The sequence below is a fragment of the Leguminivora glycinivorella genome, chromosome 24, assembly GCF_023078275.1.
Source record: "Leguminivora glycinivorella isolate SPB_JAAS2020 chromosome 24, LegGlyc_1.1, whole genome shotgun sequence".
NCBI lineage: Eukaryota > Metazoa > Arthropoda > Insecta > Lepidoptera > Tortricidae > Leguminivora > Leguminivora glycinivorella.
In genome coordinates this window covers 9,660,210-9,771,699 of record NC_062994.1, presented here as the reverse complement: position 1 = coordinate 9,771,699, position 111,490 = coordinate 9,660,210, and the positions used below count along the sequence as shown (strand labels likewise).

At 37.9% G+C, this 111,490-nt stretch overlaps 1 protein-coding gene across 2 annotated transcripts; it reads right to left on the bottom strand.

The window, feature by feature from the left end:
• Positions 1–1,591: 1,591 nt before the first annotated feature.
• On the bottom strand, positions 1,592–106,455 carry LOC125238686. Of its 2 annotated transcripts, none has more exons than XM_048146083.1 (10): positions 106,339–106,455; positions 94,932–95,028; positions 27,941–28,036; positions 13,598–13,704; positions 11,569–11,702; positions 9,585–9,665; positions 5,771–5,920; positions 4,969–5,116; positions 4,068–4,206; positions 1,592–3,145 (listed from the first exon to the last, which is right to left on the bottom strand). In XM_048146083.1, exons 3-10 carry the CDS (start codon positions 27,999–28,001, stop codon positions 2,967–2,969), a joined length of 999 nt encoding a protein of 332 aa, XP_048002040.1. In that variant the 5' UTR covers positions 28,002–28,036; positions 94,932–95,028; positions 106,339–106,455; the 3' UTR covers positions 1,592–2,966. The 2 variants fall into 2 exon arrangements, with proteins under 2 accessions (XP_048002040.1, XP_048002041.1); XM_048146084.1 differs by having other exon boundaries at positions 2,997–3,145; positions 4,072–4,206.
• Positions 106,456–111,490: the final 5,035 nt, after the last annotated feature.

Genomic DNA, 111,490 nt, shown 5'->3' with positions numbered 1-111,490 from the left:
GATGAGTGAATATTGCATAACACTCCCATTTCTATTGCAATACCCTTTTGCAATAAAAATATTTCAGCTATATCTATTTGAGGCTGACTGTACATTTTATATCCATTTCTCATCCTTTGCATTTTAAAAGCAAATGTGTGTGTGTTTAGTAAAACGTCCCACTTTGTCGGTTACCATTAAGGCGATTTATTTGTATTTTTATATGAATAAACTGACAAAGCGGCTTTATAGCAATCGACAAAGTGGGCCGTTTTCCTGTTCACACTCACAAATAGTTTTAATATTAAGCCCTCCAATGTTGCCACTATTGTAACTCTTACTCTTGCCGTTGTAATTTATAATAAGTTTTGTTTTATTGTAAATATGACTGCTAGTTGAAATCCTTTTGTGTGTAGCATTTTGTTATTATACCTGACCTGTGTCAAAACCCATGTGACAACAATACAAATAATATTGAATAACTTTTACCATTGGAATCGGATTTAGAAATAATCATAAAATTCTCTGGTTTTGGTTTAATGTGCGTAAGAAAACGACATCATAACTTTTTAGAGAATTTTTAAACCTTTAAAAATCACATGACAACACATATGCGTCAAAAACATAAAGTTTGTCTTGAAATCAGAAAATGTTTTATATAATAACAAAATGCTCTGTTTCAAGGGATTTAATTTTACCTGTTACGTATACTTTAATATGTAAGATTTACATATGTTTGTCCGAAAACTATTTTCTATGTACATTGTTAGATTGATCAGTTATTATTAGGTTATTCTATTAAAAGACTGAAATCTGATATTGTTTTTTTGTTGTATAATCCCCAAGATTACCTTCTTATATATAATTTTGGATTTTTCTTAGTTTGTCGCGAAAAGGCAAGTGGTTATGGAAAGGGAAAAATAAAAAAAACAGGATTGAATTAAGTTTTTTTTTATTTCGTTAAAGAAAGCGTTTTGATTTAGTTTTTTTATGTTGAATTGAATTACATATCAAGTCACAAATATTAAGAATATATGGCCAAATAGGAATAAAGTATAGATGTAAACTTAAAAAAATGGTCGTGTACAAAATGGTATTGAACAGTTACTTGAATGTACTTAGATATTATAAAACTGAATAAAACACTAAAGAGTAAGTAAAAAAACAATTAGACAGATTGGTCTATTTATGTATACAACACTTTTTTATGATAAGACTAGTGAACTTATTATGATTAACTATGTCTAAAATATCTGGTGTAGGTACTTACTTACTTTTGGGAAATATAAAAAAGTAAGTACTTACATCGAATGTGGGTTCGTGTAAAAATAAAAGTGTAAGTACAGAAAATGTTTGTGATGTATAAAATGTTTGTAGATGGCAGTATTTTTAATTCGTATAATAGTATATCAGCATTTTCGCAAAAACGTTGTACAGTCGCCATCAGTATAAGAGCGTACTGTCTATTGCTAGGCGTTAGGGCGTGTTCAGATATACTTATATCTGATGGCGACTGTACTTTACTTAACTGTACAACTTTTCTCTTAAACTTGTTATCAAGTATATGTGGTTGTAGATAGAAGTATTAGATGTAGAATATTGTTTTTTTTTAGTCAAAATCTCAATATTTTTGAAACATCTGGCGCTTCACGCACGATGCAATATAAAGACGTCTATAGATGTCTTGAAAACTCTAACGCTATTACTTAAAAAACTTCAAAGTAATGCGAAACTGCCAATTAAAAGCGATACTTAGTTAAATTAAAAAATTAAAGGGCATCTTAAAATAAGTTAAAATCACTTTTCGCTTAAAACTAAATTCGTTGTTTGTCAACGAGGTATTGGTCTTACGTCTATCTTCTTTCCTTTTTTTTTACATTATCTTCGATCCAAAGCTAAAGTATTAGGTTTCTTTAGTAAGTACACAATAACTTCATCTAAGGAGATGACAACATATTATTATACAATCATATGTATTACATAAGAGTATCTTACTTTTGTAGTGTGCATAATAGTTTTGCATGGTATTTTCTCGGAAACGTTCGTATTTGTTGGGCTAGTTCGGTCAACGTTAGTCCTTCTTGTACTGAGACTGACTGAAATACCATGATATATTCGTGTGTTTTCGTGAAAATACGAGAAAAATCATTTCTCATTACATCTGTTGTCAGCCCATGACAACACGTATGTGTCAAACCCATTTAACATTTATCTCTTTACCGCCACAGCCAGCCATAGCAGATAAAATGAATCAGAATACCTACTTTCTAACACTGTTCTCTCCTTTTGGGTAAATAGTCATGGCGGCCAAATCCTAAATAGTGGAAATTCATAAGTTCTTAGATTGGTTTTCCTTGACAAAATATGATCCCCGTATTTGACTGACGAATGATAAGAATGAAAATATAGACTTCAAAATATTCAGTTTGAGATCTGAATAGCATTTTACCAATGCTCAAAGATTGAGATTCTTCATGACTGTGTGACTACATTATATTCATAAGATCATGCTTACAATACTTAGCAGTTTTTACAAGCCCTTTTGCTCAGAAACATTTGTAAAAGTCACACGAATCTAAATTCAATGGTTTTACCTCATTCGGTGACAGTCACGACACAATGTCGTTCATAAATATTTTAGTATTTTATCACCAAAAGTGGTTTGACATTAATAGGTATTAAACATTTTTTTTCGTTGACAAGTGGCGTCGTATATCTTTTCTTATTGATTTGGTAATTGACAGATCTCTAAGTCCTATAGTGATGGATTATACTTGGCATGTAAAGTTAGCTCTTATAATTCGTACCTGCTACAGGACACTCCCATATCCACAAAATTTTACAAGCCTCAATTTGTAAAATATCTGACATTTGTAAATATTTATACAAGACAAAATTTTGACCTGTAGGCGAAAATATCAGATTGTAACAAAATTGAAACTTGTATTAACGTCATTATTTTGAATAATCGAGCTTGTACAAACTGTTTACTTAAACAGAACTAATAATAAACTTAAAGCTACAAGTACACTACATCTTAGAGCAGTGGCGGAGTCAGCCACTATTTCTTCAGGGTACAGAACTATTGGACTCGAGTCTGTGTCCTCGGTGTCTTCTAGCCGCTGATTCGCCACTTTCAAGTTCTTGAGAAGAGCTAGGACGTCTTCTGCAAATAAATATTCTTGATTAAAATCATATTCAGTCAAGTAGAACTTGTAAGGCCTCATTTTATAAAGATAAGATAAGATAAGATAAAATTTATTTCAAGAAAAATGTCTAAAATCAAAATAATTACAATACTCTTAAATAATGCTTAAAAACTATAAATATAGGTACAAACATGGTTTAGAAAGACATAAATTATAAATTGACAATAATATGAGGAAACCGGACTAATTCCAACAAGGCCTAGTTACCACCCGGGTTGGAAGGTCAGATAGCAGTCGCTTTCGTAAAACTAGTTGCCTAAGCCAAATCTTGGGATTAGTTGTCAAAGCTGACCCCAGGCTCCCATGATCCGTGGCAAAAATGCCGGGATAACGCAAGGGGGATGAAATGGTGTAGCGGTCGAGACTATCTACTCATTTCAGTTCTGTACGATCTACGTTTTATAAATATTTTGGAGCTTTATTTTAAGCTTGATGAATAATTTATAACCTATGCCATTCTCAACCACGAGATAGGTACCATTAATGGTTTCCATAAGGACGCTCTAACAAGCAATTTGTACAAAAATACAAGTAAATTTAGTTTTTATGGTAAGTGACAATGCCGTTAATTTAGCTTAAGAGCTTCTCAAATTATATTTAAAAACAGAATATAAAATTCTGTATAAAATCACTTGCAAGCGACATCATTACTTTATAAATATTTTTCCCTATATTTTGCGTCGACGATTTTGTAATAAATTCAAAACAGTTTCAAGATTTCTTTAATTTTTTTTTTTATAAACGTGTGTATGTATTTATTAAACGAACAAAAGCGTAGAGGTCCATAAATGCCCCTGACGACCTGATATAAATATGTACTTTATAAATTCTTTCTAATTTTTTTTTCAGATGACGCACCATATGCGTCACGACCATTACCTGCCTGTTTCTCGCCCTCCTTCCAATCAACCTTAATAAAGGTTGTCAGAGACACCTCATACACCTTGTTGGAGTTGTCTCCGGAGGCTATGGATCTGCGCCGGCGTCCGTAGCCGGTTACTCCGTTGGTACATTGTACCTGAAATATAAAATTAGCTTGTTTTAAACAACTGTTAGTGGGTAATTAATACATTTTTAATTTTGAATATAATGAGCATCCTTGTAGATAAAGTAATTGAAACGAAAATCATCTGGAGTGATGATTAATTTCGCACGGCTTTCGGCAACAACTTATTATTTAATTACTAGCTTTTACCCGCGGCTTCGCACGCGTTAAAAAGTGACAAAAACCTATGTCACTTTCCATCCTTTCATAGTCCATAGTCCATTCCACTTAAAAAATCACGTTAACTTGCTCCGTTTTGCCGTGAGAGACGGACAAACAAATAGACACACACACTTTCCCATTTATAATATTAGTATGGATATTTATTCAGTAAAAATGAGCATGTTAATTAAAAATCTTTTGATTAAAAATATACATCTTTTCAAAAATCCGGCAGGACTTGAACTGCGACCTTCTCGAATTCTGGTCCAGCCGCTCTGACTAAGTAAAATCACCGTATAGGTACAGTCAACCAATTGGAACCCTAGGGCACTCTATAACCATGTTAAAAAAACAAGCAGGAAGAGATTTCTTACAATTTGAGTTATAACGTCACTGTGACATAGTTTTCCCGGTTCCGATTGGATGACTGTACTTAACACTTTCCCAGCCTGTGACACAGTATAATAAAGAGTACTGTCGTACTATTTGCTTAGGTGTAACTAAATCCAAATCCAATCGAGCTAGACTATCAAAATGTCCTCTTATGTTATGATACTTATGATAATCACTTACCCCTTGACATTTATCGAGGCACACAGTAACGGTTCCCTTGAACTGCACATAAGACGTGTCAGGGAACTTGAACGCCCTGAACTTGGCTGCCAGCACTCCATCGTCCGTCGTTACGAAGTTGTCGAAGAGGTACGGGTCGACGGAACAACTGAATAGATGAAAATTCGAAATAAGAACAGAAATTAAAGAAGATTTGAATGATTTAAAAAGATTTGGATGATAATTGATGACTTTCACAATAAAAGGGGGGGATATCAACTCATTTGACGTTTCACGCTAATTCTCCGTTGATGCGTATCATGGGTTCACACAACTAGGTAAACTGTCCACTTCATCCACATCTAGGGCTAGTATAATCCTAGGTAAACGCACATATGCGTTCTTGGCACTAGAAATTTGCTGTTCCTCTCTCGTGCCTGTTATTGGCCTTATAGGTACATCATCATCATCATCATCATTTCAGCCGTTAATCGCGCACTGCTGAGCATAGGCCTCCCTTCGTGTACGCCACTTATCCCGGTCCTGTGTGCGTAGCCGAATGCACAAACGCTCACGAAACGCTCACGATAATATTTCTTGTCTATATCGTTCTTGCGTATTGGCGCGACGGAGCCAGACTACCTTTCTGCGGCGTTTCGATTTCGTTTCGCGTCGTAGAAATGCCATTCGGCTACGGGGCCAGGGCTAATCTCATCCAGAGTTGTCCCGCAGTTTGTCGAATGTCGTCCACCCAACGAGCCAACGGATGCCACGCACATGTGCGTTCTTGGAACTAGACTTGTAAACCTCATAAATCTCTTACCCATTAAATATAATAGTCTCCTGCTGCTTCCCAGTGTCAGTAACATGCATGTAGTTGATCAGGAGACCATAGACAGACTTGGATTTCTCGTCCAGGTTGATTTCCATGGACAGAGGCGTCCCTGGACTCACGGAGATCTCTCCTGTCACTCTGAAATTTAAAATTGTATACATATTATCTATAATATACATATATTTACGTATGTCTTTTTATAATAAACTATTTTTTGCCCGCGGCTTCCCATCGTCAAATTCTAAAATTGCGAAATGCTCTATACAAACTCATCCCGTTTTAGGGAAGTGGGTTAGAAAGAGACAAAAACTAGCCTATTTCACTATCCATCCCTTCAACTATCTCCACTTAAAATAAATTTATAGTTTAAAAAACACTAGAAAAACACGATTTTATCAATGCATGTAAAAGCCAAAAATAAATTATGGATCGTTCAAGTTGTCTCTATTTCTGGGATGAAGAGTAAACTATGTGCTTTTAATTATAATATTTGATTCCCACGCTTTTTTATATACTATACTACGTTAATCTTTCTTTTTTGCGGGGGGCTTCGCCCCCGAGCCCCCCTTTATTTGCTCTCAAGGGTCACAAGAAAACCCTAACCCAACTTATTTTAAATATTACGTTGATCTTTCTTTTATGCGGGGGGCTTCGGCCCCCGAGCCCCCCTTTATTTGCTCTGGAGGGAAACAAGAAAACCCTAACCCAACTTATTTTAAATACTACGTTGATCTTTCTTTTATGCGGGGGGGCTTCGCCCCCCGAGCCCCCCTTTTATTTATTTGCTCTTGAGGGTCACAAGAAAACCCTAAACCAACTTATTTTAAATACTACGTTGATCTTTCTTTTGTGCGGGGGGCTTCGTCCCCCGAGCCCCCCTTACTTTTGCTCTAAAGGGTCACAAGAAAACCCTAACCCAACTTATTTTAAAAACTGCGTTGATTTTTCTTTTTTGCATGGGGCTTCGCCCTCCGAACCTCCCTTAGTTTTGCTCTTAAGGTTCACAAGAAAACCCTAACCCAACATTATAAATATTACGTTGATCTTTCTTTTATGCGGGGGGCTTCGGCCTCCGAGCCCCCCTTTATTTGCTCTGGAGGGAAACAAGAAAACCCTAACCCAACTTATTTTAAATACTACGTTGATCTTTCTTTTATGCGTTTTATTTATTTGCTCTTGAGGGTCACAAGAAAACCCTAAACCAACTTATTTTAAATACTACGTTGATCTTTCTTTTGTGCGGGGGGCTTCGTCCCCCGAGCCCCCCTTACTTTTGCTCTAAAGGGTCACAAGAAAACCCTAACCCAACTTATTTTAAAAACTGCGTTGATTTTTCTTTTTTGCATGGGGCTTCGCCCCCCGAACCTCCCTTAGTTTTGCTCTTAAGGTTCACAAGAAAACCCTAACCCAACATTATAAATATTACGTTGATCTTTCTTTTATCAGGGGGGCTTCGCCCCCCGAGCCCCCCTTACTTTTGCTCTTAAGGGTCACAAGAAAACCCTAACCCAACTTATTTTAAATACTACGTTGATCTTTTTTTATGCGGGGAGCTTCGCCCCCCAAGCCCCCTTAGTTTTGCTCTTAAAGGTTACAAGAAAACACTAACCCAACTTATTTTAAATACTACGTTGATCTTTCTTTTTTGCGGGGGCTTTGCCCCCGCCCCAATTTTGGTTTTGTTATCAATTTTTAAGGGTCGCAAGAAAACCCTAACCTACTCGTAACTTAGGCCTTGCTTCGCTTCGGTCAATAATAGGTTTGTTATAACGTTTAAAACGTAACGTTCAAAGTTCATTAAGTACGTGGCCTTTCTCACAAGCGCAAACACAACTATGATATGATATGCCATCATGGAATGCCAGTGCCTATCTTCGGGCTTCATTATCAGACATTGAAACCTAATCGTGGTCATAGTTCATTACAAGACTTTTCTAAGAAACCCAAAAACAGCTATGATGCGAAGTTCCATCATGTAGTTCCAGTTCATATCTTCCGGCTCCATCATCAGACCTTGAAACCTAATCGTAGTCAAAGTTCATTACAAGACTTTTCTAAGAAACCCAAAAACAGCTATGATGCGAAGTTCCATCATGCAGTTCCAGTTCATATCTTCCGGCTCCATCATCAGACCTTGAAACCTAATCGTAGTCAAAGTTCATTACAAGACTTTTCTAAGAAACCCAAAAACAGCTATGATGCGAAGTTCCATCATGTAGTTCCAGTTCATATCTTCCGGCTCCATCATCAGACCTTGAAACCTAATCGTAGTCAAAGTTCATTACAAGACTTTTCTATATGTTCCATCATGTAGTTCTAGTTCATGTCTTCCGGCTCCATCATCAGATCAGTTCAACAGTACCATATTATTGTATTGTCATCAGAACTACATACAGCTGCCAATTTTCATTACGCTACGACCCTTGAAAGATAGTTAAATTAGCCTCCTTAGATTCCATTACATAGTTATAGTTACATACACGACGACCTAATAAAAGCGTGTTAAAATCACGTCAATCCGTCGCTCCGTTTTGCCGTGAAAGACGGACAAACAAACAGACTCGCACACTTTCCCATTTATGATATTATATGGATATATAAGTAAAGTATGGATAAAATACAAAGTCACATATACCTACTATAGATAAATTAATCTCTTTATTTACATGAACATATTTACATAATTATATAAGAAACTAAACTTAAAAGCTAGCTAATGTCTAAAATAGGCCCTTGAGGCATTGTACCAAGGATACTGGCGACATTTCCTCGCTGTATCGCAATGCTGATACGTTGTGCGAGGAAGTCGCCAGCTCTTCGGTCACCAGTTACCTCAACCAGACGCTTCGATACAAAGTTGGATTTAGATATTAATAAATAAAATTAATAGTTGCAAATTGGCCTATCGCTAGCCGTGGCAAATGCCGGGAACCTCCGGTGATGATTAGATTGTAACACGTTCGGTCGTGTTGTGCGAGAATGACGTCTATAGACGTCTTGCGTTCTCAAACGTATTCAAACCGATCTCAGATTGAAGTTTCGGTATTTATTTAAGACGCTGACAACACCCAATGACCTAACGAGAAAGTGACTAGTAAAGAAAACGACGTACTCCGCCTAAAGGGTCTATTCGCATGGGAGTAAGTGAGAGCGTGATGTCAGATGTTCGTTGAAATATAATGAATAATAACATATAATTTACTGCCTTACTAAAACTAATAGTTTGTCTCAAAAAACTGCGCAAGTAACATAAATTTTGCGTAGTTGGGTGTTGTCAGCCCCTTAAGTATTATATCAGTATCACTAAAATTCGAAATTTTATATTAAAGGAAAAAATGGAAAAATTTACGCTTCCGGCGCGGCTCTTAACCAATTGAGCTACGGAAGCCACCGCCGGACTTCGCAAATCTTTCAATTCCCCTCCTTATCACACACAAATTTGGGGTGAAAATTGATTCACTAAAATTCGATTTCAGTTAATGTATTTTAGATATTAGTGTTTGGACATATTAGTTAAACGTTGCTAAGACACAAAGATTAATAAGACAAGTGTACATGTGCGAATCCACTTATCATTACTAATATTATAAATGGGAAAGTGTGTGTGTCTGTTTGTTTGTCCGTCCTTCACGGCAAAACGGAGCGATGAATTGTCGTCATTTTTTAAGTGGAGATAGTTGAAAGGATGGAGAGTGATATAGGCTACTTTTGTCTCTTTCTAACGCGAGCGAAGCCGCGGGCAACTGCTAGTAAGAAATATTTTTAGGGTAATTGAATTTTTTGTCTAATAAAAAATACTTACTGCTGCCCATTTTGCTTGACAACAGCCGCTAGGATGGGATCAGGCCCATAACCTTGTTTGTTTCTAGTGATGTTTATTACACTGCAACAAATAATGATATTAAATAATAAATAAATATTATAGGACATTCTTACACAGATTGACTGAACTCCACGGTAAGCTCAAGAAGGCTTGTGTTGTGGGTACTCAGACAACGATATATATAATATATATAAATACTTATATACATAGAAAACATCCATGACTCAGGAAAAAATATCTGTGCTCATCACACAAATAAATGCCCTTACCGGGATTCGAACCCGGGACCGCGGCGCAGCAGGCAGGGTCACTACCGACTGCGCCAGACCGGTCGTCAAAATAATAAATAATAATCTAATAATAGATTAATAGTCTATCAATTTAAAATTTATAAGACAGCGAGCATAAAACAGCGCAACAATTATACTAACGGTATTCCAAAATAAATAAATATTGGGGACACCTTACACAGATCAACCTAGCCCCAAACTAAGTAAAGCTTGTACTATGGGTGCTAGGCGACGATATACATACTTATATAGATAGAAAACATCCATGACTCAGGAACAAATATCTGTGCTCATCATTCATCACACAAATAATAAAATATAAATAGTAATTGTACCTTAAAATTATTTGCGACAATAAATGACTTTTTTTTTTAATAAATGCCCTTACCGGGATTCGAACCCGGGACCGTGGCTTAGCAGGCAGGGTCACTACCAACTACGCCAGACCGGTCGTCAATAAAAATAAATTCTTACGCCGTGGCTTGCGTGGGCGACGGTCGCGCGATGGTCGCGCGACGGCGATGCGACGCATACGAAATCAAACCTTATCGATATGGAAGTAAGACGTACGATAGTATAGACACGTGTAGTACGGTAGTATGAGGTGTACGTTATGAAAGTGTGTGAAGCGAAAGTGATTTGTCAGGATCGTAGTAAATAGTAATCCGTGATCTCTGCCTACCCCTCTGGGAAACAGGCGTGATTGTATGTATGTATGTAAGTATGAGACGCGACGGCGACGGTCGCGCGACCGTCGCCCACGCAAGACACGGCGTTGGTGTATGTAATGATATTCTCTAATTGGGCGTTTGGCGGAACGGGTGAGCATGCGTACATTTTAAACAGCGTCGACTCAGGACACTGGTATGAGCTTCAATTGTTTGACATGCACGCCGCACTCCCGCTCCGTGCCACGTTGCACGCCCAATATGAGCGTGCATTCAGACCGCACACTTACGGCCCGGCCACGACATTGGTCTAAGCGCGACAGCGGTCAGCGGCAACCATACGTGCGAATGAAAAGTCCCATCGCTGTGTCTCGCTCCAATGTCGGCCGCCGCTCCCCGCTGTCGCGCTTAGACCAATGGCGTGGCTGAGCCGATATCACAGAATATATAATAGTACAAGTACAGAAGGCCCACTGCTTTGATGTAAAATGCCGCCTTTTTAAATGTCCACAAAATTCTAACAAAGAAACGAGCCACACGTGCGCTGCGAACGGCTATAGGGTTGCCTATGGATTAAAACGAATTAATACACTCAGAAAAAATGTTATACTATAATATTCAAATCTTGGGTACTTTCTAGGTATAAATACAGTATTTATATTTTTTGTTTAAGCTCCAACATCACAAGCCTTATTTAACTTTTCCGTGGGACTTAATCAATAGTAGATCTGTGTAAGAATGTCCTATGGTATTTATTTCATTCAAAATTTCTATTCAACTAAGCGCCGTTAGACATTCCACACGCGGACATCGCATATAAACCTTAAAAAAAAACCTCGCGACATAAAGTAAGAAATGTAATAATAGAAAATGCGAACGTGCGTTTCGTGAGAACGCGCGCCACCCCTGAGTAGGCCGCGAACTCGCGGCCGCCAGCATGTACTTGTACTACTTGTAGCGCCGCGATAGAATCGCGGAGTGAGCCGCCCCTGCCGATATACTTACTCAGGCTCAATGAGGTCTAAAGGGAAGTCCACAGCCCTAGCGACGCGTTTCCCAGCAGCCACGCAACGCACCGTGTGCGTTTCGCGACCGCCTGCCGTTTCTATCACGATCTTGTGGTAAAACGTGCGTTTGCCCTGGAAAATAATAATAAGTAAGTAAGTCTATTGAAATTATAAAGTGAAATAGATATCTAAACAGGGTGCGTAGCCAAATGGCACAAACGCTCACGAAACGAAACGCTAATAGATATCTATCTCTATCGCTCTTGCGTATTGGCGCGACAGAGCCAGACTAACTTTCGCGGCGTTTCGTTTTCGTTTGGCGTCGGAGAAATGCCATTCGGCTACGGGGCCAGTAAAGAAAAGTAACTTTTTACTAAGAAATTCTAATTATAACTGAAATCAAACTCAAAAATAAAGATTTAATTTATGGAATATCCGTAACACGCACTAGCACTGAATGTGTTAATAAAAAGTTTTTTTTTTTAATTTCATTTTGGCACAAGCTTTTATCGCCGACCTGTACCTTTCTTTCAACAGTCATCTACTGCTCTCCGAGACGTTTCTAAAAACCCCTTACTCGATGGGGATACGACGTTTCATAACAGAGTTCCTATGACCATCTTCCTGCTCCATCATCAGATCAACTCCATGATACCATAATGTTGCATTGTCACGTGATTTGCATATCTGTGCAAAATTTGAGCTCAAACGGAAACCGGAAAGTGGGTCAAAAGCTTCTACGTTTTGACGCACACTAACATACTAACAAGGCAAGTTGAATAAAAGCTTGTAAAAAGTACAAAATACGTAGGTAGACGTACATTGACGTCTTGCGCATTAACGTGTTAATAAAATATTGTGTCAGGAATTGGACCAAGAAATTCAATTTTCAAAGAAAAGTGTGAAATATCTCAGAAATATCCTTAATTCGGTTACTCCGTACCTTTGCTCATAATTCTATTATTTCTGAAAGGTTTGAGGAGATAAGGTGTGACGTGACATAAATTTTAATGCAGTAAAATCTTTCATTTTTACGTTAGACCTTTTTACGCCATCGCTTTATTTTCGTAGGTTGGCTATTTCCAGGGAGATGTAGCGACACTAGCGACATCGTAAAGGGAGCGCGGGACCGTGAGACAAGTGCACTACTTAACTAATAATTAGGACCCCCTTTCACCCCACAGGTGTGTGGGTCCTGTCAGTCCAGGATTAATGTGACCACCGCCTCCGCAGGTCCAAACTACAGGTCTACACTAGTACTTACAAGTTTGTTCAGTACTCTCGTGACCCCACAGGTGTGTGGATCTTGTAGATCTAGCATGAATGTGGCCACCGCCTCCACTGCTCTACACGATAGGTTACAGGTCTACACTAGTAACTTACAGTAAGTTTACAACTAGGGAACAAATCAAATTATTTTATTGAATATTTTTCGATTTGTTATTTTTTCAAGACGTCACACTACTATATATAAATTATAAATTGAAATAGATATCATACACGAAAGAAAAAACGGCAAGGCCCACTGGTGGCCGAGCCGGGAATTGAACCCGGGTCTTAGCTTACGCGGCTAACGTCTTCACCACTAGACCACCCGCCCGCCGTGGTACCCGACGAAATTTTCTAGTGTATGTTATCTCTGATAAGGCTAGGCACCTTTGACCAACTCTAAGGGCGAGCAATTAGTGCTTGCACCTCCTATACGAATCCTTTGCAGGATTACGATATAGCGAGAGCGATGGTGCTGCCATCTATACAACTAGGGAACAAAACAAAGAACAAATCGAAAAATATTCAATAAAATAATTAGATCTTTGGTAAGTCCAGAATTAATGTAGCCACCGCCTCCATTGCTCTACACTACAGGTTACAGGTCTACACTAGTAACTTACAATAAGTTTGTTGAGCACTCTCCTGACCCCACAGGTGTGTGGGTCCTGTAGGTCCAGCATGAATGTGGCCACCGCCTCCACTTCTCTACACTACAGGTTACAGGTCTACACTACAGGTCTACACTAGTAACTTACAGTAAGTTTGTTGAGCACTCTCGTGACCCCACAGGTGTGTGGATCCTGTAGGTCCAGCATGAATGTGGCCACGTTGTCCTCCATGGCTGGCTTGCATGGTTTGTAGTCTGGAAAATATTTTTTTATTAATTTTAGTTGAAAAAGTATATTGCTCTCCTTCCATAGGTTTGAAATGTGGGTGTTCTACGTTTTAGAGACGGATCTACACGGACAGACGGACTAGAGAAGGATCTAGGCCCATGCCACACCTCGGATAATGGCGATCAAATATAATGCAAGAGCGCGTTCCTATGCCCACAGTCTAAGCTAGTGTAGGTGAACGCGTACCATGCTTGTATGAGTGAGATAAGACGGGTTGCGTTGTTGACAGGTAAGATAAGATAAGATAAGATAAAATTTTGTTCATAGAAAAATATCTAAAATTAAAACAATCACAACTCTCTTAAATAATGCTTAAAAACTATAAATATAGGTACAAACATGGTTTAGAAAGACACAAATAACAAAAAAATCTTGTATGCAAAAATTTTAAGCAGGTCAACATAATATTATTTTACGCCAATACCTAAACTAAGTAACTTAATACTAATGTTAGGCAGGTGCACAGATCATATTAAACAGGTGGTAACTGTGTGGTGACCGAGGGCGGGTAGGTGGCGCTTTATACTGTATCCACGTCCCAGACGTCAAGTACAGGAGGCATCAAATTCGAACTGTCAAAATATTTTCCTTTAATAATATGACACTAAACTTGCTGGTGGCCCAGCGGTAACAGCGTGCGACTTTCAATCCGGGATTACCGGACTAATTCCAATAAGGCCTAGTTACAGTAGTAACCCTTTGGGTTGGAAGTAGGGATGTACCGACTAGTCGGGAAAGCCGACTATCCGGCCACTTTTGTAGTCGGCGATTAGTCGGCAAAAAAGGCCGATTAGTCGGCACTTCACAAGTGATAGAAAAACAGTACAAAGATAAATCAACAGCTGATGTGGTTGTATTATACCTACTTGTTATGCCTTTCTTAGTCAAAACAACAAATATCAGTCATCACAGAAACTAAGGACAATCAACTTCATAGGCAGGATCACTAATTCACTACCTGCTATGCCAAACCGGTTGTTAAAAATGGAAAATGTACATAAATATTCTCATGGACCTTTCAACCTGTAAAAAAACATGAAAAGCGTGAACGAAGGACCAAAGACGACATTCAAAATGTGAATTTAGTCGAAAAACTGTTTTCGCCAACTAGCCTACTAATCGGCCACCCTAGTGCCGACTAGTCGGTAGTCGGCCTAGTCGGCCAAATCAATAGTCGGTACATCCCTAGTTGGAAGGTTAGATGGCAGGCGCTTTCGTAAAACTAGTGCCTACGCCAAATCTTGGGATTAGTTGTCATAGCGGACTCCAGGCCATAAGCCGTGGCAAATGCCGGGATTAACGCAAGGCCGATGATGAAGACGACACTTAAAATTAACAAAACCTAGTTTAGTTGTCCTAGATATTTAGATTGCTCTGCAAAATCATTTAGTTTTACTACTTTTTCCCCTCACTAGCTCGGAAACACGTGTTTTGTCCTTTAATACCAGCGGGTAAAAACGCATTTTATCCACTAGTGGGTAAAGTAACTTGAACTTGAATAAAGTCAAATCAACTGCTTTAAAATTGATAAAAGTAGGTGAATCTAGTAATAAAGATGATTTACCACCTGTGGAACTACTGGAAGCAGTGATAAACGCATTTTTTGCGTTGTAGTTTCCTCGCTGTAGTGAGGGGAAAAGTTTTGTGTTACACTCGGGTGCAAATGTATTTTACTTCTCGTGTGTTAAAAAACTCGCAAGTTCAGGATTCTATTTTCGAACCACTCGCTTCGCTCGTGGTTCAACTATAGAACCCTTTCACTTGCTAGTTTTTCAATTCCACACTCGGCGTTAAAATACAACTTTGCCCCCTTGTATAACAAATAACTATTAACAATCTTCGCTAAATCATAATTAACTTGGTACAATTATGTCGTAAAAGTAACGAACACGGGAATGAGAGTGAGGCATATGATGGTTGCGGTACTATCGTGTTTCATTAACAGCTTTAACGTACGGATTTGTCCGCCGGCCGAGCTTCGGATCTGGAGGGCGATTTTGAATTTCGCACACGGGATTTTGTCACTAAAATACCGGTTGAAAACGGTGACTTGCCTATTATTTTCAGTGACAATTTTCTGAATTCGAACGCGTGAGACTCCAAAATCGGCCCGCTGATCCGCGATTAGCCATACACGTACGGATTGGTCCGCCGGGCAAGGCTCGGATCTGATCCGATCCGCGGCTTGCCCGGCGGACAAATCCGAGGCGGACATATCCTTGCTATTCTCTGTCAAACAAGTCTTTCAGTAAATAAGAACAAAGAAAACTATATGCATCCTTTTCTTTAGGGTGCTAGAGAAAAGTATACCTATAGTTTTTTTAGTTCTTATTTACTGACAGACTTGTTTGACAGAATATATTAACTAAGGTGCGATCAGGTTAAGGTGCGGTAAGGTTGGAAGGTCAGATGGCAGTCGCTTTCATAAAACTAGTGCCTACGCCAAATCTTGGGATTAGTTGTCACAGCGGACCCCAGGCTCCCATGAGCCGCGGCAATTGCCGGGATTAAGCAAGGAGGATGGTGTTGATTAGTAGCTGTAATGCAATCGACAGCAACGTCGCGTTGCAAGTTGCTGTCGAAATTCTGGTTTTTTAGTATGAGTACCAAGATTACATACCTATAAGTATATCTATCTATCTGCATTAGGGTTGCAAAAAAACGGTTTATTTTCTGGCTTGAAAAAAAAAACATGAAAAAAAACCGTGAAAAAAAAACCGTTTTTTTTCTGGAGTATGTTCTTTTTCTAAATTACGAAATATCAAAATTTGCAAAGCGGTTAATACTCTTATACGGTTTTTTAGACTTAATGTTAACTATTAAACGAATTTCATCAAATAACTTTAATTTCTGGTCTTATAATAGTAACATTTACGAAATCTGTAGTTGGTAGTTATCTCTATTTACTGTTGGCAACACCACTGCCTCTCCACCCTCCACGCCGCATCGGGGATTCCTCAATAAACGTTTGTAAGTAAGTATACTGAATGTTTATCGAATTAAAATGTACGTTATTGTTATCGAAACACGTTATAACTCACGAAAAACCGTTATTGTCGAATTACCAGACGACGAAGCTGCTGGGCTTCCATATCGATAGTGCCCTCACGTGGGGTCACCATATCGACGAGCTGTGCTCCAAGTTAGGTCGAGCATGCTTCGCACTCCGTCGCCTGGCTAACGGCATCACGCAGCGTAGTAATATCGTGCTATTTCGCGATCCTCACCTACGGTGTCGAGCTGTGGGCACGCGCTTGCCGTGCGAGTGTTCAGAATGCAGAAGAAAGCGATACGGGCCATTTCGGCGCACCCGATGACGCAACATGTAGAAAGCTATTTAAGGAACTAAATATTATTCCTCTCCCCTGCGAACTTATATACCAGGTAGCTCTCTTCACACACAAAAATTTAGATGTGTTCCGGCAGCGAGGCGTGAACCCGCACCGCGCCATGCGCAGCGACAACCTAAACACGACCTACGCAAGTCTGAGAGGTCAGTGTATGTGATGGGCCCGTCCGTATACAACAGACTGCCGGACACAGTAAAACAGGATGCAGTTTCCATTGTGTCTTTTAAGAGATGACTCCTAGATGATGACTCGTAGATGGCTCCTTGACCAAACGTTTTACTCATTGGACGAATTTTACGAGCTTCCTATCCAATGAGTTACTTACTTACATTTAATTTAAGTACGTACTTAATGTATTGTATTTTTATTAGAACATGTACTTGAATGTATTTTGACCTGTAACTCGATGTTATAAATAAAGTATTGTATTGTATTGTATTTGTTCATCTGAAAAAAAAACCATATTAAGAAAAAAAACAATGGTGTTCGGTTTTTTTTCATGTTTTTTTTCATAATTCTAAAAAAAAAATTGTTTTTTTTTTTTCTATTTGCAACCGTAATCTGCATAATAGGTGTAGCGCGTTCGTAACCATCATACACGTCTCATGTAAAAAGCGAGTGAAAGTGTTCCTAATAACGCCGCTTCTCACAGAACAATGGTTGTATGACTTGTATGGAAATGTATGGATCAGGGGTATGGTGAGATTGTTCTCTTGCGAAAGACCTGCTTTTGGAGCATTCTTATTTTGTAGGTTTAGAGCGGTTTCGAACTACGTACGAACTATGAGTACAATCCAGTGGCCCGTTTCTCGAAAAGTACACGCCTTGTATTACAAGTGTGTTTCCATGACAACCCATACGATTTGACAGTTCGCGCACTTGTAATACAAGGCTTGTACCTTTCGAGAAACGGGCCCCTGGTCTCTTTAAAGCAGAGTAAATAGGTGTCTCATACGTAAGCGTGCTCCACCGTAGACCGCATCATCAGTTACCATCAGGTGTGATCGTGGTCAAACGTCTACCTACTTATTCATACAAAAAAAAAGTCTGATCTAAATCTGTGAAAATAAGACCCGATCATCATCCTCCTTGCGTTATCCCGGCATTTGCAACGGCTCCTGGGAGCCTGGGGTCCGCCTTGACAACTAATCCCAAGATTAGGCGTAAGCACTAGTTTTACGAAAGCGACTGCCATCTGACCTTCCAACCCGAAGGGTAACTAGACCTTATTGGAATTAGTCCGGTTTCCTCGCGATGTTTTCCTTTACTGAAATGCGACTGGCAAATATCAAATGACATTTCGCACATAAGTTCCGAAAAACTCATTGGTACGAGCCGGGGTTCAAACCCGCGACCTTAAGTCGCACGCCCTTACCGCTCGGCCACCAGCGCTTTTCGCGTATATCCATACTAATATTATAAATGGGAAAGTCTGTGTGTCTGTTTGTTTGTCCGTCTTTCACGGCAGAACGGAGCAACGAAATGACGCGACTTTGTAAGTGAAGATAGTTGAAGAGATGGAGAGTGACATAGGCTACTTTTTGTCTCTTTCTAACGCGAGCGAAACCGTGGGCAAAAGCTAGTGGTCAATAAATCGCTCGCTTGAAAAACGGTTTAAAGCGATAAATAGACGTTTTTGAGTATTTCCTGTACGATGATCTCACGTTGTCAGCTGCCCGTCTGTTGGGAACCATTCACACGTCAGTCTTGTATGTAAGCCCTACGTGTCAATGCATGAGATATAGGCTTTGACTAGTCTCTCTTCAAGTCTTCATTTATGCTTACTACTTTGTAGTACTGTACCGTTACTTAGTTCATACATAAAATTCCTTATAAAAAAAAATGGAAATTCTGGGACACTTTTTGCTCCCAAGAAAGAATGAAAAAACTACTTAAGCTATCAAGTTCAAAACAATTTTCCTAGAAAGTCTTTATAAAGTTTTACTTTTGTGATTTTTTTCATATTTTTTAAACAAATGAAATAATAGCAGTTTACGATACAAGTGTGGAAATGAGGAAGTCTGGAACGGGTGGCGATAAATCGACACAAGTTACGAATTTCCTCTTTAAAAAAATTAAATCTATTTAATAGGCTACTTGCCTCCTAGTCAAGTCAGCTTCTTTTTAAGAACTGTCAAAACGAATTGCAACGTCTTGCTAATATGGAATTAATATGAAACACACATAATAGTATGTGTGTGTGTTTAGTAAAACGTCCCACTTTGTCGGTAACCAATAAGGCGAGATTTACTTGTATCTTTTTTTTTCATGAATTATTTATTTACATGAACATATTTACATAATTATATAATAAACTAGCTTTTGCCCGCGGCTTCGCTCGCGTTAGAAAGAGACAAAAAGTAGCCTATGTCACTCTCCATCCCTTCAACTATCTTCACTTAAAAAATCACGTCAATTCGTCGCTCCGTTTTGCCGTGAAAGATGGACAAACAAACAGACACACACACTTTCCCATTTATAATATGTATTAGTATGGACTAAGACTAAACTTAAAAACTAGCTAATGTCTAACAAAGCGGCTTTATAGCAATCGACAAAGTGGGACGTTTTCCCATGCACACTCACGTATAGTACCTATAGTCCACGACACAGCTGAATCTATATCCCATAGTCGAAAACTACGACACTCACAAGTTGTGGTCAAATTCTTGACCTGTCACCACACGGGTAATAATTGCTATAAATCAGTAAGAATCGGGCTACTGACCTCGATAATTTAATAACCAGCTGATTACACAATAATACTGGTAATTAATCTGTTTTAAACACATGTTTTGAACACAGGTTTAGGTATAAAAGAAGCTTATGTCGCATCTTGTACCTATATAATTAAATCTCATTTACGTTTACGCCACTTTCTATGTTTAGCAGTAACACAATGGTTTACTGCGACATAACGCATATTGCTTGGTCAGCGGCAACCGACACATGTATATATCAGGCATGTTTTATTAAATAAAGGGCTGGAGTGGATATACGACTCATACTTTGCCTATGAATCAACCATCCTCAATATTCAGCTAATATTATTACAATAATTTGATGTTTACGAGTAGGTAGGTACTAGCCCACCGGTCACCTGGGTGGCTAGCCGAAGCCATTCGGCTAGCCACCCAGGTCACCCTTAAATCTCTGCGCGCGAATGATGCAAATAGAGCAATATGGCGGCACAACGACCCCAATGACCACGACTACTCTGACAAGAGTATACGACTAAGAAGAAGAGAGGTACTAGCCCAGGACCGGGAGAAGTGGCGTACTAGAAGAGAGGCCTCATGCGCGGATCCAGGGGCGGGTCATGCCCCCCTCCCTCCCCCCAGGAGCCTAGGTTGGCCATATAAATAGATCACGTGACCCCCTGGGGCCTGGGCCTGTATCACGTGCTCGGGTATCAATATTGGCACGTGCGGTTAAACAACAACTTTGCCCCCTTTTAAAACAATAGTACATTACATCAGAGGCCGGGAAAATGAGGATTTCCGGCCAAGTGGGTATATACGGCCGAGCGAGCGTAGCGGATACGAGAGGCCGGGAATCCGTTTTCACGCCGAGGCATGTATAGTGCTTTTCTCAAACATACAATGAAATAAAAAAAAATGCTCTAAAGGACAATATTTTATAAAAAAAAGTTACTTTGCAGGCCTAGGCCTAAAAAATAATATGAAATCCCTTTACAGTCCTCTCGAGTTGTTGCGCCCAAAAAGCGATACTTCCCAGTCCGTTTTAAGGAACGTAGACAATATTTCATTGCATGTTTGAGAAAAATAATAATAAGTGTACATACTCGTAGACTGTATTTGTATGTAAAAAAAGTACTGGCATACCTGGCCGGTACCTACGGATGCCGCTGCCAGCGCGCGTCTTTTGTTTTAGTACATATTTTTTCAGTTCCGTTCTGTCATGTCAATGAGCGATAATATATGGTTGATTTTGCACGCTTTTTAAAATAATAATACGTGTACATAGACTGTATTTGTATGTATTCCTGTACTTTTCCGTTTATGTATAGCTAGTTAGCTACATATAAAGTTTTTTAGTGTTTTATTTACCATCGGCAGACTGATCACCTACACAAAGGTAAACTACAAACTAATTATTTACATGCCAATCATTTTACTAAATCGTAGTTGGAAATGCTGCGTATTGGTTACTGGCGGCCTAGCCAAAATAACAAACGTTGACGCTAGAGGTCGATCGAAATCTTTGAGTAATTATGTTAACTAGAGAGGGCACCTCTACTTGATTTTGTGTAACAACACTTAAAGCTGATCAGCACAAACGCGCTTAGTCTGTGCCGAACGGCTGTGGTAGATTGACGTATCGCAATGAAAAATATTTCGTCTAAATAATGCCGTCATGTGTAGTGAGGTACTGTACAAACTGCTCAGGAAAATGTAACAAAAGCCAAGGAGTGACTTTTCATACGTAGGTTTACTGCATTTTTGTTTAAACACGCTTACTTTTTAAAAAATGTATCAATATAAACTCATGCCGAAGCGCCATGTTGCGGCGGCCATGTTTCGTTGAAACCAAAGAGTAAAAAATGCAACAAAAGCAGACGTGACAATATCGCAAGTTAGTTCAAGTTTCCTATCATACATTAAATTATATACATTTATCGACGCAAAAAAGGTTATTTAATTATTATTGTCAGAATTGCACAGTTTTCCGACATGTCGGTCTATAACAGATTCTCAATACGCGTGTCGAATTTCATGTGAGTATGTAAATGTAAGTGCAGTACCTAACATTCCTGAATGAATTTGGGTAGGTAGACGGTCAAGCAAATTATGAGAGTATAAAAACGCGCGAAATTCAAATTTTCTATGGGACGATAAACCCGCGCCCATACATACATGGATGTAGATAAAGTTATGTGTGCGACTATACATAATTAGGCATTAAAACACTCATGTTATCTTATTAACACAACAAAAACAACACTCATGTTTTAATGCCTACCATTATGCAAATGTCACATAAATAACTAATATCCAGTTGCGGCTACGTGTACACATGTACGCTCAGTCCGTATGCAGCTTTAAAAAATGTGGGCATTTAAAAAAATTGGGACTCGGGCATTTCTATTTAAACTTGTACCATGACTCATTTGAGAAGTTGAAAATAAAATTGGCATTATTTGGTATTTTGTCGTGTTATTCTGTTAGAAAATATATTCTAGTTTACGAAACACTGAAGAGAATCGCAATATTTTTAGGATAAACTAGTTAAAATGAATTTTTATTATGATGGGAGAGGTTTTTTGTGGTCCGTTTGGTTACAAATGTTTTTTAGTGTAGGAAATAAAAGACATACTTGAACCAAAGGTTTTAATGTTTAATAGATATAATTCGTATTAAACAAAGTAAAAACAATCATCATTTAATAATACTAATGAAACTTTTTTTATAAAACCGTATTTTAGGTGGTTTGGTTACGGCATGGTCCCAAACCGTACCTTATTTTTAGTTTTATTAAGTAACTACGGGCATTATTGACATATAATGAATAACAATTAATAGAATTAACGAAACCTGTAATTATTAGCATTAAAACCTAAGATTTATAGCTTCTATACTTTAACTAAACAATAAAAAACACTTTTTAACAAGGGGACAATTTCCAAATGGACACCTATGTAACTTAACGGACAAAGTAAGGACGAGATCACAATAAGCAAACATTTCACTCAAATGCTTGCTCAGTAAAAAAACACAGTACGTAGGTACTTGAAATATCAGAACTTATAATATCAATACTTATTAAAAATATATATCACTATTATAATGGCTTTTTATGAAATATACCTAATATCTAATCTTACTTTGGGTAGAGTTTAGTTCTACTAAACATCTGTGGTATCAAATGCGTATTAATCACAGTTACAAATAATAATATTAAAATTAATATTTCTTATCAAAATGAATTTAAGTAATAGTATATTTTAGTCTTAACTCTCTTAGTAAGTAGAAAACACATTAAACGGAGTATTTTCTTAAGTAATGGGAAATATCTTCTATTTAGTAACAAAAATTATCTTATTATTATATAAGGTCATATTTTGTGTCCATAAGATCTGCAAACTAGTATGAATATTACCAAAAAATAAGCATGGACAAAGTCACGGCAAAAAACTAGCTATTCTCAATGTGCACGCAACTTTACCGTGTCAGTTTGGTTACATTTGACTGTCCGGCAATATGTTACGCTGCAAATTGTTTCCAAACGGACGTAACGATTTGTCTAGACCAGAATTAAATCGATTGAAAATAATACAAAACTAACAGCAATATTTAACTTATTTACTTGAGAAATAACTGTATGAGGCATTGATTCATTTAACATCAACAGTTTTTTACTTACCTAACAGTTTAGTTACGTAAAAATTAGAACAAAACGGACCAAACATAGTGGTAAACTTACCTGTCACATGCCAGCACTCCTTGTCGGTCGCGGTTTGGCTGTTTTATTAACCAAAGTGAAGTTAGACAAGGTTTGTCTATGGTCACAGGTTTGCCAGGATTAAAATAAACCTTAAATGTTGGTAAAAAATATTTTGCTACTTAGTTAAAACTGCGTAACCAAACGGACGATCTCGAAACTGGACATTTCGAGGGGACAACGTTTTTATCGAAATTATACCCTGTTACTGTTGATTTTAAAGTTCTTTTTCGTAAAAAATACGTTTTCTACTACTTAAACTATGGTAGAAATGCATTACTTAATGTTACTATCATAGAAAAAAAATGTGTAAAAGTCCAACAAAACTTCGAATCGTGGAAGGGGACAGTACTACAGCCACATTTTACCATATTTTAAAACTTAATTGTAAGTATAAAAAATGGATTTATTATGCATTTTACTTGATAAATGATGCGTCTACTTAATATATTTCAATAAAAACCAACATTTACCCAGTTAAAACTTCAATCTTAAGAGTAAATCGCAAAAAATGTAAGGGGACATGCGAAAACTCGGGGGTACAACTTTAAATAGAAATGCCCACTCACAGAGTTGTTAAAAAAAAGTTAAATCGCTGTCAGTTTTGCAACGATAATTAAGCATGGAATTTCAATAAAAACATCGTGAATTATACTAAGCTATAATCTACGATCGAAATGCATTCTGGCTCTGTCGCGCCAATACGGGAGAGTGACAGAAATAGTAATATAACGATAAAGATATGACTAGATATGCAACGGTCCGGGATATCCGGTCACTATCCGATATACGGCATCCGACCATACCTAACTATCCGGCGGGATACTGGATAGTATCGTTGTATTCGGCCGGATGCCGGATAGTGGTTTAGTGCCAGAAAGCAGAAAACTTGAGTAACATAAAGCATCAAACCACAAAATAATCAAGCTTAAAGACGAGTTTAATCTCAAAAATAAAAAACCGGCCAAGAGCGTGTCGGGCCACGCTCAGTGTAGGGTTCCGTAGGTTTCCGTATTTTTCTCAAAAATCACTGAACCTATCGAGTTCAAAACAATTTTCCTAGAAAGTATATAAAGTTCTACTTTTGTGATTTTTTTCATATTTTTTAAAGATATGGTTCAAAAGTTAGAGGGAGGGGACGCACTTTTTTTTTTTTTATTATTATAAATGGGCTTACTCTTGACCACAGACTAGCCAAAGACAAAGACGTGGCCTACGATGGAGTGAGCTCGCCCAGAAGATGCCTGTTCACTCTTGATTTGAAGGTTGCCGGGTCCTTTAGGAGCGATTATTTCCGAAGATATTAATATTATCAAAAAACGATATTAGCAAACCTTTATTCATTTTTTAATACCTATCCAACAATATATCACACGTTGGGATTGGAACGAAAAAAATCAGCCCCCACTTTACATGTAGGGGGGGTACCCTAATAAAACATTTTTTTCCATTTATTATTTTTTCACTTTATTGGCGTGATTAATATACATATTACTACTAAATTTCAGCTTTCTAGTGCTAACGGTTACTGAGATTATCCGCGGACGAAACGGACGGACGGACGGACGGACGGACGGACAGACAGACAGACATGGCGAAACTATAAGGGTTCCTAGTTGACTACGGAACCCTAATAAAAAGCTGTAGAAAGTAGATACAATAATTGTACGGATTTGTTTTATTTTCTATCGAAAAATAGCATACATCGTGTCAACAACTAGGAACACGTTGCAACCTGCACCGCACATCAGGCCCGCGCACTATCGAGTTCATTCCGATTAAGATAGATAGATAGATCTTTATTTGAATTCCAATATGTTACATGCGCATATACATAATGGATCCTGGAAAGAGTGTAGCATAACCTAACCACAAAATTAAAATTTTGAAAAAACCCCGACCGCGACATAGTGGACCGATTTTCATGAAACATGGCTAAGAACACTCCCGACTAACTCAGCTTTCAGAAAAAAAAAAACCAAATCGGTTCATCCGTTCGGGAGCTACGATGCCACAGACAGACACACACACAGACAGACACGTCAAACTTATAACACCCCGTTTTTTGAGTCGGGGTTAAAAATATTGTTTACAAACATCTAATGACGATAAATTTTACATATTTTTCAAATATATAATTTTGATAAAATAGCACCAATAGTTCTACTTATTATTACCATTTATCTACTTAATTATTTAATATTTATAAGTAAAACTCTAGACCGGATATCCGGCGGTCGCGACAACCGAATGTCCGGTATCCGTTATCCGGCCAAACTACCATCCGTTGCATCTCTAGATATTATTATCATAAGTGTTTTTACATTTGGCTACGTATCCTGCGGTTTCGTTACTCAGTTATTCAGCAGTCCGTGTCGATATTGTAAACGAAATGTGGTTTGGCCCCTTTGCCTACTGTTTCTGTAATTCGCTGTTTGCAGTATTTACTAAGTAGGTATGTGCATTTGCAGTTTGCACGTATGCAGAGCGACAGTTATAGAAGAATCGTTCTGTTCTGTCCGTTCGTTCAAAATGTCTTTGATTTCCATTCTAACTCATCAGATACTGGCTAAATATGTGTTACTTATTTAATTAATTTATATCACATTCACATTATGATCCTCAACCTTTAAAATAATAAAATTGTGCCCAAATATTGATATTTCATATGATGGTTTGTTTACATTGTTGACAATTTCTATTAATAGCGATTTTAGGGACTACTACTACTACTAGTACTACTACTAGTTCAAGTGTGGTATCGTTAGAAAGAACTTAAATTGTAGTGGAGAAAAAAAAATGAGGGAATATGTAAAAAAAAATACCGTTCCCCCTTATCTCCGAAGTTTACCAACGAAAAATTATGAAAATTATACGAAACATTGGGAAACATTTACGCTAAATATTACAAGAAAAATAAAATTGTGTCGGTAGTATAGAAACTTTTTTCTACTTCAAATTAATACAAGAGTAGACGTAAAAAAATCTCTTTCAATTCAAGTAAAAACTGTCGATATCGGTTAACATCATAAAGAATTAAGCCTCAAAATCCAACATACTATACAGTCGCGCAAATTACTTAGCGCATTCACCGAGAGATGGCGCTATACCTATACTTCTAGTCAAGTCTTTAAAGTTACATGAGAAAGATGATGTTTGTACGAATACGGAACCCTCGGTGGGCGAGTCTGTCTCGCACTTGGCCGGTTTTTTCCGTATTATTAATCACCTTAATATTTTAGACTTACGATGATAACATTTAAGGGGCTGACAACACCCAATTGCGTAAAATTGATGTTACTTGCGCAGTTTTTTAAGACAAACTATTAGTCTTAATAAAGCAAGTAAATTATATTATATGTTATTATTCATTAAATTTGAAAGAACATAGCCGTACTCGATACACGATTTAATGAAATCGGCTCAATAGAAAAAAATTGCAAAGATTGGTCTCGAATTCGTCATTAAACGGTTGTGTGTCGTTCAATTATTCACTTAGTTGTCTTTAGTTAATATTATAATAACAAATATAAAACACTATCGAAACATTTTGCACAAATAATGCATCTTTCTATTTTATTTTAATATTTTTCCGCACTTTTCGTACCTATCCGCCCTTTTTTAGTAAATATTAAAGTAACGAAAGGTGTAGGTAGGCGTTAAAGGTTTGGAATAATCCTATTATAACAGTTAAAAGCTTCTCAAACTTTGCCCTGAGCCTGTCAAACCTCCGTCAGTGGGAACACGGTATTAATTATAATTAAATAAATTATAACTAAGATGAAATTATATTTTGTTTGAACCCCAAGGGGGCAAAGTTGTATTTTAACTGTAAAGCTTCAGTGCCACTCTTGGCAAATAAGGGGTTGAAAGAAAACGAAAACATGCAATGAAATATTGTCTTTACGTTCCTTAAAATGGGCTGGGAAGTATCGCTTTTTGGGCGCAACAACTCGAGAAGACTGTAAAGGGATTCCATATTATTTTTCAGGCCTAGGCCTGCAAAGTAACTTTTTTTTATAAAATATTGTCCTTTAGAGCATTTTTTATTTTATTTCATTGTATGTTTGAGAAAAGCTCTATACATGCCTCGGCGTGAAAACGGATTCCCAGCCTCGTATCCCTATCCGGCCTCGCTCGCACGCTCGCTCGGCCGTATATACCCACTTGGCCGGAAATCCTCATTTTCCCGGCCTCTGATGTAATGTACTATTATTACTAGATTCAACTACTTTTATCAATTTTAAAGCAGTTAATTTGATTTTATTCAAGGTCAAATTACTTTACTCACTAGTGGATAAAATGCGTTTTTACTCACTGGTATTAAAGGACAAAACACGTGTTTATGAGCTAGTGAGGGGAAAAGTAAAGTAATGTTAAAGTTTCTTACCTTTAAGCTGGTCCAGGTATGAGAGTTGCCTGTCGCCGTCCATGGGCACTGTCACCTTCATCACTTCGGGCGTGCATTCTATCTGCGATTCTGAACCTGTCGACAAATAATATACTTAATATGTATTTTTTAATTTTAAGCGCTGGTAGCCTAGCGGTAAGTACGTGCAACTTTCTTTCCGGAGTTCGCGGGTTCGAACCCCAGCACCCGCCCCAGCACTCGCACCAATGAGTTTTTCGGAATTTATGTGCAAAATGTCATTTGATATTTGCCAGTCGCTTTCCGGTGAAGGAAAACATCGTGAGGAAACCGGACTAATTCCAATAAGGTCTAGTTTACCCTTCGGGTTAGAAGGTCAGATGGCAGTAGCTTTCGTAAAAACTAGTGCCTACGCCAAATATTGGGATTAGTTGTCAAAGCGGACCCCAGGCTCCCATGAGCCGTGGCAAAAGTGTCGGGATAACGCAAGGAGGACGATGATGTATTTTTTAAATTTTCGAAAAAATAATTCGATTTCAAGTCATAATAAATGTCAAATACCAAAAAAACAGGCAGTTCTGCGACGCGAAACGAATTCGAAACGCCGCGAAAGGTAGTCTGGCTCTGTCGCGACAATATGCAAGAGCGATAGAGATAGATATCTACGAGCATCTCGTTTCGTGAGCGTTTGTGCCATTCGGCCACGTACCCAGAGTTAGAATCGAACCAGTAACCTCTGTTTATGTTTTATCAATCAATTTATCAGTTCTTATAGCCTTCTTTTTGTGGTGTACCGTATCGCGATGTTGTAAGCCGATCTACATATATTAATTACATCAACAGTCGAGTCAGAAAACAACAAAAATGTACTTAATGCTTGGTTTGCATGTTTCAATATGGATGAATATACCTATAATTACACTTTCAATTACATAGTCAATTGGAAAATAAGGGGTTGAAGGAAAACGAAAATAAGAAACTGTGACCACGAAATTTAAGCCAGCCTCTCGCCTACGCCACAATTTACAAAAAACGGGAAGAAAGGGGTGGTGGGTAACCCGGTAATTACAGAAAATGTATGCCTTTTTTTAGGTTATGTGATTCCGTAGTCAACTCGAGAACCCTTATAGTTTCGCCATGTCAATTGTTTTAGAAACACCACGAAATGTTGTAGAAAAAAATAGGTAATTACAGAAAATGTATGCCTTTTTAGGGTTCCGTCAACTAGTCCGTTTCGCCATGTCCGTCCGTCCGTCCGTCCGTCCGCGGATAATCTCAGTAACCATTAGCACTAGAAAGCTGAAATTTGGTACCAATATGTATATCAATCACGCCGACAAAGTGCAAAAATAAAAAATGGAAAAAAATGTTTTATTAGGGTACCCCCCCTACATGTAAAGTGGGGGCTGATATTTTTTTTCATTCCAACCCCAACGTGTGATATATTGTTGGATAGGTATTTAAAAATGAATAAGGGTTTACTAAGATCGTTTTTTAATAATATTAATATTTTCGGAAATAATCGCTCCTAAAGGAAAAAAAAGTGCGTCCCCCCCCTCTAACTTTTTAACCATACGTTTAAAAAATATGAAAAAAATCACAAAAGTAGAACTTTATAAAGACTTTCTAGGAAAATTGTTTTGAACTTGATAGGTTCAGTAGTTTTTGAGAAAATTACGGAAAACTACGGAACCCTACACTGAGCGTGGCCCGACACGCTCTTGGCCGGTTTTTCATTTAAGAGATCGTTTAAATATGATGAAAATGTGTCAGAAACATCATTAAAATAAAATCATAATTTAACCGCCTATTCTACCAGCGGTGACGGGTTAAGAGCCTGTGTGGTGACGGGTTAAGAATTTCACCACCCCCTTTCTTCCCGTGGGTGTCGTAGAAGGCGACTATGGGATATGGGTTAAATTGTGGTGTAGGCGAGAGGCTGGCAACCTGTCACTGCAATGTCACAGTTTCGTTTTCTTTCAACCCCTTATTTGCCAAGAGTGGCACTGAAGCTTTAGTAGTTTCATGTGTTCTGCCTACCCCTTTATGGGATACAGGCGTGATTGTATGTATGTATGTATGTATGTATTCTACCAGCCAACTTTGGGCATCACGTTAAAATTTATATGAAATTAAATTGCTTTGCACTCTTGTGGATAAAATGCAACTTTGTCATAAGTTTCTGAAGAATTAAGAGAGCCTTTCAAATTGTACAAAATTCGAACTTAATGCCAGAAGGCATTCTCTACCATGGTGCAAGAAATAGAACTATGACGAGAAATTTAATACCTACTAACATACATACATACATACAATCACGCCTGTATCCCATAAAGGGTAGGCAGAGCACATGAACTACTCAAGTTTCAGTGCCACGAAAATTGTGACACTACACTTGCGTGTACTAAGTAAACATAAATGCTTATGTATATCCATAGGTATACTTACTAATATCATAAATGGGAAAGTGTGTGTGTCTGTTTGTTTGCCCGTCTTTCACGGCAAAACAGATCGACAAATTAACCTGGCTAAGGGATGGAGACTGACATAATGGACTTTTTTCTTCTTTTCAACCCCCTAATTCCCAAAAATGGGGGGTGGAAGTTTCAATGGAACATTCCGCAATTTAAGAATTTAACGCGAGCGAAGCCGCGGGCAAAAGCTAGTATACAGAGTGGGGCCTGTAGCAAAGGCGAAGAATTGAACTCTAGGCTATTCTCCTTATACTGATCAACATTTGTTCGGCGACTTTTAAAAATAACTTGTATTTTGATTTTTATCACCCTTGAAAGTTTTTTCTAAGAGGTAATGTATTGCGAATTCTGTTAAGTCTAAAGTGTGACAGACAACGTCAATGACAACAATAATGGCGTACATTGAAGCTAATATTTATTTTGTATGAAAAATTAAAAATTTAAAGACTTCATAATTTTTAAAAGTCACTGAACAAATGTTGATCAGTATAAGGAGAATAGCCTACAGTTCAATTCTTCGCCTTTGTTACAGGCCCCACTCTGTATAAAAAAACAAAACCATTACAACTCTAGGAAGCTTTTACTGCATGTGTCTGACCAAGTATCTACAAAAAGCAAAATAGCTCAGTTCTCAAGCGAGCTCATTATTTTTGTGGTGGCCATAGGCGTAGTGATTAGGTGCCGGTTCGATGCCCGTTCCGGCCCGCCGGGTGCGCCCGCGCATAATGAGCGTCTGGGTGCCTAGCCAAGAAACCAGGAACCTGCCTGTACTTATACTCTGTACTTTTAGGTTAAAAGAACGTAAACAACAGTTATTTGTTATACAAGGGGGCAAAGTTGTATTTTAACGCCGATTGTGGAATCGCCGAGCGAAGCGAGTGGTTCGAGAATAGAATCCTGAACTTGCGAGTTTTTTAACACACGAGAAGTAAAATACATTTGCACCCGAGTGTAACACAAAACTTTCCCCTCACTATAGCGAGGAAACTACAACGCAAAAAATGCGTTTATCACTGCTTCCAGTAGTTCCACAGGTGGTAAATCATCTTTTCCCCTCACTAGCTCGGAAACACGTGTTTTGTCCTTTAATACCAGCGGGTAAAAACGCATTTTATCCACTAGTGGGTAAAGTAATTTGACCTTGAATAAAGTCAAATTAATTGCTTTAAAATTGATAAAAGTAGGTAAATCTAGTAATAAAGATGATTTACCACCTGTAGAACTACTGGAAGCAGTGATAAATGCATTTTTTGCGTTGTAGTTTCCTCGCTATAGTGAGGGGGAAAGTTTTGTGTTACACCCGGGTGCAAATGTATTTTACTTCTCGTGTGTTAAAAAACTCGCAAGTTCAGGATTCTATTCTCGAACCACTCGCTTCGCTCGTGGTTCAACTATAGAATCCTTTCACTTGCTCGTTTTTCAATTCCACACTCGGCGTTAAAATACAACTTTGCCCCCTTGTATAACAAATAACTATTATTACTAGATTCACCTACTTTTATCAATTTTAAAGTAGTTAATTTGACTTTATTCAAGGTCAAATTACTTTACCCACTAGTGGATAAAATGCGTTTTTACCCGCTGGTATTAAAGGACAAAACACGTGTTTCCGAGCTAGTGAGGGGAAAAAAAATAGTGCGTGGGAAGCGTACTCCGCGCGAAAGAAGTGAAACTTCGTAACATAATCTCAAAAACATTTTGTCAAGTGACCATCACGTTTTTCGTTTAGTTACAGTCCATCTTTCTATTGTTTTAAATATTTTTCATTGCTATTTGATCAAATTACCTATTGAATAACCTAACCACAAAATTAAAATTTTGAAAAAAACCCCGACCGCGACATAGTGGACAGATTTTCAAAAAACATGGCTAGGAACACTCCCGACTAACTCTGCTTTCAAACAAAAAATAAATAAATCGAAATCGGTTCATCCGTTCAAGAGCTGCGATGCCACAGACAGACACACAGACAGACAGACAGACAAACACACACACACACACACACAGACACACCCCGTCGTTTTTGCGTCGGGGGTTAAAAAACAAACAAACTCATTTTGCAATCGATCTAAATATAAAACACACACATTCCAACCAACCATTCCACCATTCAAAACCATTCTGTCACTGACTGAGTGACTGAGTGAGTTGTGCAACGTAACGCTGACTGAATGTTACGCGCTGAGTGAGTTAGAATTTAACGCAACGTAACACTGACTGAGTGTAATTTTATCGCTCATTTATAAAGATAAAAATCATTTCCATTCGAACGCTAATAAAATATCTAATGGAGCATTCCATGAAAAAATCGCGTATTTTCTGCAAATTGGCTGTGGTAAAAGGGTCTTTTTCTGATGTCATGTGCAGAATGGGCTACTAAACTCATATCTAATTTTGCACAAGAAATGATTGTCTTCTGTAATATTTGACAAAGAAACCAATCTTTAATGGTTTTTGGTATTCAATGTGTACGACAACTAAGTATTTTTAATTTAAAAATGCGAGTACTTTTTTATTTTGGCTACCGAAAACGCTGTCGGCCTTGTAGTGACGTCATAGAATTCATGTCAAATCAATCACTGACATAATGACCTTTATGCCTCGTACTTAAAACTGACAGAAAGTGTTGTTTTCGCACTGAATGACTTCATTCACAGAAAATCTATAGATAACATGGCTGATGTTGTTTTTGCCTGATTACGTAAAAGTTTTCTTTAAGATTATTTTTTTGCGGATTTTAAGTCATAATAAAATATAGTGATATTTTTTTCGGTTAATTGGACAGTAAGTAAGTAAGACAAACTTTAAAAAAGGGTCAAAAAGTATTATGCACAGAAAATTGATCACATGCTTTGAACGTCGAAAAGAAATCGCAAAACACGAAACGCAATGCGTTTGTACGTGAGTCCGTGAAATGCTCCTAATTATCAATAATCTACAAGCGGTCACGGCCGGCGAAGCCACGGTCCGTAACTAGTATGTGACTTGAACCGAGAAATGAGCCACAAAACCTCACTTCCGACAAATGTGGCCTTTTCTTCGACATAGCCACATGTAGAATCACTCACAGAGAGAAATTATACCTTACAGTGAAGAAATAAGTGGTGAAATTTCATTGAAAACTTTTATGGAGTTGTGCGGATTTTATGGAAAAAGAAATGCACTTATTCTTATCAAGATTTGTGGCTGTATTAGTATTGTTTTGGTACTTTTGGTAATTGTAGGTTTAGTGAGTTTAAGTATATGATACACGTATTAAATTTAGTGTAATTTTTAGTACCGTAAACTTAAATTTGACGGTGGCGACGCGTGAAAAATTTCGTACAGAAACTAGAGGTAAGACCAAGATAAGTTTACGTAGTACGATTTTTAACCCCCGACGCAAAAACGACGGGGTGTTATAAGTTTGACGTATTGGTGTGATAGAAAGGGACAAACGAACTTTATCGGCTTGATAACTTTAAAGAACGTTTATGAATAGGTAAGGGGAGGGGATAAATCTTCGCAGATACTTGCTTTCGCTACGGAAGACCAGCGCTGTGGTATTCATATCATAGCATATGCTGAGTGGCGTCCTTTTGTTGCCACTACACAGGCGCCAATGTTTCTTTCACAATCCCTGTTTATTTTTTGTTCTACTGATGCACCATCTATTTTTGCGTTTATCTTTGTGTAACTGGTTTTAGGTGTAATCAGTATCTAGTACCTTAAATGTTTAGAGAGTAAGTTGTTCTTGTAACGTAGGTTAAGGCGCCATATGTAGAATGGTTTATACAATAAATGATTTTTATCTTATCTTATCTATCTTTCGATAGATTAAACAAAGCTTATACAACAATGCATAAAGCATGGCATTCCCTTACCTTATCTCCTAAGGAAGCCAAACGTAAAATATTGTCTCTCCACATAATAGAAGGAATTCAGCTGGCCAATGTCACAATAGCTTAAGCCTCCCATTCACGGTACGATCCGTCGCATCAAATTAATCGATAACCTAACCACAAAATTAAAATTTTGAAAAAACCCCCGACCGCGTCATAGTGGACCGCTTTTCGTGAAACATGCCTAAGAACACTCCCGACTAACTCAGATTTTAGACAGAAACAAACTAAATCTAAATCGTTTCATCCGTTCGGGAGCTACGATGCCACAGACAGACACACACACAGACAGACAAACAGACAGACACGTCAAACTTATAACACCCCGTCGTTTTTGCGTCGGGGGTTAAAAAGACCGATCGACAGTGTATGTCAATATCGTTAACGATTTACTTGATCGCATACGATATCGGACATCGCATGTGCAAGCATGAACATTGCAACCACAGAATATATTGAATAGTATGGTATAGAGCTATCAGTCAAGATTTTCGAATGCAGCGCCATCTATTATTAAGTTACAACTTTTAATATTCAACCAGTCACATAAATAATTATTTCTACACAGACCTATTTGCCAAAAGAGATGACAATAATAATTTACAATTGAATTACATGTAATTACCTATAAAATGTCGTTCGCTAGTTTGCAGGTGGTACAGCGACATCTAGCGAATAATTTGGGCATCAAAAAATACTTATACATTTTACGACAACAAGTCATTACCCAGTTTGCGGGGGTAACAGTGACATCTAGCAAACGACTTGCACTACGGCATATAACTGTTTTTAACGCCCTCTAATATATACGATAATATCAACATTGATATGATTCGACTTACGCTGGATGTGACACTGCCGATAATAACCCACTTAATTAATACCTCAATTTCTTCTAAAATTTTTCCCGAGGCTTGGAAATTGGCGAAGGTGAAGCCAATACCTAAGTCCAGCAAAACTGAGCAGTACAAAGATCTGCGCGCGATTAGCATTCTCCCGGTACTGTCTAAAATAATTGAAAAAATTGTCAGTCAGCAACTGTCTATGTACTTAGAAAATAATAATGTACTACCTAGCATACAGTCCGGTTTTCGTAGTAAGCACGGAACGGCGACTGCCTTGGCTAACGTGACAGATGACATTATCGCGGCATCAGACAGAGGAAAAGGAACTATCCTCGTTTTGCTGGACTTCTCACGTGCTTTTGATTGCCTTAACCCAATACTGCTGCTATCAAAAATGACATACTACGGTGTTTCCGCACAGACGTGTCAGTGGTTTGAGTCATTTCTGACAAATCGCAAGCAGTACGTGGAAATACCGAATAATAAGGGTGAGTTGTCGCACTCATCTACACAAGTGATCAGTCGTGGCACTCCTCAGGGGTCTATTTTAAGTCCTCTGCTGTTTATTCTGTACACCTCAGACCTTGTAAAAAATTTAAAGCACTGTGAAGCACATTTATATGCAGATGACACCCAAATATATTATTCATTTGCACCAGGTGAACTTAGTTCAGCAGTGAGTAAAATTAACGAAGACCTAAATATAGTGGCGGATTGGGCAATCAAGAATAACCTGGTTTTAAACCCGTCTAAATCCCAGTTCGTAGTAATGGGCACTAAATATCAGCGCTTAAAAATCAAAACACAAAAACCAAGAGTCTGCATTAATAAGGAGATAGTCACTGAAGCAGAACACGCGAAAAATCTAGGACTAATCATTGATGGAGAATTGCGTTATATAGAACATGTAAATATAAATATTCGGAATGCATTCTACAGACTTAAGGTGCTATACAATATCCGCAAATATCTATCGATTAAAGCCAGGGAAATTCTAGTAGAGTCACTAGTTCTCTCACTGTTCAACTATGCCGACATTGTTTATGGACCGAGACTACTAGCTATAACAAAGAAGGCCATACAGCGGGTGCAGAACGCATGTGCTCGATTCTGCTATACAGTTCCATGCAGATCACACATCACTCCATTTCTTAACAAATACAATGTTCTGAACATGGAAAATCGAAGACGACTGCATTTGGCTTGCGCCGTTCGGAAAGTGTTAGACCTTGAAAAACCTCGTTATCTGTTTGATAAACTGAAATGGGTAAACGATACGCGCTTAAGGTCGCTCAGAAAATGCACGAAACTATTAACCCCACTTCACAAAACTGCAGCTTTCAGAGGGAGTTTTAAATTTGCCGCCAGTAAGGTCTGGAATGACCTTCCACCCCCATTGCGAGAATCGTCAGCATTTTTAAAATACAAACAATTAGTTCGAACACATTTCTTAAATATCCAAAGTAAATTGTAAACTCCAATTATTATTTAATTATTTATTTATCTATTAATTTACTCATTGGTACCGTTTTCCGTCTTATTTATCTATTTATATATTTATCTTCTCTATGTAATGTCAAGACACAATTAAGTACGCTATTACACACACATTACACCACATACACTACACATACAAACACCACGTACCCCAAAAAGCACAGAAAACCCTACTTTACACATGTTAGCAACGACCGTCCCCACCCCGTCCGGGACCAGTCTGAAAACCAGCGCAGAGCCATTGGCGCTGCACACGCTGAGACTGGGACCCTTTGCCTCATCAAATATACTTGTATAGGTTAACAATAGTTCTTACGTTAAGTTAATAAGTTTAAGTTTGTTTTGTTTGTTATCTTACTTTGTTTGTTATTCTTTCCTTTAAACTGTATAATGTAATGTTTTGTATACTTAGTATTAAGATGTGGCAATAAAGATTATTTTATTTTATTTTATTTATTTACTCTATGGTTGAGTTTCCTAAACATATCCCAAGTACTTACATCAGATTTACTATTTCCTTTGACTGAAAACACCGTGATCGCAACGATGGATCGAAAGTTTAGTGTACATGTAGACGCCTGCGACCAACGATTCGATATCATAATATCTCATACTTACATTGAGACATTTTTTCTTCTAATATAATGAGGAATACGCTGTTAAAATTACACCGTGTCTTGCGTGGGCGACGGTCGCGCGACCGTCGCGCGACCGTCGCCTTCGCGTCTCATACTTCCATATCGATAAGGTTTGATTTCGTATGCGTCGCATCGCCGTCGCGCGACCGTCGCCCACGCAAGCCACGGCGTTATTCGGTTCCCTCATGGTAGTCATGGTACAGTGTATATTGAATACGAGCAAAAACCTATAAAAGCACAAAGTAATGGTCACTTGAACTTTCCCATAATTTCCCCGTACTTAAACAATAGACATTGGCATTTGCATTTGTGACTCTCCGTCTTTAAAGGGTCCTCACCTTCGTGTGTAGTAAGATCTTTTCCAAACATAAATTATGATAGAATGCTATTTATTTGACTACTGGTCTGGCTCAGTCGGTAGTGACCCTGCCTGCTGAGCCGGGTTCGAATCCCGGTAAGGGCATTTATTTGTGGATGAGCACAGATACTTGTTCCTGAGTCATGGATGTTTTCTATGTATATGTATAGGTATGTATTTATCTATTTAAGTATAGTATATCGTCGCTTAGCACCCATAGTACAAGCTTTGCTTAGTTTAGGGCTAAGTTGATTTGTGTAAGGTGTCCCCAATTTTTTTTATTGCACATGAAACGAAGGTGACGGGTTAAAAATTTCACCATCCCCTTTAGGATTTGACAGACTAATATTAATGTACGTGTGTGTGATTTGGTGGGGATCGAAGCAATATAGGTCCGGTCCGGTCGGGCATAGCGTGGCGTGACATTAAGCGGCCGTATACTAGCGCCAACGGTCGTTACATGAACTAAATGACAGAACAGATTTTACATCGAGAGAATGAAGTATAGAGTTTATGGCACTTACCACCAAAAGCGACTAAACTCATCTTTTATAAATGATTTTTAGGGTTCCGTAGTCAACTAGGAACCCTTATAGTTTCGCCATGTCTGTCTGTCCCTCCGTCCGTCCGCGGATAATCTCAGTAACCGTTAGCACTAGAAAGCTGAAATTTGGTACCAATATGTATATCAATCATGCCAACAAAGTGCAAAAATAAAAAATGGAAAAAAATGTTTTATTAGGGTACATGTAAAGTGGGGCCTGATTTTTTTTTCATTCCAACCCCAACGTGTGATATACTGTTGGATAGGTATTTAAAAATGAATAAGGGTTTACTAAGATAATTTTTTGATAATATTAATATTTTCGGAAATAATCGCTCCTAAAGCAAAAAAAAGTGCGTCCCCCCCCTCTAACTTTTGAACCATATGTTTAAAAAATATGAAAAAAATCACAAAAGTAGAACTTTATAAAGAATTTCTAGGAAAATTATTTTGAACTTGATAGGTTCAGCAGTTTTTGAGAAAAATACGGAAAACTACGGAACCCTACACTGAGCGTGGCCCGACACGCTCTTGGCCGGTTTTTTTTTATTTTTTTTTATTTGGTGGGACCAGTGCCATCAGGAAAACTGCCGGTAGCCTAGTGAAAAGCACTGGTGGCTTACGAATATTAAAGAGCATGCGTATTCGAGCCACCAGCATGTGTATTGTATACGAGGCACACATCATAAGTTGGGTTTTGATAACGGAGCAGCCATTCCCAACTTCAACTAATGAATGCGAAGAAGTGAATTATTTGTTTTGTTTTTATAATCTGTTTACTCTGTTATCACTAGTTTTTAAGAGCATGCGACCTGCGTGCGACTTTCAATCCGGAGGTAGCGGGTTCGAACCCCGTCTCATAACAATGAGTTTTTCGGAACTTATGTGCGAAATGTCATTTGTTACAATGAGTTTTTCGGAACTTATGTGCGAAATGTCATTTGATATTTGCCAGTCGCTTTTCGGTGAAGGAAAACATTATTAGGAAACCGGACTAACCCCAATAAGGTCTAGTCACCCTTCGGGAAGGTCAGATGGCAGTCGCTTTCGTAAAACTAGTGCCTACGCCAAATGTTAGTTGTCAGAGCGGACCCCAGGCTTTCAACAGCCGTGGCGAACGCCGGGATAACGCAAGGAGGATGATGAGTGCCAAAAGGACCCTTTGGACATGGAAGGTCACAATTGCATAATGTTGCATTGTAATGCGTTCTCAGTAATGTCGTGAATGCAGTATGCAAGTATTTAATTCGTTTTGCATATTAATTGCCTTTTTATCAGGTAGGAAAGGAATAGCTTTCTATTTCTATTTGCACACAATCCGATTTTGAATTATTTTCTGGGATAAAGGGGACGGTTTTCTATACAATCTTAGCACATTATAATAAAGAGTACTATCGTAGTACTATCGATCTTAGTTCTTTTGGTCTCAGGATATGGCGGGACTTTTATGGAATAAGTAGTTATTTGTTTTACAAGGGGGCAAAGTTGTTGTTTAACCGCTCGTGCAAATATACCCGAGCAAGCGAAATATACCCATAGATATTGGAATCTGGAGAGTTGCGAGGATTTCAAGACACGAAGGTTAAATAAACTTTGCCGCCTAGTGTAACACAAAAATTTCGGCATTTTGTGAATATCAAAGGGCCTTCTGTACTTGTGCTATTATATATTCTGTGATAGACAGTCAATCCCTTTATGCTTTATGCCAGCCAACTTTTCGCATAAAGGTTCATTCGCTTTTGATGGATCAAGAGAGCGTTCAGTTGGTGTGGTGAAAAATAATATCTATTAGGTACTTAGGTATCAAAAGGTCCGCTTTTGTTCTTATTATTTCTTCAATTACCTACCTATAACATTTTGGTATATCTATCTAAATATCACCTGATTAAATCAATATGCGATAACCCAGTGGTTATATGCTACTTGACAGTTGTATGCGTGTAGAATAAGCCCCTAATCCACGCCCTACGCAAGAGTTGAATGCTCACATCGTATCGCTTTATAAATCTAGCTAATAAGGAAATCACCTAGTTAGGAATATACCTTTAATTGCTTTAAGGAAGTGTCGAGCACTTCTGAGGTTGATAATTTATTATAACCTAACCACAAAATTAAAATTTTGAAAAACCCCCGACCGCGACATGGTAGACCGATTTTCATGAAACATGGCTAAGAACACTCCCGACTAACTCAGATTTCAGACAAAAAAAACTAAATCTAAATCGGTTCATCCGTTCGGGAGTTACAATGCCACAGACAGACACACACAGACAGACAGACAAACAGACAAACAGACAGACAGACACGTCAAACTTATAACACCCTGTCGTTTTTGCGTCGGGGGATAAAAAAGGCTCAAAATTCAAATTATCTCATCATCCTCCTTGCGTTATCCGGGCATTTGCCACGGCTCATGGGAGCCTGGGTCCGCTCTGACAACTAATCCCAAGATTTGGCGTAGGCACTAGTTTTACGAAAGCGACTGCCATCTGACCTTCCAACCCGAAGGGTAACTAGATCTTATTGGAATAAGTCCGGTTTCCTCACGATGTTTTCCTTCACCGAAAAGCGACTGGCAAATATCAAATGACATTTCGCACATAAGTTCCGAAAAACTCATTGGTACGAGCCGGGGTTCGAACCCGCGACCTCCGGATCGAAAGTCGCACGCTCTTACCGCTAGGCCATCAGCGCTTCCAAAATTCGAATTATTAAACCTTAGCCCCTATATTTTAAATCATTTTTAACTGTTATGGCTCGTGTGGATGGTTCACCCAACGTCAAGGTTTAGGAAGGCAAGCGTTTTCTGAAAACAATTGGCCGCCGATCCCTGCATTTTCCGCAAATTTTTCGCCTCTTTCCCGACCCAAAAACGTCGAGGTGTTATAAGTTCGACGTGTCTGTCTGTCTGTTTGTTTGCTTGTCTGTCTGTGGCATCGTAGCTCCCGAATGGATGGACCGATTTAGATTTAGTTATTTTGTTTAAAAGCTGAATTAGTCTGGTGAGGTTCTTAGCCATGTTTGATGGAAATCGGTCCAAAATGTCTGAGTTTTTTTTTTTCAAAATTTAAATTATGTGGTTATTTTAGTGCCAACATTTGGTTGACTGTCTATACTTACTTATACACAAATACACTGAACCTAGGAAATACTAGCAATGCCTTGATCTAGCCAAAAGTACTAAATCCAGTTTTGGCATGTGCCGATAAGAGATGTGCCACACCGTTAGATTTATTACGCCTTTGTGGTTGGGACTAAGGGAATTCTTTGGCTATGTGCACGTCTGTGACTGCCTAGAATCCTAGAGACATAAGTTGTTAGAATTTGTTAGAACGACATACCTACATAATTCCGTATAGACAGATAAAGTCTGAAAATTCAATTCAATTCAATTCAAAATATCTTTATTCATGTAGGCCTAGTTACAAGCTCTTATGAATAGTTCATTACATATATGTTATGATCTTAATCTAACCTAATTATCAGAGCAATTTATTGTTGTAATTATTGTTCATAATAATATTGAGTCTATAATATACAATTTCATATAAAAATAATCGCTAAACAAAAAATATATAATTAGGTATATGTATATATAAAAATACATGTCTAGAATATTTCTAGGAAAAATCCAATGTCCAAAAAAATACAATATTAATTTCATCAACAATAATAATAATAAAAAACGTAATAGGGATGTGACGACCCCATCGCCCATTGGTTTTACCAGTGCAATCAGTCAACGCAGGGCAGCTTGTGGCGAGCTGTTGGGGAACAGCGACCCCACGTACCCGAGTGCTCCTGGGGAGTTCTGTTACCCGTAAGGCGGGTGGGTGGGACAGTACTCTCTACCTCTGGCTTGCCTTGGCTGGCCGTCCAGAGTGGAGTCGTTAGGGCTACATGCCCGAGGGGTGGAAGTGAAAATTTGCATAAGACGCGAGTTGGTGCAGTGGCTTCACAGCCACTGGGCAGAAAGCGGTGTACACCTCTCGACACCCTTGAGTTCTCACACCGGTGTTGCCCTTGAGCCATCTTGGATGTCGCTTTTTGTGGGGGCCCATCTTGTGGGGACGAGTCACCGTCTGCCGGAAATAAAATTGGATACCGTTTTATTAGGCAGGCGTCCGGTTTTTTATCCATAGCCCAGTATTTAGTCCATCACTTTCATCAAAATAGACCAGTTCATTTTAGATTCCATTAACTCTCAAATAGTCCTTACACCCTGGCGGGTGTTGCCTCTGCGTGTGTCCCATGATACGGGCAAGGGCAACATCCGCTCGGTGTACCCCTTACATTTCATTAAAGTGTCAAAAGGGCCTCTACGTGTTGGCTTCGGCCCCGCGCACGCCTCCCAAAGGTCCGGAATACCATTGTTCCGTGATGGGAAAAACGTAAAAATAAGAAACCATTTCGAATAACAATTAATCCCACGTTGTTTTATCATTCATGTAGTCTTGTGTTGTATAATAAGCTTTGGAAATGAGTACACGCTTTACATGATTCTTAAATTTATTAATTGACAAGTCAGTAATATGATTCGGAAGTTTATTATAAAATCGAACACAATTACCCATGAATGATTTTTTAATTTTACAGAGCCGTGTGAAGGGCACCGCGAGTTTATGTTTATTTCTAGTATTTATATTAAGTACATCACAGTTTTTCTTAAAATTACAAATGTTTTTATGTACATACATAATATTCTCATAAATATATTGACAATGCACTGTCATTATATTAATGTCCTTAAACTTATCTCTAAGCGAGTCTCTATGGTTCATTTTATATATTGCTCGAATAGCCCTCTTCTGCAGAATAAATATGGTATTTATCTCTGAAGCACTGCCCCAAAGTAAAATACCATATGACATAATGCTGTGAAAGTAACTAAAATAAACTAATCGAGCTGTTTTCACGTCTGTTAACTGACGGATCTTGCTCACTGCAAAAGCTGCAGAACTAAGTCTATTCGAGAGGTTAACAATATGGGGACCCCACTGAAGTTTAGAATCTAAGGTTATACCAAGAAAAACTGTACTATCTACCAGTTCCAATTCCTCATCCTTCACAACGACACTTGTTTGCTCATTCCTTACGTTACTATAAAAAAAAAACGTATCTCGGAATCATCAAGAAAAATCGGCCAAGTGCGAGTCAGACTCGCCCACCGAGGGTTCCGTATCCAATAATCTCATGTTTCTCATATAACTTTAAAGACTTGACTAGAAGTATAGGTAAGTATAGCGCCATCTCTCGGTGAAATTCTTTATAATGTTAACCTGATTTCGAACAGTTTTTACTTTATTAAAAAGATGTTTTTTTACGTAAAATTTCGTATTAATTTGAAGTACGATAAATATACATTCGCAAGGGTGGTTAAATTGGTATCCTAGTTAAAAACTGAAAAGGTTTTGTGAATTAAAAAAAACAAGATACTTGCACGATTTTTTTTCCTGTTATATTTAGCAAAAAAACCAATGTTTCTCAAACTTCGGAGATTGATTTTCGGCTATTTGGGGCATTTTTTTTTTCATTTTAATTAATTAAAAAAACAATATTGCGCAGTATGTCCCTCTAGTGGAATTCAACTGGCATGTTATCATAAGATACACCTTTAGATGCGCGGGCGCCGTTATTTACGCATTTGTAGACAAAGGGATTCCTCGAGTTAGAGGAATTTAGTAGGGTTCGGACCGTTGGAATACTCGGTTTATAATATAAAGGTCCGTTAAGACGATACGGGAGTGATCAATTCTCCATACAAACGCTCTCGACTATTTATACTCTCGACTGTTATTAAGAGCATTTCTTTTTTTTTTTGCCACTTTTATGAAGTGTGATATTTTTGAAAAAAAAAAAATATGCTGTTTCTACTCAAAATTACTAGCCTTTTCAATCCTAGTAGTTAAAAAAATTGTCCCATACAATTTTTTATTATTTTGTTACCATTTTCCGTACATGTTGTATGGGGTAACAAAAGTGGAAAGTAAAAAAATTTATGGAAATTCTGGGACACTTGCTCCCAGTGAGATTCAAAGTACTCGTGATTCTGAGTACAATTGACCTAAAATTCCCTAAAACAATAAAAAAAAAATTATTGGCAAAAAAAAAAGAAATGCTCATAGTAGAGCGGCCAGAGGGTCTCGGAAAAAGTTGATGTGACTGGAGAGTATACTGCTGACAAGTGGTATCATTGCAATCGATAGACTTCACTGAGTACGAAATAATGACTTGTCGCTTTCTCAGACTGTGGAGGGGAGGGGGGGGGGGGGGGGGGGGGGGTTTAACTATGATTTTGTCAAATGAGATGTCATTGGAAAGCTTATACAGTGCCCTTTAAGTTTTGTAGTTATTTTTTATTAATAATAATGCAAAAATATTTTTTTTTTACTATCTTTTTTAGGGTTCCGTAGTCAACTAGAAACCCTTATAGTTTCGCCATGTCTGTCTGTCCGTCCGTCCGTCCGTCCGTCCGTCCGTCCGTCCGTCCGCGGATAATCTCAGTAACCGTTAGCACTAGAAAGCTAAAATTTGGTACCAATATGTATATCAATCACGCCAACAAAGTGCAAAAATAAAAAAATGGAAAAAAGTATTTTATTAGGGTACCCCCCCTACATGTAAAGTGGGGCTGATATTTTGTTTCATTCCAACCCCAACGTGTGATATATTGTTGGATAGGTATTAAAAAATGAATAAGGGTTTACTAAGACCGTTTTTTGATAATATTAATATTTTCGTAAATAATCGCTCCTAAAGGAAAAAAAAGTGCGTCCCCCCCTCTAACTTTTGAACCATATGTTTAAAAAATATGAAAAAAATCTCAAAAGTAGAACTTTATAAAGACTTTCTAGGAAAATTGTTTTGAACTTGATAGGTTTAGTAGTTTTTGAGAAAAATACGGAAAACTACGGAACCCTACACTGAGCGTGGCCCGACACGCTCTTGGCCGGTTTTTTTACTTTTGTGACTCAAAAAAGGCAATAAAAATATGTTATATAAATCATTTAGCCACATTATTAAGCTATCCGTTACTTTTTAAATTTCTTCGATTGGATAATAAATAAGCAAACTACAAGCACTTAATTAATAAACACAGTAATTAATAAAATAAAATACAGTTCAGACCATAGACCAGTTCGAGTTCAAATAAAAGTAAATCTTAAAATTCAACGTAGTAGAAAACTTAATAGTAAAATCAAAAAACACGATAAAGCTACCCTTTTAGTAAATAAAGATTTGTTTAATTTAGAACTTAATAATGCTTTCAGTTCACTACAGCAGGATACTGAAAGTAATGACGTAGAACACGAATATTTGAAATTACAAAATTGCATATCAGCAGCGAGCAGAAAAATTCAAAAGCAGAGACATAAAGAAAAGAAACTGACTAACCATAGCTTAAACCTGATAAAAGAAAGAGAAACACACAGAGTCAATATCACCAGTGCGCAATATAGATCAATGGATAGACAAGTAAAGCGAAGTATCAGAAAAGACATAAGAAATTACAACAACAAATTAATACAAATAGCTTTAGAAAAGAACCATTCTCTAAGAATAGCCAAGCAAGGCGCATCGAACAATAAAACCTGGATAACATGCCTACGTGACGATGATGGAGTGAAGCGAGGAAGTCGGGAACATATAACCAATATTTGCACAAATTTCTACAAACAGTTGTACTCCGATCATAGCCCAGTGCCTGCATGCCCACCCACAACCACCTACTTTTGCCCGGAATCTATCCCGCCCATTACCGGGCACGAAGTACATCTCGCTTTAGTGAAGATGAAATACAGTAAAAGCCCCGGCGAGGATGGTATTACAGCGGAAGCACTTAAAATAGGGGAACCAATCGTAAACTAGAACTTTCCTTTGCTAATCCGCGAATAGATAACGTGCAAGTCAATCAGTGCTAACCTGTTATAATTACTTGCGTATTTTTTACATGCAATTAATTTTCCCACCCTCCCACCGCAAAAATAAAAATAAATACGCAAATAAATATAACAACCCACCACCAAAAATACAAAACTCGACACGTGTTTCGCCTCTCTACGAGGCATCCTCAGGAGCTGATGTTGACGGTCCGAAGTCCCGCAACTGACTGATCGTCCCCAGAATGGTCGGCCATATTTATACTTTGTCCACCCCCCCTACCAAGCAAGTTAGATGGAAAAATTCGTAATAACGGCGATGACGCAACATTCAACTGCTCATTAAGGATTAACCCCCTATTGTTGTACCTAATTATCTCCAACTGTTCTAGAACCCCCAACCGCAGCCCTTTCTCACATACATGTAAAACATCAAAAGAATGATTCTCTGATACAGTATGGTCACTCTCTATCAAATGCTTTGCAAAATTGGATCTCTCTGGATGGTTGTGCCTGTATGATGATTTGGACATCATACAGGCACAACCATCCAGAGAGATCCAATTTTGCAAAGCATTTGATAGAGAGAAGGCTCGGGAGAAGTCTACACAAGACATAACCAAATGTTTGTGTATCACTGACACCCACGGTACTTTGGTTTGCGACGCATTCCGGGTTAAGGAGAGGTGGCGTAGCTACTTTAACGAGTTGCTGAATACGCAACACGCAAATGTGTCTCCTCCAGAACTGCCCCCCAATCTTGGACTTGTTGCCCCTATTACACCAGACGAGGTGCGAAATTGCCTTCGCAACATGAAGAACAGAAAAGCCGTGGGTCCTGACGACATACCGATTGAAGCGTGGAAATCGATGGGTCCTCGTGGTGTGATCATACTTACTGACCTTTTTAACCGCATCCTCACCAGCCGCAAAATGCCCAACTCATGGAGATTGAGCATTATAACACCAATTTATAAAGGCAAAGGTAGTGTACAGGACTGTGGAAGCTACCGAGGTATTAAGGTCATGAGTCACACCATGAAACTCTTCGAACGCGTCATCGATTCTAGGCTCCGGCAAGAGTGCACAGTCTCGGAGTGTCAGTATGGGTTTCGTCCTGGCTGTGGTACTATAGATCCCATCTTTGCCCTGAGAATGCTAGTCGAGGCCTACAGGGAAAAGAAAACGCCATTGCATATGGCTTTTCTGGACCTACAGAAGGCTTTTGACTGCGTACCTCGACAGGTAATCTGGTGGGCTTTGAAGGAGAAGAATGTGCCACAGACCTATATTGACATTATCCGAGACATGTACCACAACTCGGAATCCATAGTGAGGACCGCCGTTGGCGACACTCACCCATTCCCGATCACAGTTGGTGTTCACCAAGGCTCAGCCCTGAGTCCTTTTCTGTTCAGTGTAGTGCTAGACGTAGTTTCAGCAAAAGTCCATGAACCATCTCCATGGCTTATGATGTACGCTGACGACATTGCACTGACAGATGAGGACAAACAGAAACTGGAGCACAAAGTGAACCAATGGAAGGGTGCGCTAGAGGACGGCGGTCTGAAACTAAATGTTGCGAAGACCGAGTACATGGCATGTGGCGGCACAGACCCCGACCCCATAACGGTAGGAGGCGAATCTGTTCTGAAAACAGATAAATTCAAATACCTTGGGTCTGTGCTGCACGAATCAGGCGAAATCGATCACGACGTCCAGGCCCGAATTAGCGCTGCTTGGGCAAAATGGCGAGAAGTAACCGGTGTCCTCTGCGACCCCAGGATACCGGTGAAGCTTAAGGGTCTTGTGTACAAGAGCATCATCCGACCAGTCTTACTGTATGGTAGCGAGACCTGGCCTGCTCTCGGAAGGCATGTCCAGCAGCTTCACGTCACAGAGATGAAGATGTTGCGGTGGATGTGTGGCGTTACGCGACTAGATCGCATACGTAACGAACACATCCGTGGCAGCCTCGGAATCCGTGACGTGGCGGATAAGCTGCAGGAAAGTCGCCTCCGATGGTATGGCCACATACGCCGTAGACCGGTAGACTACGTCGGAAACAGATGCCTCAACCTCATCGTCCAAGGCCCTAGGTCACGCGGCCGCGGTAGGCCTAAGAAGCGCTGGCTGGACGTCGTGACAGCGGACATGGAAGAGAACAATCTTTCACCTCAGGATGCCGAAGACCGGGCAAAGTGGAGAAGGCTGAGCAGGAAAGCGGACCCTGGCGCTAGGCCGGGAAAACGCTAGGTTGAAGAAGATTTGATAGAGAGTGACATACTGATGATTTGGACATCATACAGGCACAACCATCCAGAGAGATCCAATTTTGCAAAGCATTTGATAGAGAGTGACCATACTGTATCAGAGAATCATTCTTTTGATGTTTTACATGTATGTGAGAAAGGGCTGCGGTTGGGGGTTCTAGAACAGTTGGAGATAATTAGGTACAACAATAGGGGGTTAATCCTTAATGAGCAGTTGAATGTTGCGTCATCGCCGTTATTACGAATTTTTCCATCTAACTTGCTTGGTAGGGGGGTGGACAAAGTATAAATATGGCCGACCATTCTGGGGACGATCAGTCAGTTGCGGGACTTCGGACCGTCAACATCAGCTCCTGAGGATGCCTCGTAGAGAGGCGAAACACGTGTCGAGTTTTGTATTTTTGGTGGTGGGTTGTTATATTTATTTGCGTATTTATTTTTATTTTTGCGGTGGGAGGGTGGGAAAATTAATTGCATGTAAAAAATACGCAAGTAATTATAACAGGTTAGCACTGATTGACTTGCACGTTATCTATTCGCGGATTAGCAAAGGAAAGTTCTAGTTTACGATTAACATGGATTTCCGCAAAGTAACGCCTGATTCCATCGATTAGGGGAACCAACCCTCTTACCTCATATCACTAACTTTTTTAACAATATTTTAAAATCCGGTAAATTCCCAAAGACTTTTTGCCATTCCAACATCATTCTTTTACACAAAAAAGGTGACAAATCTGACATCAATAACTACAGACCCATTAGCCTCATTTCACACCTTTACAAAACCTTCATAAAAATAATAGAGCGTCGCATTGCTGGAAAATTAGACAAACACCAACCTCCCGAACAGGCCGGATTTCGGCTTGGTCTTTCTACCACGGATCATTTACAAACAATAAACCAAATCATTGAAAAGTTCATAGAATATAAAATCCCTTTGTATCTGGCCTTTGTTGATTTTTCCAAAGCTTTTGATAGCATAAGCCATTCATCTATATTTACTGCACTGCAAGAACAGGATATAGAACCGACATACATACATCTCATCTATAATATCTATGCCTCAAGTACAGCCTGCATAAAACTACACTCTTCCGGACCTTCATTTAATATCGAAAAGGGAGTCAAGCAGGGTGACCCGCTATCGCCCAAGTTGTTTACCAGTACCCTCGAACAAATATTTAGAAAACTGGCGCCTGGATGGGAGAACAGAGGTATCGACGTCGGTGGACGGCGATTAACAAATCTCCGTTTCGCCGACGACATAGTTTTGTTTTCGTCTTCAGCTGCGGAACTCGGCACCATGCTACAAGATCTAAGCAGTGCAAGCCTTGAGGTGGGATTAATGATGAACATGTCAAAGACCAAGCTCATGACAAATAGCCAAGATGTTAAAGTGTTTGTGGATGGGGAAGAAATGTTATATGTCCAAGAATACATCTACCTGGGCCAAATAGTCTCTTTTCAGGCACGACAGGACAAGGAGGTCGCAAGACGAACCGGAAGTGCCTGGAAGAGCTATTGGTCCATGAAAGAGCAAATGAAGGGTGACTTCCCAATATCTTTAAAAAGAAAGCTCATGGACATGTGCATTCTCCCCATCCTGACCTACGGAGCACAGACTTGGTCTTTGACAAAAGTTCAGAAATCCGCCCTCAAGGTCTGTCAGCGTGCCATGGAGCGTAGTATACTCGGCGTGAAGTTGACCGATCGCCTCAGAAACACTGTACTACGCTCCAAAACACGGATAACTGACGTGGCTGAAACAGCCGCCAAGCTTAAGTGGGACTGGGCAGGGCACGTTTGTCGTATGCCGGATGACATGTGGGCTAAAGCGACAACCAATTGGGTCCCACCAAATCGAACCCGGGGTCGCGGAAAGCCTCGACGGCGTTGGCGAGATGACCTTGACGCTTTTGATGAGAACTGGTGGGAAACGGGTCAGGACCGGGATACGTGGAAAGCGAAGAGGGAGGCCTTTGCCCAGCAGTGGGACACTCTAGGCTCATATAAATAAAAATAAAAACAAGCACTTAACCGCAAGCGGGGCGTACCGCTTGACACGCGCTCCAATACATTCGGCGTCAAACAAATTTAGCCTAGGAACCATCCGGTCTTGCTACTACTGGGAAAATAACTTAATTCTATAACAGTACTTTTTATGTCACCAAAAATTAAGTTTGGTAATTTGAAATAGTTTTTTTAGTTAAGCCACCAAAATTTGTGACAAAAAACATATAATAGAATAAAAACAATATTATTTTAATTCACTAAAAATCAGGCGAAAATGGAATCAGGACTTTTGTTTTAAATTCGACTACTTTAATTTATGACCTTTATAACACATTAAGAAACCACCTATTTTTGTGAATGATACTTCGTAGTAATAAGAAGCGGAGTAATTAAATTAGTTATGACACAAGCAATAATAGGACAAGTGAAGTTATGGTTGTTTTGTACATACATTATGTGTTGAAACACTATTTCTACTGAAACCACCCTAAAAACAAAACGGAAGTTTAATATTTTACTAGCTCGGAAGAACATTCACGGCAAAAATTATATCAGCAAAAAAATTGGAACAGACTTTTCGTTAAGATCATAATAAAGAAGTATAAAAAATAAGCCACCTTTAAATGCACGCAAGAAGCGCTAAAACCTGTACTGAAAGAAGTATTTTCATATTTTTCATTTACCTACAAACTCTACTATTGACGATGTCATTTTCTGCATTATTTCAAAAGTTAGTTATTCATTCGTATTTTCATTACATCGCGGTATAATAATATATTTCGCCACCTTTACTATCGCTTAAATAGCTCAGTTATAGTAGCGTAAGACGATGGGCGCGCTCCTGACCTGACGTCGTGGGTTCGATCCTCGGCAGCGGAAATCTTTTTTTCTTGTTATTATTTTTTAATCTTTTATACCCTTTTCAACCCTCTCTTTTAAATATTGATTTTTTTAGTATTAGATTTACAGGCCATTTCATTGAAATTTTTTTAGACACATGTAATGCAATAAGTTTAAAAATTGTCTTTCAGTATTAGTATTGATTGAAGGTAACCTAAGGTTCAACATCGTTCCTACTAACCGCAATACTCTGTCTTAGCTAACCATCGCTAGACGATATGCCCTTGTAATAAGGATTACAAATGTACAGTGACAGTTGTCCGGTATGACTCATAGATTTATTATATTATTCAGCTAGATTGAGTTGTTAGGCCAAAAAGTGTGTCCACATGAAAGGGTAAAGTTGGGGCTGGTCTCCCTCTCGCACTTATTGCCACTGTCAAAATTATTTGAATGACGTCATCACTGTCATTATTTGGGGATACCAGTCAATATTCAAAGTTACTACCAAATCTACTAATACCGAATTAAAGGTTTTTTTAATTGCGCAAATCTTTGGTTTTATGGCTTCATAATAATGACTTACCAATTCGTTACAAGGTATTAATATCCTTGCCTCGATATAATACAAAAATCATTTAAGAAGTTTATAAACTTAGTTATCATACAGGTAAAAATACTACTACTATAGTAATCTCTTTAACACTGGTCACACGTGCGAGAGGGACACCAGCCCCAACTGTGGCCACCAGCCCCTCTCATGTGGACACACTTTTACTAGTCTAATAAGAACGCCTTTCTGCGCCGGTGATAAAGTTTAATTTAGTATGGCAAAAAAAGTGTGAGCTCAGTCCCTATTGAAAGTCCATGGTATGACTCAATGAAAAATTGGCTAAATAGTAATCGGAAACAAGCAAAAAGGGTAGAATATATTTCTATAAGTTATTTTATTCGATTATATTACAAAATGAATGTATTATACATTATAATAATCGTTGTAATTGTATAGATTTAAATAAATAATTTTATTAGTTCAAATGAATGACCATCAAGGAACAAAAACTATTGAGTCGCTATTAGACCGTTTTCACATCATCCGATCCGATAACGGATGTCGGAAGGATATCAATAGAAGAATCGAAGATTCCGCCTGTAATGTATGGGATATCGGTCCGACATCCGATATCGGATCGAATAATGTGAAAACGCACTTAGGTCTACATTTTACACTTTTTAAAACCAAGATTAATTAGAGTCAGTTGTATGGTCGGTATGTAGTGTAAATAAAAAGTCGAAAAGTCTATTTGCTAAAATACTATTTGTAAAAATACTATATTGTAAAAGTACTAAAGTAAAAAAAAACTATTTGCTATGTATTTTATATTTCAATAGGCAGGCTTTTGTACCCATATTACAGTACTTTCAATATGTGCTATCCTATAATTAAATTCGAACACTCGCGTAGACACTTCTAATATTATTTGAATGGCATTACCAACATTAAATCTCCTTTTGAAAATAAATTTTAAAGAATATCCTACTATCAGATCAGAGCCACTAATATTTAATTTAAAACAAATGCCTATAATAAATAAATCCGATTAACCTTTGAGTTGTCTGCTGTCGAATTTAATTATTTTCATAGATAATATTTTAATTTGTATCCTTCCAGCTCGAGATTCTTGGAAGCCCTGTAAATTTTTCTTTGTGACAACAAGATATGACATTTATTTCAGGAAATTTACACATACATACATTACATACATTTATTGTAATAAACGGAGTACAAGTGACCAAGATAAAAATGATACAGTAGGGTATTCTTAAAGTATATGTAATGAAGAAGTAAAATTGCGGCCTTTTTTAGGTACATATTTCTATTTATGGAATAAATTGGAAATATCTAATATATACCTACATACTTATTATATATTGGTAGCGGCTCCATTCGTTCAATATTCGTTCGCAATTCATTTTGACATATAAGTCATTTGAGCATATTATGACATAAGGTATTTTGATAAAAAGTTTTTAGTGTGTGCAGTTCCATTTGCAATTTTGATACTTAGGTCTTTATACACTAAGTTGGTTATGGCATGAACGATTTTTTTCCTAAGCAGATAAGAAGTTAACGTTATTAGCATCAACAAGAATGTTCTAAATGCAATTTAGACCCAGATTTTTAAAACATTTTTGTTATGAATTTTGCGTCCTTGTATTTAATGTCATTGCAGTAGCTTGTACTCATCAACTTATAATATAAATAAAAAAATTAAAAAAATGAATTAAAAAAGCTGTAATATCTACGTATGCGACACTGAGATTTGAACCCGTGACCTGTGGCTTGTAAGTCTAACGATAATCGCCGGGGCTATACCTGGCCGTGACATAGGGGTCGAAATTAGACTTTGCATAGCTTTCGCGTGTTTGTAACAAGCGTTGCTTCAACGATTCTGAAGAATGGAAGAATACATTTCACAAGATGACGGAGATCTGTCAAATGGTAGAAGAGAAAAACGTGAGATAGATGTATGTACTGACAAGTATATACTCTTTTCGACGACTGTCAAATCGGATGCCTAAAATAAATATGTAATTTTTTTAATTACTTTGGACTTTATTATCGGTGGGAAACGTCTGTTTTTAATTTACCTAAAATATTACTTATGTAGAAATAGGCATGTAATGAGGAGGAACACTCAAAGGATATGACAGATGGCGCCACCCTATTAGTCCGTGAGACGTGAGAGCGAGAAGCTGATAATTATGTTTTTTCTCTCTCTCTCACATATGAATGACAGTGACATGCCTAGACTCTTGCATAGGCGCCGCCTGGCGGGGTAAAATGTCAGTGTGCCTCCTCATTTACGTTATTGTGTATAGTAATAGAAGAACAGAATAAAAAGCATGCGACACGGCTCATCACCTACTCTCGGCCCAGCTCCACTGGCGTGGTGGTTTGCCATATGGATTCCTAAATGTAAGACACTAAGGTCCAAACCAAACCACGCAAAAAATGTAAATATATTATTAAATTAAAGTATTAAATAAAGATCAAACTTATTGGGTGGATTATCATGCTGTTAATATTGTTAAATAGGGACAATAAAAGTCAACCTCGTACTATTATCTGTTCCTAATTTGCCCGGTCAAATATTTAGATTTTTTTATTTCCATATAAATATATTGGTGGTTTTTATATGCTAAATATCTGAAATATTATGTGCTATTCATTTCTGCTTAAAAATATCTGTTGTTATATTTGCTCTAGAGCACGTTAGAAAAAATTCAAAAATTCTATATCATTAAAAAAAGTCTTATTTCCCGTCATATATTTAGGTGGCTTCGGATTGTAAACCTTAAAACTGATTTTTTTTTACATGTGTCCACCATTAAATTACTGTGAGGTATTTTGCTGAAAGAAAACGCTTATTTTTTGGGCGTAGTTTTTTTTAATATCTTCCATTCCAAACTATTGGTGGATTCGAAAATATAGGTTTTTTAAATTGCGATTAAACGCTGTATATGAAAAAAAACTACTGTTGTAGAATTATTTTCAAAAATATCGCACCGTTCTTAGGCTAATTACACCTTGCGCAAAATGACAAATGATTCGTTTCAAGCAAATATACCTCTAATCTTATTCATCGTGACCTATTAATATTGGTATCATTTGAAAGTACAATTAAAGTACTTTAAGAAACAATGTCTACCATTTTCTTAAAATCAATAATCGCCAATCTACGATAGTTACAAAGAAAAAAGTGGGAATGACTTACACACAGCAGTATACTCGAATCTCCAGTCACCTCAACTTCAAAACTAGACGACTTTTTTAGTGACCTGGGTTCTAGCAGAATTATCAGTAGCTTCGCCCGAAAGAGTGGAGCATATTACTGAGCCAGGACCCTTTTGTTTTTGCTGCAACGCACACAGCAAACCCACCCACATTTTAATGTATGCTATTGTTGTTTTTTCTGTAGTGTTAGTACTTATTATTGTTTATTTTTGTTTTAATTGTGTATTTTTTGTGTGTATTGTAGCAACAAATAAATGATTATCTTATCTTATCCATCCATTTTCTGAGATCATCAATATGTCAAATTTTGACATTACCCAAATAGTGATGATCCTTTACCAATAGTGATATTGCTAGGATTTCGCATAGACCACCATCAAAGTTCTATAAAATACCGTCTGATCTTGTTGCAAGTATACCAGGACTCTCTCCATTTCAAAAGGACTTAACCACCATAGAATTTAAAAGAAATCCAATCGTTTTAAAAGTAAAGCGATAGGTCCGTTACAGCGTCCGCCGTGGTACGTGATGTGACAGCCAATCGGTGACGTCATACAGTTGCGATTCAAAATTGGAATAAAAACGGTCGGACGGATGGGAGGCGCCGGTTCGATGTGAGATATTTTTTTTACTTTTATTTTTACCCACGATAAGATGGTAGGCTAAGTCCATTTTCACATTATCTGATCCGATATCTGATGTCGGAAGGATTTCAATGGAAAAAATCCAAGATGGCGCCTGTAATGTACGGGATATCGGTCCTACATCCGACATCGGATCGGATAATGTGAAAACGTACTAACGGCCTGTGTGTGTAGCCCAATAGTACAAACGCTCACGAAACGCTAAATAAATAAATAAATATTGGGGACATCTTACACAGATCAACTTTAGCCCCAAACTATAAGCAAAGTCTCTTTCGTAGCTATTTCTATCGCTCTAGCGTATTGGCGCGACAGAGCCAGACTACATTTCTGCGGCGTTTCGGCGGCGTTTCTGCGGCGTTTCGGTGGCGTTTCGTGTCGCAGAAATGCCATTCGGCTACGGGGCCTGATTCGCTTTACAAGTCAAATATCTACACTCTACGTACGATATGGATAGGATTTAGTCAGTGTCAAGTGGTGTTCAGACAAAAAGTCATTATTGACTAACGCTAACGCCGTGGCTTGCGTGGGCGACGGTCGCGCGATGGTCGCGCGACGGCGATGCGACGCATACGAAATCAAACCTTATCGATATGGAAGTATGAGACGCGACGGCCCAAGCAAGACACGGCGTAACGGATTAGGTTGTGGGATCAGGTTTGGCTGGAAATATCGGCACATGTTTAATCTTCTTAAACGCCTAGGGTCCGCTTTGTCAATCAATTTCTCTAGGATTTGGCGTAGACGTTTTAAGATAGTGATGACTTCCATCTGACCTCCCAATCCAGATGATCATCTAGGACCTATTGGGATTAGTCCGATTTCCTCACTATGTTTACCTTCACCGAAAAGAGGCGCTGGTGGCCTAGCGGTAAGAGCGTGCGACTTTCGATCCGGAGGTCGCGGGTTCGAACCCCGGCTCGTACATACCAATGAGTTTTTCTGAACTTATGTGCGAAATGTCATTTGATATTTGCCAGTCGCTTTTCGGTGAAGGAAAAGATCGTGAGGAAACCGGACTAATTCCAATAAGGCCTAGTTACCCTTCGGGTTGGAAGGTCAGATGGCAGTCGCTTTCGTAAAACTTAGTGCCTACGCCAAATCTTGGAATTAGTTGTCAGAGCGGACCCCAAGCTCTCATTAGCCGTGGCAAATGACGGGAAAATGCAGGGATGATGATGATGATGTTTACCTCCACCGAGAAGCGACTGGGCAAATACCTATCATAATGACATTGCGCCTTATGCTTGGTGCTTATTACCTACACATGTGAACATACATACATACATACATACATACAATCACGCCTGTATCCCGTAAAGGGGTAGGCAGAGCACATGAAACTACTCAAGTTTCAGTGCCACTCTTGGCAAATAAAGGGTTGAAAGAAAACGAAACTGTGACATTGCAGTGACAGGTTGCCAGCCTCTCGCCTACACCACAATTTAACCCATATCCCACAGTCGCTTTCTACGACACCCACGGGAAGAAAGGGGGTGGTGAAATTCTTAACCCGTCACCACACGGGCACACATGTGAAATACTTTGATTTATTTAAAACCGCTACCAATAACAAGCAAATATAAAACGAAACAGACAAATATATCTACGCGTTTCTGTTTGTCGAATGTTGTTTGCCGAAATGGATCCGGCATCAAAAATTCGAGCAGTTTTATTGATTTTCATATTTGTTTAGCAATTCAGGCCGCAGTAACATCTCATTGCAATACCACTGCCTATATTCGGACAGATTATTATGTACATATTTAGTTTTATACACGGTGAAATATAAAGGATATGTTTGGATTAGGATCAAACATATCATAGTGATCTAATCTAAAATCATTGACTACAACGATGAAGTCAGTATTAGGTAATAGGTATGTCATAGAAATAAGTTTTTCTGCATCAAAATAGATAACTGGTTGTGTTCTGCCCTTGACCAATGACTTTGTTAGTCATACCTATTGCTTCAAATAGGTATTTGTGTTGTCTGCAGTGCAATTAAATTTAATATTCGTGTTTATTTCATGCTTCAGTTTCATGAGTTTTTTTATTACTAATAATAAATAAATAAATATTATAGGACATTCTTACACAGATTGACTGGGTCCCACGGTAAGCTCAAGAAGGTTTGTGTTGCAGGTACTCAGACAACGATATATATAATATACAGATACTTATATACATAGAAAACATCCATGACTAAGGAACAAATATCTGTGCTCATCACACAAATAAATGCCCTTACCGGGATTCGAACCCGGGACCGCGGCGTAGCAGTCACTACGCGCTAGGCCAGACCGGTCGTCAAAATAAACTATATTTAATGTATTTAAACTATATTTACGTACAACCCTTTTACAGAAACAATTACAAGATTACAGTTTTCAAAGTCGGCTAAAACTAGGTACCTTACCTATACTATAAACCTTAATAACCTTTTAAAGCACTGGTTCCACCAAAAGCGATAGCGATAGAAATCAGCAAAAGGTAGTCGCTCCCGAGTGATAACCACAAAATTAAAATTTTGAAAAAACCCCCGCCACAGTGGACCGATTTCCATGAAAGATGGCTAAGAACACTCCCGACTAATTCAGCTTTCAGACAAAAAAAACTAAATCTAAATCGGTTTATCGGTTCGGGAGCTATGATGCCGCAGACAGACACAGACAGACAGACAGACACGTCAAACTTATAACACCCCGTCGTTTTTGCATCGGGGGTTAAATGAGAGCTAGCGATTTAAAGTCCATCGCTTGGCGACGGGCGTTTTCAGAATTTGGGATCCCCCAATTGGCATTTGTTAACTGTCAGTTTTGTGACGACAATTAAGAATAAAATCTGTTTAAAAATTTGCTTTGTTCACATTCTGAATGTAGATTATCGCTTAAAGTTTATGTAATTAACATAAAAACAACATTTTTATTGAAATTTGTTTCTTAATTATCGTCACAAAACGGACAGTGAGTTAATTTTTGTCAAAGACATATACAACTCAGATAAAGTTTCAACTCGTATAGACAGATAAAGTCTAATAAAAAAACGTACCTCAGTACCATAGAAAAGGTACGGTGGCCTAGATGGCATTACACATTTGGGGTACGCTCAGCTAGATGGCGCATTTGACATTTTAACACATATCAAGCTAAGCATATGGGCCAAATTGTCAAAACTGAGGTTCAAAAGTTCTAAGCCTGTGTCAAGAGATGGCAGTCTATGCACTGTGATTACACATTTTCCTTCGACAGTAACTCTCTATAATACTCGATCCTCTTTGATTTTTGTTAACAACTTAAGCAAATTGGGGGTCCCAAATTCTGAAAATGTACCGACGAACTCGCATTCGCTATCATCCCGTCTCTTTTGTTTACACGGGAGCGACTGTCTTTTGTTCATTCCCATAGAACTTAATTTAGATAGAAGAAACAAATTCATATATTTGTATAGGGGCCGAGCGTGTCAAATTTTGTACTGAAGTTGATTCTTGCCTGTAATTTTAAATATGTCTCAGGCTCTTGATTGTTCATAATTTTTGTGTTGTTGCAATTGAATATCACGTAACGAGGCATTTTTTATGTTTTGGTTGACTTCAACTTACAAAAATTGACGCCCGAAAGCTGCAAGCTGCGAGTAAAGACGGACAACTCAGTGGATTTCACTGAGTTCATTTGACACGCTAAGTAGATACGTTTGCTTGATCTATGGTATATATGACATCTGTGTTCATTCCCATCAGCGATAGCTCATCTCATCGCTTTCTCGCTATTGGTAGGACTAGTGCCTGAAACACATCTAGTTTATTATTCCAGATTGTTTTTATACGCCCTCAGCCTATTTCTATACTTAAAAAACCGGCCAAGAGCGTGTCGGGCCACGCTCAGTGTAGGGTTCCGTAGTTTCCCGTATTTTTCTCAAAAACTACTGAACCTATCAAGTTCAAAATAATTTTCCTAGAAAGTCTTTATAAAGTTCTACTTTTGTGATTTTTTTCATATTTTTTAAACATATGGTTCAAAAGTTAAAGGGGGGGACGCCCTTTTTTCCTTTAGGTGCGATTATTTCCGAAAATATTAATATTATCAAAAAACTATTTTAGTAAACCCCTATTTATTTTTAAATACCTATCCGACAATATATCACACGTTAAGGTTGGAATGAAAAATCAGTCCCCACTTTACATGTAGTTACCCTAACAAAACATTTTTTCCACTTTTTATTTTACCACTTTGTCGGCGTGATTGATATACATATTGGTACTAAATTTCAGCTTTCTAGTGCTAACGGTTACTGAGATTATCCGCGGACGGACAGACAGACATGGCGAAACTAGTTTCGTGAGCATTTTTTTTTTTTCGTTCTTTTGTTCGTTCCTATAGCCGATAGCTAATCGTTTACTCGCTTTAGGTATGACTAGTGCCTAAAACACATCTAGTTTATGATTCCAGACTGTTTTTATACGCCCTCAGCCTATTCCCATACTTAAAAAGCATAACGTCACAAATCCAGCAAAATCTTTACAAAAATACACCCCGTAATGTATAGTCATTGGGGTGAAAATGGCTTGTAAATTGAAGTGTATAGTCAGACACATATTTTAAGTGTGTCATGGTACGGGATGTATTATCATAGCAGCAGGTTATAAAAAGTAGAACAAGTCCTTGTAGGGATGAGATAGCGATGGGACTTATCGATCATCGATGTCGATGGTGACTTGCGTTGTCGATGATTTACCTGTAGAAAAGAAAACATGTGTTAAAAATAATACTTAGGTACTGTGCCTATGCCTATGCGTATAATATTCGGACAAAAATATTTTTTAAATGACAAGATTTTCTGAACAGGATTACAATTGATGTATTCTGTTATATTTTCTATGCTTAATGATTTATTTCAAACTTCCCAACGTGAAATCTAGTTATATTATATTCTTCATTTTTAACTTTAGATAAGCAAAAACTTCTGCAATCGACGCCACTGGGCTTAGAATCAATTTGAAAGTGGATTAATACTTAGACTATCTCATTAAGTTTTGGTCGCTCAGTTGGCAGAACGCTGGAATGAGTTCAAGTCACCCAAGGAGTCTGCCGTCTTTCCACTATTAAATTTACTAAGCAAAATTGGATTAATTAGAGTACCTGGGCATTTCTCAGAGCGTTTCAACTTTTTTGATTTCGGTGGCAGCATTATTACCGGAACCCCATAAGCATAGCATGAGTTTTCTTTGTTTCTGGTAGAAATCCGCGACTTCTATTTAAATTGACAAAATTTCATGTGACTCTTACAGGATTCACGTAAAAATGTTGCCACCGAAATCAAAAAAATTTAAACGCTCTGAGAAATGCCCACCTATATTTGGACGTTTTGGAAAATCTTTTGATTATTAGCATTAAGGTTACAATAAATTAGTTATCATTCATCGATAATATTTAATCGACATTCTTACTCCAACCCTACGTCAGCTGGTTAAACAGTAACACAACACCGGTATTTAATCTTCAGATTAAAAATATATCTCGTAATTGCATTTGTCTCGCTCTATTTTTAGCTCTCTCCTTCGTAAAAAAGAGAAGAAGGCTGTTTCTTTAAACTCATTCACTTTTAGGCGCCTGTTTTATTTAAACATGGTATTTTTTTATGGGAGACTCATTTAAGAGGGCTTTCGTGTGAAAAACAGTGAAATCGCAACCAAGCGCTTGATCATACCGTGTGTGGTATCAAATTAAAGGGCTTTGCGAGTAGTTTTCAAATATATATCACGTTATAGGACTTTTTCTACTTGGTCTAACAAAATATGAGATAATGTCCAAAAGTGGTAATAATTGTACCGGTGAAGGCTCGTTTTCAAAAAATTGCCAAAAATAAATAATAGCAATTTATAATCACTAAGGCATAACAGCAATTTAAGTAAACATTGCAGATTAATTAAGTACAAAAATTATTTCGATGTGATGTAGATTTTCAAAGAAATTGTCACTTAATTTTAGGTAATTTCTGAAAAAAATTGAATTCGTCTTAGCCTCGTTTACTCTTTTTTAAAACCTTATAATCAAAATGTAGTCTGAGAAGTTTGTAGTACAGGGTATACGAATATAAATTGACCTGTTTTAGTAATCAAAATTGTCCAAATTTTACAAATAAGGTCGACTAACTCAGCTCTATACGTGAGTTTTTCTAAACGTGCATTAGAGAAAAATTCATAATTAATTTTGTGAGTTGGTTTTCAAAAATCCAGTCTTATAAAAATCAAGATAATAAGATGCTCTAACTGAAATTTGAATTAAATAAATCTATTGGATAACGGAAAGTGTAGTATTTCACCGACTAAAACTATCAATTTTACATTGTTTTTACGTTTTTTTTGAAAGCAGCCTTAACTCCGCACGGTTTTCGTCGATTTTTGACAAGTTTTGAGTCGAAACTTCTGAATTTGCACTGTGTTTAAGTCTATATTACCTATGAAGACGCCAGAGAGGCTGATAGCCTTTCTCACGGTTTATGGTTTTTATAAGCAATTTTTACATCAACTGTCATTGTCAATAATTAAAATATATTCATTAGATTTTTTTTATACTACGTAGGTGGCAAACAAGCATACGGCCCGCCTGATGTAAAGCGGTAACCGTGACCTATGGACGCCTGCAACTCAAACAGTGTCACATGCGCGTTGCCACCCCATTAGAAACTTGTACATTCCCTTTTGCTGTGTTAAGTACATAGCAAAAAGGAGTGTACAAGTAATTATATTATTAGTTATTAATTGTAAAGAGACCAATTTCATACATCGTTTTTACAAAATCTGGAGTGTTAGACAACACCTGTAGTGTTGAATTATAACACTCTTTGATCTCTATTTGTAAGAACCATATTTTGAAAGAAAAAAAAAACATGGTCTAAAACTACTTTGTTTAAAGACGATTCTGTTAATATGTTAGGCTTAGAATAAATTTAAAAGTGGAAAATGTCTGCCTTGGCCGTGAGTTCAAGTCTCACCCAAGGCAGACATTTTCCACTTTTAAATTGGTTCTAAGCCTAGTGGCATCGATTGCAGACGTTTCTGCTAATCAGAAGTTAGGAATATGTTAGGCTTTAGCAACTATCATAATATCAATGGATTCAAATCGAAGGTCATTGGCGTAGGGAACGCCCTTAATTTCGCGATTTTGGGGATGGCCCCCTAATTCCCATATATGCTCTGAGTTTTAACTGAAGTTGGTATTTTCTATGGGAGAGTATTCTATTTTATGCAACCGATGTTTAAAAAAGGTCAAAAAACGACCCACCCTAAAGTCTAGCTCTAAAGAAAGGTTCTAAAAAGATTTATACCGGGTGCCCGGTAATTAATGGACAACCTTATAACCACCAAGAGGGCACCTTATACTGGTCCAGGAAATAGACATTAAGGTTTAGTAAAAGCCGCTAGATTTTCGAGATTTTCGCACTTTTTGAAATTTTAGGTAAGGTCAGGTGGGGTAAGGGGGACTATGGGGGAAGGGAAACACTGATCGGTAACTCTGAATTCATAGACTGTAGCTGGGTCATTTGGTGGTCGGTAAGGTACTACCTAGGATTTAGTTCCGAAACAAAAACAAAAATAGCGCTAGCTCTAAGGAGTGTGCGTCCTTGACAAAAACAAAAAATCAGTTGTCGTGCTACAAGACCACGAGTTGGACGAGTATTATTTGTGTAGTGATTTGGGTAGCAAAAAGTCATGTCCGAAGACTTTTGATATCTGTAAATATTCCTTTATATGTTTAATGTTCATGTCTGGTATTTGAATTTGAGAAAACTATGCTGTAAATATGAAAATTCAACGTGATTCATAACACAACCTACAAATGACATACCGGGGTAACGGGAACTACCATAGCCGGGGTAAGTGGAACATATGTTTCCTTTTCCCGATTTCAGGGGTCATGAACATTTTCAGAGACACATATTCTATAAGTACAGAAATTTTGTATTGATCCAAGCTTCAGTATTTTAAATACGAATAATTACTAATAATTAATAGTCGTTTTTTAATTTGCAGTACTGAAATTTGAATTTTCGAAAAAAACTTGTAAAAAAATATTTAAAAACAATTATAATTTTTAGTTAACCACCCCTGTCTCAAGTCCATATGTTCCCCTTACCCCGAATTTCAATTTATGTAAATATTTTCTATTTTAAACTATATGTCAAAGAACCAAAGTCTCCATTTGATTGGTGATGTTTTTTTTAATTTACATTACCGGTATAATCCACACTAGCAGCAATACTTTAAGATTTTAGCGAAGTGTTTCCCTTACCCCAAAACTCGGGAAAGGGAAACGGCAGGACCAGCCTAAACATTTTATAAATTTCCAGCTACATGCAATAAAGCTAGTTTAAAAATTAATTTCGCCCTAGAAAGCAGACTTAAAGAAGCATACTTTGTGTCGGTCAAGATGAATATACGACATTAAATAAAGTGATTAGAGCTCGATGTAAAATATAAAAAATGAAGTATGTTTCCCTTACCCCACCTGACCTTAGTAAAAATAAGGTGCCCTCTTGGTGGTTAAAAGGTTGTCCATTAATTACCGGGCACCCTGTATGTAATGTACATTTTAATGCACACTGGGCCCTACAAGGATAAACACCTGTATCCAATGACTATGTAAAGGCAAGAACAAGCTTATAGAAAGCGTGTCCAGCCTAATAGGGGGCCATTCTCGACACATATACGAGTCCGTCCGGCTGTTAGTAGGACAGACAGGTAAGGGACACACCAAGCGCACGCCACTCCTCGGGCAATAGGCTACTTGCCTCCTAGTCAAATCAGCTTCTTTTTAAAAACTGTCAAAACAAATTTGAACGACTTGCTAATATGGAATTAATATGAAATCGAATTGTGTGACGTCACGGTCAATTCAGTTACTTTATATATTTCTACCTGACTTATTAAATATAAATTCGATTTATAAATAACTTTTCCCCTCACTAGCTCGGAAACACGTGTTTTGTCCTTTAATACCAGCGGGTAAAAACGCATTTTATTCACAAGTGGGTAAAGTAATTTGACCTTGAATAAAGTCAAATTAACTGCTTTAAAATTGATAAAAGTAGGTGAATCTAGTAATAAAGATGATTTACCACCTGTGGAACTACTGGAAGCAGTGATCAACGCATTTTTTGCGTTGTAGTTTCCTCGCTATAGTGAGGGGAAAAGTGTTGTGTTACACTCGGGTGCAAATGTATTTTACTTCTCGTGTGTTAAAAAACTCGCAAGTTCAGGATACTATTCTCGAACCACTCGCTTCGCTCGTGGTTCAACTATAGAATCCTTTCACTTGCTCGTTTTTCAATTCCACACTCGGCGTTAAAATACAACTTTGCCCCCTTGTATAACAAATAACTATTGTTCGTGTATTTCTAATAATTATCTGATGCTTTATTTCGTGAATGGTATAAAATATTTTATTTTAAGAACACTCAAGTTTCCTATTCCCATCAAATATATGGAAGAGGCGGGTTCCTAGCACACAGTCTAAGCTCGTGTAGGTGAACGCGTACCATGATTGTATGAACCAAGCATTTTGACGACCGGTCTGGCTCAGTCGGTACGGTAGTGACTCTGCCTGCTAAGCCGCGGTCCTGTGTTCGAATCCCGGTAAGGGCATTTATTTGTGTGATGAGCACAGATATTTGTTCCTGAGTCATGGATGTTTTCTATGTATATGGATTTGTCTGAGTACCCACAATACAAGCCTTCTTGAGCTTACCGTGGGGCTCAAGCAATCTGTGTAAGAATGTCCTATAATATTTATTATTTCTCTTTATTCATCTTAATTCTTAGGCTAGGTTTTTTTATATTATGATTATAAAAGTAAAATACAAAACCCACATACAAAACAATACAAAATATATAAACACATTATAAAAAACCTTACCTAGGGTGCCGCCAGCAGCGGGGCAGGGCCCAAGCTGCCGGTGGTTAGGGCTGCAGAGAGAGGAACCGTCGAACTATCCGCGCCGTGTCCAAGATCACCGCCTTCTGCATCTGGCCCTTGATCCAGCCACCTAACGAGAGTCTCTCAAGATGTTGGTCGAGACTCTTCGCTATGAGACCGTTCGCTGAAACGACTATCGGGACAATGATCGTCGAATCAACAATATCCCACATGGCGGTTATCTCGTAAGCCAAGTCTAGGTACTTACTGGACTTGTCCTTCTCGGCTTTCACGAGATTCTCATCATGGGGGATGGTGATGTCGACGAGCACGGCCCGGCGTTGCGATCGATCTATTATCACAATGTCAGGCTTATTGGCTACAATAGTCCTGTCAGTGATTATAGATCGATCCCAATGGAGCGTGGCACGACCATTTTCGAGAACTGGCGCAGGTATGTACTTGTTATTATTATTTATTAAACATGTCAGGTACAAGTGTCTAAATGTGAACGTCACAGGCAGAGCTCCACGTGGGGCGAAGTCCCGAATCGTCCAGGAGACCATTGTTCAACATATATATCGTTCATTGTTCACACAAATCAAATCCATTAAATACAATTAAATAATAAACGAAAAATGTAGACTTATCTTAATATATCTTCTTCTTCAGTCATTCCTTTAATGCTGAGGATCGTGACATTATGTCATTCTGTTGAAGACTAACCCCCTTATTCATAAATGTTCACTAAAGTTAACAAACCGATTAAACATCGTTTGTCCCTTTCTATCACACCAATACGTCGGAAGAGGTCAGAGCTTAATGTCTTTGAGTGAGATTGGCATGTAATAACATTAATATTTTATTTTTATTTGCTCTCGATGTGACAGCGACTTAACTGGCGCTTGCGCAGACTAGCCGCAGACAGCAGACACCGCATATAAGTATACTATGATTACAGAGCTTGTACTATTATAAAAAGTACTTGTTAGGAGGTAGGGCATAGCGAATGATATTCCGCTTTGTGTGGTAGGGCACAGCACAGCGGATATCGTCTCGCTCGAATCTAGAGCAGAGCCTAACTGGGGTAGTACCTCCGCCCTACAGAAGACCGCAGCCAAATAGCACTAGACCCTACTCATAGTGTTGTGTTCCTGCCGGTGAGTAAGGCTGCCAGAGCTCAACGAGGGTGCGGTGTGCTGGCGACGGGAGGACTTACGGAACTAACTTGTTCTGTCTATTGTCCTTTGAGTCGTCGGCAACCCGAACCCCCCTTGGAACTTGTACACTCCTTTTTGCTATGTACTTAACACAGCAAAAGGGAGTGTACAAGTTTCTAATGGGGTGGCAACGCGCATGTGACACTGTTTGAGTTGCAGGCGTCCATAGGTTACGGTGACCGCTTTACATCAGGCGGACCGTATACTTGTTTGCCACCGACGTAGTATTAAAAAAAAAAAAGTAAGCCGAGCTAGATACGTAGCCTTATGTACATCGCTTACGATATATCGTTTTCGTAGTATCTCTATCGTTCTTATCCATATTGGCTGACAGTGAGTTAATTTTTGTTAACCACACGCTAATTGGGGTGTCCTAAATTATGAATTTGCCCAGGCACTAGTTTTACGAAAGCGACTGCAATCTGACCTTCCAACCCGAAGGGTAACTAGACCTTATTGGAATTAGTCCGGTTTCCTCACGATGTTTTCCTTCACCGAAAAACGACTGGCAAATATCAAATGATATTTCGCACATAAGTTCAGAAAACTCATTGGTGCGAGCCGGGGTTCGAACCCGTGACCTCCTGAACGAAAGTCGCACGCACTTACCGCTAGGCTACAAGCGCTTCACCTCATGCTAAACACTAACAACTCAAATTCCAGCAATTCTCGAAACGCAATGTTATCACCATCAGTGTGGGAAATGGAAGATTACGCTAAATTATAGTTTTAAAAACGCTAATCTGCCTCCAGATGTAATCTGGGCTTTTGTTCTGACACAATACCGTAGTGATGTGACCTCAACATGAGAGCCTTTTTTTTACGGAGTGGGAATGCAGTTGCGCACGCTGTGGGACTCGCCGTTGCTTTCCCTTCTCCTGGCGAGAAGGGGAGAAACGGCCCTACCCACTAAACCCACTACGGCGTTTCACCCTCTTTTCCGTTGTGAGAGCGCACTGGGTTCGGAACGTTTCACTTCACCACTGCGTTCTCCGGCAGCCCTGGCCAGGGCACCCGCATGGTAAAAGGAGGATCGGAAACGCTTGATCCTCCTTCCCGGCATCACATATGGGGCCCCTCTATGGTTCGAGGCGAGCGTACGCTCGCCGCCTTCGACATTAGCCCAGTGATTCTCGAAAAGTTTGTACATTTGGATCACGTCTCCGATTTTGATAAAAATTGGTAGGCTGATAGAGTCCATGATGGCAAGATCCAATTTTTTTTTTCCCTAGCCTATAATTGTGTCCCACTGCTGGGCAAAGGCCTCCCCTTTCTTCCGCCACTCATCCCGATTTGCCGCTTGCTCCGGCCAGTCGCCGCAAAATGCGTCGAGGTCATCCCGCCATCTTTTCTTTGGCCTACCTCTGCCCCGGCTAATCTGTGGTGTCCAGTCGGTAGCCAACCTGGCCCACCGATCTGGATGCATTCGGCAGACATGTCCTGCCCAATCCCACTTGAGCCTTGCAGACTTAACACCCACATCTACAATACCAGTTTTGGAGCGCAGTTCGGTGTTTCTAACCCGATCGGTTCTGCGGACTCCGAGTATGCTGCGCTCCATTGCTCGCTGGCAAATCTTGAGTCGGGACTTTTGGGCTTCCGTCAATGACCAAGTTTGGGCGCCGTATGTTAGGATAGGCAGGATACACATGTCGACGAGTTTGCGCTTTAGTGTCAGTGGAAGGTTGCCCTTCATTAGCGTCTTCATGGACCAGAAGCTCTTCCAGGCGTTCTCGATGCGTCGATCGATTTCTTTGCACCAATCCAATAGGTTTCCCAAAATGTCCCAGATAGTTTGTGTGACAGACATACTCGTCAAACTTATAACACCCCGTCGTTTTTGCGTCGGGGGTTCAAAATACAACTCTGAGCTTCGCTCTGTCGCCCTGGTACTTTTAAGTACTATTCAAGATAACTTTTTATAGTTAATAGTGCTTGTGGCACTTCCCTAGTTGTCTGTTTAAGATCTTACGATTGTGTGAAACCAGGAAAATGTCGTTAAAATGGCCAACATGTGTCGTGGGACAATCGCAAAGTTCTGAGTTATGCGGGTTAGTTCTGAGCTGATTTACATTAAGAATAAAATGTTATAGGAAACGGTTAGACCTAGACCAGAGTCACAGATCATACCAGAGTCATTGAAAATTTAATAAAATTTGGATACGGACACAATTCTAATAACCTAACCACAAAATTAAAATTTTGAAAAAATCCCCGACCGCGACATAGTGGACCGATTTTCATGAAACATGGCTAAGGACACTCCCGACTAACTCAGCTTTTAGACAAAAACAACTAAATCTAAATCGGTTCATCCGTTCGGGAGCTATGATGCCACAGACAGACAGACCGACAGACAGACAGACGGACAGACAGACAGACAGACACGTCAAACTTATAACACCCCTTCGTTTTTGCGTCGGGGGTTAAAATATATTATTAATATTTTCAGTAAATACACTACACTACAAATAAACACTTATACTAAAAATCTTACTAATAAACACTTATCTATACTAAAAATCTTAAAAGTAAAAACTAATACTTCTTATCTATAAATTAAAAAAAAATGGCTCAAATCGTCGCTAGTGGGTAAGGTAATGATCCATTGAAATCGTACATTCAGCCTTGCATCAAATGAGGTAGTTCTAATTGGTATTTCATATTGTTATATATGCAATAGTGATGCGGCATCTAAGTTTCCCACCTCGAAAGCCAATGGGGTCATAAGGTGCCCAGAAGGAAGGCACTAGTTTTACGAAAGCGACTGCCATCTGACCTTCCAACCCGAAGGGTAACTAGGCCTTATTGGAATTAGTCCGGTTTCCTCACGATGTTTTCCTTCACCGAAAAGCGACTGGCAAATATTAAATGACATTTCGTACATAAGTTTCGAAAAACTCACAACGCGACCTCTGGATCGTAAGTCGCACGCCGACCGCTAGGCTACCAGCGCTTCCACGCAAATCATATCTACAGCGTGTGGATTCCATACGGGCGAATAATTTATCCAGTTATAATCTCTGATCATTCGTATGATAGGATAATAATTTTGTTAAAAAGTGTTATTAATTAAGAATAATTAATTTTTGAAATCTGGCCCAGCAGCAATGTAGGTACACCATACAATTAATTTGACATGACATAACATAAATGTCATGTCGTAATGACGTTTAGGTAGGTACGCTAATTGATGTGGACATAATACATTGCGTGCTGAATTTTTATGTATGAAAAAAAAATTTCATCTATTAAAAAAAAACATGTATTGGGTTGGTAAGAAAGTAATGAGCGATCGATTGAATTCCACATAAAATTTTTGAGAGAGTTCTAGAATCTTCTATGGTCGAAAGTATATAAAGGGCGAGTCGCACAGTTTCTCGTCAGTCATTCACTAGCTGTCGCCGAGCTAATATAAGGAAGAAAATGGACGAATTAAAAGTGCATGTAAGGCATTGCTTACTATATGAATTTCAGTCTGGCCATTCAGCCGCCGAAGCAGTGCGTAATATATGTCAGCGTGTTGCTCCTGAAGTTGTGTCTGAGGCCACAGCGAAACGATGGTTCCAGCGGTTTCGTAGTGGCGACTTTTCATTATCAGATCAACCTAAGTCTGGTCGACCGGTGAAGATTGATATAACCAAATTAAAAACCTTAATTGAAGGAGATCCGAGGCTAACGAGTCGTACTCTTGCTACCGAGTTAGGCTGCTCTCATGTCACCATAGAAACACATTTACACGAGTTGGGAAAAAACTACAAATACAGTGTTTGGATACCGCACGAACTTGATAGAGATCAACTAAACCGCCGTGCCGATATCTGCATACAACTTCTGTCTTTTCGCCGCACATTCAACTGGTTGGACCATCTTATCACTGGAGATGAAAAATGGGTCTTATATATAAATCACACACGCAAACGTCAGTGGCTAGCTCCAAACGAAAAAGGAATAGAGGCACCAAAAACAGAGCCTCACCCGAAAAAAGTTATGCTATCCGTTTGGTGGGATATTCATGGTATTATTCACTGGGAACTCCTACCAAGTGGAATGACTGTTACCGCATCAGTATACTGTAATCAGCTTGAAAATTTAAACCAAAAAATCTGTCAGAATCGTCCACAGCATGCTAAAGTTTTTTTCTTACACAACAATGCTCGCCCACACATTGCAAAAGTGACTCGGCTAAAGCTATTGGAGCTAGGTTGGAAAGTGATACCTCATCCACCGTACTCTCCAGACTTGGTACCTACGGATTACGCATTGTTCAGATCGCTAAGCAATGCCTTGAATGAAAAAAAGTTCGATGATCAAGCCCATCTACGACAGTACATAGCTGAGTTTTTTGAATCTAAACCTAAGAACTTCTTCGCCGATGCTATTCATTCTTTACCAGAACGATGGAGACAAGTAGTAGATAACGAAGGCCGTTATATTTTTGATAAATGATTAAAATAATAAATTAAATAAAAATTACAATATTGGTTATGATTCGCTCATTACTTTCTTACCAACCCAATAGTTAGGGTCCTCAGGTCCAATAGAATATAATAGAATAGAATATTTATTTGTATTAATTGTACATCGTCACATTCATCTTTCATACACTATTTACAATTAGGTAAAATAATCATAAGTATTTCAAAATCACAATAAAATCATTACATTAAATTATAAAAATCAATAATTTATTAATTAAATAATATAAATAAATTAATAATTAAAGTTTAACTTAATTTGTTAATAATAATTCTCTCATCCAAGGTTTATTTTGACACATTACTCATCGAGAAACTCTCTCACAGAGTAGTATGCTTATGCAATACTAATCGTCATTAAGATATTCGCCCGTATGGAATACACACGCTGTATATTGCACATTAATTAAATATTGACAGTTACCGTCCTCTGTCTAATTAACTTCTCATAGGTACAAACAATGAGGAATAAAATATACATTTAACCCTCTTTTGTGGGTGGAGACATCGTGCGAAGCGATTTTATCTATAATTTGTATGAGAAATAGTTCATGGAAAGTATTGGTACAATTCAATATGGTTTGTGAAAGATGTTATTTACTTTTTCTCGGCGATCTAAAGTACAACAACATATAACAACATACAATCACGCCTGTATCCCATAAAGGGGTAGGCAGAATACATGAAACTACTAAAGCTTCAGTGCCACTCTTGGCAAATAAGAGGTTGAAAGAAAACGAAACTGTGACATTGCAGTGACAGGTTGCCAGCCTCTCGCCTACGCCACAATTTAACCCATATCCCATAGTCGCCTTCTACGACACCCACGGAAAGAAAGGGGGTGGTGAAATTCTTAACCCGTCACCACACAGGCAAAGTCTAAAGTAGTAGTAGATTTAATTTTTTTTAACCTCCGACGCAAAAACGACGGGGTGTTATAAGTTTGAATTGTCTGTCTGTCTGTCTGTGGCACCGTAGCTCCCGAACGGACGAACCCATTTAGATTTAGTTTTTTTTTTTGAAAGCTGAGTTAGTCTCCCAGTGTTCTTAGTCATGTTTCATGAAAATCGATCCACTATATCGCGGTCGGGGGTTTTTAAAAAAAAATTTTTTTTTTAATCTCTTCGCACGTGCATCATATTATGACGTTTTAGAGTAGGTACCTATACAGTGTGTTACAGCTAGTGGACTTATTTTAAAAGAGCGCAATCTAACATATTTCTTTCACTTGATCATGCCTTTTTAATATAATTAACAACAATTCTAACTTTATAAACTTTCAAATAAAAATATAAGACTCGTGCCTCGATTTTTTAGCGCCACCTATTAAATACTATCATAACTGATACACTGAAATCATGCCTACAATTTTTTAACACGTGTATTGACGTGATATCATGATTTTAAAGCAAAGAAATGTAGTGTTTGTTCTTATAAAAAAAAACACGCAGGCCAGGCTGCGAAACAGCGCCATCTAGTTTTAAGCCTATAAGGCACATTTCAGGGGTAGTAGGCTTTTTGTATGGGCTTTGTCAGTTCAGTATTAAATCGTCTTTAGTATGTAGTAAAACAAATAGACATAAAAGGTTAAACCTCAACATTTAAACCGTCGATCCCTTTGTCGGCACCATTCCTTAATGACCACTTAATTACATTAATTAAAGTTCATTAGCGTAACTACCCTCATTTGATACGAATAGTTGACCAACATTACGTGAAACCTAATGGGATAATGAGGACCTAGGACCTGCCGGTAATGAAGTGGGGGACTTAAAAAAAATCTGAGCAGAGAACAACATTTTAGATAAATATTGATTTCTGACAAAGTTTTCAGTTGATTATAAATTCATCATGATCCTCCTTGCTTCATCCCGACATTTGCCACAGCTCAAAGGAGCCTGGGGTCCGCTTTAACAACTAATCCAAAGATTTGGCGTAGCCATGAGTTTTGCGAAAGCGAAACTAGACCTCATTGGGATTAGTCCGGTTTCCTCACGATGTTTTCCTTCACCGAAAAGAGACTGGCAAATATCAAATGACATTTCGCACATAAGTTTCGAAAAACTCACTGGTACGAGCCGGGGTTCGAAACCGCGACCTCCGGATCGAAAGACGCACGCTCTTACCACTAGGTCACCAGCGCTTTTATAAATTTATTTGACTTATTTAGTAGATTATGAATTTAAAATATATAAAAAAAGAACTGTTTATTTCTTTAAAAACTAATCAGTGCATGCATATATCCTAGCCTAATCTATATATATTCTAGATTGTTAGCCAATACGAGTAGGTTCTCTCTAAATTTATTATTAAATACTTGCAAAAATCTTAAATATTATTATTTTAGTTATTCAAAATATTTAGCCTGTATATGTCCTACTGCTGGGCACATTCGTCCCCTCATGCGCGCTTGGTGTCCATAATATAGTGATATCTGATTATTGTTTTCTGTCACGATGCCTGCACGTACCAAATGTTTCTTTTTAACCCAGTGGTTGACTGGTAGAGAAAACCTTAAGGCATTATGTCCACCATTTGTACTTATTTTTTTATGTGCAATAAAGAATAAATAAATAAATAAATATATGCGTAAAATTATGTTACACTTTATTATTGTATTTTTATCGGATTTCGATCATTTTAAAATTGCCCGTTATAAAAATTACAACCTGTGTATAAAATATGTCTCAAGAAAGTTTAACGACTATACAACTTGTCACGGTCAGCTTTTGTAGAAACATTCAAAGATATTCAAATGTCCAAATTCTCCAAGGACCCACATATTTTTATTACTTGCTCCAATTCTTTTCCCTTAAGAGTTTTGAATGATTCACGGTTATTTTCATTAGACTTATATTGACCGGGTAAAAAAGGCAATCACGGTTTATATCCCGGTCAATATAAGTCTTTTCCCTTAGTTTTTCTTTGTAAATTATTTCGTCTTTTCCTTTGTGTGTGCTAAGAAATAAAATTCTCAAGATCCAGAATATTTATTTGGTTTAAAGACAGTAACTACAGGTTTTGTTAGGAGTAGGTGTTTGACCTTACCAAAGATACACGGTGTCTTATTGTACCTATTCCGTTAAATTTGACACGTCGTTAGGCTCATGAATGAATAGAAAAAACGTTTATTGCAGAAACCATCATACAGCATCAAATACATTTTAAAATAAAAAGAGAGAAAACCGGCCAAGAGCGTGTCGGGCCACGCTCAGTGCTTCCGTAGTTTTCCGTATTTTTCTCAAAAACTACTGAACCTATCAAGTTCAAAATAATTTTCCTAGAAAGTCTTTATAAAGTTCTACTTTTGTGATTTTTTTCATATTTTTTAAACTTATGGTTCAAAAGTTAGAGGGGGGGGGACGCACTTTTTTTTCCTTTAGGAGCGATTATTTCCGAAAATATTAATATTATCAAAAAACGATCTTAGTAAACCCGTATTAATTTTTAAATACCTATCCAACAATATATCACACGTTGGGGTTGGAATGAAAAAAAATATCAGCCCCCACTTTACATGTAGGGGGGGTACCCTAATAAAACTTTTTTTTCCATTTTTTATTTTTGCACTCTGTTGGCGTATATTACTTTTTGTTAAATTGGTAAAGCCACAGAATACATATTAGTAAAGCCTAGTATGCTCACACCTTTAAACTTCATTTTGATATCCAGTCTTATTGACAACCGACAAACGTGGTACCTTTTCGTTTAAAACGTCACAAATATAAATAGTCGTTTTAAATCGGCCTGTTACTAAAGACCACATATTGGTAAAATAAAATAAAACCTACTTCATTAAATGCGTACATGCGCTTAAAAATGTTCATTTTAAAAAAGGATAAAAACTTTAACAATGCCTTGTAAAACCGTGTTCACGATTCACAAGCCCTCTGATTTATAAGCGTGAAAGATAAAAATACTAAAAATAGGCTTTTGTGGCCCTCCATTACAAAAGGTTCCTTTGTAACAGCTTGGCAAATAACCTAACCACAAAATTAAAATTTTGAAAAAACCCTAGACCGATTTTCATGAAACATGGCTAAGAACACTCCCGATTAACTCGGCTTTCAAACAAAAAAACTAAATATAAATCGGTTCATCCGTTCGGGAGCTACGATGCCACAGACAGATACACACAGACAGACAGACAAACAGATAAACAGAGAGACACGTCAAACGTAACACGGGAGTTAACAAAACCACAAAATTAAAATTTTGTAAAAACCCCCGACCGCGACATAGTAGACCAATTTTCATGAAACATGGCTAAAACACTCCCGACTAACTCAGCTTTCAGACAAAAAAACTAAATCTAAATCGGTTCATCCGTTCGGGAGCTACGATGCCACAGACAGACACACACACAGACAGACAAACAGACAGACAGACAGACAGACAGACAGACAGACAGACACGTCAAACTTATAACACCCATATAATTCAATATTGTTATCATTAATTACAAGGTGTTTTTGAGTTACTCTTAATTTTCAGCCCATAATTAATTTTTGAAAAATTTCCCAGCAGCAATGTACTGTAAACGTGGTTGCGATGGCAATCAATGACAACTGTCAACGAGCGTTTAACGCGAGTGTGTTTGCATTACGTTGCGGGCCGAATTAATTTGTATGGATAAAAAAAAAATTTCAATTTTAAGCAAAAGTTATCTAATTCCATTTTTAGGGTTCCGTAGTCAACTAGGAACGCTTATAGTTTCGCCATGTCTGTCTGTCCGTCCGTCCGTCCGTCCGCGGATAATCTCAGTGACCGTTAGCACTAGAAAGCTGAAATTTGGTACCAATATGTATATCAATACCGCCGACAAAGTGGTAAAATAAAAAGTGGAAAAAGATGTTTTGTTAGGGTACCCCCCCTACATGTAAAGTGGGGACTGATTTTTTTTTTATTCCAACCCCAACGTGTGATATATTGTTGGATAGGTATTTAAAATTGAATAAGGGTTTACTAAAATCGTTTTTTGATAATATTAATATTTTCGGAAATAATGGCTCCTAAAGGAAAAAAAGTGTGTCCCCCCCCCCTCTAACTTTTGAACCATATGTTTAATAAATATGAAAAAAATCACAAAAGTGGAACTTTACAAAGACTTTCTAGGAAAATTATTTTGAACTTGATAGGTTTAGTAGTTTTTGAGAAAACTACGGAACCCTACACTGAGCGTGGCCCGACACGCTCTTGGCCGGTTTTTTATGTCCTATACTCACCACCGTTAAGAGGTTCGCCCGTATTAGGTAAATTTACACCCTGTATGACTGTATAAGTATACAATAATCACCATTTCTTATTCGTTCCATTACTAGCCCCAAGTTATAGTAATAAACTATTATCTACGCCTTTTAGAGAGTTTACAACGTTCCATACCGCTGTATAAGTATAAAATTTAATTATAGACCGCCTTCTAAATATGCCATATATTTTTATATGACTAGTAAGCACTGCCTTTTATATATAAAAGCGTTTTAGTTTATCTAAAGTGGTGTTTTACAGAGTAATTCATAAACAGTATTTTACCCGCTGGTATTAAAGGACAAAACACGTGTTTCCGAGCTAGTGAGGGGAAAATTAAATTGCGTATTAAATGACGGATCTTGAACGTATCCGTAAAAAGCATTCAAAGTGGGTGTGATACGATCCGTCATATTGTTCAGTGTTGCAAGACTTGCAAGTCGACCTACATTGCCTTTACTAAAAAGGACATGTGTGCAGGGCCCACTCAATGTGGGTTACTTTATGCATGCAAAGTTTTATCAAAGACGAATATAAGTCCTAACTTTATATGAGCTTAAATAAAGTCCACATTACGAGCAAGTGTGTTGAAAATGTATACCTATACAAGATTGTCCTTAAGATGTGTTAATCTCTCCAAGCTTAAACTAAAATCCATAATCCTACGGACCAAATTGACAAGTACGTGTGAACAAATGTTGCCACAGTTTGGCCAGTGTCGTTCTTATCGATATTAAAATTATTATTACACCGTAGATTTAAGGTGCACCCAGACGGTACAATCAAATTGGCAATTTGATCTTTTAATCAATATACCAACTTTTTTTGTAATTTCGACAGATCGAAAGGTCTGTAGACCCCTAATTAGATATAAAATGTTAATTTCAAACCAGCAATAATGTAAATGACATTTATATATTTATTATGATAGTTTATTGAAAATGAATTATTACAATAATTATTGTGTTACAGCCGAAAGATGAAAAGATTGTGTAAATCACATAATAAAAACCGAGGACAAGATGTTACAACTCGACCATTTAGTGGACAATGTTTCGGATCGTTTTATCATAAATGTAACTGATGATGATGATGAAGATGACGAAATAACGGAGCTTAGAAATGAATAATATTTTATAATAAAGACTACTCATTGTCGGACAACATATTTTTTTTTACTTACTGGTTCGGATACCTTTTTATGCTATTAAACTAGTGGGTGAAAACGCATTTTATCCATCCACTACCTCGAAAACCGAACAAACCAAAATGTTTACCTTGTATTTAAAAGTAACATGCGTATTTTTTTGATTTAAACTAGTCTGTTATTTGTACTTTACAACTTGTCGGTATATTGTTATCGACATATACCCTTCACTATTTTTATTTCACTGTTCCTGGTAACATTTCATCTGTCAGTTATTTGTCAATTTAGTCCGCAGAATTGTGAACTTTAGTTTAGTTGAATCATTTCATTATGTGGGTGTAAAAAATGTAGGAAGCTCAACAAACATACAGGTGCTGTTACAATACAGAAATCCAATTGATTATAAACCTAACGCTCACATAGTGGGGACGTTTATCGACAAAAAGAGGCCAAACCTTCTTTTTCTTGACCAAAGCATGAAACTTGGCACAGTTGTTCCTTATATCAAAATAAGCCGATTAAGATCGGGAGCCTTCGGGAGCCTCCCCCCTGGGGCTCGGGAGGGGGGGTCAAAGTACCGCTTCACCCGGCTTGCTTTGAAAAATTCTAACATAGCCCGTTTAGTTCATAGGTCATGTTTGGTATCGTTTTCGAGTAAATCAATAACGTAGAATTCATTTTTGGTACTAAAATTATGATTTAATGGTAAATAAAATAAAAAAAAATTAAAAGTTTGAAATTTTCATCTACGATTTACAAATTCAAGTCATCATAAATGTCAAACTGTTTGCTTTTTCTACAAATAAAAAATATGATATGAAAGCCTATTTAATATAGATTATGAATAATATAACTTTTACCCACCTTTACTAACGTTAAGTTTCATAAAAAAAACTTTAAGCCGCGCGGCGTCGGGACGCGGCGAGCGTAATTTTAACATACCTTTATTTTAAAAAACTCTATTAGAACCCGTTTAGCTATTAGGTCATATTTAGTATCGTTTTCGAGTAAATTAATAACGTAGAATTTAGTTTTGGTACTAAAATGACCATTTAATGTTAAATGAAATAAAAATAAAAAATAAAAATTTTTTGTGAGTTGCAAATTCAAGTCACGATAAATGTCAAACGGTTTGCTTTTTCTATAAATATAAAAATATGATATTAAAGCCTATTCACAAAGGATAGTACGCGTTCACCTACGCGAGCTTAGACTGTCTGCGGGGAACGCGCCTCTTTCATATATTTGATCGCCAGTGTCAGAGGTGTGTTAATGCATAAATAGAAAAAGATTCATTATTATTGACGTGTCGACAACGGCAACACTCGGGTCGGACCACACGATCTAAAGACCGACTGTACCTGTTATTTATTCATTGTAGTGAATCCTGAAAGAAATTTATATAACAGTATTTTATACAATCGTGATATAATACAAAACTTTTCAGTCGAGTACCATGTGTAGTACGGTACGAGAGTGAAAAGCTTAATTATATCACTATTGTATACAATACTTTTTCTACGAGTCATCATCTTCATCATCAATGGACGGAAATATCACCATTCATGCAAGTTAAAATTAATGTCAATAGAGTCGTTCACCGTTGTATCAACATCGAATTACCTAGCAACCAATTGTTTGTAATAACCGTCTCTGATTGGCCGATAACGCGACAGATAAAAAAAATGTGTTTCAGATGCAGGAAAATTTGCCAGGTATCGCAAATTAGTATAGAAATTGTATCAAGTTCTATTTTTGAAATTATTATAGTTAACTAAAGTCAATTATAATGAGCTTATTATAATTGAGTCGGAACTGCCATAGAGTATCCAACACTGAAAAGTTAACACTTATAGTTTAGTCTGTGGTGTCCTAATTGACAGATTACTCATACTCATACTATACATTCCCTTCACAAAAACATAGCTGGGTACATATGGAACTGCATAAAAAAGGCTCTACCCTCTTTATGCAGTTGTATCGGTTTTTGCAACCTGATTTACATTTACATCTTGTAACTTCTAAGCATATACTGGCCACTTCAGTGTTGTCTGACCAGTGTGGTACCCATTCGTCTCCTTCTTCCTTCCATCCCCAAGAAGACGGACTTGGCAAATTTTGGTGTGGCACCAACGCCAACGCCTGACTCCAAACAAGAACGCCCTGAGTCCCATTTCTCAAAACTGAAAGTTACAAGTTACAAGCGGAAGTCTCTTTCCAACTTGTCATATTAGACATTAACAACCACTTGTAAATTGTAACTTGTAGCTTCGAGAAATGGGCCCCTGGTACACTGTGCGCAGTATATGCTGATCCAAGGCAGCCTCTGAAGGAGGTATGTTCTCCAATTGTCGATCTTTTCTGGTACCTAAAGAGGTAGGTACTTCGACCACTCATTCACCGTTGCGCAACGACTTGGTCTGAAACAATATGTGCATTATCATTTTAGAGTCTACAACTATCAAATTACAACTTTTTGGTGGATCACGTAACCTTCAGTATTACCCACTTACGTTACGTATCATAGAAAATTATTACAAACTTTAGTAGAATCTGATTTGCCTCTGATATTGCTCCATCTTGTAATAGTTTGACACCTTGAGTGGCCTGGCTAAGCTTCAAAGCCAAAAGAAAACGTTTCTAGATTAGACATAGTATGGGACAGGTACGATAAACGCAGCTTGAAACGATCAACAAGGGAGAAACATGGCCACCCAAGGCTTCAAACTATTACGAGATGGAGCAATATCATAGATAGGCTAATCAGATTCTACTAAAGTTTGTAATTATCTTGTATGATAGGTAAGTGTGTAATAGTGAAGGTGATCCACCAAAATGTTGTAATTTGATAGTTGCAGAATCTGTTTAAATAAAATGACAATGCACATATTGTTTCAGATCAAGGGTCCTTACGCAACAGTGAATGAGTGCCGGAAGAACCTCTTTACTAGAAAAGATCGACACTTGGAGAACATACCTCCTTCCGAGGCTGCCTTACTTCATCATATACTGCCATTTGTCTAAGACTGGGGCTAAAGACATGCCAACCACACCCTTGCTGCCGACGCATTAGGACACCACGGACTCCACTGTCAGTCTATTGCTGGCCGAATTTTGTGACACACTGCACTTAACGATTTAATCCGCAAGGCTCTCGGCACAGCGAACATGCCGACAACCCTCGAACCTGTCGGCTTGTCAGCAGCAGACGGAAAGCGGCCTGATGGTTGCTTGCTTTTGCCTTGGTTTCTGGGACGACCCTTGGCGTGGGGCGTGACCTGTGTGGATACCTTGGCTCCGTCCAACGTCTAACGCTCGGCCCAGAAACCAGAGACTGCTGCTGCAAAACGCCCAGTTTAAACGCGCAAATATGCATTTTTAAAAAACAACTACATATTTGCGGCAATTGCATTTGAAACATTTGGACCATGGTCATCAGACACCAAGCAGTTCGTGAAGGAAGTTTCCACCAAACTTGTCTGGGTGTTTGGTGACATAAGAGAAAAAGCAAACGGTTGACATTTTTGTTGACTTGAATTTGCAAATTATAGATGATTTTTTTTTTAATTTATTTACAATTAAATTATAATTGTAGTACCAAAAATAAATTCTTTGTTATTAATTTACTCGAAAACTATATCAAACATGACCTAATAGCTAAACCGGGTCTAATAGAGTTTTTAAAATAGAGGTATTTTAAAATTACGCTCGCGGCGTCCCGACGCCGCGCGTCTTAAAGTAATTTTTTAGTGGAACTTAACGTTTGTGAAGGTGAATAAAAGTTATATTTTTTATAATCTATATTAAATAGGCTTTCTTATCATATTTTTTATTTATAGAAAAAGCAAACAGTTTGTCATTTATGATGACTTGAATTTGTAAATCATGGATGAAAATTTCAAATTTTTTAATTTTTTTTAATTTTACTTACCATTAAATTATAATTTTAGTACCAAAAATGAATTCTACGTTATTGATTTACTCGAAAACGATATCAAACATGACCTAATAGCTAAACGGGGTCTAATAGAGTTTCTAAAATAAAGGCATTTTAAAATTACGCTCGCGGCGTACCGACGCCGCGCGTCTTAAAGTAATTTTTTTGTGGAACTTAACGTTAGTAAAGGTGGATAAAAGTTATATTTTTTATAATCTATATTAAATAGGCTATCATGTCATATTTTTTATTTATAGAAAAAGCAAACAGTTTGTCATTTATGATGACTTGAATTTGTAAATCATGGATGAAAATTTCAAATTTTTTAATTTTTTTTATTTTATTTACCATTAAATGATAATTTTAGTACTGAAAACGAATTCTACGTTATTGATTTACTCGAAAACGATACCAAACATGACCTATTAACTAAACGGGGTAAGTTAGAATTTTTCAAACCAAGCCGGGTGAAGCGGAACTTTGACCCCCCCTCCCGGGCCCCAGGGGGGAGGCTCCCGAAGGCTCCCGATCTTAATCGGCTTATTTTGATATAAGGAACAACTGTGCCAAGTTTCATGCTTTGGTCAAAAAATTTAAGGTTTTTCAATAAACTCCCCAGCTAACAGTTTAAGAACTAATTTGATATTTATCGATTGCATTTTTAAATTTGCATTCATAGAACAATTTGCGTTCGCTTTTCAAATTTAATTAAAAAACAAAAAGAGCTAAGGTTTGAAATTCGAATACATCGATAAGTTTGTACAAAGATATTCAATGCGTTTGTAAAAATGAAAATCATACGAATATGATTCTTGTGCGTTGGTATTAAGGGTGAGATGTAGAATTGTGAGTCTGTAATTGTTAGTGGTAATCTTTTTAAGTTAAGGTCGTTATACACTGGTGGGTGTAAGCATCGTTATTTGTAAACTAATATCTACCCACACGATTTGAAGAGGGCATGATATAAAAATATAAGAAATTAATAGGTAATTACATTTAGGTCTAGTAACTTAGTTCTTTTCTCAATCTCATTGAACTTTAGCAGAAGCATTCTTCATATTACGTGTTATTTTCGAGTATTTTAGAAAAAAAAAATCATATATTTAGATTTTGTGTCTTTATTCACATTTTTAGACCTAAGTTTGTCATGAAGACCTTTCTCAAGGTCAATGACCTCAAAAAATTTAATGTATTTTTTCCAGCCGTATCTAAAATACGCTACAAATTTTGAAAAAACTTCGCTCTAGTACTTTAACGCTATCTTTAGGCGATTCTTTAAGATTCCTAGAACAGGTTATATCTGCTTTTTTCTCAAAATGCCGGCAGCTATACTAGGAAAGTGATCTTTGCGGTCTAGTCTCTTTATTCGATCCAAGGTCGCACTGCGCACGACTTTCTGTCGGCCATTACAATAGGTAGCTGGTGTTGAAATGTCACACACCTTTTAGAGCGATGTCGGTCGAATTAGTCTTTGAGTGTGCATTAGCACATCTTACTGAAGCGGCCGAAAAATTAAAGAAAGTCAAATATAGGGGTCTTGGCGCCGAATACAATTTCGTACCATTTGGCGTTGAGACCGTTGGCCTTGGGAATTTATTTAAGGAATTATCAAAAAAACTGACGGAGGTCAGCGGCGACCGTAGGGCTGGCAGCTTCCTCGCCCAAATAATAAGCCTAGCGTTACAACGAGGAAATGCTGCCAGTGTCTACGGCAATACGGCATCGGCACCGTGCCCAAGGAGTTTACCTAGTCCATACTAATATTATAAATGGGAAAGTGTGTGTGTCTGTTTGTCCGTCTTTCACGGCAAAACGGAGCGACGTAAGTATGTGTTTTTTTAAGTGGAGATAGTTGAAGAAATGGAGAGTGACATAGGCCACTTTTTGTCTCTTTCCAATGCGAGCGAAGCCGCGGGCAAAAGCTAGTATATAATATACTATTGCGAATGACTTCATATACGTCACAGGACATGCAACCAGTGTGCACAGGCCTTAACTCTAAACCCTAAGCCTAATTGAACATGTCTAACATCTAGAATTAATCGAGTTTATGAACCAAAGTTACAAGCAATTAATTTTAACGAAATTGAATTTAATAATTTCAATCTTGAGATATCCATCTCAAAAGGCTTCAGCGAAATCTCTGAGAACGATGTATGTACCTATTCTTTGTAGGTTTTCGGTTTTAAGGGCAAGTCCACACATTCTGTAAAAGGGTGTTTTTCAAAATAAATCCCGAATATCGAATTTCACCGGACGTGACGTGTTTCGGTTCATTCTTCTCAGAATCACGAGCTGATTCGATCCTGACGATAAAAAAATGTGTCCTCATTTTTTTTCCTTTACGTCACGATTTTAGTATGAACTTACTACGAGCGTGACGTATTGGAAACTCGACTTTTGTATGGAAAAAATTGGAATAATTTTTTTTATCGGCGGGATCTAATCAGCTCGTGATTATGAGAAGAATGAGCCCAAACACGTCCAGGGGAACGATATTTGAATCCCGGTCAATTCGATTTCGTGAAATTCGTTCAATACTATTTCCACTACTAGCGATTTAAATTCTACTAATAGAATCGAACGAGTGGTCATTACCACTAGTTTTAAAATTATACTAGCCGTCCTTTTTCACAAATAGCATAAGGCACTGGTCCCACCGCGAGCTAGTAAGCTATGAACTATCGGCTATAAAAACGAACAAAAGATAATCACTCCCGCGTAAATAAAAGAGACACGGCGATGTTTATAGTTACTCGCCCAGCGGTGAGCTATCAATATCGCCGTGTCTCTTTTATTTACACGGGAGTGCTTATCTTTTGTTCGTTTTTATAGCCGATAGCTCATAGCTTACTAGCTCGCGGTGGGACGGTGGGACCAGTGCCTTACGTTCGTTTTCCACAGACTTTCGAACGGCGAATTCTTGCGTTCGAAATTCAAATCGATCCCCAGATCTGGTGCACGGAAAAAAATATTTTAACAATACTACCAGAACGTTTAGTAAAATAGATTTATCGTAACTGATACTACAATCTCGTAATAAAAACAACTGTATTGTTACGTTTACTATATTTTGAATTCAATAGAACTAAGCAAACATTAATATGCACTAAACAGTTCTGTTTGAATTACATATACGAGAACTCTAGTTTTATTTACAACTAATAGAATAAAGGTTACGATAATTCTATTAACAAGAAGCTTCTTGTAATGCCAAAAAAATAAAAATTATCTTTACAATCTTAATCTTAGCGGTTACTATCACAGTATACTTCCTGTAACTTTTTTATACGTTGCCATTACTTTGTAGTTCTCGTAAAGAAATAAAAAGAATATTCTTGTAATGTAAACTCAACGAAGAGTTATATTTAAAAATATTAAGTTTGTATAAATATGTACGCATCGCTGTCAACTCTATTATTTGTATCGTAGCGAATGCCATCGCAGTATAGTTGATATGACTGTTTTATAAGTTGGTATTACTTTGCAGCTCTTGTAAATAATGACAATAATATTCTCGTAATGTATACTGGTGAACAAATAGTTCTGTTGAAAAAGTATTTAGTTAGTATAAATATGTGTTTCGTTTTTGTAACGAAACGCCATGTTTAAGTACCATTGTATATCTTAGTGAATGCTATAGCAGTATAGTTGATTTTACTTTGCGCCTCTTGTAAAAAAATAACAATGATATTCTCGTAATATACACCGAAAAATAATTGTTATAACAAAAATATTGTCCGCATAAATAAATGTTTTGCTTGTGTAACGAAACGCAATGTTTTGAGGCGTGGTCGGCGGCCATTTACGTGTCATCACGCGTGGTATGGACGCGGATCGCAATAGGTTATATTATTTATCGTTAAACGTACTCACTACGTATTATCCATTCGTTTGGTAGTTTCCATTTTAGGAAATGGATGAAGAGGTGCAAAAACTCTTGCAAGGATGGGAGATGGCAGAGTTGGCAAAAGCAGGTGAGTCACATACCGTACATCATGTAGAACTTAGTAGATAATTAGAATGGTGAGTAAAAAGGCATATAATGTTGTATTCATTTTACATTGCATACAAATTCATACGACATTACGTGGGCAAAATCTAAATACTGAACAAATAAGGACTGTCCACGATAAAAAGTGGTCATACATAACATGATAAATCTTTCTTCCTGAATGCACATTTTGAAGCAATATTATATTTTGATAAATCTGTATACATAAAACTATATAATAATTAAAGCTATTCCTTATAATGCTTTAGTGTGTCTGAGGTTTCGCCGAATGTATACCATCAAGTATTTCATTTCTTGTACAGTTTTTTAACAAACTTCACACGCAGGAAGCGTGGGCACAATTTTATAAATACTTATATTTTTATAAGCTGTTTTACACACATTAGAATGACATCTTAGCAGACAAAAAAATACTTTTTGAAACTCATTTCGACTTTTGGTAGTCAGGAAGACTTTCTACTCCAAGCACTGACGGTTGTTTTTGTATGGAGAGCCAAAAAGGGTCAAAAATTCGAATTCAGCAAAGTTAGAAAATCTCAGTACTTTGTTAATCTGATTACAATCAGAAAAATTTTTACTATCGTAAAATCAATATGTAATAGGGTATATTTTGGCTATTATAATTAAACATTAAAAAAATATTTTTGTCATTAAAACTGTTGTACTTAAAGACTGCAAGAAGACACTGTACAAAAAAATATTGTTATCATGAGATACATACTGCTAAAATTCATAGGACACCTAAAGTTTATAATTTGTTTGTATTTTTATAATGTAGTTTAATATCTACAAATTATTTGACAAATATGCTGCTTATAAATTATCATTATTCTCAAGATTTACCATGTTATATATGACCACTTTTTATCGTGGACAGTCTTTATATATATCTGAAGTGGACGTAGAATATTACTTAATGTAAAATTTATTCATAGAAATTTTAATGTCTTTTTCAGATGATTTACAATGGTTGCAAGTTTCCTGTGACCCATGCCATACTGTGGAACAAAAGTGGAAAAATTCTGCAAAATATAAATTTTGGACGAAATGAAGGACGGTTCTATTAACACTGACGAATATATGAACAAAGTCTTGCACTAAGGATCGTTGAATAATATTTTTTAACAAATTATATAATTATTTTATTTACTTTCAGATTCACCAATTTTCACCGCTCATAGCATCCATTCCATATGCTGGGTGACCCAGGTTTCCGGATCCCAGTTTCAACTCTAGGCTTCTGTCTCTTGGAACTGGTCCTAGCAACCTGCATTTTTATCGGTAGGTACCTATGAATTTGTCTGTGCACTGTATAGACAACTAACATTTCTTGTAAATGTAAGAAAAGGTTTGTTGTCTATACAAGGTGGTACAGTAGGATTAAAGGCTGAGCCACGCCAGATACGTGTACGTAGACGTGCGCGTAGCGTACGCGGTGTAAATGACGAATCCTCATTAGAGATTACACCGCTTGTGTGACGTGTTTCCCGTGTGTGTCTAGCGGTGTATCATCCCTTTTGAAGATTCGTACTTTACAGCGCGCACGCCACGCACACGTCTACGTACACGTATCTGGCGTGGCTCGGCCTTTAATCCTACTGAACCACCTTGTATAGACAACAAACCTTTTTTTACATTTACAAGAAATGTTAGTTGTCTATACAGTGCACAGACAAATTCATAGGTACCGATAAAAATATAACACGTTAACGCAATTGTATATTTATTAGAGAGTACCATAAATGCAGTTGCTGTAACTAACTTTCTTGTTCTATCAACCATTTAATGAAGTTTACATAAATGAAGAGAATGTAATATATATCAGATGACTTGTATTCTTAACGATACCTATTATTGGCCTAACTGAAGTTTTATAACCTTTACAAGAATTTCTTGTGGAGTTTACATTATTTTGTTTATTTAGACACTCCATTTGTTATAAATACTTAATAATCTAGTAATACACACAATTTGACTGTGTGACCCTTACAATATTTTTATTTTATGATACGTAATGTATATATTACCTTTACAAGAATATATTGTCAAGGTCACATTTCATTTATTAAGCTCTGCAAGAAAATATTATTTATTTGTACGGTCCACGTGTTATGATTACTAAATATTCTAGTAATACACGCTATTTTAATGTGTAGCAATTACAAGATAACTAGTTCACTAATCTCAACGCATTTAAACAGACTAGTTTAGTTATTTATACTATGTGAACAATTGTCCCAGAATTTACTAGATTTTCTCGTTCAGATTACACTATTCAGGTATCATGGACGAGACTTTTTTCTCCGTGTGAAATTCGATATTCGAGATTTATTCCGAAAAATACCTAAAAGTACCCTTGTCTATTGGAGAGCCACATAAAAAAAACATTACATTACTCTGCTAATAAAAAGGTTGATTTAGACAAGCTGTCAAGAGCACAGAAGACGTATGGACAAAAAGTGCCCAGTCATTCGTTAATAAGGCGGCGTTTACAAGTTTTACAGTTAGACTTTATAATATAATGGGCTAGTTTCCTACTAGTCAAATTCAGCTTCTTTTTAAGAACTGTCAAAACGATTTGCTAATATGGGATTACTATGAAATACTAAGGAGTGACGTCACGGTCAATTCATTTACTTTATATATTTCTCTTTGACGTATTAAATCGAAATTATGTTTAACTGTCCATATTTTTCTTCTAATTATGTGGTGCTTTATTTCGTGCACTGCATAAAATATTTTCGCATTTTATCCACTAGTGGGTAAAGTAATTTGACCTTGAATAAAGTCAAATTAAGTGCTTTAAAATTGATAAAAGTAGGTGAATCTAGTAATAAAGATGATTTACCACCTGTGGAACTACTGGAAGCAGTGATAAACGCATTTTTTGCGTTGTAGTTTCCTCGCTATAGTGAGGGGAAAAGTTTTGTGTTACACTCGGGTGCAAATGTATTTTACTTCTCGTGTGTTAAAAAACTCGCAAGTTCAGGATTCTATTCTGGAACCACTCGCTTCGCTCGTGGTTCAACTATAGAATCCTTTCACTTGCTCGTTTTTCAATTCCACACTCGGCGTTAAAATACAACTTTGCCCCCTTGTATAACAAATAACTATTATTTGAAGTATAGGAAACTAGCCTATTGACTGAACTGATGGAAGAGCAAAGTAATTATAAAATATCTGAGGTAGATTTCTATATTTTTTGTCCACTTGACGTAGCTTCATAGATTCAGTGTTATTACCAATTAAAAAAATAGTTATTTGTTATACAAAAAATTTTAACGCCGAGTGTTTGAAAAACGAGTTGAAAGGATTCTACCACGATGTTAATGGAATTGTTTTTTAACACACGAGAGAAAATAGTCTTTTCCCCTCACTTAGCCTCATTGATATCAATTTTCAAATAAAATACGTGGAGAAAACACGTCAAAAACCTTTAAAAAATGATGTTTTTGATAGATGTCAGAAAAAAAACCTTTAACAAATGATGTTTTCGTCAAAACTTACTTTAAGTGCCAGTTTTATGAATAACACTTACTTTTTAAGTAAAAATGTGACGGGCTAAGAATTTCACCAGCCCCTTTCTTCCCGTGGGTGTCATAGAAGTCGACTGTGGGATATGGGTTAAATTGTGGCGTATTAGGCAAGAGGCTGGCAACCTGTCACTGCAATGTCACAATTTCGATTTCTTTCAACCCCTTTTTGTCAAGAGTGACACTGAAATTTCAGTAGTTCATGTGCTCTGCCTACCCTTCAAATTTATGGGGTACAATGTCGCTTACCATATCCCATAAAAAAAAATAGTTCATGTTTGCCTTTACAAGTAGGAATACAAAAAAACATAATTAAAAAAAAAAATCTTGGAAAAATTTCCTCATTTGTATTTAAAAAAATCTTTTTTTGGGCCTCACAAATGCGTGGTTAGAATCACTCGCAACGCTCACAACCACTATAACGTTTATGTGTACCATCCTTAACCATCCATCGCGAATCTATAGACTAGAACACACTAGAGCATGTTACATTTAGTAGAGTCCATTGACCCCGGCCATTAGTTTTAGTTTAGCACTAAGTATACCGTTTATCGGTGACGTCAATGGCACTGATTTGCCGTGTTACGCGTTTTTTTGTTTAAAGTCTGTGCGGAAACTAGCATGTAGCGCTACCATGAGTGTGACACTAATATATTAGTTAGTCTACGTACGTAACTCAAACTGCAAGCCTTTTTCAGAGAAATTATATGCTACCCTTATGTTGTAAATTGAAATAGATATCATACACGAAAGAAAAAACGACAAGGCCTACTGGTGGCCGAGCCGGGAATCGATTCCGGGTCTTCAACTTACGTGGCTAACGTCTTTACCACTAGACCACCCGCCTGCCGTGGTACCCGACGAAATTTCTCTATTGTATGTTATCTCTGATAAGGCTAGGCGCCTTTTGACCAACTCTAAGGGCGAGCAATTAGTGTTCAATTTATAATTTATATGTAGTAGTGTGACTACTTGAAAAAAGAACAAATCAAAAAATATTCAATAAAATAATTTGATTTGTTCCCTAGTTGTACACTTATGTTGTCTTCAAAATATCAACTTTTTGGACTTATTTTACTCTGAAACGTTTGTCAGGGGGCCGATTTTTGAGTCTCACTGTCACTAAAATACCGGTTGAAAACGGTGAAATGCCTATTATTTTCAGTGACAATTTTCTGAATTCGAACGCCGTGAGACTCAAAAATCGGCCCCCAGGCCCTATACATAAAAAAATGTGTCCCAAAAATGTATTTCTAAATCGTCACTTTTGGTAGGTCATCGAAGATTTTTTTACTTGCATGATTTTTTTATCACGTCGGTGGCAAACAGGTATACGGCCCGCCTGATGGAAAGTGGTCACCGTCGGTGGTGGTGTCAAACCCATTAGAAACTTGTACACTCCTTTTTAGGGTTCCGTAGTCAACTAGGAACCCTATAGTTTCGCCATGTCTGTCCGTCCTGATGTCCGCGATAATCTCAGGTCACTAGAAAGCTGTTTAACCAATATGTATTTCAATCACGCCGACGCCTGCAACTCAACCCCAACGTGGTATATTGTTGGATAGGTATTTAAAAATGAATAAGGGTTTAGTAAGATGGTTTTTTGATAATATTAGTATTTTCAAATAATCGCTCCTAAAGGAAAAAAAAGTGCGTCCCCCCCCCCTCTAACTTTTGAACCGTATGTTTAAAAAATATGAAAAAAATCACAAAAGAGAACTTTATAAATACTTTCAGGAAAATTGTTTTGAACTTGAAACTTTTTTGAGAAAAATACAAAACTACGGAACCCTACACTTTCTTGGCCGGTTTTTGAAGAACCCCATACTGAATGTAGCGTATTTATTATTCATACATTTTGAGACATAGTTTTCCATGAACGAGGCGTGAAATACAAACGATTCTCAGTACTCAGTACCTACATTTAAGATAGGTAATCAAGTAAACGTTTTCTAATCGCTTAAAACATCAAAAAGTCATGGTAGCGGCTCAAAAGTAAACTGTAAATATTCCAAGATTCTAAATTTGAATTTAAAAGTAGTCAGAAGTTATCTTTTGTACCTCTGAGTCTTTTGAAAGCCTAATCAGTTCCACCCACACGCATGTATATTATTGACCTTATTCGAAAATGAATATTCGTCAAAATCATCAAATATTACGTCTAAATATGTACATGAAACCATAAATTAAATATAACAAGATCATACCATCCCATACATTAAAATGCGACCACCTACGACACGCTTACACTGCACCACACATAGATGGCGCCACAAAAAAATGCCTTGTTGCCACCGATTATTTGTAGATTGGCATTAAGTGTCAATTCCGAGCCGTAAATCTATGTCAAAAGTGACACTTAACGCCATCTACAAGTATAATCGAAAGCTACAAGATATTTTTTTTTGTGGCGCCATCTATGTGTGATGTAGTGTAAGCGCGGTCTTAGGCGGTCGCATTTTAATGTATGGGATGGTATGATCTTGTTATATTTAATCTATGATGAAACTGTAGGTACCTCTCTCTCGGGCCATAATCCATACTAATATTATAAAAGGTAAAGTGTGTATGTCTGTTTGTTTGTCCGTCCTTCACGACAAATCTTGGGATTAGTTGTCTAAGCGGACCCCAGGCTCCCATGAGCCGTGGCAAATGCCGGGATAACGCAAGGAAGATGATGACGGTGATGATGGGAGCCAATTCCGCGTCCATAGGTTTAGGGAAACCCTTACAAATAATTGAGTCGCAATAGTATCGGGCTCACTCCTCGCGGCCGCCGGCATGTACTTGTAGCGCGGCGATAGATTCGCGGAGTGAGCCGCCCCTGATCTAGATCCAATTTTTGACGTATATAAGAGCGCAAATACGGCCGCCGCCAGTGCCACCTACACGCACATAATTAATTTCATTATTTTTGCCCCTGATTCACTTCCTAACGGTCGCAAAACGTGACTGTTTTGCGAGTTCAATCACTTTGGCGCAGCCTTTTTAGGATCGGGTTTCAAATGTTAGTCATTATTAAAATTAAAATCGACACGAGTTACGAATTTCCTTTCCGCGCGTGTATACACGCGCGGAAAGGAAATTCATAACTCGTGTTTTTTTTATACTACGTCGGTGGCAAACAAGTATACGGTCGGCCTGATGTAAAGCGGTCACCGTAACCTATGGACGCCTGCAACTCGAACAGTGTCACATGCGCGTTGCCACCCCATTAGAAACTTGTACACTCCCTTTTGCTGTGTTAAGTACATAGCAAAAAGGAGTGTACAAGTTCCAAGGGGGGTTCGGGTTGCCGACGACTCAAAGGACAATAGACGGAACAAGTTAGTTCCGTAAGTCCTCCCGTCATCAGCACACCGCACCCTCGTTGAGCTCTGGCAGCCTTACTCACCGGCAGGAACACAACACTATGAGTAGGGTCTAGTGCTATTTGGCTGCGGTTTGGTTTTGGTGCGGTTCGGTCGTGTTTTAATTTATCGCCACTCGTTTCGAACTCCGTTTTTTACGCACTTATATCGTAATGTACTATTTTTTTACATGAGAGCGATTTGTTCGTTTCTATCACCGATAGGGCATCGCTTACTCGTTTCTAGTGGGACTAGTGCCTAAATAGATTATTTTCACGGTCTGTCAAAGCTGTCACAGTCAATTTGCCAAAATGCATATTATTGCTTCACGCTATGATCGCGCATGCGCCTAGTGCCCGATATAAAATAACGTTATAACTGAATTTTATGCAGAAAAGTAACTATTACCGTCTCAGTTGAGTATGTAACAGTTTCATTGCAGAATTAGTCAGTTTTCACATTATTCGATCCAATATCGGATGTCGGAAGGATTTCAATGGAAAAAATCCAAGATGGCTTAGATGGTTGGTAATGAATGGGATATCGGTCCGACATCCGATATCGGATCGGATAATGTGAAAACGCACTTAGGCTCGTCAAAAATTTAATTTTTGATCTAAATATTACCGTCTCAGTAACAGAGTTAACCCCTCGAACGCTGATGTTTTAAATTTGCTACGGAATTAATTTTGATTTGTTAATTAAAGTCCAAAATTGAAGATAACATTGATCAACATAAGGTCAGGTGGGGTAAGGGAAACATACTTCATTTTTTATATTTTACATCGAGCTCTAATCACTTTATTTAATGTCGTATATTCATCTTGATCGACACAAAGTATGCTTCTTTAAGTCTGCTTTCTAGGGCGAAATTAATTTTTAAACTAGCTTTATTGCATGTAGCTGGAAATTTATAAAATGTTTAGGCTGGTCCTAGTGGTCCTGCCGTTTCCCTTTCCCGAGTTTTGGGGTAAGGGAAACACTTCGCTAAAATCTTAAAGTATTGCTGCTAGTGTGGATTATACCGGCAATGTAAATTAAAAAAAACATCACCAATCAAATGGAGACTTTGGTTCTTTGACATATAGTTTAAAATAGAAAATATTTACATAAATTGAAATTCGGGGTAAGGGGAACATATGGGCTTGAGACAGGGGTGGTTAACTAAAAATTATAATTGTTTTTAAAATTTTTTTACAAGTTTTTTTCGAAAATTCAAATTTCAGTATTGCAAATTAAAAAACGACTATTAATTATTAGTAATTATTCGTATTTAAAATACTGAAGCTTGGATCAATACAAAATTTCTGTACTTATAGAATATGTGTCTCTGAAAATGTTCATGACCCCTGAAATCGGGAAAAGGAAACATATGTTCCACTTACCCCGGCTATGGTAGTTCCCGTTACCCCGGTATGTCATTTGTAGGTTATGTTATGAATCACGTTGAATTTTCATATTTACAGCATAGTTTTCTCAAATTCAAATACCAGACATGAACATTAAACATATAAAGGAATATTTACAGATATCAAAAGTCTTCGGACATGACTTTTTGCTACCCAAATCACTACATAAATAATACTCGTCCAACTCGTGGTCTTGTAGCACGACAACTGATTTTTTGTTTTTGTCAAGGACGCACACTCCTTAGAGCTAGCGCTATTTTTGTTTTTGTTTCGGAACTAAATCCTAGGTAGTACCTTACCGACCACCAAATGACCCAGCTACAGTCTATGAATTCAGAGTTACCGATCAGTGTTTCCCTTTCCCCATAGTCCCCCTTACCCCACCTGACCTTATTTTTTTATTTTTTTATCGATTATAAATGGGCTTACTCTTGACCACAGACTAGCCAAAGGCAAAGACGTGGCCTACGATGGAGTGAGCTCGCCCAGAAGATGCCAGGTCAAAACTCACAAAATGAAGACAGCTCCGCCAGAAATTTCTTATGATTCGATCGATTTGTTGATGTTCCTAATTTCTGTTAATATTCCATGGCATCAACTCAATAATTCACGCTTAAGGGCATTTTTCAAAAAGTATATGTAGTGCCCTTGGGAAATACCTTATGAATACTATATTAAGAAAAAATCTAGGTGGCGCTAATATTAATATTTGACATTTTAACACATATCAAGCTAAGAATATGGGCCAAATTGTCAAAACTGAGGTTCAAAAGTTTTAAGCTTGTGGTCGAGAGATGGCAGTCTATGCACTGTGATTACACATTTTACTTTGACAATAACTCTCTCGATATTCTTTGGTAAAACTAATATACTCTGTCAAACAAGTTTTTCAGTAAATAAGAACAAAGAAAACTATATGCATCCTTTTCTTTAGGGTGCTAGAGAAAAGGATACCAATAGTTTTCTTTGTTCTTATTTACTGACAAACTTGTTTGACAGAGTATATAAATCTTTTCTGAATTCTCCTAATCAAGTTAACAGACTTCTTAGCTTATTTATAGGGAATAATGGTTTACCTTTGGCAAGAACTCCGGAAAGTAAGAAAGCTTACACACAACATAAACTTAAATACTGCCATCTTGGTCACCGCACTTATCACTTTTCACTTTAGATCTGAAACAAAGAGACAGAAGTTCACATAAATACGGTTTACCAAATAAAATATTGTCAATCCTATATAAATCATTCTTGATCTAGAAGTCTGTGTTTCCGCATGAGTACAATCCAGGTCTCTTTAAAGCAAGAGTAAATAGGTATCTCACAGGTAAGCGTGCTCCACCTTAGACTGCATCATCACTTACCATCGGGTGTGATGGTGGTCAAACGTCTACCTTTTCAAACTTCAAAAGAAAAATCATTAAAGCATTAGACATGCAAGCCTTCAACATCCCTGTCCACAAATGGGAAGAGCTTGCCGAAGAAAGAGACAAATGGCGCAAACTGGTGTTCGATGGACGTACAATACACGACAATGCTTGGTTTGCGGCACTCGCAAGCATAGAGTATATTTAATAGTATATGGTATATGGGTATAGACTTATCAGTCAAGATTTTCGAATGCCGCGCCATCTATTATTAAGTCACAACAACTTTTCATGTGACTTTCCATGCCTAAAGGTTCCTTAGCACATAAAGGATGTGGACCCTTTAAACATGGAATTTTTAAATAATTAATTAATAAAATGTACAATTTAATTACACATAATTAACCATAGAATGTCGTTCGCTAGTTTGCAGATGGTACAGCGACATCTAGCGAAAAATTTGGACATCAAAAATTACTTTTACATTTTACGACAACAAGTCGTTAGCCAGTTTGCGGGGGTAACAGTGTTCATAACACAAATAAATGCCCTTACAATTTTCTGTTTTTTTTTTTTTAATTTTATCTAATGAATGACTTTGTGAATATTTAAGACTGTACATATTTTTAACCGACTTCAAAAAAGGAGGAGGTTCTCAATTCGACTGACTGTTTTTTTTTTTTTTTTTTTTATGTATGTTACTCGATATCTCCGAGGATCGTGGACCGATTTTCAAAATTTTTTTTTGATCGAACGGGTATAACCCCGAGATGGTCCCATTGGCACCAAGTCGGGGTCTGATGATGGGATCTTGGAGAAATCGAGGGAACTCTTCAAATGTTATAGGCACATGTCATGTTCTTTGTGTATTTTTTTCAAAGGTACACCAGTATTTACGCCTGATGGTAATAATTTTATGTGGCTGAGCTGATGATGGAAGGTCAACTCCTCAACGGTAAGGAGTTAAAGGATAATTCTTTCACTACTGTACATATATTCGGACTGATACATATAATATCACTAGGAACCACTAAAAATCAACAAATAAATTAACTTTTTAACAAAAAATAAAACCGCCTTCAAAAAAAGCGTGTTACAAAACACGGAAAAACTAAAAAGCCAAAAATAATAAACCTTCGAATTCAGATTTCTTATCGGATTGCAATAATCTAAACATCCAAATTATAAACAAATCAATTATTTTTGGAGTCGGGGCCAGCCTGCGTATGGTTGGGTGGGGCAAACAGGAAATAGCAAGGCGACGTACAGGTCTGGTACCGACTACAAAAATAATTGATTTGTTTATAATTTGGATGTTTAGATTATTGCAATCCGATAAGAAATCTGAATTCGAAGGTTTATTATTTTTGGCTTTTTAGTTTCTCCGTGTTTTGTAACACGCTTTTTTTGAAGGCGGTTTTATTTTTTGTTAAAAAGTTATATGATTTATTTTATACGTAGTTAAGTTATTGTAAGAATTATTTTAAGGACATGTTTTTGTACGCCAAAAGGCAAAGCATAGTGATACCATGTTTATAATTTTATCCACCACTGTACCTATGTTTTACAAAGAAACACTTTGAACTTGAATTTTTTTGAGCTTGGACCCTTTGACTCGATCCAGAGACGCGCTGTACGAATTGTCGACGATCCCAAACTCACAGGCGGTATTGAACCCTTGTCTAAGGAGGGACTTCGCCTCCTTATGTGTGTTCTATCGCCTGTACAATGGGTTGTGTTCTGAAGAACTGTTTGACATGATGCCAACGGCCACTTTTCATCATCGCACCGCTCGCGATCGACAGGGCGCTCATCCACACACCTTGCAACCTAAATGCTAGCGCACCGTGCGGTTTCAGAGGAATTTCCTCCCACGAACGCTCCGGCTGTGGAATGAGCTCTCGGTATTCCCGATGAACTAAAGTATGGGGTTCTTCAAAAAAGGAGTGTACCTACAAGTTTCTAATGGGTCGGCAACGCGCATGTGACACCCCTTGAGTTGCAGGCGTCTATAGGTTACGGTGACCGCTTTCCATCAGGCGGGCCGTATACCTGTTTGCCACCGACGTGGTATAAAAAAAAACTAGAACTTGAACTTACCGGGATTCGGGCTTAACAGACTACCCGCCAAGCCAGACCGGTGGTCGTATTTTGTATCTTATTCTTGAATTAAAAGTAGATTTAGATTTAAAATTACGAGTCTATGGTCAGTATCTGGTACCCAAAGCTCCGTGCAACAATTAACTAAGTCTAGGAATCGAACTCAGTCACGGTCGGTTGCGTGCCCACCCAGGCCGTTACCGCCAGCGGCGCGTATCACAAACTAAATGTGAGTAGGTAGTTAGCCACAGGGAGTTCCAATTACTAAAATGCTGACCATTTAAATCTGTTTTTTTAGATAGGTACTTTATTTATTTAGGTCGCTTTTCACAGCGTAATTAGGTGGTTGCCTAAAAATGTGTTAGTGTTTAGTAAAACGTTCCACTTTGTCACTAACTATAAAGGCGAGATTTGCTTGAATCTTTATATGAATAAAATGACACAGCAGTTTTATAGCAATCGACAAAGTGGGACGTCTTCACTCAAACAAATACAAATGCTGACCGTCTCAATATTTTTTTTGTTCAGTTTTTAAAATTAAATGGCTTCAGTCCATTGGGACTATTTCGCCAGTGTCAAGGTGATATGAGCTAATTATTAATAATTTTTGTACGGTAAGTACGACAGTGTACGGTGAGTTAGCACTTGTAAATTGATAGCTAGATTTTACAAGAGCACGTGGACTACCGGCCGTTGACGACTAAAGTCGGCTTTCCCGACTAGTCGGCGACTAGTCGGTACATCCCTAGTTATAACGTTTTCAAATGACATGCTTTAATATATGGTGCATTAGGGTAATTCCGAAAGTCGTCTAATTACGAAAGTCGCTTAAAAATCACCATTATTTCCATCATATCAAGATTCCCCTTTCGGAGTTACCAGAGCATTTCTGTCATTCGGAATATTAAATAACAAATATTAAATATTTACTTGGAACCATTTCGCGTAAATCCGACTCACCCTTGACCGATTTTCACGGTTCGACCACACCGCTATACATTAAGTATTCCATCCCATGTATAAGCACGCAAAGATAAGAATTAGTGTAAAAGAGACAGATATACTACCACCATGTGTTAGAAAAGGACAGAGTATCCTATAAAAGCTATTCGTCAAAAAACAATTCCTTGCATGTTGTATACGTAATTTTAAGTCAATAATTGTATGTTTGATTTCTTTTTTTCTTCTTGTTGTTCTGTGTTGCATTTGTAATTGTGTGTTATTGCAGCATTCAAATAAAGCTTCTATCTATAAATAAATAAAAAAAAAATAAATAAATATTGTAGGACATTCTTACACAGATTGACTGAGGCCCACGGTAAGCTCAAGAAGACTTGTGTTGTGGGTACTCAGCAACGATATATATAATATATAAATACTTATATACATAGAAAACATCCATGACTCAGGAACAAATATCTGTGCTCATCACACAAATAAATGCCCTTACCGGGATTCGAACCCGGGACCGCGGCGTAGCAGGCAGGGTCACTACCGACTGCGCCAGACCGGTCGTCAAAATCTATCTATCTATCCATCTATCTACATTGTGCGACGTGGGGCGGAAGTTGAATATTGCTAACGAGAGTAAGTTAAATCACGAGGGCATTTCTCAGAGCGTTAATTTTTTTATGATTTCGGTGGCAGCATTTTTAAGTGATTCCAGTGAAAGTCACATGAAATTTTGTCAATTTAAATAGAAGTCGCGGATTTCTACCAGAAACAAAGAAAACTCATGCTACGCTTACGGGGTTCAGGTAATAATGCTGCCACCGAAATCAAAAAAGTTGAAACGCTCTGAGAAATGCCCACGACAGCTTGCCGGAGCGATTTAAAGACTCGAGTTTAGCTAATCCAGCTTTAGGTAATCTACAGTCTGGGTTATATTTGTCATTGGAATAATACCTCTACAACAGTCTAATACTAATACGTGTATTAATACACACATACTATACAGGCTGTAAACCTAATACGGGCGAACCTCTTAACGGTGGTGAGTATAGGTCGTATAAAATGTAATTAGATAACTTTTACTTAAAATTGAAATATTTTTTTTTATCCATACAAATTAATTCGGCCCGCAACGTAATGCAAACACACTCCCGTTAAACGCTCGTTGACAGTTGTCATTGATTGTCATCGCAACCACGTTTACAGTACATTGCTGCTGGAAATTTTTCAAAAATTCATTATGGGGTGAAAATTAAAAGTAACTCAAAAACACCTCTTAATTAATGATAACAATATTGAATTATATGCCTGGTTTCATTTATCGCCCTTATTAGGTTTACGCGCTGTATATAGGCCTATTATAGGCATAGTTAAGTGACATCTAGCGACAATCACGCGTCAAATATTGTGAATTATGGGAATGAAGAATACCTACTCAATTCAAAAATATTTTTGAATTAGTAATTACACTAATAAATTTCGTGCTTTTACCAATCGACATCGGTAAAAAATTAGGATTTGCCGTTAAAACCTTGGTTTTACCAGGGGCGGCTCACTCCGCGATTCTATAGCCACGCTACAAGTACATGCTGGTGGCCGCGAGTTCGCGGCCCATTCAGTGGTGACGACCTTCGCGCGGCGCAATAAAATTCAATGTCGGCTGCTCGCGTGCGGTCCGTTTGTTAATGTAGGTAAGAATTTAGAATGGCGGCATTTTGTGAACATCAAAGGAGTGAGCCTTCCGTACTTGCAGGTACTATTATATATTCTGTAGTTTTACCGTAATTCGGGCTTTATATTAAACCCTGTAAATTATTGTCGGTATCTAAATAACAACCTGTATAAAATTGGTACTAAAATGTCAAATGACAGGTGTCAAAATAGACGTACTTATTATCTGTCTGTCTTAAATATAAATTACTCCTACGCAGGTAATTGAAAAGAGAATAATTTTAATGGAGGCCAAGAGTATATTAAAAATTAAAGAACAGAAAAGCGATGCATTTATTATGCCATATGGTATAAGCCTGACACTTAATGCGACATTTATAACTGACAGTTATTCCTTCTCTATTCATATACAGGGTGTTTGTGTTAAATGTATTTTTTTTGGTGGGAAATTTTAGTTTTGGTGATCAGTTAAACATGAGTGATAATTTATTTATAAATTATATGTCATATTTTTTTAACCCCGACGCAAAAACGACGGGGTGTTATAAGTGTGACGTGTCTGTCTGTCTGTGTGTGTGTATGTCTGTGGCATCGTAGCTCCCGAACAGATAAACCGATTTAGATTTAGTTTTTTTTGTCTGAAAGCTGAGTAAGTCGGGAGTGTTCTTAGCCATGTTTCATGAAAATCGGTTTACTATGTCGCGGTTGGGGTTTTTTTCAAAATTTTAATTTTGTGGTTAGGTTAATAATTTGATTTTCCCCTCACTAGCTCGGAAACACGTGTTTTGTCCTTTAATACCAGCGGGTAAAAACGCATTTTATCCACTAGTGAGTAAAGTAATTTGACCTTGAATAAAGTCAAATTAACTGCTTTAAAATTGATAAAAGTAGGTGAATCTAGTAATAAAGATGATCTACCACCTGTGGAACTACGGGAAGCAGTGATAAACATATTTTTTGCGTTGTAGTTTCCTCGCTATAGTGAGGGGAAAAGTTTTGTGTTACACTCGGGTGCAAATGTATTTTACTTCTCGTGTGTTAAAAAACTCGCAAGTTCAGGATTCTATTCTCGAACCACTCGCTTCGCTCGTGGTTCAACTATAGAATTCTTTCACTTGCTCGTTTCTCAATTCCACACTCGGCGTTAAAATACAACTTTGCCCCCTTGTATAACAAATAACTATTAAGGATCCCGAAATCGTGAGTTAATAATTGGCTATTTCATACATTTTGTCAAGTTACATATTTTAGAGAAAGTAATTTTTGTTTTATTTGATTTTATTGGACATAATATTATACCTAACAATGTACAAATGGCAGACTTAATGTCAAAATGCATTCTCTACCAGTCAACCATGAGAGTAAACAGATATACACACAATATATTTTTACTTTACAATCATTTCGGTCCACTAGTAAAAACATTATAATTATAATACCTAAAATTCTGTGGTAAAAAAAGTTAGTCAATATTTCAATATAAGTAACTCCTATGTTCACCCCTTATTTTTCAGCTAGCTAGAAAATCATCCTGTATTGCATAACTTATTACTTAGCTGACTAAAAGCAATTGTATTGTACCGCAAATGCCAGTTATTTATAATATGTTTGAGTTATAAACTGAGATCTTGACAAAATGGACGTAACTTGAATATCTGAATAATGCAAACTTAACTATCTTATGACAAAAATACTTTATAAGCAGAGACAGGTAAATATTAAAGACAAACACACACACACACACACATAGGTAAGCTTTAGAAAAGTGACGTAAGGTAAAATGACAACACAGTTCTAAATTCGAAAACGAAACGCCGCGAATGGTAGTCTGGCTCTGTCGCGCCAATACGCAAGAGCGATAGAGATAGATATCTACGAGCGTTTCGTTGCGTGAGCGTTTTGTGAGCGTTTGTGCCAATCGGCTACGTGCCCTGACCAGAACCCCGGCTCACACAAATGAGTTTTTCGGAATTTATGTGCGAAATGTCATTTGATATTTGCCAGTCGCTTTTCGGTGAAGGAAAACATCGTGAGGAAACCGGACTAATTCCCAATAACGGTCGCGCGACCGTAGTTACCCTTCGCCGGCGCGACCATCGCGTGACCGTCGCCCACGCAAGCCACGGCGTTAGATGGCAGTCGCTTTCGTAAAACTAGTGTCTACGCCAATTCTTGGGATTAGTTGTCAAAGCGGACCCGAGGCTCCCATCAGCCGTGGCAAATGCCGGGATAATGCAAGGAGGATGATGGTAGACTCTACCACAGACGCAAAGACTATCGGTATCGAAGATCTGTGGCCTGTTCCTCGAAAGGTACAAGCCTTGTATTACAAGTGTGTTTCCATGGAAACCCATACGATTTGACAGCTCGCGCACTTGTAATACAAGGCTTTGTACCTTTCGAGAAACGGTGACTGTCACCGGCACCTATCAATTTCGAGCGTCGTAAAGCTCGCCAGTGGCGCCATTTATAACAATAACAAGGCATAAAACAACTTGACAGTCCTTATCGCCTACTTATCTCTAGTTGGACTGACAGTGACTATAAATATGGCAGTGGACGAGTCTTATAAACCTTTTTATAGCTTATTTACATTAAGTACAAAGGAACTGGTTGTTCTGAGTCACTGTTCTATGCATTTATGTGCAAGGTTGACCTTATTGTGTAAAATATAAGAATTTTATATAATAAGTATCAAGAAGATTTACACAGTGTCAGATGTGAGGATAATACATAGTACTTATTATTAAATAATTTTATTTTATTTATAACAACTTTTTTTAAGAGTTTTGAATGATTCATGGTTATTTACATTAGACTTATATTGACCGGGATATAGACCGCAGCCGACGCGCGAAGGAGGGTACATCGCGCGCTGTCTACGCAACTTTGACATCCACCCGCCTTCGTCAGTTTTCCGTGATCATGATGCATGCAACTGCGTCGCAATATCGGGAGCTCGACAAAAATCAAAAAGGTAATCACGGTCTATATATATCCCGGTCAGTATAAGTCTAATATTTTTTAAATGTATAAGTTGTTTATGTTTATCCCAAGGTGTTAATAAAGTATACAGGATGATTTTGAGAACATGTTTAGAAACTAGGGGAAGATAAAAATAACAATAAATAATAACGATTACGTAGTTGTTAAATAAACAATCGATTTTTTAGACTTATATTGACCGGGATATAGACCGTGATCCTTTTTGATTTTTGTCGAGCTCCCGATGTAAAAAAAAATCCCCGATAAAAAGGTAATCAAGGTCCCGGTCAATATAAGTCTAATATGGTCTAATGAAAATAACCGTGAATCATTCAAAGTTCTTAATCGTTTTTTTTTCTTTTATCTTAATGAAAAATACAATGAAATTCACGTCTCGCTAGTGGCTCAGGTTCTCAGGTAAGTAACCTTGAATGAACGAGAGCGGGGTCGCGGGTTCGGTCCCGGGTTAGTCAATATTTGTACAGTTTAGTGGCTCAATATTTGCAGGTCTGTTCAAACATAGTTATGTAAAAAGGAGAACATTTGATAAAATGAGGATTTTAAGTATATCATGCAGTGCATGAGTGCAGTCTAGTTGGAAGTTTTTTTTCTTAGGTAAAGCGGGCCATTACACTATTAACTTGAGCTCCATGTGTATCCACTGAACATGCGTGTCATATATGACCTGTGACATTATATTTAAAAATGTAAAACATGGAAAAAAATCGAGTAGTTGAGGTATCCTTATAACTAACTATTTTGGTTCAGTGATCCAAAGTAAATCTTGGCCTCCGAAACGAGAGATCGCCACCTGTCCCGATCCTGCGCAGCCTCTTGCCAGTCACTGACTTGAAGCCGACGCAGATCCGCCACCACACTGTCCTCCCAGCGATACCTGGGTCGACCCGCCGGACGGCCACCAGCCGGTCGACCCAAGAACGCTCTCTTGACAGCCCGATCGTTTCCTATTCTAAGTAAGTGACCAAACCAGCGAAGTCTGTGGATTTCGTTTCGCCGATGTTATTGGGTTCGGCCACTAACTCCTCGATCTCGGCTTTTTCCAGATCCTCCAGGTGCCATCGTCTCTCTGAATAGGTGTCCTTATAGTATTATATATAATTTAACGCGACTCTAGCCGCGGGCAAAAGCTAGCCCTTATATAACGGTGAACGGAATCCAAGCTGCCATAAACAGAGCCATTAAAATTACACCCAGTATATATTATTAAAACTAAATTGACTGTTTTAACGTATTCTTAACTGGAGCGTTCTTGGGTCGACCGGCTGGTGGCCTGGTGGTGGGTCGACCTAGGTATCGCTAGGAGTCAGCGGTGTAGGGGGGGAGTCCCACATATCCCCCAATGGCTTCCCAGGGGGAATGCAAATTTTACCACTCCGAAAAAAGGTGTAACTGGTCCATGTTTTACAGTGTTTGCATTATTAAATAGAGTGTCCACCATTATGATACATGTGTGGATAACAGGACATTCAAAATGCCTGGTGATGACGTTTTAAATTAACACGAATTACGAATTACCTATTCGCACTTGTATCATACGTTATATATGGTTGGCGTGTTCAGTGGATACATGTAGAACTCATCATCATAAAAATAATAATCTATAATAATAATAAAAAAAATGGATTAGTTACAATTGGCCCCCAGTCGAGATTTGCCCCTCTGTACCTTAGTTATTTGTTTTACAAGGGGGCAAAGTTGTTTAACCGCATGTGCCAATATTGAATTATTATTGATACCCGAGCAAGCAAAAGATTCCGATATAGAATCTTAAGCGTTGCGAGGGCTTCAAGGCACTAGGTTAAACAAACTTTGCCACCGAGTGAAACACATTTTTTTCACAACACTAACACGAACAAAATACTGAGAATATATATAAAACATCAAACTAAATCAAATCCATCAATTTATTCAATACCTATTTATGATTCAAAATCATCATTTATAGGTAAATTCTACCAGCCAGCTTAAGGCATCAAGTAAAATTTGTATGAATTTACTTTGCTCTCTTGTGGATAAAATGCTATCTGTTTTCGAATAGCAAAGAGAGCCTTTACCAGTTGGTGTGGTGAAAAGTAAATTATGCTCTAGAGATATAGATCTATTAATTATGTATGTATATACTTAAATATGATTTTCCAGCGAATAATTAAATTACCCGCCCGATTTTTAAATCTCACTGTCACTAAAATACCGGTTGAAAACGGTGACTTGCCTATTATTTTAAGTGACAATTTTCTGAATTCGAACGCGTGAGACTCAAACATCGGCCCGCAGATCCTTGTAACAAAATAAAATAATCAATTCATTATTCCAAGGACTTTCAAGAAATGAGAAAATCCTTGAAATAATGAAGATGTGACAGGTTAAAGTATATTTTAAGTCATATTTATTTATACACATTGTCCCACACAAGGCGCACAAAACTGACATAAGTCTTTACCTTGAGGCGACTCCCACGCTTATTCAATTTACTTAAAGCCTTCTTGTCTGAGGTTTTTTGCATTGACTTTAAAATACGTATTTCCAAGCTTACTTTGCAATGATTTGAAATATTTTTAATTGAAAAAGTGAGGTGTGGTCGTTAATAAATGTAACGTTTCATAACACATACATACATACATACAATCACGCCTGTATCCCGTAAAGGGGTAGGCAGAGCACATGAAACTACTAAAGCTTCAGTGCCACTCTTGGCAAAATAAGGGTTTGAAAGAAAATGAAACTGTGGCATTGCAGTGACAGGTTGTACGTTTCATAAATTATGACAAAATTATGTGGAGTTGATTCAGACTCTCCAAGTTGAGTGTGGTACTTATCTAAAATAACTCCTAAATCTCATAATATACATCTTAGGTAAGGTACAGCAAATATCGAATGAGGGGTAGGTATAACTGATCCATTTTTCCATTATTACTCTATTAAGTTGAATTCCACATGTATCCACTGAACATGCGTGCCATATTATTATATAACCAGTGGACACTCAATTTGATAATGCAAACATTGTAAAACAAGAAAAATCCTCAGTTGCTTTGGTCCCCCAGTCAAAATTACCCCGCTGTACCTTATTTTATTTTAGGTAAGGGTTTTGGTTGACATTTAAGTATATTAGTTATCATTTTTGGTTATACAATACTAGAAGAAATACTTGGCCTTCACCTCGTAACATGACTTTTCATAACATTTACATGTCATATGACTTAAGGTAGTCTATTCAAAATTAACTGAAAAATATTACTAATATCACAATGATGTAATACATAATATCCGCAACCTTAAAACCAAACAAAACCGGACTTTATTATCAAGTTACAAGTAACCAAAATCAGAATATACCCAAATTCGTTACCCCAAAATACGATCCCATAATAAAAAACACAAGGCAACTCACCAGAATACACATATCACTAAACTTTTAACTTTATGGTTCGTTTTTTTTTTCAAAGATGGTGGCCGTGCGCGTGCGACGGTGTGCGGCGCGGGACTGGCTCAAGGCTTGCGCGGGAGTTGAATACTTGATGATTTTAGTAGGGCGCATGCACAGTATAGTCACACCTCGGACACTGGTGATCAAATATATGAAAGAGGCGCGATCCTAGCACACATTCTAAGCTCGTGTAGGTGAACGCGTACTATGCTTGTACACATACATACATACATACAATCACGCCTTTCCCATAAAGGGGTAGGCAGAACACATGAGATATGACAGGTCAGACTGTCTGACAATGCGTTTTATGACAGGCGGTACACGGTAACTGAGAGGTGGCCGAGAGGGGGTGGGCGGCAATTTCAGCGGGGAGCAGGAGTGGTCATACTATACGATAGTACTCTTTATTATACTGTGATGTAGTGATAGGTAGGTACAACCTGAAATAAATTTTTAGATAAGTTTTCCGTAAAAGAAACATGGGGACTTTGTAGCCCGATATTATAAGAAGTACAATTCCACCATAAATGGTCTTGTTAGAGTCTCCCCAAACCTATAAACGCGCGGAATCTGCTTTCGCCGATCAAAAACCACTCGTTAGTACTTGTAATATTATACAGCGTGTGGATTCCACACGAGCGAATAATTATATTATCTGATCATACAAATCATATAGGATAATCATTTTGTTAAAAAATGTTATTAATTAAGAGTAATTATTTTTTTAAATCTGATCAAGCGGCATTGTAGGTACGCCGTCCAACTTATATGACATAAACGTCGTGTCGTAATGACGGTTAGGTAGGTACGCTAATTAATGTGGACGTAATACATTGCGTTCTGAATTATTATGTATGAAAAAATAACCTCATTTATTTAAAAAAATGCATACATACAATACATACAATCACGCCTGTATCCCATAAAGGGGTAGGCAGAACACATGAAACTACTAAAGCTTCAGTGCCACTCTTGGCAAATAAGGAGTTGAAAGAAAACGAAACTGTGACATTGCAGTGACAGGTTGCCAGCCTCTCGCCTACGCCACAATTGAACCCATATCCCACAGTCGCCTTCTACGACACCCACGGGAAGAAAGGGGGTGGTGAAATTCTTAACCCGTCACCACACAGGCAAAAAAAATGCAGTTATTAAAATATTCGCCCGTATGGAATACACACGCTGTATATTCTGTGTACGGCTGCATTTAGCAACGACGATGCGTTCTGAGCAGCTACCCACTAACGAGTAATTTTTTGTCGGCTATTTTTAACCCCCGATGCAAAAACGAAGGGGTGTTATAATTTTGACGTGTCTGTCTGTCTGTCTGTCTGTCTGTTTGTCGGTATGTCTGTGTGTGTCTATATATGGCATCGTAGCTACCGAACGGATGAACCGATTTGGATTTAGTTTTTTTTTGTCTGAAAGCTGAGTAAGTCGGGAGTGTTCTTAGCCATGTTTCATGAAAATCGGTATACTATGTCGCGGTCGGGGGTATTTTCAAAATTTTAATTTTGTGGTTAGGTTATTTGTAGACCTATTGATGATGATGATGATGATGTATTCCTGTTATCCCTCACTAGGGACAGAGGGCTCTTAGAAGAATCTTCCACTTTTCACGATCCTGAGCGACTGCTTCCAAATCCTTCCAGCCTAGTCCACTTGCGCCAGCCTCCTTTTCCCCTGACCGCCTCCACGTGGTACAAGGCCGCCCCGACCGTCTACTGCCAGGTGATTGCCAGCAGAGACCCTGCTTGGACAGGTGGTTGTCTGCTCTGCGTAGCACGTGCCCTATCCATCGCCCTATTAGAGAGACACAATTCCGACATACATTGTATTGATATAGCTCCAACGGTTTGGGCAGCGTTTTCGATGAAAGCTCTTAGCTAGTTAAGAGGGATTTTGTCCGGCTCGATTAGCAAATTCAAACACAATCTCAACAAAATTAATTTTTATTAAGCAGAAACGTCTGCTAACGATTCTAAACATTTTTATATTAAAGGAAAAAACGTCACCCCAAGACGTGTGTACAAAAAGGAAAGGCATGGAAAGATTTGCGAAGTCCGGCGTGGCTTCCGTAGCTCAATTGGTCATAATTGCCGGGTTCAAGTCCCGCCGGAAGCGTAAATTTTTCCATTTTTTCCTTTAATATAAAAACAATCTCAACAAATTATATACCTAAACTTTCCTCAAGAATCATGCATAGGTCATAACCACATGAGCGTCCGTTTAGTAGTTTTTGAGTTAGTACACGCGGGGCTTGGATACCGGTTAAATTTTCAGACCGTTATCATGTTTCGTCGTCAATTTCGTTTTTGCTCAAAAAACCGCTATTTTTAATCCGGTCTTTAGGGGAACGCTTTCATAAAGGTTTCGTTCGATGAACCGGTTTAGAACAAAATAAACCGGTTTATTCCGCAGCATGGATAGGTAATACTGTTCTGACCAAACAAAAAAGTCGCTGCGTGAACGTAGGTATTTACGCGGCTCCGGTGCGTTTCGCCGCTCGTCGATAAACCGGTTTATTTCGGTTAAAACAAAGTTAAAAATCGAAATAAGATGTCATATATTAAAGAAAAACATGTAGAACACATGTGACATATAGAAGAGAAATTTAGACTGCTTCCGCTGTGGCGAGGTGGCCTAGGGGTTCATGGCGTTTGGCCCGGATTGCTAAAAGACGCCGGTTCGAATCCGGCCTTCACCACTGGTGGTGCTCGTCATATTATCTTTAATATATGACAACTTATTTCGATTTTTAATTTATATATAGTAGTATGACTACATAAAAACACAAATCAAAATATTTGTTAAAATAATTTGATTTGTTCCCATAGTTGCGTAAAATAAAGTTCTCATAACGTTCGCGTTCTTTACAAAGTTCGGAGTAAAAACGAAATAAACCGGTTTTAACCGGTAAAAAATAAACCGGTTCCGAGCCTTGACACACACAGACATACAGACGGACGCGGCGGGGACTTTGTTTTATAAAGTGTAGAATACTCGATCCTCTTTGACAATAATAAGCTCAAAATTTCAACCAATCAGAACGCTCCTTTACTCATCGACATAGGTAACGCAAAGTTTGAAGTCTGTGTTAAATGCCTTCCTATAAACTAAAGCGTCGTAACTCCATACACTATACAGTCAAAAACACTCCTAAAGACAAAGAAAATACAGTTCACTTTACCTTGAAACAATTAAAAGGTGTCCACCTAAGTACGTTTTATCTTTAAACTGAAATAGATTTTAATGGAAAGAGTTAAAATTGGTTTTTGAATGTAAGTTGTAAAAGTGCTGTTCTAAGTGTGTATGAACTTTGGCGAATTTGCGGCACTTTAGGGATAAGTTTATGTATGAAAGTTATGTTTGTATGAAAGCTTTTGTTTTGTTTGTGCGTTGCATAATAAAGTTACAAGTATTATGACTGAAAATAACTTTAGTGTCAGGTAAAATACATACATACATACATACAATCACGTCTTATCCCATAAAGGGGTAGGCAGAACATCATGAACGTCCGCGTCTCACATTTAAATTGAGATCCAATCGCCGAGGAGACTGTATCGCGATTGTGTCTTTTTGCACGCTTTACGTCCAAGTCTTGAAACCAGGGTGCGTAGCCGAATGGCACAAACGCTCACGAAACGAAACGCTCGTAGATATCTATCTCTATCGCTCTTGCGTATTGGCGCGACAGAGCCAGACTACCTTTCGCGGCGTTTCGTTTTCGTTTCGCGTCGTAGAAATGCCATTCGGCTACGGGGCCAGGTGTTGTTATGGGTTTCTCTACTTTTTGAGACACGTAGGAATTAGCAAACCTAACAGTTATCAATCAATGACCCTTAGTCTATGAAGCCTTTGTGCAAATTTTCAGCTTTTTAAATCAACATCTTCAGCCCCCGCATTAGGCTATAGTACTACTACTATTACCAACAAATTACAATAACATAAAGATACATATCTAAAACACTAACGAAAGATATTGCACAAATAAGGCATCTTTCTATTTTATTTTAATATTTTTCCGTACTTTTCGTACCTGAGCAATTCCCGTTAAGTTTGTACATTTGGATCACGTCTCCGATTTTGATAAAAATTGGTAGGCTGATAGAATCCATGATGCTGAGCAAGATCCACTAGGTTTCCCAAAATGTCCTAGGTTGATTGTATGAAACTTTCCTTTTTCGTTAATGCAAATGTATGGAAATCTGGTAACAAGAAAGGAAGGTTTCATACAAACTACATAAGACATTTTGGGAAACCTATTGGATCGTGCTCAGCATCATGGACTCTATCAGCCTATCAATTTTTATCAAAATCGGAGACGTGATCCAAATGTACAAACTTAACGGGAATTGCTCACCTAGCCTGCCCTCTTTTAGTGGCATCGCGCTCTCACTTACTCCCATACGAATAGACAGTGTACGCTAGCGTCAAGGCCATTGGCTTTAATGCTTTACCACGAGTTTTGACACTTTTTTTCGGTAACGTATGTAATTATGTATGTTTTTGTTACCTAATTAGAAAAATATTATTGTACATTTTTAATGTGAATATGGCCTAACTTTTTGTAATCTCAATCTTCTGTCTATTTATTTTCTAAAGTATTATTGTTGTATGAATATTGTTTTTTTTAAACCAAATCTTGACGTGTAAAATGGCTTTACAAATAAATGAGTATGAGTATGAGTATGTATACTTACTACATATCTCGCTAGCGGGAACTCAAGCGAGGTATTCCCAAGTCACATCTCGGACACTGGCGATCAAATATATGAAAGAGGCGCGTTCCTAGCACACAGTCTAAGCTCGTGTAGGTGAACGCGTACCATGCTTGTATGAGTGAGATATGACAGGTCGACTGTTCGCGTTTTTGACAGGCGGTAACTGTGAGGTAACCGAGAGGGGGTGGGCGGCACTTTCAGCGGGGAGCGGGAGTGGCCATACTGTACGATAGTACTCTTTATTATACTGTGCCCAAGTGATAGACAAAGCACATGCAACTACTCAAGTCTCTTATCTTCGAATAAGTATGAATATATTTTGTAAAAAGTGAAATGTGTAAAATAAATACTGTAAGACTAATTATACTTAAATGAAATAGATAAGT

Bases quoted from the DNA above. Each gene is read 5' to 3' on its own strand.
- LOC125238686 (XM_048146083.1), bottom strand. From the start codon at position 28,001: ATGAAGGTGACAGTGCCCATGGACGGCGACAGGCAACTCTCATACCTG. The intron at 5,117-5,770 runs GTAAGAGATTTA...TCATCTATTCAG, and splicing joins GAGACTATTATATTTAATGG to TTGTTCCGTCGACCCGTACC. The intron at 4,207-4,968 runs GTAAGTGATTAT...TTTATATTTCAG, and splicing joins GCCTCGATAAATGTCAAGGG to GTACAATGTACCAACGGAGT.